The sequence below is a fragment of the Pempheris klunzingeri genome, chromosome 12 (assembly GCF_042242105.1).
Source record: "Pempheris klunzingeri isolate RE-2024b chromosome 12, fPemKlu1.hap1, whole genome shotgun sequence".
NCBI lineage: Eukaryota > Metazoa > Chordata > Actinopteri > Acropomatiformes > Pempheridae > Pempheris > Pempheris klunzingeri.
This window is the reverse complement of record NC_092023.1, coordinates 10,988,764-11,106,130: the sequence shown is the minus strand read 5'-3', so window position 1 is coordinate 11,106,130 and position 117,367 is coordinate 10,988,764. Positions and strand designations below refer to the sequence as shown.

The 117,367-nt window shown below is 40.1% G+C and overlaps 7 protein-coding genes across 8 annotated transcripts; 3 read left to right on the top strand and 4 right to left on the bottom strand.

Moving 5' to 3' along the window:
• Window positions 1-8,007: 8,007 nt before the first annotated feature.
• LOC139210702 (cytochrome P450 3A30-like) lies at window positions 8,008-15,295 on the bottom strand. Its single transcript, XM_070840828.1, has 13 exons — window positions 15,179-15,295; window positions 14,957-15,047; window positions 14,705-14,757; window positions 13,451-13,550; window positions 11,785-11,898; window positions 11,510-11,595; window positions 11,240-11,382; window positions 11,019-11,143; window positions 10,348-10,432; window positions 9,908-10,068; window positions 9,559-9,785; window positions 8,630-8,792; window positions 8,008-8,521 (listed from the first exon to the last, which is right to left on the bottom strand). The coding sequence occupies exons 1-13, from the start codon at window positions 15,247-15,249 to the stop codon at window positions 8,447-8,449; spliced, it is 1,494 nt and encodes a 497-aa protein (XP_070696929.1). The 5' UTR covers window positions 15,250-15,295; the 3' UTR covers window positions 8,008-8,446.
• A 414-nt stretch (window positions 15,296-15,709) lies between these two features.
• Window positions 15,710-17,908, top strand: mrpl57 (mitochondrial ribosomal protein L57). Its single transcript, XM_070841276.1, has 2 exons — window positions 15,710-15,806; window positions 17,079-17,908. Exon 2 carries the CDS (start codon window positions 17,094-17,096, stop codon window positions 17,403-17,405), a length of 312 nt encoding a protein of 103 aa, XP_070697377.1. The 5' UTR covers window positions 15,710-15,806; window positions 17,079-17,093; the 3' UTR covers window positions 17,406-17,908.
• Window positions 17,909-19,853: 1,945 nt separating this feature from the next.
• Window positions 19,854-56,373, top strand: kcnh1a (potassium voltage-gated channel, subfamily H (eag-related), member 1a). The gene is made up of 13 exons (XM_070840789.1): window positions 19,854-19,926; window positions 25,151-25,177; window positions 27,308-27,431; window positions 31,406-31,512; window positions 31,889-32,017; window positions 33,563-33,681; window positions 33,942-34,334; window positions 39,660-39,817; window positions 42,443-42,714; window positions 46,788-46,987; window positions 49,945-50,197; window positions 52,183-52,379; window positions 55,504-56,373. The coding sequence occupies exons 1-13, from the start codon at window positions 19,854-19,856 to the stop codon at window positions 56,371-56,373; spliced, it is 2,922 nt and encodes a 973-aa protein (XP_070696890.1).
• Window positions 56,374-62,008: 5,635 nt separating this feature from the next.
• hhat (hedgehog acyltransferase) lies at window positions 62,009-76,264 on the bottom strand. Its single transcript, XM_070841285.1, has 12 exons — window positions 76,183-76,264; window positions 75,271-75,419; window positions 75,118-75,182; window positions 74,818-74,931; window positions 74,529-74,723; window positions 73,203-73,415; window positions 72,640-72,817; window positions 71,728-71,878; window positions 70,105-70,140; window positions 67,415-67,616; window positions 66,743-66,887; window positions 62,009-62,851 (listed from the first exon to the last, which is right to left on the bottom strand). The coding sequence occupies exons 2-12, from the start codon at window positions 75,389-75,391 to the stop codon at window positions 62,766-62,768; spliced, it is 1,506 nt and encodes a 501-aa protein (XP_070697386.1). The 5' UTR covers window positions 75,392-75,419; window positions 76,183-76,264; the 3' UTR covers window positions 62,009-62,765.
• Window positions 76,265-76,927: 663 nt separating this feature from the next.
• On the bottom strand, window positions 76,928-82,066 carry myoz1a (myozenin 1a). 2 transcript variants are annotated; one of them, XM_070841138.1, is made up of 6 exons: window positions 81,810-82,066; window positions 79,937-80,023; window positions 79,219-79,406; window positions 78,486-78,762; window positions 77,893-78,058; window positions 76,928-77,807 (listed from the first exon to the last, which is right to left on the bottom strand). In XM_070841138.1, the coding sequence occupies exons 2-6, from the start codon at window positions 80,019-80,021 to the stop codon at window positions 77,576-77,578; spliced, it is 948 nt and encodes a 315-aa protein (XP_070697239.1). In that variant the 5' UTR covers window positions 80,022-80,023; window positions 81,810-82,066; the 3' UTR covers window positions 76,928-77,575. The 2 variants fall into 2 exon arrangements, with proteins under 2 accessions (XP_070697239.1, XP_070697240.1); XM_070841139.1 differs by lacking the exon at window positions 81,810-82,066 and adding an exon at window positions 80,488-80,511.
• A 4,900-nt stretch (window positions 82,067-86,966) lies between these two features.
• On the bottom strand, window positions 86,967-97,046 carry synpo2la (synaptopodin 2-like a). The gene is made up of 4 exons (XM_070840706.1): window positions 96,702-97,046; window positions 93,262-93,413; window positions 92,258-92,976; window positions 86,967-90,871 (listed from the first exon to the last, which is right to left on the bottom strand). The coding sequence occupies exons 1-4, from the start codon at window positions 96,801-96,803 to the stop codon at window positions 88,254-88,256; spliced, it is 3,591 nt and encodes a 1,196-aa protein (XP_070696807.1). The 5' UTR covers window positions 96,804-97,046; the 3' UTR covers window positions 86,967-88,253.
• Window positions 97,047-106,307: 9,261 nt separating this feature from the next.
• On the top strand, window positions 106,308-108,659 carry LOC139211026 (arylsulfatase I). Its single transcript, XM_070841266.1, has 3 exons — window positions 106,308-106,612; window positions 107,153-107,485; window positions 107,579-108,659. Exons 1-3 carry the CDS (start codon window positions 106,308-106,310, stop codon window positions 108,654-108,656), a joined length of 1,716 nt encoding a protein of 571 aa, XP_070697367.1. The 3' UTR covers window positions 108,657-108,659.
• Window positions 108,660-117,367: the final 8,708 nt, after the last annotated feature.

Sequence of the window (117,367 nt, the reverse complement as noted above, 5' to 3'; positions counted from 1 at the left end):
CGATCCAGCATCAGTGTCTAAAGGAGTTAAAATCTCTCACACAGCTGGGATGGGTTCAGTTCCAGGTAGTTTTTTTTTTTCCTTCCCAAGTCCCTTTCTTCATTCATTTTTCTATGTCAAATCTGCAACCGCAGTTGTCAGGCATCTGTAGTAGCTCTTAAAATCCTACCGGGATCATTATTTGAGGAAAATTTAACCCAGTGAAGTGGAGTTAAAAGATTTATCAGCCTGTGTTGTCATAATGATGACATGGCAACAGTTATTTCTTCACCAATCATTTAATATTATTGATTTTTTTTTTAAATAAATAATTTAAGAATTAGGTTGCAGACAATGATTTGGAGGTTAGAGAAGACTTTTTGTTATCTGAACGTTCTGGGTTCAAATCCCAAAGTAAAAGAGAGTGAATTCTTTCTCAGTAGCAGCTGCCATGGTGCCTTTGAGCAAGGTACTTACCCCACAGGTGCTCCAGTGGCCAACAGTAGGAGGCTGTGGCTGGACTGGATTGCTCCCAGTTGTCAGAGTGTTCATCTTTTGTGAGAGTAAAGCAAAATGTTTTGTCTTTACCCGAGTAGCTCAAAGTACAAGTTTACACTAACAACATGATGTCAGCCCATAAATGTCTGAAGACGACGGGTGCTCGATACAAAAGAAGGGAATTTGAGGACGAGTGCGTCTTAAATGGGAACCGAAACCCTCTTGACCTGACCTGCCGTCAGCCTGCAGCCCTCACACTCATTTTCCTCACTCCTGTGTCCGGTTAGGGATGACGCACGTTGATGTTACTTTAGAGGGTCGCGAACACATTTTATTTCTTTTTAAATAAGAGTATACTTTCATTTTTTCACTGAAATCACTATACTATGTACTATTATTTACTCAGAGAAGTCCTTTACAATCATCCCAGATATTTGGAAAATATAATTTTACATGAAGATGCTGCTTTACCCAAACGATGAGCGCCTCAGTGAGTCTCTATTTGCTGTCAACAACAACACGTATGCTGCGTAATGTGTATTGTCCCAAACGAGACCCATGGGTGCGCTGAAAACGGTTCTCTCAATCAATCTCTTTTGCCTGTTTTGCTGGAAGTCTGACGCCTGGACTACAAGCAGGAAAACTGTCAAATATGTTGGTTTTTTTTTTATTCTTTAATGTATTTCTATGATATATGGACTCTGGCCTTTTCGTCTGTTTTGTTTATGTTCGATAAACTCAGGACTCCAAAAGGCTTTGTAATATAATCCTTTTAACTTTTTTATCCCACACTTTACGTTTGCGTTGTTGCTTTTTCTAATGCAGTAGTCACTCCATAGAGCTTTTTTTAAGAACGCACTGTGGCAGTGAAGTTTTATACTCCTCTTTGATATGAAAGAGCTTTTGTTTACAACCTGGATGTTTGTATGTGAGCTTGTGCTGCTCTTTGTTTTCCTGTGTGTGTGTGTGTGTGTGTGTGTGTGTGTGTGTGTGTGTGCGTGCATGCACCCACCCTTAATAAACCGTATCAAAAAGCTGCCAACTGGGCCAAATTTCCCTACAACACACACGTACTCTGTTAAAGAGATGCATCTTAACCAATGTAGCAGTATTTCCAAGGTTGTTTGTAGTTTTTTTTTTTTTTTTTTACAAAATATTGCTTCTTCAAGAAATTGGATTTCTTTAACCAGGTTTTGTCCTTGAGCTCAATTTAAGATATTTTCTGTAACTTTATTCTGGTGCAGTGGCAGATCATTTTTGCAGATTACTTTTTTTACAACAAGGTTTTTGTTTTCTAACAAACAATCAAAACAGAAGCAGTGTTGAAGCAAGACACACAACAGTGACATTTCTCATGAGACCAGCATATTTATGTGATTTGGAGTGAAAGGTTTCAGCTCAGTGTGAACAAGAGAAAATCATCTTTGTTTTCAGTGCACAGACACAGACTAATGCACACTCGTACTGCTCATGTCGGCGCCCTCTGCTGGCTGGCATTTCCTCAGACACTGAGGTTTCCCTTCACCTTCATAGCTTCAGCTGTTGACAAATAGTCAAGTCTAGTCAGTAATAGAAACAATATCTCAAACACTAATTATCCACCAGCTAATTTGGATTACTCAACAAATGTAGCCTTCCATTTCAAAACTCAGAGGGAGAAAATTCTTTTTGTGTTCACATCTCAACATTTAACATGGAAAGAACCACAAATCACCATTACTGAGGCCAAAGATAGCTGTAACGTCACCAGTCTTTGCTCTTTTTTTGTTCAAATCCATTGAATTGTCATCATGAGTCCAACGTTTTTAAATGAATGTCTCATTTGGGAATGAAACCCTCGTTCTTCGAGTAAATGTAGTTATTTCATTATAATAGTAAACGTCCTATCAAATGATCATTTATGGGACATTTGCATCACTTGTGTGAACTATGAATGTAAATTGGGAAACCTCAGTCATTCATACCCCATAAAAACTGACTTCAGCTGTTTCACAGTGAACTTTCACAGAGCCTTCAGAGGAGTGGACCCGATTTGTACCCTGTTGTAAAGTTATTAAAGAAAAGCATACAATCTCCTTTTCAGTGTCGTTTTGGTGAATTAGTTTATTGATTACGCTACCCTACATTTGATCCTAGAAAAATGCACTGGAGGATCCCTTTTGTTTTTGTTTTTTTCTTTCCCTGGCATTTTAGTTAGAGCTGCACAGGAAATGTGTTGGTATGGTGGCAGATTCAGCTGCATATATCTCACAACCAAATAACAAAGAAGGCATTCTTATGGCTAGATAGCATTTGGAATGTACTTTTATGTGCTTTTGGTTAGAAGAATAGCTCTAAAACAGTAAAGTTAACAAACGTACTTGCATTTGACATCCCAATTTGAAATTACTTTTGATATAATCAGTGGTAGGCAGTTCTGAAAATTCAGAACTAATGCTAAGTTGACAAAATTGTAATAAAATATAGTGGAAGTGTGAAGATGGTTATGAGGCTGAGTCATCCACTAGGTGGAAACACATACCCACCAATCACGACGGACATCAGTGAAGTCTGTTACTGTCATTGACCTGCAGCTTCTTGTCTGGTTGTAATTTTATTAGATCATTAAGCTCACACAGTTTGATGTGCGAACAGCTACGCTGTTTCATCAAAATCCTCTTCATTAACGCATTGGTAAAAGATGATGGTGTCTATGGAGATACAATACATTTCAAAAAAGAAGAAAGATGATAAAACGCTATGGGTGCTTGGATCAATTTAATGTACATTCTCTAATCTGCCCCTCTGGAATGTTTCAGTTGTAAAAAAGTACAGGAGGAAGTATTGAGCATTGTCCTGCAGTCATTGTCCTTTTTGTTCAGTCGTTAACACCATCATGTAAATTGATTAACAGTATAATAATAAGATAAGAAATGTTATATGCTTTGTGTTTTGCAAACAAAGTACAGTGAAATCAAACATGCAAGATAATTTGTAGAAAAGTCAATGAGACACATTTGATTAATCAACACTGCAAGAAAAATGCAGATGTCGATGGAGAGTATGAGAGTTGAAGTACAGATTTAAATGTCATCCTGTCAGCAGCTGCCACACATTAAAGCAACAGCGACAAAGTAGAGTTGTAAGAGTTTGATAGCAATTCAGAAGCAAGGTGTTCCCTCTTGGACTACTGTTGTCTGGGAACAAACTTGAGTTTTATTGGATTTATCGGCTGTACTTTCCAGTCAAACTCCAGCGGAATCTGAAGGAAGAAATTAATGTGGGATCAGAGACACGACAGCAGAGTAGTCTGAATACACATACATACGTGTGTGTGTGTGTGTGTGTGTTGCTGTGCGTGGAGTGTTACTCTTACAATGGTGTCTTTGCAGGTTTTTGCAGTGTATTTCTGCAGGAGACTGATAAGAACCATCTTCATGACGAGGACAGCGTAGCGCATCCCAACGCAGTTACGAGGACCAAGCCCAAACGGCATGTACGCATATGGGTGCACCTCTTCCCCATTGTCTTTACTGAACCTGCACGTAGAGACAGACAGACAGACAGATGAAGCCAGCACTGAGAGCTGATAGCAGAGCTATGCATGTCTGAACAACTTTGTGTCAGTAAAAGCCATCATAATCCTACACAGAATTATTTAATGTAGTATTATAAGTCAGGCATAAAAGAACTGCACTATACTATAATTTATTATATAAAAATATATATATATTAAATATAAATATAAAAATATCTACAGTCCCTGACAAAAGTCTTGTCGCTTACAGAAGTTGTTGGAACAACAAATAATAATTTGACTTGTAGTTTATCAATTGGAATCTGAAATGGCTTATATGAAAGGCAAAGGCCTCTGGATTATGTGTATTGTATCAAAATAAGGTTTTGTATCATTCATTGAGTTTTATCATTTAATTAGAACAGAAAGGTCAGATTTGGCTTGGTCAAAAGTCTTGTCGTGCCTTTAAATGATTCAACCAATCACAGATTAGAGCTTCACCTGTGACAAATACTGTCATTAACACATTCCCAGGTGTGTAGAAAAAGAACCCCAGCACACCAGACCTTCATCTGAAGTGCAACCTGACTTCTCACAACATGCCAAAGATTCAACCACAGATCAAAGTGCTGATCATCAAGAACCTGAAGACCAAGTCTGCTGCTGAGGTGGCAGACATCTTCAGTGTATCCAAACATCAAGTGGAGAGGATAAGAAAACAATCTGAAGAAACTGCTGAAGTTCATGACAAGCCCTGGTCAGGCAGACCCTGTAAGACAACTGTTCGAGAGGACCGTTTGTTGCTTTGACAGTCCAGGGCCAGCCCTTTTTCAACTGCAGTAGAGCTGCATGAGAAGTGGTCACCAGAAACCCCTGTATCTAGAAGAACAGTTTGTCGAATTCTCTCACGCAGTGGTCTCCATGGCCAAATTAGTGCTCAGAAGCCAGCATTAAACAGAAGGCAACTAAAAAAATCATGTTGCATTTGCAAAGGCCCACAGCTTGGTGAAAGGATGGACAGAGGAAAAGTGGCAGAACTGCATCCCAAACGCTGTGCCAGTTTAAGCATAATTTTGTTCTGTGATGTCAGGCTAAACTAAGCTGGCTTCACGTTACCGTACTTTGGAGGTCAGATGGTTGTTGTGGAAGTATATAGTTTTCTAATAACCTGGGTGAAGAAATAGTGCGTGTTTTGCACAATATTAATGTTTAAACACTTTTAAAGGCTGCTATTGATGAGGTGCTGCAGCTTCAGGACTGATATTGTGGCTCACTAACATGACTGAGCCATCGTTATTGTTGTCATCTACACCGGTGCCTCTCCTGTTACAGCATGTCAAAATGTCACGTTGTGTGAAATCATTTACTTTATTATAACCGTGGGAGAAACGATTGTAGTATCTACAAGAGTCCCCCCACCCCATGATATAGCAGTTGAATTTACAACTATTTAAAAAGTATTTTATTAAACATACAATAACTGGTTATACCAGGAGGCTACAGAAAAACAGCTGTGAGCACACGATCACCCCACTAAAGTTAGTTTCAAACTTGTTTGCTCATAGCTGCTGTTTTTTACTCATCTCGTGGACAACATTATCATGTAGGTCCAGTTCTCACTCCCATGTAAGCTCTGTTTGGGTCTCCACCAAGTCTTGAGGGAAATATCTTCTTTTTTTTTTAGCTGCTAAATGCCCCACTATGTTCACAAACGTTGTCTTTTTTGCCTTTTGGTGCCAAGCAGGACACTGTACAGGTCTTTTTTTTTTCAGTTTATTTGCTTAAAACAGTTGACTGCTGTGACTGAAAATAACACTGACCCAAACTGCAAAGCTGCAGACCATAAAAGAAACAATGAGCAGTGAGTCCCTTTACACACCTGTAATGTTAATAAGAAAACTTGATTATAGCTACTTTGAACAGCTTTAACTGTTACACTTTTGACACTTCACATAATAACCTTCCAAACCCTTGGGAAGATAAAGTTGTTAATGTGATGTCATTGTCACGCACTGCCGTAAAACTTTCACAATTTATGATCAGTGTGACTAAGGTCAACAATTAGTTACCTAATCAGTGTTGGAAATTCAGTTTACAACCTGAAGATCCCCACACAGGTGTTTTCTTTTGCGTTGACTCATAAGATCTCTCCAAGGTGTACACTCACTGCACTTGATCAACATCTCCGCTATTCTCCAGCTATCGCACATAACTTACACCTTTTTTTAATCTAAAGGTGCAGACCAAAAGCCACTCTTCCTTCTTTCTCAGGGAGGAGGGCGAGACGTATTTGCTTGCAAATGTCGCTTGTTGTTCCAAATCTGTCTAGGCTTGATTTCTTTGCACAGTTCAATCTGAATCTCCAAGGGCCTCAGAGGCGAAGAGGCTGACCATGAATCACAATGTCCACCAATTAAAATCCAGCCACTGATCTTTTGTTGTTTCACTCTTTCTCCCTCATGTCAGATGAAACGCAATACGGTGAAACATCTGGAGCGAGAGGCTGAGAACGAATACTGGATCAGCCGGCCGTACATGACTCCGGAGCAGGAGTACTGCCACGCCGCGGAGCGCAGAGCCCAAAACTGGCTCAACATCAAGGAAGCAAAATTCAGAAGCTTCCCTGAACACAAGCACATGACAGACCACCTGAGTCATCTCAAAATCACCAAGACATGGTCAAGTTAATGTGAGCTGAGAAAGGACATGCAAAGACTGTCTTTATGATGTAACAAATATAACATGTTTATGTGTGCAAGAAAGTTCTGTGTCTTTGTGTGTGTGTGAATGTGAAGCTGGACTTTGTATGTCAGCCGAAAAGCTACTATGAAAAGCTGTCAGACGAGTCCACAATAGACCGTTTTAACTTCATCTGCATCCATAGAACAAATCTGTAAACTGTTTGTGGTTCAGACTGAATCCACACTCAGTGCAGCTCCTTCGGATAAAAGCTGCTTAACATTCAACATTCAATCTGTGGGCCCTTATTTTAGCGCTCATTAACAAAATACATTTTCAAGTTGAGAAAGCCAGACTTCCCATGAGCCTGGAGTGAAATCCACGAGGAAAATGTTACATAAACTGTGTGGGGATGTTGGGGCAAAATGATGTAGCTTTACAAGGGGTTCATTTCACTGTTATATAGCTGAAGGCATTTCACTGTTTCATGTATTAAAGGGCAGTAAACCCAACTGCAGCTGAAATTAAGTTAAAAAAAACAGAAACTAATACATTTTTGAGGTTTATGGAAAATATCTCACATCATTAATAGGTTCTCATTGACTGTAACCTTTTGTGAGGTCATGTGACCATGACCAATTTGACCCTCGCAGACGTGTGCTGCTCTTTGTTTTCCTGTGTGTGTGTGCGCACCCTTAATAAACCGTATCAAAAAGCTGCCAACTGCCAAATTTCAGACGTACTCTGTTAAAGAGATGCATCTTAACAAATGTAGCAGTATTTCCAAGGTTGTTTGTAGTTTTTTTCTTTTTCTTTTACAAAATATTGCTTCTTCAAGAAATTGGATTTCTTTAACCAGGTTTTGTCCTTGAGCTCAATTTAAGATATTTTCTGTAACTTTATTCTGGTGCAGTGGCAGATCATTTTTGCAGATTACTTTTTTTACAACAAGGTTTTTGTTTTCTAACTAACAATCAAAACAGAAGCAGTGTTGAAGCAAGACACACAACAGTGACATTTCTCATGAGACCAGCATATTTATGTGATTTGGAGTGAAAGGTTTCAGCTCAGTGTGAACAAGAGAAAATCATCTTTGTTTTCAGTGCACAGACACAGACTAATGCACACTCGTACCCACCAATCACGACGGACATCAGTGAAGTCTGTTACTGTCATTGACCTGCAGCTTCTTGTCTGGTTGTAATTTTATTAGATCATTAAGCTCACACAGTTTGATGTGCGAACAGCTACACTGTTTCATCAAAATCCTCTTCATTAACGCATTGGTAAAAGATGATGGTGTCTATGGAGATACAATACATTTCAAAAAAGAAGAAAGATGATAAAACGCTATGGGTGCTTGGATCAATTTAATGTACATTCTCTAATCTGCCCCTCTGGAATGTTTCAGTTGTAAAAAAGTACAGGAGGAAGTATTGTGCATTGTCCTGCAGTCATTGTCCTTTTTGTTCAGTCGTTAACACCATCATGTAAATTGATTAACAGTATAATAATAAGATAAGAAATATTATATGCTTTGTGTTTTGCAAACAAAGTACAGTGAAATCAAACATGCAAGATAATTTGTAGAAAAGCCAATGAGACACATTTGATTAATCAACACTGCAAGAAAAATACAGATGTTGATGGTGCATTGACTTAACTGAGTATGAGAGTTGAAGTACAGACTTTAAATGTCATCCTGTCAGCAGCTGCCACACATTAAAGCAACAGCGACAAAGTAGAGTTGTAAGAGTTTGATAGCAATTCAGAAGCAAGGTGTTCCCTCTTTGACTACTGTTGTCTGGGAACAAACTTGAGTTTTATTGGATTTATCGGCTGTACTTTCCAGTCAAACTCCAGCGGAATCTAAAGGAAGAAATTAATGTGGGATCAGAGACACGACAGCAGAGTAGTCTGAATACACATACATACGTGTGTGTGTGTGTGTTGCTGTGCGTGGAGTGTTACTCTTACAATGGTGTCTTTGCAGGTTTCCAAAGTGTATTTCTGCAGGAGACTGATAAGAACCATCTTCATGACGAGGACAGCGTAGCGCATCCCAACGCAGTTACGAGGACCAAGCCCAAACGGCATGTACGCGTATGGGTGCACCTCTTCCCCATTGTCTTTACTGAACCTGCACGTAGAGACAGACAGACAGACAGATGAAGCCAGCACTGAGAGCTGATAGCAGAGCTATGCATGTCTGAACAACTTTGTGTCAGTAAAAGCCATCATAATCCTACACAGAATTATTTAATGTAGTCAGGCTTTTGTCAGGGACTGTATTAATATTTTTCATGCAATTGCAATAACCATCTAGTCCCACGGTTTCCCATTATACATTAATTAAAGGAATAGTTCACATAATTTTAAGAAAGGATGTATGAGGTACTTATCCTAGTTTGTATATTACTCACAGTAGATAGTGGTAACTGTATCTCTGTAACACCTTAGTTACCAAATTAAAACATCAAAGTCATACAGTAACACAGGCAAAAATAACTGATGGAGGCAGCAGTAAACAAGCAACTTGGGTGTTCTGTGAGGTGAAACTGTCATTTTTGTCAATGGAGTGTGGTGGCTCTTGTTAGTGAGGAGAAAAAGTGAATTACTTCAGTTCCATCAGAAAAGACTGTCTGATGTCAATGTAAAGCAAATATTCCAAACATAGTGGACAGTTAAACGGATATTGATGTTTTTTAGGCGGACCTTTTTCTAGATGGCTAAAATATATTTATCTGCTGACCCCATCCACAGGTGTACATAGCTTAGCATCTGTGTTGGGCTGCTGCCTGCTCCTCCAAATTTGGGCTGTGCTGATCACTATCTAGTGTAAGTAATACTCTGACTATAGATAAGTGCCTCACTAAGAGTGAAGCCTTAGTGCAGTGCACATTTACCTCTCTGGTCTGAAAAGTTCAGGTGAGCTCCAAAAGCGCGGGTCCTTCTGTAACAGATGCACAGGAATCCCAACAATAGTTCCTTCAGGGATGGTGATACCATGGATCTGGACAGTTTTTTTGCACATCCTCTCAAGCCGAGGCGCAGTGGGAAGCAAACGCATTGACTCACAAATAACCTGGTCCAGGTACTGTAGACCGACCACATCCTCGTATGAAATGGGAGCCTAGAGGCAAAAGGAAAGGACGCGTCAAGCACAAGAATAACCAGATATTGCTAAGAACAATGTATGATGTTAACTGTTGAAATATTAGAAACGTCAAAGAATCACGCGCAGAATCACTGTACATCTCTCGGAAGGCTGGCATCGATTTCTTCCTGCAAGGTCTGCATGGCATCAGGGTTAGTGGCCAGGTTGTAGAACATGAAAGAGAGAGTGACACTTGTGGTCTCATAGCCACCAAAGATGAAAATGAAAGCCTGGGAAAGAATCTCATGTTCAGTCAAACCTGCAGGAAAATAAAGCGAAAGTTTTACAAACATATCAACAGCTAGAAAACCACTTTCCATGCCGAGACATTTTCACATTTATCTACACACCACAACACATGCAGATTAATTTCGCTTAAGCTACAGGATATGAAGGACAGCCGTATATCAGACTGTGGCTGCAAGTTACTAGACATGAGGATATGGACCATGCACCTAAACTGTTTTTTCATTTTTTTTAAATCTTATCTTATTCATTTTTACCTTTACCAGGTATTACTAGTGTGATGCAAACATACCTTTACTTGGCTGATCGTGTTCATTCTTGATATTTGATTCTGGTATTTCATTCTGTATCATCACCTGCAGGAAGTCTGGTCGAGTCTAGATCAGCACAGAAATCATTCAACATCAACACAAAATTACTATGAAACATTGACTTAAAATGTGACAGTTAATATTAATTTGAATGAGGCAGAACAACAGAAAAAATTATTAGTTGGTACATTTGTAAGATGCACCATTTCTACTTTGAGTTTAGGATAATAGTGGAGGTGAAATAGCTAGTCAGGCTCTCTCTAACAGTGAAAATAAATCCACCTACCAGTACCACTACAGCTATTTAACACACTGTCACTGTGCCTGTAACACCCTGTAAAACCACAACTTATCGTTTTTACACTTTTGTGTACGAATCAAACACATTAGATGGAACATGTTAACTAGCAAGCTGCAGAGGTGTTTTGTTAACTTTTGGACAGAGCTATGCTAGCTGTTTCCCCTTGTTTCCAGTTATTTTGCTAAGCTAAGCTAGCAGACAACTGGCCCTAGATTCATATTTAGTGTACACACACGAGAGTGATACTGATCTTCTCATCTAATTCTTGGGAAGAAAGCAGATTTCCCAAAAAGACGAGCTACTCCTTTAATCCTTGGCAACTTTTTCACTTGGTACAGAATAAATGCTTACAGATTCATCTGCACCGTGCTGGTCTTTAAATTTCTTGATGATGTTGTAGAAATAATCCACACTTTTCCTGGGCATCAGGTCAATATGCAGGAACTCCAACAGCCGGCTAGCAGAAGGAAATATGGCTGAAAGGAAACCAAAGGGTTGTTATGTGCATATTAATGATACTAAGATGCTCATATGATCAAATGATCTACAACAGAGGTGAAAAGAGTGCGTACTCAGAAAAATTATAGGCCAAAACTTGAAGTTAAGAATGTTCTTGATATGAACATTTATTGGGTCATCTGGATTGTTTATGGAATTTGCCTCAACACTGAAAGACGCACTGGTCACAGCATCCAAACTGTAAGGTGCCACGAATCTATGGAAGAAAAAAGAAAGAAGTGGTTTTCTTTTAGGAACTAACATGGATTAAGTGCTTCCACTTTCATTTACTTCATGACAAACAATGTAGTGACACACTGCCATGTAACAGATTAAAAACGTACTGTTTGACATCAACAGGTTCATCCAAATTTGATTGTCCAAGTTTTTCAACGACTCGTTCTGCATAGCGAGCAACAATGGGAAAAACCTTCAAAGAAGAAGAGTAGAGTAACGCTGATGATGTACTGTGTGTATTTACGTCTATCACTGATACAGAATACATGCAGACACACTGAAAACATACGCTGCAGATGCTGATAAATGCATTTGTATTGCTGCATTAGGTCATAAGATGCAGACTGCAGGAGTGGTTAGTGAGCTCAGATATGATACCAACCTGTTTCAGTCTCCCGCTGGTGAAGCATGGTGATATAGTGCTCCGCATTCTTCTCCACGTGTCGTCTTTAGAAGAAACAACTGAATCAGTAAATGGTCCTGCCATTATCGCATCCTGCAAACATGAGTGCAGTTAAGAGCACAGAGCAGTTATACAGTTTGCCTCCTCCAGCTTTTCTTCTTCTCAGATCATACAACTGATTTTGTTTGCTCCAATAATGGAACATATTATAACACCATGTCTGTTTCTATCTTAACCACATCATTTATTTATGGATCTATAAAACACACCAATTCAAGGGATCACATGTTCAAGTGAGGACACAGATTTCCAACATGGTGGTATGGTATTTTTAAAGAAAAGGATGATCGTAAAGTTTTGTATAGTCCAAATTAAGGCAAGATAGGCAAAAAGTGGATTTTGTTACCCAGGCTAGATGTTTCCCCGTTTCCAGTCTTTGTGCTAAGCTAAGCTAACAAGCTGCTGGTGGTTCAGTAGCTTCATAACTACTGTACGGACAAGAGGGTGCTGTTAATCTGTTCTTATCTAACTCTTCACCAAGAAGCCAAATATAACTATAACAACTATTCCTTTAACTCTCAGCCGCTCCCGTGGAGCTGCTCAGTGGCCGGCACATCACATTGTGGTTGTACTGGGCATCTTCCTGGTGTGAACTGTGAACTGCAAAAGAGAGCTTGGCTCTCAGTGAAAAAATAAAGCATAAATAAGCCATAAAAAGCACATCTTGGTTTTGTCAACTTGATGGGAGGCTGTTCCACTACGGCAACAGTTTAAAAAAAAGAGAGCTTCTGGCTACTACTACTTTAAAGCACTATGAACACACAGTTGTGCTAGTGTTATCACCATGTTGAGTCTGAATCATAGTTATCTACAATGTTCAGGAGCCCTTTTATGACGGCCTCTGTTGTTGACCTTGAGCTGTACAGGCAGCACTCCCATAACACCAGTCCAGGAAATGCATTTAATAAATACCAAATAATGTTTTTGTTTGCATAACCGGCAATATGTTCCTATGTTTAGCCATCAATCCACTATACAGAGCCAAACAGGCCCAGTCAAATCCACACTGTATCAATCCTGACATAACAGGTTTCCTAACAGCAATGTCAAAATGCCTTGCTTTGACGTCAACACTGAAGAGGGTTTCTTTGTCTTTTTTCTTGTTGCCTCAGTGGATGTGTCATCCTCAGCGTCAACGGTTGAGGATGGCGTCATCTCCAACCGTAAATCTCTGACTCTATGTGTGAACTACAGGATGTTGCTGCAAATCTTAACTTTCTGACTTGAAAGAGGCACGCTTTGCTGACTTTTCTTCTCTTGTGGTTCATAGATTCACTTCAAACTGATGCAGTACTCCTCAGCCTGATCGGCTGGGCATGATATGGTTTTCCTATTATCCTGAGAACAAACAGTCATTTGCAGCAAATTTCTAAACATAACAAAGTATTTTGCTGTTATTCTTAAATCGTTGAGGAAAACAGCTCCTGTGTTTTTTTTAACATGCCCCACCCTCCTCGCACAGAGCTGCATAAGACTTCCCAGAGTTTAATTCGATAAATACCAAACAGAACCACATCATCTCACAGAGTTCAACATGATAAGCTGCATTTTCATAGGATAACATGCAACAAGACGAGTCTCTTACCCTGCGGTTGGTAAACACGGAGTAGCACTCCTTCACCAACACAGTTTTAATTATTTCAGGGTCTGCCACCATTATAACAGGTAATCGGGCATCAAACAGGCTGCACAAATACACAACAACATCAGGACAAAGTATGAGTCATTGATTTAAGTGAAAGTGACACAAACCAAATGGTGTATCAATATATACATTCAGTAAATTCACATAGTCATGATTTCAAAAGGTCATTTGTTAATATCTTATTTTTCAATATAATAAGAATGTATTAAATGAGGCCCCAAAATGACCATTTAGTGAAAATATGGAAAAATGGAAAGTAATTAAGCGCATTTACTCAAGAACTGCACTTAAGAACTTTGAAGTACTTGCTGTTTTAGTATTTCCATTTTCTGCAGCTTCGGCTACTCCATCACATTTTAGAGGATAATAATCTAGTATTACTCTACCACATTTTGTACTTCTGGGCCGAATTGGCTCCCCCCTCTAAATCTCTCATGTTTTTATTAAAATAACCGCTTAAAACCTAAAGAGATGATCCAATATTTCATTAAAAAAGTAGAGAAAATTTGTGGAAATTTGCGTCTGCAGAACTTTGTCTTTCTTCTGTCCTGTCCCATTATCTTACTTTATCTTACAGCCCATTTTATGGGACTTCTGATTTATCTTGTGACCATTAGAAAGGCCCGGTTCCTTCTTTTTAGGGCTGTCACTTTTTGTTCATACTTCCGTCAGTCGTTCAAACGTAGTACGAAGAGTTCACATTTGAGCTGTAATAACATGTTTTACTTTAAAATGTACAATCTATAACTGCAGCAGGCCTTCTGAAGTAGTTTGCCTTGTGATCCAGCTCGTGTGACTTAGCTGGTAATGTTGGCCCAGTCCTGAACTCCTGAAAAGTGTGAGAGGCTGCAAGGGCTGGAAATTGCATAAACAGGAGAGGGACAGCTCTTCACAACATATTATGTTTTTTTAACTAAACTACTTTACAACAAGTTTAGAACACCTTGTGTATGCACTTTGAATCTGTGATTACAAATCGGCTAGAGGGACTAGGTTGGAATAAAAAAGATTCTAAAAAATATATCTCAATAAATATCTTGTAAAGCTTACAGTGGTTGTGATTTAACAGCTCTGAGTTTGTAAGTTTAGATACAGAAGAAATACTGCTTGATGTGAACAGTCTATCTATCTATTTCTTCCACCACTGTTTCCACCAGCTGGGGGTTCGCTTTGAAAGATGAAGCAACAACTCACCTCCAGATATCTCCATACTTTGCATGGCACTCACGGTCAAAAGAAATAATTCCCTACATGGAAATGAATTAAAAAAAACGTGTTGAAAGGTTAAACCACCAAAGAGCTTCCAACAGGAACAATCATGAGCAGTGAGTTACTGAAACTGATTTATTATGCTGTAACAAATATAGACATTATGAACTTATTCTATAAATCATCATCTTATATATCAGACTTTATGATTTGGGTTTGCTCATGTGTGTATCTTACCTTTCTCAAGTGTAGCAATGTTCCAAGAAACGGCACAGGCCTTGGTCCGGGTACTGCCAGCTTGTTGAAAACATATGGCCAGGAGCCATACCTATTTTATATATGTCCATATAAAAAAAGACACTTGTTACAGGAGCAGCCAACAATATGACAACAGAGTCACAAATCGCAAAACTGGCAACCAGGAGGACAACCTCTATGACAGTTACAGAAACTACTCACAGTAACAACAGGGCGGCAAAGAGAGCCAGTAAAGTCCAGGTGGTTGCTGAAAACAATATAAAGTCAAACATTTTGAGTTTGTGCCGAGACAGAGCTGGACACACACAAGGCTGTACTGAAAATACGGAAATGCGCTGTTAAACAAGTGATCCGCACAGTGGGAGGAGCACAGAGACTGGAGCTTTATGGGGAAATAAATAGTGATTATGTAACTCATTAAGGTCACTAGAGGCGGCAGGTTATTATCGACCGGACTGTTAAAATTTCTCAACAATCGGCGCTTGCTCACCAAGCAGAAGTATCCTCTAGAAAACAAAACAAACATTGAACTTGGTGAAAAAAGTTCATCAGAAGTTAAAGTCAATCACAGATATTTGAAAATATTGTCTTGACTTGATATTTGCGTGTCAACACAATACTTAAATAACTACTACTCCCGTGGTCCAATTCCAGTGCGTACTACAACATGTTTGAGCCTTCTAGCTCCCCGTAGATAACACGGAAGTACAATCAAGGACTTTTTTTTTATCGCACGCTTCTCCCTGTGTATTTTCAAACTGCGTGACTAGGTGTTTTTCTCATCTTGTCCTTGTAAAAAGAGCCATATTTGTCACAGATAGGAGGCGAGGTAAGGAACAAACATGTGGCGTACATACTTACGTTCATTTTGAGTATCAGATAGTGCCCGTTTAAGCATAATTTTGGTCTGTGATGTCAGGCTAAGCTAAGCTAGCTTCACTTTACCGTACTTTGGAGGTCAGATGGTTGTTGTGGAAGTATATAGTTTTCTAATAACTCGGGTGAAGAAATAGTGCGTGTTTTGCACAATATTAATGTTTAAACACTTTTAAAGGCTGCAATTGACGAGGTGCTGCAGCTTCAGGACTGATATTGTGCCTGGTGGCTCACTAACATGACTGAGCCATCGTTAGATAGATATTTATTTATTGATCCCTCAGTGGGGAAACTTTGCTGTTACAGCAGCTCAAAGGGACAGATAGAAAAATAAAAGCACACAGTTAAGAATTAGAAAAATTAAATAGCAGAATATAATAGAATTAGAAAAATTAAATAGCAGAATATAATATAATATAATATATACAGTGGTAAAAACCTATGTACACAAAGAAATGTAATTACAGAGACAAACAACAACAGGGTGAAGTGAAGTGGGGTGAGAATTATTGTACAGTTTATGTTATAGTAAAGTGCACAGGTGGTGGTGGTGGTTGGTGCAGCAGACTATAATGCAGCATTGTACAGTCTGACTGTTATTGTTGTCATCTACACCGGTGCCTCTCCTGTTACAGCATGTCAAAATGTCATGTTGTGTGAAATCATTTACTTTATTATAACCATGGGAGAAACGATTGTAGTATCTACAAGGGTCCCCCCACCCCATGATATAGCAGTTGAATTTACAACTATTTAAAAAGTATTTTATTAAACATACAATAACTGGTTATACCAGGAGGCTACAGAAACAAGCTGTGAGCACATGATCACCCCACTAAAGTTAGTTTCAAACTTGTTTGCTCATAGTTGCTTTTTTTTACTCATCTCGTGGACAACATTATCATGTAGGTCCAGTTCTCACTCCCATGTAAGCTCTGTTTGGGTCTCCACCAAGTCTTGAGGGAAATATCTTCTTTTTTTTTTAGCTGCTAAATGCCCCACTATGTTCACAAACGTTGTCTTTTTTGCCTTTTGGTGCCAAGCAGGACACTGTACAGGTCTTTTTTTTTTCAGTTTATTTGCTTAAAACTGTTGACTGCTGTGACCATAAAAGAAATAATGATAATATGACAAGTACACAATACCTGCATTGAACATCTTTTTCTGAAAAGAACAGAACCGCTGTCATTATAGCTATTGATTTTTCACAGTTTTTCCTTTTCAGAAATAACTCGCCACCATGTTCCTCACCCTCACCCTGTTGCGGAAAGGCATCCCTGGGAAGCAGTGGATCGGCAAGTACCGGCGCCCACGTCAAATTACATGGCAGATGAAACGCAATACGGTGAAACATCTGGAGCGAGAGGCTGAGAATGAATACTGGATCAGCCGGCCGTACATGACTCCGGAGCAGGAGTACTGCCACGCTGCGGAGCGCAGAGCCCAAAACTGGCTCAACATCAAGGAAGCAAAATTCAGAAGCTTCCCTGAACACAAGCACATGACAGACCACCTGAGTCATCTCAAAATCACCAAGACATGGTCAAGTTAATGTGAGCTGAGAAAGGACATGCAAAGACTGTCTTTATGATGTAACAAATATAACATGTTTATGTGTGTAAGAAAGTTCTGTGTCTTTGTGTGTATGTGAATGTGAAGCTGGACTTTGTATGTCAGCCGAAAAGCCACTATGAAAAGCTGTCAGACGAGTCCACAATAGACCGTTTTAACTTCATCTGCATCCATAAAATAAATCTGTAAACTGTTTGTGGTTCAGACTGAATCCACACTCAGTGCAGCTCCTTCGGATAAAAGCTGCTTAACATTCAACATTCAATCTGTGGGTCCTTATTTTAGCGCTCATTAACAAAATACATTTTCAAGTTGAGAAAGCCAGACTTCCCATGAGCCTGGAGTGAAATCCACGAGGAAAATGTTACATAAACTGTGTGGGGATGTTGGGGCAAAATGATGTAGCTTTACAAGGGGTTCATTTCACTGTTATATAGCTGAAGGCATTTCACTGTTTCATGTATTAAAGGGCAGTAAACCCAATTGCAGCTGAAATTGAGTTAAAAAAACAGAAACTAATACATTTTTGAGGTTTATGGAAAATATATCTGTGTTAACATCATAGTACCTGTTAGTGGCTGGATTACTGAGAATGGACATCATGCAGGAATTTGACCCTTGCAGACTTGTGTGATAACAGTTATTGTCATAAATATCTTTACAATACCATCTGTTATACAGGCAGGGGATCATTATCTAAGTCTCCTTGACCTGACGTTTCATAACACTTTCAGGATCAACTGATGGAGGTAATTGAAAAGCTAGGAGGCTTCTGCACCATAAAACACGAGGCAAACACTGGCTGAGCAGTGTTTTTTTATTGTCAACACTTCGAAGTGGACAAACAGCAGCACAGCTCAGCTATTTGTCACCTTTTTAATTTGTTAAAACTGGGAAATTCAGTGCTTCTCTGCAGCACACAGACAGCCTGCTGGTTTCCAGACAAACCACAGGTGTGAGAGGCCTTTCATACTGACCTTTGTACCGCCTATTTGTCTAATTTCAATGGAAATGTTGCCACCAGAAGCATTATTTGAAGTCTGTCCTACTATGGGTGCCGCAGGGTCCAAAATAATTGAACAAGATTAATGAGCTGGTGGGGAAAATGCATTCTTTGGAAGGACCCAAATTTATGCCAAGAGTTAAAGAGAAAAAAACCCCACATGGCTCAGTACTGCTGCTCCTTTGGAACACACCATTTCAAGAACCTGACTCAAAGCGATTAATCCATGAAAAGCTAACTAATCAGAACCCTCCTGAGTCGACTGCAGGACGTTTTCCCGACTGTTTTCTCTTCGTTCAGTTACACACTACAAGCTGAATTTAGCCGCTTTAACACAGCTCACTGTTTTAATATGCTAAACGTTACCAGCCTGAATTATTCCACAAGCAGAATAATGAGCCAAAAGAAGAAAACCTGTCCTGCTACATGAATTCATAATGTGCATGTTTAGACTTTCTAAATAAAAAATATTGGTCAATTTGGCTTCTTTGAGGTTCAAAATATTATTTAAATGAAAGAGTGTCATGAAATCTCTTTTTGGTGGAACTCCTAACAATTTATAGACATCTGAAACATGACAGGAGCTCCTACTGCTTTTTTATGAGGGGCCACAAGCCAAAATCAGCTGGAAACCACAAGTTTAATCTTTATTGAGTTTTAGCTTAACATGTTTTTAAATTAACTACAAAACCAAAACCGGAGAAAGAGGTTAGACTTGTGCCAAGGCACACTGCATTGCAAAGATCAAAAAGCCTTTAATTAATGGGCTAAGCGCATTTCATCTTAGTCAGCAGTGTGCCTTGCCATTTTTTGGTTATGACTTATTGATCAAACAGTAAAAACTAACCTTTTTCTCAGTTTTTTTTAAAAATCTTATGATATATCAAAGTCATTTGGTACCTGCATCAGTTTTTTTGGGCATTTGTTCTCTCTAGTAACTATATTTGTTGAATAAATGTGGGCCTAGTGGAATAAACAGTACAATAATACCCTCTAAAATGTAATGGAGAAGTATAAAGTAGCAGAAAATTAATTGATTAAAGTACAGTATTACCAAAGCACAGCACTTGATCAAATGTACTCAGTTCCACCTCTGGAGATGGTCGCCTGCCCACCGTTTTGTCCAGCAGATGGAGCTGCAGGTCCTGTCAGCGGTGCCGGTGGAGCAGCAGAGCCGCGGCCCCTCCTGCGCGCTGCGCCCGGGCGTTGTTGTCGTCTCCAGGCTGATGAGGTGCGTGTGTCTCACTAAAGAGGCGCCAGCGCACCGCACCGGGCTGGGAAAGCAGCTAATGAGCAGACCAGACCAGACAAGCAGCTCCTCTCCAGTAAAATCTACGCAGCGCCTCAGAGCCGGAGCGACCATGAAGACAAGCGGCAGATGGAGGAGTAAAGATTCACCTGCAGACGCCTGAGTGAAGCGGCAGGATGGCGGGGGGTCGGAGGGGACTTGTGGCCCCTCAGAATACTTTTCTGGAGAACATTGTGAGACGGTCCAACGGTAAGGATGATGATTTAATATGCTGCATTGAACCGAGAGATGCAAACATTCAAAACTAAATCCAGCCTGTGTTTGAAACCAGGCGCATTAATTGCCCGATCAAAGCCAATCAACTAATTAACTGAATTAAAAATGAAGGACGCCTAATTGGTGATAAAAACCCTCACCTTCGTTTGCATTAAGAAGTTCGTTTTTTCTTCTTCATCCAGCTGCTCGACAATAAAAGAAAACTACTGCACTGTTTAAATATTTGGTTTTAAAATGTCACGACTAATGCAAATCCCTTTAATTCAATCTGAGTGATATCTTTCGGATGAATTGTGAGCCCCTGCGGTAGACAATAGAGAGCGAAAAAGACAGCAGGTTAAATTTACTACTGATTACATAAGACCACTGGAAGTCTTAATTGGAAAATTATACGGAGCAGACAGGTCTTGTCTGGGTGCAGTCAGGATCGGGATTTCTACAGTCTTAATGCGCAAAGTGTAAATATTCTAACTAATGAGTGATCTCCGGTGTGACAGCAGACTAATGCCTTTGATGTTATTCAGTTCGGCTCCCCTTTAGGCTCCAGATTGGTTTGAAATGAAACTATGAAGCTTTTGTTGCTGGTATCTTAGCCTTCAAAGAGCGTTTAATGCCTGATATTAACCCATAGGGTGTGAAGAAGTGTTGAATATGAGGTGATTTGTGCAACCAAACCTCGAGCTTTGCCCAATTAAGACTTCTGCATACATTTCTTTTTGTGCATTTTTCATTGTGTGGATAATGACAACATTAAGCTCTAAAAATCCCTCTGAACATCCCCTGGTTTCCAGTGTGGGCATTACAGCACAGGCATCAGGCCTACCAATCAAATTAACACCCCAGCAGAGATGATTTTGATGTGTAAAATAAATTCAAATGGTTGAATAATTTTCTTGACTGACATGGTGTTCCCCTAACCTTGTTTAAAAAAAAGTTTGAAAACTCCCAGCACTCATACCGGAGCTCTCAGTTTAAACCAGTAATCTAATACATGGATAACTGCTTTAATTTGTTAAAATAATACTCCATAACTTGTGTTAATGAGAAAAATGTCCAATTAGTGCATGGTTCTATCCAAATGTGGAGACAATTAACCAAATTTGAATGCTGGAAGTTTCCAAACTCTGTTGGAAGTATTGCAGTATTTTTGGACATTGGTGTCAGTAATCATTTGGCCTTTCTATATTATTAGATTCAATAAGAAGTGACAGGACAGACTGGAGACTTATGACACCGGACAGCTAGCTGTGCAACAGAACCAACAGTGTTGTGTTTGAGTCTGTCATGACCCACATTTGGGGACAATATTGGATACACACCAGCTAATCATCGTGAGCTATAATGGCTTCTTTTTTAAATGAGGTTTGGTTAGGTAAGTTAGGGTTGTTTTTTTTCTTCCTTCTATCATTTATGGTCAGTGCCTGCAGATGTATACCAGACAGATGCGTGTTGTGTGTGTATGCACTCCTTGTCAGTCTTCCCCTGTTGCACATATCTACATTAAAATGTGTTATGACAGAAGAGAACAACTTGTTCAGAAAGGGTGAAAGCATCTCTCCAGAACAAGGCTTTCTTTAGGTGAATAGTGTGAGAATCTGGATCCTAAAGGAGTACAATATATTTTTTTAAAAACACATGCATATGTTTTTTCTTATGACCTTGGGTGGTCCATGGATTAGTGAGCAGTAAATCTCTCCAAAGCTAGAGACAAAAGAGCCAAGACTATAATCTGCAGAATGCCACTGAGAAATAGTGGAGTGACTTGTGAGAGACACAGTGGTGGGTGGGCGTTCACAAACAATGAGATATTCCTTTTTTGTAACTTTCAATCATTCATTGTTAAATAACTCTGCGCTACATCTTGATGACAGTGTTCATGATTCGAGTGTTTACGTTGTTGTTTCTATTTTACATTTTCATATTCATATCCAGAAGCCTAGTTCACCACCTACATTTAACTCTAAATATAACATACAGAGGTCTGCTTTTACATAACATATATTCTCTACATTTAAACCACTCGTAGACCTTTTTCCCTGCAGGTATTTTCACTTGTTTCACCAATGTGGACAATTTGAGGGAACAGGAACTATAACACTATCATGAAATGTAGAAACTGTGCAATTTAAAGGCATATTAGACCACTTGAGAGATTCCTAGGACCCCCTCAAATCCTCAAAATCAGCAGAAACATCACTTTTTAAGTTGACATTGGGAACTTGTCAGCAAACCGTTGCTTATTTACACATTGACAACAGTCACAGACTGAACGGAAGTCCAGCATTTACACTCTTTTAGCTCTGTTTTTGGTCTCCACCAACTCCTGAAGGAGATACACTCCCCTCCAAAAGTATTGGAACAGTGAGGCCAGTTTCTTTATTTTTGCTGTAGACTGAAAATATTTGGGTTTGACATCAAAAGATGAATATGAGACAAGAGATCAACATTTCAGCTTTTATTTCCAGGTATTTACATCTGGATCTGATACACAACTTAGAAGATAGCATTATTTGTAACGGAACACCAAATTTTTAGGCGAGCAAAAGTATTGGAACAGATAGACTTAAAATAGATTAACGTGAAAAGACTTAATATTTAGTTGCAAATCCTTTGCTTGCAATAACTGCATCAAGCCTGTGACCCACTGACATCACCAAACTTTTGCATTTTGCTTTTGTGATGCTTTTCCAGGCTTTCACCGCAGCCTCTTTCAGTTGTGGTTTGTTTTGGGGGGTTTCTCCCTTCAGTCTGCTCTTTAGCAGGTAAAATGCATGCTCTATAGGGTTGAAGTCTGGAGATTGACTTGGCCAGTCTAAAACCTCCCACTTCTTGCCCCTGATGAACTCCTTTGTTGTTTTGGCAGTGTGTTTTGAGTCATTATCTTGCTGCACCATGAAGGATCTTCCAATCAATTTGGTTGCATCTTTCTTTAAATTGACAGACAAAATGTCTCTGTAGACTTCTGAGTTCATTTTGCTGCTGCCATCATGTGTTACATCATCAATGAAGATGAATGAGCCCATCCCAGAAGAAGCCATGCAAGCCCAAGCCATGACATGACCTCCACTGTGTTTCACAGATGAGCTTGTATGTTTGGGATCATGAGCAGATCCTCTCTTTCTCCAAACTTTAGCCTTTCCATCACTTTGGTAAAGGTTCATCTTTGTCTCATCAGTCCATAAAACTTTGTCCCAGAATTTTTAGGCTTGTCTCTGGACTTTTTGGCAAATTCTAGCCTGGCCTTCCTATTCTTCTTGCTAATGAGTGGTTTGCATCTTCTGGTGTGGCCTGTTGTGCTGATGTCAACAGTTGTTTTAGGGTCTTTCTTTACAGCTCTCACAATGTTTCTGTCATCAACTGCTGCTGTTTTCCTTGGTCTACCCGTTCGACGTCTGTTACTTAGTACACCAGTGGTTTCTTTCTTCTTCAGGACATTCCAAATGGTTGTACTGGCTATGGCCAATGTTTGTGCAATGACTCTGATTGATTTTCCATCTTCTCTCAGCTTCACAATTGCTTGTTTTTCACCCATGGACAGCTCTCTGGTTTTCTTGTTGGTTACGCCTCTAACTATAAATGCAGTCTGCACAGGCAAAACCCAAATCTGAAACTGAACGTAGACATTCAGCGCTATTTATTGTTTGAATAATCAATGTAACAGGACACAGCAGGGCAACAAAACACACCTGTCAGTCACATGTTCCAATACTTTTGCTCACATGAAAAATGGGTGGGTTCAAACAAAAGGTGTGATCTTCTAAGTTGTGTATCAGATCCAGATGTAAATACCTGGAAATAAAAGCTGAAATGTTGATCTCTTGTCTCATATTCATCTTTTGATGTCAAACCCAAATGTTTTCAGTCTACAGCAAAAATAAAGGAATTGGCCTCACTGTTCCAATACTTTTGGAGGGGAGTGTATCTGGCTCTTTAGCTGCTAAATGCTCTACCATGCTCACCAGCTGGCCACAACTATGTTTGTCTGCTGTTTGGTGCTGAGCAGGTAATGCTTAGAGGGTTTTTAAAGCCCAGATTAAACAGCATTTTGACGGTATCTAACTTCTGTATTGTGATATCTTTCTGAGTGAAGCAGGATAGACAGGTGGGACATAACGTTGGGAGGAATTTGATTTGAACATTGAAAAGCGGACGTGCTGCTGTACACAGACAGGTTTGTAGTACCCGTCAGGTAGAGAATAACAAAGCGCATCATATGCTTGCTGAAGTAGTCCATTGTAAAATGACTTGCCCATAATTTTGAGAATTTCCCTCAAAGTGAATAAAAGTGTGCCTGAAACGGTATTTCAAGGAAGCGGAACAAGGCTTGAGGTGGCTAACACCCAAAGACACATCCACGTACCACTTTGTTGCTAGCTAGCTAATCAATTAATCTTAGCTCTGTCGTTAAAAGTTGAAGATTGGTTGGATTTTGATATAAGAACACAACGAAATGGGTTTTTTTTGGTATTTTTTAAACATATATTGTTAAATAAGTACACAATATGATCTAAAAGAGTTAATCTCGACTTTAAAGTAATTTCTCTGAAAACAGAGATACTTCATCAAATCTAATTACATTTGCTTGTAGGGTGTCACTATGTGACTGTTATTTTGGGTTTACTTTTGTTTTGGTTTTTTTATTTTTGGCTTTGCAGAAACAGGCTTTTGCATCACCTGCTATGACACTTGCGGTTTCGTATGCTAAAGGTTAGTTGTCATGTTGGAGAGAAAATCAATTTTTTCTCAAGAGCTCCAGGAGACTTGCACCTTCTTTCGTAATGAAAATGCTGCATTCTCAATGTCCATGGCGTTGAAAGATGCACTCTGTAGGTGTGCTGAAATAATTGTCCCTTGTCAAAATGCCTGATGAATGCAGCTTGAATTAGCACAAATTTGCAGTGAGAGTGACACCCATATCTGTAATACTTTTCTGTAACACGGCTCCTTTACAACCTTAAACCTACAGTCTTAAACCTATGAACAACGTTAATCTTCAGTCTGAGGTCGTGATAACCAGACAATAGTTTGCATACAAATTTCTCCAAACAAATTGTTTAGCGAGGATTGCCGAGTTCACAGCGGTGTTGTAACCTCCTGTGTCTCTCTATTGCTTGACACGTTCCATCTTTTTTGTCTGACATCAAGAGCTGTTTCTCACTGTAATCTGTTAACCTTCTTTTCTTTTTAAAAATTTCAGTTTGGACACTGTCACATAGACAGACAGGTACTATAAAGTTTAGTTTGGTGTGCTGTTTTTGTTTTCTTTACAGTATCTATCCCTTTGTAATGTACCACTAAATGTTCTATACCAAATGCTGTTAATTTACAAGGCACTTAACCAATTAGATGGTGAGATTTTTAAGATGTTGGTGAAAAGTTGCTCCAACACAGCAGTAATGTAACAGATCCAGGGCTAAAATCAATCGTAGAGCTTTGGACTTTATGCTTCTTTACTCACAAGATTAACATTTGTCTGATCATTGTAAAATAACACGTTGGCATGGAACGTCTCGTGCATCATAGTCTGTCAGTTTTTTCATGCTTTAAGTCGTCATTTTAATGTGTTTCATTTTGACGTGATCAAAGAAATATTTTGTATGTGTGTGTTATGTAGTACAAAAATAGCATTTCTGTATTTGTTTTGTGCCAGTTTTCAATTCCTTTTACCCCTGTGTCGTCACTTTGCTGTAGTGTGTGCATAGCAGCGTGGTTGCTTTGAGATGTGCCATACAGATTTAGTTTTTTTTTTAGGTTTTATCCCCAATTATCATCACTTTTTCTGTCCCATTTAAAACCATCACATCTCCTTCTTTTTGCCTTTTTCCAAAACTGTGTGGATAGATTTGAGATGTTTTAGGTAGTATTTTTAACATTTTGTCAAAAAACCCTAAAAAAAAAACTACCCATAGTTTGTAAAAACTAGCTATTGAACACATCTTGCCAAAACAATTTTTTTTGTACACTGTTTTGATGATTGTCACAAAAGTACGATTATAGGTGTTTTTAAATATCAAACAAATCAAAGGCGCAAATTGATGGCCTGTTTGTATGTTCAAATCATATTCAAAATCAGCTTAATAATAACATGTACTCTTGATCACATATTTGAAACAAACAGTCTTTATGCACAGGCAACATTCAATATTTTTCCTTTGTACTGCAGGGAAAATACACACAGTGCGATCATTTGCATGTTTTGTCAATCAACCTTAGTACAAAAAGCCAGCTGTTTAAATGAAAAACACTGCTGTTCTCCTTTCATTTAATGTATTATGACATGAGGACCATGAGGAGTTTAAGTAAGGAAACAGTAACAGTATGAGAATGTTAATTATAAAATCGCTGAGGTTTAAAAATAGGATGAAAGCAAAGTAGGCCATTAGAAATATACGTGCAACTCAATGATTATTTAGGTTTATTACCATTTTAAACATGAAGAAGTTTTGCTTGGAGGCCTTGCTAGCATTTGAATATGCAAAATATGCCATGTGAGAATTAATGTTCTCCATTTTCCATGACATTTAAAAATCATTGACAGCAGATATTAACATTTGTAGATTGTACTTGCCAGTGAGGAATACTTTATCATAATAATCACTATCTATTAATTGGACCATTTGTTGTTTTCCCAACAACAACCACAGAAACAGCCAACTAATCCTGTTAGATACTCATTCAGTTCTTGTAAAAATGTCTGCTAAGGCGCAACAACTAATGAAAAAGTCAAGGGAGCAGATATTTGGATGTTTCCACATGAGCAAAGATTTTATGTTGCATATAATTGAGTATTGGCACCCATGTGGAGTGTGTAATGGGCTGTAGACCATCATGGGCACTAATAAAATCTTTAAACTGTGTTAGCCCTTAAAGGATTGAGGGTTTTGCAGCCTTGGTGAGCGGATAATCTCCATCATATCGTCACTGATTGATATTTAAGATGACAAACCCAATACTGGCCCATGATATCTGTTGAAGCTGCTGTCTCAATGTTTTCTCTCTTTCCTGTAAATCTGTGTTGAGAAGCATTAGTGTGTGCACATTTCTTATCCACAAGCATTGACACTGCATTGCTCAGCTTCTCTGAACACTAATACTTGCTTTGCAATAAAAATGCTCAAGGTTAGACACATAAAAATGTAATTTTAAAAAACACTTAATTTATCCTAACATTTGCTTTGTAGTTGTGTCCTGTAATTCCCCAAATAACTTGTACTTCTTTTTTCAGTTCCATCAAATCCTTGACTTTGATTTAGTCCAAAAGCAATAGGCCTCAAACTTCATGTTGTTGTTTTTAGGAAATCCTGCAACCCCTCAAGCTATTTGCCCCTTTATTTTCCCGTTTACTTTCAAACAGATACGAACTTTGTCCTGGGAAACGCCCAGATAGTGGACTGGCCCATCGTTTACAGCAATGATGGTTTCTGCAAGTTGTCGGGGTACCACAGAGCAGAGGTGATGCAGAAAAGCAGCACCTGCAGGTAGGCGAGTCAATCCTTGTGTCTGAGTATAAAGGTGTGTGTGATGTGTGTGCAGTCTCCAAATACAACACAGGTAAGATGTTTGTTTTGTAAATAAATTCACACATTTGTTGAAGGTTGCATTAGATAAACTAGATTAGTCAGGGACATTGCAAGAACTTGTTACGGCTACAGCTATCTTATAAATCTGGATCAGCTTCATCTTGGCTGACAAAGCTAAAATAATCATGCTGTTGCTGCACTAATACTAGAGAGAGGATGACTTCCTTCCCACAATGTTTGTTTTAATGTGCCTGCAGTAAAAAGTTGTGTGGAGGTCTCTTTCACATCTTCATCATCTTACAGACATGGGTTGTTGCATTGTTTATAGATTCTATGATAAAAAGGTTTGACATTGTTTCATCTGAAAATATAAACATTGTTTATTCTGTATCCGTGCTACTGTTGAAGCCATTTTCAAGGCTGTGTATCTATTTGTGTTTACTTGTATTTGCACCTCCTACCACCAGGCAGAGCACCGTTATTTTGAGGTAATTGGTAGAGAGACTTATTTGTGGAGGATGATGTGCTGGTGTAAACAATTTTAGACTGCGCTGCGTGTCGTCCCCCGTTTGTGGTTTTGGACTATGCTGTATATACTCACCATGTGCCATCATTTATCAGTGTTTTCAAATGTGATTCTTTTGAATGGTTCTTTATCAATTTGCAATCATGAATTATTAATCTTTATTAATGCATTAGCATTACAGCAAAAACATTTCAACTACTATGTTTGAATCAAATGCTGACAACTGGCTTTGGTCAGGGGCAACGACTGCTGTTAATGTTATCACTGAATCAGTCTGTTGTGGTTATGAAAAAGCACCACGGCCATGCTAGTGGCTCAGCAGTGCCTTTAGCTGAATATTGACACCAGCATGGTCACAATATTAGATCTAATATGCTAATGATTAGAAAGTGTAATGTTTACAGTGTTCATCATCTTAGTGTAGTGTGTTGGCAACATTTGTTCATTAGTACTAACCATAAAGCACAACTGAGGCCGATGGGAATGTCATTAGGTTTTGAAGGTGTTTAGTTATAAACCAAAGTATTGGCAAACTGACAAGGGCTCACCAAATGATTACAGTTGATCCTGAGGGAGAACGTTTGTGTGAAATTTCATGGAAATCCAATAGTTGGTGAGACGTTTGACTCAGAAACACAAATGTTAATCTCATTGTAGGGCTAGAGGAAACATCAAAGTCACCAAGATTCATCCTCTGGGGATCATGAATGTGTGTATTAAATTTCATGGCAATTCAAATGGTTGGACAAGACCAACTGATTGACAATACCATCCGTAGAGCTGTGCTCTAGTATGGCTACAAGGCTGAGGGAAGCTTTTGATTTATAGATCTTAATTTCAAACCTAAAATACAATTATTAGCTCTGGGCATTGACCTAAATGATGAAAGTGTGGATACAAGAGAGGACCCACCACAGGGTCAGTGATGACTCTCGGGGGCCATTCTTTATATGAGACCTAAGTGAGGGCAGCACTCCCAGCCTGTTTTTAACCCTTTCTCCTGCTGTGCTCCCCATTGATAATTTCTCCTATAAATCTAACGATTTCACACTGATACAAATCAAATTAGTTGTGGGTAAGCCATTGGCTGATACCCTAGAAAAAAAAGGTATGAACTACTGCTCCTTATTCCCTTCATCAGAGGACATTAAAATCACTTCATGTTCTGCTTGTTAAGTTGAATGAGAATACCACAAACAATTAAACTTAATGTGATGTTCCCATATTTCAAGACAATTCAGTAGAGACCAGATAACCAAGACAAAAATCTGTAATGTAATCGGGTTGTAACAACTGAAAGTGAATGTCCACATCACTGACTAAGCGGTGAAACTGCGGATGGTGTCCCCAGGGTGCTCTCTCTCCGAAACTGTTAAAACTTATAGGAATAAGATGAATTGTATTCCCGTTCGGGTGAACAGTTTCTGGACTCTATTGTGTCAGCAATAAGCATGTCAGAAACCACTATATTAATAGGATCACATGGAAACAGTTGGTGCTGCCAGATTTGAAAACCGTGGGAGACTTCGTCTGTTGTGGGAGATTTTGTTTGTCACAGCCAGCACAGCGGCTATTACTGATTTAGACCCTTGGGTCCCCAAGCGTTAGCTTCAGAACACTTGCCAATAAAAATATTGAACAGAGTGTGTGACGATTAGATTTAGGTTTATTTTTAGGTTGTTAGATGGAGTGAAATCTTGTATTTGTTAGAGGAAGGGAAACTGACCTAAAATCTTCTGACTGTATTTAAGATCCATCGCTATTTAATTATGTTCAGACAGTGATGGACCCCAGAGTGTGAAACGTACTGACTTTGGTGAGTTTTCCACTTGTACCACCATGAGGGTGACATATTTGATTCAGAGTAAAATGTCTCAACAACTATTGGATGGATGGTCATGAACTTTGATGCAGATATTTATATTCACCAATGGATGAATTGTAAAAAAAAAAAATGTATCTGTTGAACTAATTGTGACAGTGATGCATAGCTGTGACGTTGCTGAATTAAAACATTTACAGAGGGAAATGAAACCATCCATCGCTGACATTGAGCCTGCTGTCCAGGGGCCTCGTGAACATCCAGTAAAGATTTAGAATATGACTGTAGACTCTTTTAAAATAAGTTCATTTTTCTGACGTTGTACATGTCTTGTACGGTTTTAAAAGCTACCAAGCCTCTAGATCGAGTCTATAATTTGATGACCAGTGGGTTAGTTGGTTCTTGGTGAGTACTTTTAAGAAGTATCACTACAGCCCTTTCATTATTCTTCAAATAATCTTCTGTACCTTTCATCATTTGCTCTTTCAACATTTTTCCAGTCAAAAAGCATCTTCATGAGCCTGATTATAAGGCCATTAAACATTCACCGAGTGTCGACGTCTGATATTTTTGAGGATGACTCAGACGTAAAATGTATACTCATTTCCTCCACTGTTGTGAGTGTCAAAGTCTAACATCCGAGCCACTTTCGCTGTTAATGTGTGCAGATCAAAGATGTTATTTCCATCCCAGCTGCCCTCGCTGTGCTCTTTGTCTCTTCAATTATATATGTTTTTATTCTCCATACCGGATCCTGTAAACACAGTGACAAACCTGTGGGAATTTTTTTCACGCGTGACGAGAAATTCATTTGAGGAATCGTTTCCAAGTGTGTGTCTTTGAAGAAAGTCACATTCCTCCCGGCTCAGAGAGAGAAGAGGAGAAAAAGGACAGTCATCAATGATTTTACATCAAGCACTGGTCTGAAAAGTCTCTGCAGCGTCAGAATGTAGTCTCATTAAATTTAGCCTTCCTTTTGTATTTAATAACAAACTCCGAGTTATTTTTAGATCATGCTGGAGCACGCTGCCACTGAGGGTGGCAGTAACAAGCAAAGTGAGATGAATGTCTCTGTAGCGTGGTTGACCCATCTTCAGGTTTAATTTGTTTTTGAGAGGTACTTTACATTTGGCCAATTAGACACAAGGCACCATTTATCATTTTTATGCTTTCAGGATACATTTTCATGAGCCTTAATCTACTTCTGTTCTATATTTAACTCAGCCTAATTCTGCTGTGTACCTCTCAAGAGGTCTGTAAGTAGCAGTCAGTGACTGGTCTGCACAGTCAAGGTGTAACTCTGGATAAGTGGCATATTATTATTATTGTTATTTTTAGAAAATACACGAAACGTGGAGATGACATGATGTTGTACATGAAGTACTGTGACATAAAAAGGTGCTGCCGAAGCAATCGGAGAAGAGAACAAACTACAACAAATGTAACGAGAGAACACTCTGCAACTAACACATTCGGATATTCACACATCCTCAGCACTCTTCAGCTCAGGAGCGAGCATGCTTGTACAACATACCGCTGTCTATTAAATATTCAAATTGTTATTTCCCTTTTCGTGTTTTCCAGCTTCATGTACGGGGAGCTCACGGACAAGGACACGACGGAAAAAGTGCGACTAACGTTCGAGAACTATGAGATGAACTCGTTTGAAATACTGATGTACAAGAAGAACAGTGAGTAGCGACACCACAAGCAAGGGAAGAGAAAAATGTGAAGTTCCGCTCTCTTGTCATGCAAATGTATTCAGAGCCTCCGTAACATACAGTTAGTTCAAAGGCAGCCCAGAACATTTCTACCTCTGTAGAAATGAGCTAATTGGTTGAGAGCCAGGCCAGAGACACTGGTGCTGTGTTTGTTTCTCACTCACAGGTGTAAGCTCCCTCTGCTTGCAGGTGTTAAAGGAAAACATGGAAAGTTTTTGAAAGTTCAGAATATTTAATTATACACCGTGCAATCAAGATTTCTGCTATATGTGCACTCTGCATCCTTTCCCCTAAAAATATCTGCAGATGATGCAGCTAAATATATGTGTTCTTTTTATACTTTCAGGGACGCCAGTGTGGTTTTTTGTGAAGATTGCTCCCATTCGAAACGAACAAGAGAAAGTGGTCCTGTTCCTCTGCACATTCAGTGACATCACGGCCTTTAAACAGCCCATTGAAGACGATTCTTCAAAAGGTTAGAGTCAACTAATTCAGTTTGTTTAGCCTCGTGCCTTCTATCAAAAAGGATGCTTTTGTGAAGCTGCCAGTGAAAGTTAATTGTCGGTGATTTAAACAAGACAAACACATTTACATCTATACTTGAAAAGGCCCTCGCGTGGTAGATGTGTGGTCTAAAACTTCTAATACAGAGATGATAAAATAGGAGAGACAGAGGTAACATCAGTCACGATCTCCACTCAGCCCTGCGCATTGTGCATCTGCTCTAACAAGTACCCACTCAGTCAGATATGCAGCCCATCGTGATGGTTATCAGCGCACAACACAAAACCTAATTCATCGCACTGTATAAATACTGAAGACAGCCAAAATGGAACAAGAAAAATATACAACAAAATATTTGTGTAAATGTGGCTAAATGGGCTATTATGTTCACCAGCTCACTTTGTCTGTCTGCTGTGTGGTGATACGGTACACTATATTTATATTATCATTATTATTATTATTTTTTGCTGACAATGACACTAGCTGGATTTTAGTGGAACCTAATATTCCACCAATTATCAGAATAATAGTTAAGTCAGCATAAAAATGCTTCATGTAACAACATCGACTGGAAGAGCCCGGCATGATCTGGCCTGATTGGAAGTAATTTTCAGGTTTCTGTGAACTTAGTGTAAACCTTTGATGATCTATTGAATAGGAAAATATTAGCACCTAATGCCCACATAGACGCTTATTCCGATCATTTCTCTCTACTTGGTATAAATGTTCTCTTTCTGCGAATGTTTGTCCCACGACGAAGACAAAGATGTCTTCTGTTATATTACTGGCAGATCAGACATGCAAAAGGCTTCTTAGCCAATTTGATACGTTTCCATTCTGCAAAGTACAGCCAATGCTGTGCAAGTGCCTTAAACCTGCATTCTTTCAAATGGCCAGCAGGGGGCGACTACACCGGTTGCAAAAAGACTTCAGGTTGTATAGAAGTCTATGGGAAAATGAGCCTACTTCTCACTTGATTTATTGCCTCAGTAAACATTTTCCTAATGAGTTTATGGTCTCAGTCGCTAATTTCAAGTCTTCCTCCTCAATACAGCATGATGTTCATTTAGTAGATTATGGTCCCATTTAGAGGAAAATAGACCATAAAGCAGGGTAAGCAACCAAGATGGCGACGCCTGTTAACACAAGATGGTTACGCCTGTGAAGCCAAATTCGAGGCTTCAGAACGGCGGTCCACAAACCAACAGGTGACTGTTGAGCTGTTTCATCATTTAGATATAAGAACTTCTTGGTCAGATTGTCGTGGAAGCTCAGATATCGTCAGTTTATCCAAACACAAATGCTCTGCATGCCCAGGAGATGATCTTAGTTCGATAAGCTTGGCTATCAAGTGCTTAGCAAGTGTTCAATACTGGGGAAAAAAGAGCCTGATTCTGTGAGTCTTTTCACCTCAGAAAACATGGTGTTTGCCCAGGAAATATCCAGTACCAGAAAAGATCTTGAATATGTCTTAATGTTACAGACTGACCATGCTGCATGTGCTTGTTATCCTCAGGCTGGGGAAAGTTTGCCCGACTGACTCGAGCTCTAACAAGCAGCAGAGGAGTCTTACAACAGCTGCAGCCTACAGTTCACAAAGGAGAGAATGTCCACAAGCACTCCCGCTTGGCTGAGGTATGGAGGATACATGTGGTTTTATTCCTGTGCTGTATACTAGAGAACAAACTGGACACTTGAGAAATTGTGAGCAGAAGAGTGTTTTAGATCAGGTCAACTTCTAAGACTTACACAGCACTTCTTATGAACAGCTGAGCTATAGTCAACGTCAGGGCAACATAATTTAAGCCCCAAGCGGCTGTATTTTTGGCGTCCTGCTGTGCGTGTTTATTTATCTGTTTGCTTCTGAGTTTTCCTGACTCATTGTTTTTTGGCAGGTTCTGCAGCTGGGCTCAGACATTCTCCCCCAGTACAAGCAGGAGACCCCCAAAACCCCTCCTCACATCATCCTGCACTACTGCCTCTTCAAGACCACGTGGGACTGGGTCATCCTCATCCTCACCTTCTACACGGCCATCATGGTGCCCTACAACGTCTCCTTCAAGACGAAGCAGAACAACGTGACGTGGCTGGTGGTGGACAGCATCGTGGACGTCATCTTCTTGGTGGACATCGTGCTAAACTTCCACACCACGTTCGTTGGGCCCGCCGGCGAGGTCATCTCAGACCCCAAGCTGATTCGAATGAACTACCTGAAGACCTGGTTTGTTATCGACCTGCTGTCCTGCCTGCCGTACGACGTCATCAACGCCTTCGAGAACGTCGATGAGGTGAGCGCTGGCATTGTACATAGAGCTGAAACGATTAGTCGATTCATGGATACGTCGATTTAAATCTATCGGAGGCTATTTTGATCATCTATTCCAAGTGATTTTTGAAGCCTTCATGCCAAACATCTGTTAGTATTTGCTCCTCAATTGAATAGCGTCCTAGAGGTGATCATTTCTAAGGTGATTGACAGGTTATCAGGTTTCCATGCAGGCACTCAATTGCATTCAATAACCACTGTACATAAGATCCTTCTCACTGCCTGTTTTGTATACTGACAGTGAAAAAAATAAGTTGGAATGAGCAGCATAATAATATGCTTGTTTGTGAATGTTTGCTGGAGAGCTGTTGCAGGATCTTGAGGTAACTGACACATTTTAATTGGGGAAAGAGTGTTACATTATTAAAATGAGGCACTCTGGTCCTCTGCTGTGTCACTGACGCCCTAAAACCTTTAACGCGTTACGACAGCTGACAAAAGGACTGAATCATGGGAAAAAATGCTGCGATTAAACAAAGGCATGATATGTTTCCGAATGAACATTTTGAGTCCGTAACCTCGGTAACCAGATGAATGACAGTTTTACCTTCTACTTATATACAGTATGTGGATAAATTAAACTGTATGGTGGCGTTGAAGGTTTAGTGAAAGTCTAAAAGGGAATTTGTTGCTCAGGTTAGACATTACACTGAACACTTGTTTCTCACATGCTCTCATGTTGAAAAATGGCATGTGTTTGGTGATGAAGCCGCAAAGTATCTGGCCGATACTCCAGCTGTATATGACTGAAAATATCTCTATGGCACAATCACAGCTTGTGAATCAGGTCCGACTCTTTTTTTCTTCCAACACACTCACACAAACACGCACACATTGATTAAGTGGAGCCTCAGGGTCCTGCACTTGCCAGTTTTCATTATAATAATGCATCATTGTGTGCGCCTGTGTGTGCTTAAAGGTGTCGCTCCTCATGATGTATGTGTGTGTGTGTGTGTGTGTGTGTGTGTGTTGTTGCGCCAACGCGGTTGTGTAAAATGCTGTGATAGCATTTAACAGCGCTGTGTGTCACACGGCGAGCAGCACAGCGTAAGTCGGCTCTCAGGGGCTGTCGGACAGCACTTACAGCGCAGGGTAATATGAAATGCTGTGGTAATGCTTTAAAAAAGAGGCTTGTTGGTGGGCTGCAAACACCAAGTCGTATTTGCAGGTCCAGCATTTTGGCCCTTTCTAGTCTTTCAAGGCTTCAGCATCTGAAACGCTGACAAATTCAAGTGGCCAGAGAGGAAGCAGTCAGCAGGGAATAACAACAACTGTGTGTGATTTAAAGGATAACGCTGGTGCTATTTGATCTTTTTAGTATCAAGACAAAAACTAAACGAAACAAGTATTGTCTGTACAACTTGTGTTTGTTGTTGCACAAGCACAATTTAGACAATTAATTTACTGTCACAAATTCTCTGATTTGATTTGTTGATCTGATCTGTTGAAGTTAGCCGGCATCAGGCGGATAGACAGATGGTTCATCCAATCACCTGCCAAGTATGCTTCAACGTGCCCGCCCCTTTACAAACAGTTTCTACACGCGGCTTCCCAGATGGTTCGGTGTAACAAACCATCTGGTGTGTCAGGTTAGACGTTAATGATAGTCAGCAAATTGAAAAAAGAATTGACACCTGTGAAAATAATTGTTAGTTGCAGCCCTACACTTTTACGGCTTCACACTGTCGCTTCATGATCACTATGAGGTCCAATTGTGCATTTTGCCTGTGATAAGGATACGGACACATTTGCCTCCACCATCCTCTAGCAAGGATCATCTTACAGTCTGTCTCTGAAAGCACTCACTGACTTGCTCCAGATAGCTTTTAGGCAATCCGTGGGACGGGTAAATGAGAGTGAGTAAACAATCGGCCGTGTTATTAAAGCGGCGCCGAAACATCTTGCCGCTGCTACAGACCTTTAACGACTGACATGAATAACTTTGATGGCTGTTTCTCCCAACAGGTTTCCAAATAGGGAGGGGGGGGTTCATTAACAAGGAGAGGCTGTCAAAGTTATTTTTGGTAAACTTGAAACGCCGCACGTCACATCAAGACTGACTGCACCTCATAGACATTGTGTCATTTCAGCTTCTAATGACTGATAACCCAAAACAACAGCAAACAGACCACTTCATGTTGTTGCTGTGCTCTGATGGAGCTTTCAGTACATGCTTTGGCCACACTTCATACGCCCTACAAACACAGATAAGGTTGTTTTCTTTCTTTTCATTTAAAACCTTTTATTGAATATTGATTTTCTCATGTGTTTATTCATCGTTTACTACTGATCAAGTGTCTTCTCTCTTACTTGTGCTTCGTTTTTGTTTTTTCTTCTTTTTCATCCCTCTGTTCTGTTTGCATGCCCTCCCCCCTCCCCTGTCCTCTCCTGCCTGTATTCATGCATGGGACGTGATGGGAAGAATTGGAACCACCGAGCTGTCACTCAAGTAGGCTTCAGTTTGATTAGAATACGTTAATCGACAGTTTTGTGTTTGGTTTTACTTGTAGACACACATGCACACCTGACAAACACATCCACTCTCCATCAAGCCTGGACAACAGCAGCCGCACACTCACAGTTTCTGTGACGTTTGTTCTTGCACCAACATTTCAGCTGTGGTGCTCGCTGACTGTAAACGACAGCAGAAGTAAATGCGTGAAATAACTGTCACAGAATGCAACTCAAGACAAACATGGCAAAGATTGTGTTCTACAATTTGGAAATGAACAACAGCGTCATAAAAGCTGCATGGGAGCCGATTTGGTCCTCAGCAGTGACAAACTGAGATCAGCAAAGTGACGCGATGAAAATTTAAAATCAAAACCACCCTAGCATTGAAAATATGCTTTAATAGAGGGAGGGAATCTTGAATTTCCTATTGGCTAACTAGTAAGGTCCATCTTTTAATATGACTAAATGAATTTCACCTGGTCTGAGGACTGATACATAAATAAAGTGACTGTCAGTGTGCAAAATGTTTTGGTTCTTTTAAAAACTCAAGGTTTTTGCTCATAATATCTAATAAACTAATAGTGCTTAATGCAGTCTAAAAGACTGGCACGGTCTATATAATAAGTAATAAACTCCTGATGACCCTATTCCTAAAAGCAATACTTGTACATTTTGGGAAATATGTTTGTACACTTTCTTGCCGAGCGTGAGGTGACGAGATCGAAAGCCGGCCTGTCTGTGTGAGCCAGGAGTCGATCAGTGTTCAGCAATAAAGTCTGTAAGCAAGAGGAAGCTAGCATGTGCCCAGTTCGCTGTAAAACCACAACTTGTTGTTTTTACATTTGTTTTCATTAGTGAGATTGGCGAGATAGATGATGCTGATCCTCTTATCTGCCTTTTAATGAACTCTCCTTTATCTTCGTCTCAGCGGGAAGGCGAGTAACGCCCCCATTTCGATTCAGGTCTAGTAACCCTAATTTAGCCTAAACACTCTTACAAGACTGAGAGGCTACAAAACAGCTAGCATGTAAAACCACAAAGCGATGTTTTTTTCATTTCTTTGTGTGTATGGATTAAAGTCATTCATGCTAAGCTAAACTAAACTAAGCTAAGATAATCACCTGCTGGCTGGATTTAATGCACAGACACAAAGCGAATAAGCATATTTCTCAAAATGTCAACTCATTCCTTCACTGAAATCTGCTTTATATCTGTTCAGTGATGAACGTTTCTACAAACTCGTGCTTGTGGAGTTTGCAGCAGAACTCAAAAGCACGATTGCACAGATAATTGAATTGTGTTGGAGCTCAGGTCTGTAAAGTGATTTTAGAGAAGCTGAGGTGTCTGGCAGGCAGCTACATCAGATCAAGTGACAGCGAGCGCTGCAGTTGTACTCGGATTGCAGACCACAGCACATTAGCAAAATCAATACTCCTCCCAGCACACACACACACACACACACACACACACACACACACAATGCCACCAGCAATCTGATGGGATTGTCTGTGTGAATCACTGAGTGGGTGTTTCAATATACAGTTAAGCTGAGTAGACATTTAGCTGCTGGTTATGTAACTGCTTGAAATTGTAAAATTTCCTCACGTTGCACAGGAATGTTTTTAAATTCAACTGTGAACGCTGTGACTATTGTGTTTTTCCTCATTTTGTCTGTGTTTTCTGTTATGGCTACATCACATTTATTGTCATTTGAAATGCTTTAGAGCTCTGATATAATGTGGCGTATTTTTTTTTTGTGTTAAATATTTGATGGGAAACCAGACTCAGGAGTAACAAACACAAGAATACATCACTTCTTCAGACTTTGTTGACATCGAGTTTCATCACTACTTTCATACGATACAGATCATTTAGAGTGAAGGCAGATTATTATTGACTGACAGTTGTCACCGTTGACTCAGGTTCATAACTTAAGTAAAGGGCATAAAGCAAAAACAAACAAAAGAAACAAAAGCTACATGTATAAGGTGTATTTTGTGCTGTATATTAGATCTTGCACAATATTTCTTTACATGAAGAGCTATCAGCAAGAAATGTATTCATCCCAATGGGAAACTGCAGCGTTGCAGCAGTCAAGTCACCCATGAATCATAAAACAAAAACAACAACAAGGACACACAGAGAGGTGGATAGGAATTTTAAAAGCATAACCACATTTTCCAACCAACTGAACTAAAACAAAAAACTAGGACCATACTCTGTTTTTAAACAGTATAACATAAATGTATTAGTCTTAACTTCAACCCATCCTCTATTTAGTATTTAGAAACAGTATATAAACATTCTGTAAACAGTTAACACACTATAATGTAGTTTAAGCAAATATGTTTCTATTTAAGCATATGTCAACAGCTATAACTCATGACGGATAATGAATGACAATATAGTGAAGCACAGCTGTAATTATATAAAATATGTCTTCATAGGAGGGGTTACAGTTACTGACAGGTATTATGCATTAATAAACATTTATGAATGTCCTCACAGGTGTAGATAACTATTATATATATATTGAAGAGTGTTACATTGTTATATAGTGTTTTAAACAGTGCATTAAATGATAATGTAGTGCTTATAAATGCACTTAAAGTTAAGTGTTTTGACGTATTAGAGTGGCATCATCTTGGTGTTATTAATAGACCTTCAGCGGTTGGTTAACATTCACTTCAAATCAAAACCTGAAAGCAAAACTTCATATATTTTAACTTTTGAAAGTTAAAATATATTAAAGAATTCTTCTTTTCGTCCTCTCTAAATATTGTTTCTGATTTCTGCCTCTTTCTGTCTCTCCCCTCTGTCATTCCTGCTTTAGGGGATCAGCAGTCTGTTCAGCTCACTGAAGGTGGTCCGGCTTCTCCGTTTGGGTCGGGTTGCCCGCAAACTGGATCACTACATCGAGTACGGGGCGGCTGTACTGGTCCTGCTGGTGTGCGTTTTTGGACTGGCTGCACACTGGCTGGCCTGCATTTGGTATGTTCAAGACAGGATTTCTACGTTTCTTTCATACAATTATCTAAAACTCAAAGAAAAGCGTGCCATTTAAGCTGCAGTTACTCTACTCGTGCTTATGAATTACATAACACATTCTGCCGTCACTGGGATACATTGAGGTTTTCCTCACCATTGTTGCCTGATGCTTTCTCATGTGGGGGTTCTTGAATCCTTACTTTTGAATTTGTGAATCGTTGGGTCTGGACCTGCTCTTCTCTGAAGTGTCTTGAGAGCGTTTGTTGTGAATTGGCACTATATAAATGAAGATTGATACATTAAAGGCAGGGTCTGCAGCTTATTTTAGAAGCACTAAATGTCAATCAATAAATGAAAGAGTTTGACAAAAATAGAAAAAAATTCTATGTCTGTGGCTGTCATAGACTGTATTTAACTCCCACCTGCCTGTCTACCTACTCACCTGCCTACACACCCACTGAGCCAGAGAGCGACAGAGAGCCGCTGCTGACCTCCACAGACTGTCGTTTAGTGCGCTATTAGCACAAAGCACAGCCTCTGAGCCCAGTGAGCAGTAGCTATGAGCTAACGTTACATCTGTGATGGCTGACAGAGTTGTTAATTTGTTAGACTGAAAAACTAAGAGAGGCTGTCAGAGGTTGTGTACAGAACGAATGAGCGACCCGGCGGTGGCGGCCGGTCTTGTCATCACTGTCGTGGACTCGGCCGCCAGCAGTAACGTTAGTCAGGCAGCTGGCTGATGTGTTGTGGGGGAGTGGCTTTGGAGGAAAGCCTGAAGGGGGGGGCGTGATATTTTTGGTTGGATGTTTTCAAAATCGAACTACTCCTGCTAGTTCATCCAACGCTGACGACTCTGCCTTTAGTAGCAGAGCCAGTTACTGTATTAAGGCCATTGACTAAGCTAATTAGCACATTAATTAGTAGTTATTTTTTGTCAACACGCCTGTTTTTATGCATTAAAACTGTATGTTTTTCGTGCCTTAAAGCCGGAAAGAGTTATAGAGGTTTCAAGAGAATTAGTTTTCCCTCATTAATATGCAAATGTATGTAGCGCGGGCCTCCAAAGTCTAATCAGATCATTGACTCTGCAGGGAGCCAGTGTGGTGGAAGCATTAAGTTTTGCATCGTGTGTTGTGCTTAATTTACTATGTTTATGAGAATGTCTAAACACACACAAACATACACAAACTGACCCAGATGCCTTTATGAAAATACATGAAAAGAGGGAAAATATGGAATGAGAGTATGTCGTCAATGACACCAATTCTTCCTTTGCAGATGTCCTATTATGTTTATATTATAATGTATTTCTAACCATACAAAATAGCCACTTTTACACATTTTCATGTGTTTTGTTTTTTCACGTCATGACCCATCCCTCATAGGATTACAAGACGTCCTCTAGTAATATATTCATAATCGAGAGAAAACATCAACCAGAACATCATGTTATTATCTGTCTACATGATTTCAAACAATGTTAACATGCAAGATTTTACATATGTTGGACTCATGGTTCACAAACTTGGAGTCGGGACCCCACAAGAACATAAACATAAACACTGTTTATTAGGCCAGACGTTATAATTAAACAGTACTCTACTGTTACCAATAAACATGTATTGTTTCCCTCAGTCCCTCAGGTTTCTGTGGTTGCCACGGCCACACGCCGAGCTGCGGCGTCGAGTTGAGAAATTAATCCATCATCAACCATGATCACTAGGGTAGTAAACAAGAAAATTTAAATCCTGTTACTCAAAATTCTGTTTATTCTTTGAATTTTCTATAATTTTTTGCATTTTTCTGTGAAATACTGTCATGTTTTACCTCCCCATGCATCAAAAAATGATTCAAATGAAACATGTATGAAACGACACAGCCTGAGGGGAAAAAATGCCTCCAGCTGTGAGGGGTCATAGGCTTGACTGATGCGCTACACAACAGATATGTGTATACTACTGTTACTGTGGATTAGCACCAGATTTTGTACCGACAGTCATGGTTCCAAGAGGATGAATCCCACTGACTGGTGATTCTCTGACTTTTCTTTTAGCTCCACAATGAGGTTCACATAAGTGGTTTTGAGTGAAATGTCTCCATAAAAATTTTGGTTCACACATTCCTGTTCCTCTCAGAATGAATCCTTGACTCGTCCTCTAGTGCCCAACATCAGGTCAAATTTTTTTTCGTCCAATATTTTGGTTTATGACTAAATACCTGCAAAACAATTCTCATCAGCCTCAACTGTGCTTATTGCTAATCAGCAAATGTTAGCATGCTAACATGCTAAATCGAGATGGTGACTATGGTAAATATTATTCCTGCTAAACGTCATCATGTTAGCAGTGATGCTGTGAGCATGATAGCTGATTGATATTAGCGATTTACTTGAAGCACAGTTGTGTCTTGGTAGAACTTCACATAGCTGCTAGCATGGCTGAGTCTTGATCTGAAGGTGCGCCACACATTTTCAGCTGCTCAGTACAAACTGTTCGATGAATTCCCCCCTCTAACAGAAATACAATCTCATAGTTTGTAAGTGTGAAATGCAACATCTAACACATAACTAATACATAACTGCACATTTCCTGTGTCAACCACGACCATTTCTGCCTGTCCACACTCCAGGTACAGCATCGGTGACTACGAGGTCATCGATGAAGAAACCAACATCGTGCGCATGGACAGCTGGCTCTACATCCTTGCTGAGACGGTTGGCACACCATACCGCTTCAATGCCAGCGGCTCAGGGAAGTGGGAAGGTGGGCCGAACAAGCACTCTGTCTACATTACCTCGCTGTACTTCACCATGACGAGCCTGACGAGCATTGGCTTCGGTAACATCGCCCCAACGACAGACGGAGAGAAAATCTTTGCCGTGGCCATGATGATGATTGGATGTGAGTGGAGGCGTTTTATCTTCTATGCAGTGTAACATATACATGATACATGAGAAGTTTAACTATGCTCTTTAAAGCCATAATTCACTGTGGTAGGTGAATAAATGAATTATGGAGCCATTGACGTTCAGAAAACAGAACTTTACAGATCATTAGCTGAGAAACTATTTCTAACTCTGCTGTAACCTACAATATGCTGCTCAGGTTGAATATAGCGCAGAACTATTGGCTGCAATTTGTATTTTATTTATACTATCGTGGGCCTGTGTTCTCAATGGTGCTTTCACTGCTTATTGCACACAAGGATTAAAGTTCTCAGGCACCGTGCCTGGTTTCAGGCATAGAGCAGTTTTAAATTCATATAATACTTAATTCAATGCATTATACATATTTCCTCCTGGACAGCTTTTCAGGCTCACAAATATTTCTTGCTTTAATCCCTGTGCACATTGCATTCCTCCAAGTAAAAGTCAACCCCTTTTCAGGCTCAAAGTGTATATACTTTTTGGACACAGTTTTAGTATACCTCAAGTGAAATGAAAAGTAAAAAAATTTGGTTTGGAAATTTATCACAGGAGATTTTATGCACATTTATTCAAATCTTTACCTGCAATGATTGACAAGGAAGAATTTCATACGTTTACATACTGAAACCGTGTTCACTGATGTTGTGCGCATTAAATACACTTGTGAATTTTTACATTTTGTTTGTAATGATTATTTCAGGAGGGGAAGGTGAATGTGGCTGCAGTTTGTCACAGTTTTTGAGGTGGTTTTTCTGGGTCTGGCACAGGAACACGGCCTCCCCATTCTCAGTCCCACGAAAGTTTTGATTAGCTCAGTTGTCAGTGTGCACAACACCAGATGTCTTTACATCACTGAAAATCTGGGATGTGGGCAAGCTTGTAGCAGGCTACTGCATTACTATATTGAAAGAGAGTGCCATAGTTAGCAAAACTGAGGTTATATAGAACAAAATAGATAATACAGTACATCGTTGTTGTCCTTTTTCTGGCTGCTCCCTTCCGGGGTCGCCACAGCGGATGATCCGCTTGTAGATTTTGGGGTTAGTTTTTTACACCGGATGCCCTTCCTGACGCAACCCTCGCCCATTTTTGGTAGCTGGGACTGGGAGGGAGTCGAACCCGGGTTCCCCAGGCCGATGGCATACAGTACATCAATGTATGTAAATTGTAAAATTAAGACAGCTTCATAAAGCTTTTGTCTGTTTCATTTTCAATCTCATCAACACTGCTGATAACTCCAGTCAGTCCACTTTAACACAGTGACATATACAGTACAGTAGGAGCTCTGCTATTCTTGCCTACGTTAGACTCATTACCTCAGTCTGCTGTGTAATACCGTGCTGAATTATTGAGATTTTCTGGAGCATGATGCATCACTCACACAAGCTCCTAGCTTTCCTTAAATGCCCCACGAAAAAACTAAAACACAGTTGCAACAGTGAATAAGAAAGCGTCTCCTCAGAGGCTCGAGTTTAGAAGAGCATTTTTAATGAAATTTGTGGCTTAGTGTCAATTTTTAAGCCTGTATAGTAAATGTATATGTTGTAATAAACTGAAACATAAATCAGAATTAAACAGTCATCAAATATATTAATATTTGGAAAAATATGGGTAAAAATGACCAAAAAACAGTATGAACTTATCTATTTATGTCAGCTATTATGGTTTCACCAACATATAGAATTAGCAGTTTTGCTGTAGACATAAATAACAGTGACTGGATTATAATTTAGTGAAGAGAAACCTGCCCTCACTAACTAACAAAACATCTAATCTCCTAAGAAGGAGGCAGATTTTCACAGCATTCCCCTCTTCCCACATCTCAGTATTAAAGATTTATAAGGTATTTCCTGCTTGTGTGGCTCATAATACAGTGTACATCACGGTGCCATTATGTGACTGCACGCAGAGAGCAACACCCCGAAGCAATAACTGACACCGTCGGATCAATTTAGCACAGTGCTTCCTCCGATCCTTCTGCAATCACTCCTCACCTCTGTCATACTTTTTTTCAGCCACAATCTCAACCCTGAGGCAAGTGGATGATTGTCGGCCCCCTCTCTACCTTTTGGCTGTTCAGGTTTATGAATACAGTCTCTGGGGAACTCATAAAAACTCATCTGCACACTTGTCTCTGCCTAAATTTTTCGTCGTGAGATACAAATTATCTTAAAGCGTAAATATCTAAAAAGCAGACGGCCTCGGGAGGATTGTTGTAGATGCAATCTACTGTAGTCCATGGCTGTTCTCTATGAAAAATGGATGCCCAGATACTGTTCTATTTTTACCATCTGCACTGGATCGGTGCTGGCAGCAGAAGATCACAGTGTGACGAGGGATTGGGGGGGGGTGGCATGGGGAAGGGGCGAACTATACATATGTGTCCTGTTTCTATAGCAACTGTTGGCCTGGGGCTTTAGTTTCTGACTACTGTCTTTTAACTACCTTCAAACAAGCCAGCTGTTGGATGCCGAGCAACGCTGCGATGAAGTTGTTTACGTCAGCAAGTTGAGAGCAATGTAGGGGACTAGATGCTGCTCGTTTCCACAGGGACCGATTGAGTTTCCTTTGTTACAGCATTTTTCTGCCTATCAGAGAAGTGAGTGTTGCCATCTGTGCTCGAGCTCGAGGTAGCAGTTATCCTAAAACTTTGGCAACTTCAAAAGGAGACGATTGTCAAATCTTCCCACATTTAATAGACTCAGACCTTTTTGAAACCTTTCTTGATCTGTTAACTTGCTGATTTTGATGTTTGCTAATGTGCAGCATTGAGAGTGTGTTACAAACAAGAGAATTTTCTTTGTGTTTTAAGCGATTAAGAATATCACACTGCAACGCTTGATAAGATGGCTGCACAAATGAGTGATGGTGATGAAAGGATGTTAGTTGTGGTTGTCCTCGCCCTTGAAGAGTTTGGAGCACTTCTTAATGAGTATTATTCCCTGTGCAGTTTTTCTACGCTTTGATTGTGCGCGCCGAAATAAACAAACAAATACAGACGCATGCACAGGTTACTGTCATCGTCTGAGGATAATTGAAATGTGTGGCTGGCATGTTTCCTCTCCGTCCCTTCTAGCAGGGCTAATTAGGGCTCTATTGCCAAGAGAACACTACGCACAGAGCAGATCCGATGGCTTTGATCCACACGCACCCGCCAGCTGTTGCACCAGTTCAACCATCGAACCACCTCAGAGACGCGCAGCTACACTTTTTCTTTTCCTTTCCTTTAATTCTTTCCTCACAAGACAAGTTAAGAAGAAATTTCCGTATTTAGCAGGATGTAACTGCATTGGGTTGGATGGTTATACAAACTCAATATAAAGCTCTAATTATAGTTTTTTCCTTTTGGCGAGAGTTTTATTGATTATATCTGAAGCCAATGATAAGTAATAATTGTTAATTTCTCACATAATGGATTAAAGTGCTCACCACATTAAACTAATAAAAAAGCTAAAAAAATAAGGCACATTTGGTCTGATGCAAATCCACCAGTGGCAGAAAGAAGGAAGAGTAGCAGATTTCTATGTCCTTGTAAAATCACATTTGGAGATTTTCATATCCTTGTAAAACAAGTTTGGGAGATTTCTATGTTCTCAGAAACTAATTTTTTTTTTTGAGCTGCTTACATCCTCATTAAACGGGCCCTTGTAAACTGTAAAGAGATTTTTGTGCTTGATCTTAAAATTGACTGTAGTATTAGATGACCCTGGGTTCATAAGCCTCTTATTAAATCTTTAAAAACCCACAGGATGATCTGAGAAATTAATACTTATAAAGCTAAAGTATTTACGGTACCTTAGATGTGGTGAAGAGCCAAACACCGAACACATGTAATGACCACACCAGTGCATATCAGATCTATAAATTGACAATTTTGTGCATTTCCCGACATATTTTGATTTCACACAATTTACCTTTCCCATCTCAAACAGTGTTCACCCTCAAGGCCGACCCGCAACCTTTGATGATGCTTCAGATTTTTTTGTTAGCAAAAACCACTAGTGTTACTAAAACTTCTCCCTCTTCATGTTCTCCATATCTTCACAGCCCTTCTGTACGCCACCATCTTTGGTAACGTGACAACCATCTTCCAGCAGATGTACGCCAACACCAATCGTTACCATGAGATGCTTAACAGCGTCCGGGACTTCCTGAAGCTCTACCAGGTGCCCAAGGGTTTGAGCGAAAGAGTTATGGACTACATTGCCTCCACCTGGTCCATGTCACGGGGTATAGACACTGAAAAGGTACGTCAGACAGTGTCACCTTTAAAGGCTCTGTGCACATAATTACTGGTAGTTTAATTGTTATGCTAATATGTTTTGTTTAAAGCCAAGACTAGAAAATCCAAAAAGTGGCCTCACCAGATAAAATAAAACTTCACATTACAACAATACAGCAAATTTCATCATATTGAAACAATTGTATGACAACTAATACAACATACACAGCATACATTCAACGTAGAGTACACATTAGTGCAATTTGTTCATGGAATTTATTGCACAAGGAACAAAAGATCCCTTGTAGGTGTTTTTGTTTGCGGGGGGCACACTGTAGCGTCCCCTAAAACTCAGCATGGAGGGGGTGTTCAGCTTCACCAATGATGCACAAAGCTCTCCTGTATGTACGGCTTTACTGTAAATGTTATGCAATGACTTTTGTTGGCAGCTTTCCATCTTTCCTGCCGTTTGGATGATCCTAGCCAGCTTGTTTTTATTTGTTAATGTCAGGTATCCGTAGCAGACAGAGGTAGAAAAGAAAAGAACACCCTCTATACACTTTTTCAGAGATGTTATGACTGATTCCACCCCCTTCGAAACCGTCTCTAAGTAGTTTTCTTACACTTAGAATCATACAGTATATGTGTGTTCCAAGAGACTTAAAGCAGGTGACAATTTCCACAGTTTGGTGAAGTGCGTCTGTGTGGTTTAAAATAAGCTCCTTCATTTTTTCAGCATTGATTAGCTAGATGTTGGATTTACAGCAGTGTTCCAGCCCCAAAAACGTAGGCAAAGACATCATTCTTTTTAAAAAAGACCACGTAAAGCCATGCTATCAGCGTATTTCAGTAGCTTAAAATTGCTGTCCTGTAGTGTCATCCAGTTGGTGTACACAGATATAATAACTGTGATAAAACGCAACCCTGAGGTGCCCCTGTGTTTCATACAACTTCGTCAGAAAGTGCTTGTTTTACACAGACTCTCTGGGAGTTTTAGAGGCGCTGGTGGATGGATATTTGTTATTTTGGGCAGAGCCAGACATGAAAGTGGTATTAATCTTTTCATCTTCTCAAGAAAGCATATGAGCATATTTCCCAAAACATTGAAGTATTCCTCTAATTCAAAGCAAGATAACCAATTTTAACATGTTACAATGTGTTGTAACAATGAAGCATAATTTATGCAATATAAATGATCTAGCAATAGAACTTGAATGTATAGTTTGGGGTTTTTTTTGTATATAATAGCACTCACATTTTTTTTTGAAACTAAACCTATGCTGTTGATGCTCCCTGAACATAACTATATGTAAAAGTTTTTACAAATCAAAATAACAACAAAAAACATCAGACTATTCTGCAGCAAAATCGTGCAGCATATTATCTGGAGCAGACAGTAATCAACAGCTCCCACCAGCCATCCCACTGAATTCAGATGATGCTAAAATGATTTGAGTGTGTGGAAATTAAGCATTTATAGCTTGAAGCAGATAGATTGAACTGGTGCAACTCTGATTGATTTGAAGCCAGAGAGCATTCATATCCCCGCACCCATTTAAATCCACCTGTCCAAAATCCAATCATGGAAAAAGTTTTACTATTTCACCTCATATTAGATACATAACTTCCAATAAAGCAGGAACACTAGTAACACTTGTGACCCCCAATGGTTAATCTGCACTTATCTACTTATTGTGTCCTCTTTATGTATTAAGCTTACACTGCATCTATGTATTATTTATTTGTCTGGGCTGCAGGCCAGACTAAAGGGTCTAAAAACGGCACATAATCCCTCTCTGCCTGGCATTCATCTTCAAAGAGATTTGTTTTAAAGGCAGAGCCCTGCGACGGCCTGGCATCCTGTTGATTAGGTGTAACGACATGCTGACGCTCAGCAGGGAGGCGACTGGACTCTCAGCTTCCATGTGACCATAACGTGAAACGCCACCATAAAACTTATTTCATACAGGACTGGATTATATAGCCTCCTCCAATAGATAAATCAACTCTGAGCAAAGTATTTCTCTAAGCTACCGAAAAGGAACTCTGTAGTCTAAAAACACATCGCAGCTCTTCGTGCAAATAGTGTGAAGTTATAAAAAACTTGGAGGCATATACTGCAGAAATTAATTGTTGATTTGAGAGTACATTGGTTTAATGAGCTTTCACAATACATTAAGTCCCCTCTGAATACTTGTGCTGGATTTCACATTAAGCAGCCATTGATAACATAAGATAATAGAACCCTGCTTATTAAACTGCATGTTGCTTTGAAGCAGCTTCTCTCTGAGTTCCCTCTGAACATTCATGTATTTCTTTCTCTTTATGACTGTAAAAAGGCTCAATGAAGATCTCTCTCTCTCTCTCTCTCAGTAAGTTGGAAGCATTATACCAAATGAATCACACCTCTGGGTGTCACGTGCGCGGCAAGAGCTCAGTATCACAGTGCAGAGTTTGCACTGGTAGCCGGAGGGGTGTCAGTTTGCCTTGAGCAAGGCACCAAACCCCTAACTGCCTCCGGGGTGCTGCTACATGGCAGCCCATCTCTCACTCTACCATCTCTCCACACATTGGAGAAAAAAGAATTTTCCCCAATAAGAGATTAATAAAGTAATTCTTCATCTGCACACTATGTCATGTTAAGCGCATCGCTTATGGCCTGCGAAGTTAAAAATGGTTCCATGTGCATAAAACCATGTTGTTTTTGTGTGCTGTAAAGTGAAACAGTGAGTCTGTCCCTTGTGCCTCAACATTCACCCATGTGTATGTCACATGTTATGGCTGTCTTCATCCAAATGGTAGTCATGGCAACACTTTATGACTCTACGATCCCCTAATGTGGAAGAGTGACAGATCTCAAAACATCTCAAACTAGCGTAAGACTGTCAACCAGCTCTATATTTCAGTATTACCAGATGAAAAACAAATCACTCAGGGTTCCTTTGATCTACAGCTCCTCTCGCTTCTCTTGTATCTCTCCAGGTGTTGCAGATTTGTCCAAAGGACATGAGAGCAGATATTTGCGTTCATCTCAACCGGAAGGTTTTTAAAGAGCACCCGGCTTTCCGGCTGGCCAGCGATGGGTGTCTCAGGGCGCTGGCCATGGAGTTTCAGACCATCCACTGCGCCCCGGGCGACCTGATCTACCACGCTGGCGAAAGTGTGGACAGCCTCTGTTTCGTGGTGTCGGGATCGCTGGAGGTCATCCAGGATGACGAGGTGGTGGCCATTTTAGGTGAGTTGAGCACTTATGCAATACACTTTTCATCAATTCCTGATATGTATCTTTTCACCAAATTACACTGAGCATATTGGCATAATTAATAATGAAATTCGCTACTTATGTGTATTTCATGAAAGAGGCAGCCAAGGCCTCCCATTCCCCCGTCAAAGGAACTGCCCCAGATCTACTCCCATTTTTTTTAGAATATAAAGTTACAGATTTCTTAAGTTTTAAAAATATGATAGACAACCAAAGATCTAAAATGCAGTAATTTGCCCCTATTGGAATTTATCTTAGACAGATTTCAACAGAACAAAAACGGCAGTGACGACAGCTGAAACACATTTTAGTCAGACTGGCCTCCAGCACTGTTCTAACAAAAGAGTTTTACATCATAATAACAAAGTGTTTTTGTTAAAAGACTTTTCTCCTTTTTTCTTTCTGTATAGCAGCAGCAACTGTTCTGACTGCAGTGAAAATCGCTTTTTGCGGATCGCTGTCTGCTGATTCATGTACTCAGGATTTGTCTCAGATGCACCGTACTCTCAAATATGGTCGAATATAGTCTGACTTTTTTGACTTTCACTTAGCTACAATATAATTTAAAGCCACAGTTCTCATTAAGTTTGAAAGATCGCATAGTTTTAACAATGGCTATATTTTTCTTACAGTGTTCTTTATTTTAAGGTATCTTACTTCAATATGAAGTACGTCGCCTTCATTACACAAAAGCCTGATGATTCTGAATAGTCTGACCATTATTTTCTTAATAAAGTGTTTGGTCTGTAAAATATCCACAATTTTCCGGAGTCCAAAGTGACGTCTTCAGATCGCTTGTTCTGACCCACCAACAGTTCAAAACCCCCAAATATTTCATTTATATCATATAAGAAAGCAGCACATTCTCACATTTGAGAAGCATGTCAAATGTAAAATTGTTTACATCTTTAATACGTGGCCAAAAAAATCAGTTATTGCACTGATTGATATCTGTGAATCAAACTCTTTTCCTTTTCATTTGATAGTATACATTTTTTACACGCATTGCAGATTTCCTAAATTATTTTCTCCCACACTGATTATGATGCACTGCATAGTCAGAGCCGATTCTGAGTGCCCTCCTGGGTATAATTTGGATCCTCTCCGGCTCTATGAAGTGCTCTAAACTGTAGTAACCCACAGCTAACGCATATCGATAAGGAATGAACCAGACCATGTGATATTTGTGAGCCCAGTTCCTCTTCAATTGCACTCAAGGAAGGAAGCTATACCTTCATTTACTGTGATGCAGACAAAAAAAATCGGTTTTTTTTTGCTAACGCTGGCCTAGTTAAATCCCAGCAGAGTATTCTCTTTTTAGAACTTCCTCCTTTTAATTTGCCAAATGATTGATTTAGTGAATAATGGATGGCATGCTCTGGCAAGGCCCAGTAACACCATCTTGGTTGTTTTTTTTGTCAATAATGTGCTATCGGTTCGTCTTTGCAGAAATCAATATACTGTCAGGCTAATACCAATGGCCCGGATGGAGACTGTAATGGAGCCTGAAGTGATAAACAAGTTACTACTATGAATCAGATTGTCATTAGCCAAATGGCTTTGTGGAAAGGAAAAACATGTAATCATCAGACTGGCACTGTGTGACTGCTCTTCCCATAGGCTACTCTACAAAGATGCACATTAGGTCTAAATTAGCGTAACTCGTCAGTGACGGTATGGTTTGTGTTTGCAACTTGCAGCTGCATTTTATACAACCTTTTATCCTGCCATGGTTTTATTTCTGTATGGTCATTCTGTGTGAGAAGCTGCTCATTTAGATGTTGATCAAATTGAGTCATAGTACTTCATGGTCCATAGTTGTTTTTTGGTCACATTGAGCCTTTTAAAAACCTAAAAAAAAAAGAGCTCTAGATACTCTGACTGTGCTGCACAAATGACAGCATGTTGAGCACTTTCTTGAAGTGTCATCTGGTTTGATCGGTTTTGTCTGTCTGCAGGTAAGGGAGATGTGTTTGGGGACGTTTTCTGGAAAGAGGTGACTCTCGCTCAAGCCTGTGCCAACGTCCGAGCTCTGACCTACTGTGACCTCCACGTCATTAAACGCGACGCTCTGCAGAAGGTGCTGGAGTTCTACACGGCGTTTTCCAACCACTTCTCAAGAAATCTGCTGCTCACTTACAATCTGCGAAAGAGGGTGAGTGATTCTGCAAATAAAACCAAGAAAGAACGAGTTACAATTCCCTGCGTCTGGAGTTAAATAGTACTTTTCATTCAGCTCTCTCTTTTATTTTTTAACAGCAACTGTAGATTTAGCACTTCTGGACAACTGGACACTGCCAATTGACAATTTTATAAGTTGTCCACACTCATCTGAATATTGCCCAATATAATCAACAGCACTACAAACTGCAGCCTCCAGAATGACCATACAGTTTAAACTACACCACTATATACACTATCAACACTATAAACTTTATAAATATAGGAGTCATTGCAGGACCGTTTTATTAGACTGCATCAGTTTTAGTCAGGAGTGCCTAATAAACTTGCATCTGAGTGTAAATGCAGCATAGTATGAGCTTAATTTGCCATCACTGGTGGTTACCGGGGTAACAGCAGGTTTGGATTAACAGCAAACACTCGTTGAGCAGCCACAAAGGCAGCACGAGAGCAACCTGAGCATCTGTTTACATATCAGCAAACCATGCTCACGTTGTTTCAGTCAGGCCTTTTTCCATCGTGCTCTGAGCAACTGAGATCTGATTTCATACTGCACACAGTGCAGGTTGTTTTCAGCACAACTACAGAGCACTGTAAGTTGTCGTCTCCTGCAGCTCTTCATCTTACAGTGGCTGCTCCCTATTGTTCCATCACTCCCTGCAATATTTAAAACTGTCAAAAATGACCATGTCTTGTTTTGTAGACACAGTTTTGACGACCATCTGCAGTCAGAACTCCAATCAGTAATTAATATATTTGGTTTCCTGTAGCTTTGTGACAGTAAAACTGTGGCTGCTATTTAGAGACATTAAACACACAGTTCCTTTGGAAAATATCCATTTCCTTCATTTCTAACACTAATTAGAAGTATCTAACTGGGGATATTTTTCCTCATTAGCCTAACAGCATTGTACTGCCAGAGCTTATACATGCCACACAACTAAACAACACAAACTACACTGCATAGAAAAATGCAGTTCCATTAAACCGGCACCATATATTGAAGCCACTCTTAGATTCTTCATTCAGAAATGAACAGCTGTGATCAACAACTCAAGTGGGGCTACCAATCATTTCCTCATGCACAGTAAGGTTAACCTAGCCAAGTGAGAGCAAGTGAGATTGAATTGCCTGCATATTAAGAGGCAATCTCATCTGCTGCATTAAACTCAGTATTCACCAGGGTCCCATACGCTCTGAATGTATACTGCAGGGACATTCAGAGATGGATTGAATAAAGAGCCAAATCCTGCTTTCAAATGGCACTTGTGAAGTTGTGTTTTTGACTTGGGGAAATCCAGCACACGTTATGTTCTACATTCGAGTGCTTTACGTTGTGGGAACAGTTTTTCTGTGAGACAGAGAAGAAAAATGGACGTTGTCTTCCGTTTTCAAAAATGATAAATGATTTTGTGCTTATCGCATTTGAACATCACACCCAGGAATGAAAATACAATAGATGACCAAAAATGAACAAAACAAAACACACACACACACAGTGCCCGAAATTGGAGCTAAAAGAAAACTTCCATCTTCTATGTCCTGAACACCACATCAGTTGGTTGTTCAAATACTAAACTGTTCTCATGAACCCCGTAAGCTCTTTGCTTAACCAAATCTCCGTTCCTCTAGCCAGAAAATGGATTTACTCATAGAGGGGTTCTTTAGAAAAGCTGAAGTTTTTTTTCTGTCCTTGCTCTTTTACTTAGAGAAATAATTTCACATTTGGGGAAATACGCTTATTCACTTTCTTGCTGTGAATTTGAGAAGTTGAGCAAGAACAGTAAATTAGATTGGTCAATGTATCGGCAAGATGGAGCTTTTGTATGCAGAAATGCCAAATGAGATTTGAAATTGACAGTATTTAGTATATACCCTGGTCACGGTTCTTCAAGTTCAACAACAAACAAATCTAAATGATCCATATTAAGATTGTATATGTTGTGTGTTCATGTAAAATAACTATTGGCCCTTTATAATGAAAAGATTGATACCACTTACATGTCTGTGCACTAAATATGAAGCTACGACCAGCATCCTGTTAGCTTAGCTTAGCACAGAGACCGCAAACAGAAGGAAACAGTGACTTCCTGGTCTCTTGTCGTCTCCCTGAGGTTGCCAATTTGTGGTTGTGGTTCTTTGGTTTTTGTATGGATGAAATAGACGACATGGGCTGTAACGTGGTGATTAGTTAACTTTAGAGGTCCTGGTCGGTACTTTAGGAAAGAGCTAGGCCGACTCCAGCCTCAAATTTTTCATACAGACATGAGAATGTTATAAATCTTCTCACCCAACTCTCGGTAAAAAAAAAAAAGCAAATTAAGCGCATTTCCCCAAAAATTTAAAAGGAAATCAAAAATTGTACTGACAAGTACACTCTTAGCACTGGCTACAACATGAAGTAACAATAATGTACAATCCCAATTCAAGGTTCACCTACTAGCTGCTTTAATTTCATCCACAGCACTTTTAGGATTTCTCAGTTTGATTTATAAGCCCGTTTTGAAGGCAGTGAGATATGGTGAAAAAGTTCAGGAAAAATCAGGTTAGTGAACCTGGAGTTGGGATTATCGATAATTTCATTAGCATTTAACCACTACAGTTTCCATAGGGCTCATGGGAGATGAATGCTAACAAAATATAACAAAAACTATCCAAGAACATAAAAATATGGGAATTTAGTTTTTTTTTGTTTTGTTTTTTTCCACCGTTATTTTACAACATAGGCTAATTTGGATTTGGTTTTTAAGAGACAAGAAAACTGGAAACACAAACACTTAAAACACAGCTGTCCATAACATAAAAGCATTCCCTCTGAGTCGTAGTAATAGCATCTTTTACAGTGACATTTACAAAGCTGACACACTTTGAAACATTGAAAACCTTCCTCACACAAACTGTTAATATAACTGAAGATGATTTTGATTTGCTTTTATATTATGATTGTTTACCTAAAGAGACTAAATTGACTTTGAGAAGAGACATTACGACATCATTTGCTCGTGTGCTGTCAAATACTGATATTTTTGACCATTCAAGACGAAGTGATGGTTATTATGGTGGTGTTTTAGTCATAAGAACTTTAAATTCTCTTGTAGATCGTCTTTCGAAAGATCAGCGATGTCAAACGAGAGGAAGAAGAGCGCCAGAGACGCAAAAATGAGGCCCCTCTGAACTTGCCGCCGGATCACCCGGTACGAAAACTCTTCCAGCGCTTTCGACAGCAGAAGGAAGCCCGCTTGGTGCCCGACAAACCAGACCTAAATGAGCGTGATATTGAGAAAGGCCCAGTGTACGTGGACGTCCCGTTAGCTAATACAGCCATTACAACTACCAGCATCGTCACCGTAACAGAAAGCCCAGCAACACCGTCATCTTCCACGCCTTCATCTTCAACACCCACCAATTGTACTCCTTCAGACAAGTTGAAGCTGCAGGTGCCATCTTCCATTTCTTTGGTGGGAGGCCGGCCTGCTGAGCCGCTCAAAGTCAAAGGCTGGGGTCGCTTCAAGGAGTCCATGGCCAAAGCCGACAACTGGAACAAAGTGTCTAAAGCTGAATCCATGGAGACTCTACCTGAACGGACCAAGGTGCACGAATCACAGATGTCTCTAAAGAAGACAGACTCATGCGACAGCGGTATCACCAAAAGTGACCTGCGGCTGGACAAAGTGGGTGACTTCCGCACGACGCCCCAGGACCGAAGTCCTGTCCAGCCACCGGACAGCCGGCACGTCTTCTACCCCATCCCAGAGCAAACGCTTCAGGCCTCACTGCAGGAGCTCAAACTGGAGCTGAAGGACGACCTCAAGAACCTGAATGTTCGAATTTCCGGCCTCGAGGCGCAACTCATAGAAGCACTTCAGCTCCTCAAAGCAAGGAATTCGAGTACTGGCTCTCCGCAGCCTCTTTTTGACATTTCTAGACCTGCTTCACCAGAAGTGGACAAAGAGGACATCTTCTCATGAAGGATGATAGATTCAACAGGCAACAGTTAACGATGAACTCAGCTGGAATCCAGTAAAATCCAGATTACTCGGATAGCTGAGGCTGCACTGGGCGCACCATTTAGATTAGGCAACAGTGTGGTCTTTAAGTCACACCGGCCTTTATCATACGAGTGCACCTCTTGGTTAAGAGGGGAAGGCGAGGTCGTAGCCCAGATTTTGGTGTCATAACACTGAACACTCAGAGGTTACATAAAAACTGACAGCTCTACGTTTGTACATAAGTTTGATTTATTTTCCATTCCACTGTAATGGAAAAATAGTAAGAGCGGTATGATTTTAGTCCAAAGTCTGTATACTGCTTCAGATTTTGAGAAGAACACAGTTGTATCTCTGTCGGGACGCTCCAGCAGAAACAGCATGACCCACTGGTTTGTTATTAAATCATTTGTATGAGATTCTTTGCATGTCACATAAAATAGACGTGCCTCACATTGCAGATGGTGCATATTTGATTAATTGAGGCCACACAGCAAGTCGTTTGCATTATTTCACCACGACAATCTTTGCAGACGTTGAAACACTCTCAGAGTAATTTCCTCAAGCAATTGATGAAGTCTTTTAATATATCAACTGCCGGGATCATTATGAATTATACAACAGATAACTCTGGCCAAGCAATCTGATTTTCAAAGACATCTTTCAGCAGAACTTTTAATTTCAATAAACCATATATAGATGGGCTTGATGACAAATGGAATGCAATTCTAACTAATGTGGCTGCAGTGAGCAAGTTATCCATCTATCCTGATAGCCAGTATTTGTGAATCTCATATATGAACACCACAACCACATAGTTACATACATATTGTATGAGAGCCAGGCACTTGCATAATTAGGTAGTGCAGGTGGAGCTGAGAGTGGCTGTGCCCCTTATTTTAAGAAATGTCAATAACATAGTAAGGAATGTCATGTTGCACAATATTTCTAAAATAATATTTATTCATGTAAAATAAGAACTTCAAAGTGCAGGACTGCTCATGTAAACAAACCTAGATAAAGTCACTGGAACCTGTTTTAGCAATGTTTGCCCTCAATAGCCACATTTTTGCATTTGTTACACGAGCTAGCATGCATGATTTAATGTGTCTGTCTTCACATTCACTTGAGAAAAAATAATATCCCATAACGATGCAACACACAAGTTTTTTATTAATTCATAATGGGCAAAGATCCAAGTGTTTGCTTTGCAGCCAACCTCTTTCAGGACTCTGATGGCTTTGTTCGGCTCTGGCCATTATATATAGAGGCGATGTCAGCTTGTTTTCTCTTCACTTCACTTCTCTAAATGCACCTTTACTGAGAGATGGCCATTGGATGGTAATAGAAAAATGGAAAAACAAGCATTCCTAAGATTTAAACAATTTCATGCAGCTGTGTAACATCAATCGCACAAATGTATGACACACAAAAACATTTTAGAATTTCTTGTATTTTTATTTTAGTTAATTAAGTTTATAAATGTTAAATAAAATCTTCCTTCTAATGAACTGACACACACCAGACCTGGACAGAGTAATCCAAATTAGATCAAATAAATGTCCAGCAGGAAGTAGACAGTAAGTGACTTTCTCTTTATATTGTAACTTTGTTTTACTTTTTAACACTTCAATTGTAGAGCTACAAACTAACTCAATGACAAAATTAATGTTTTAAAAAACCAATCTAAAAATAGATTTAGATTAGGCTTGTTTCAGACCATAAATTAACTCCACAGAAATTAAATATGTCCTCCTTTCCCCATGGCTAAGCCGTTCCCAAATTATAAAAACTCTCTTGGAAACAAAACAGATCAGACATCAGAAGAAATGTGTTTTAGAGCATTTTTGTGGAAATCATTAATTCATTCATATTATAACATACTCATCATTATGTCCACAGAAAAAAAATGCATCAAACATCAAGAAAAGCGAAGTTATGAGTTCTGGTATCAAGCAATAATTATTCATATTTAGCTGTTACAGTAGAATTTTGTGCTACAATATCGTCGGTAGGGTTGCAGAAAATCTAATAATATTCAGTAAACAACTCATTTTTGAAACAATCAAACTGTTTTTGCAGTTTTCTAGATTTCTAAGTTTGTTCAAATTGCTTATAATGATAATAATAAATTGATTGCAGTCAGTAGTAATACTGTATTATATCGCTGATATTAATAGTCACACTTATATTTCTAAAACAAATATTTGTTTTTAACTGTAGACCAGAACTCAACAGTGTTTTGGGTTTTCACAGTGCTTTGAGCTTGACTGGTCTGCTTGAATGTATCTTTAATACACAGTAAAAGTATTCTCCTACATGGCAAGAAATAACCATTATTCTATATTATTTATTATTCATATGGATAATTTATGTTCCCTGCATGCTTTCTCTCTTATCAAGACAAGCTGAGATGGACACAGCTGAGAGGGAAAAAAAAAGACACTGAGGTTTTTCTCTAACACATTCTGTTGCTCCATTTCCATCAAAAATTCAGCTTACTAAAAATAAACAGGCATGCCATCACAGAAGTGGGATCTCATTTGGTTGCAAGGCAGTGTTTGTGGGTCTTTATGGGTCTGTTTTCAAAAGCACTTAAATCATCTTGCTATGATTTCTCTATCGCACTGAATTCATATAGCTGCAGCTCACACACGAGTAAGAAGTTCAGAAATTGAAAGGAGGCAGAGAGAGGCAGTGTCGCTGAGAAATGTAGCCACTCTGGTGAAACTTAGGATCGAAGAATTATATAATGGCAGACGGCGTCTTTCTCTAAGCAACAGAATCGACCTTCAGATTCTTTGACATGTTTAAATCTACAGAGCTATTTGGTAAAAGGTTGTTACATGATTAATACACCGTCACTTCACTTCTCCGTAGCTTAGACTGAGTTCAGTGCACACAGTGACTTAAAACTGATGTCTGACATATTTCATTTCATTAACCTACAACTGCGCTGAAACTTCTTTCCTATTCAGATTAATAATCAGTGACAGCGTCACGGTGATAAATGTCAAAATCTGTTCTTGTAAGTGATACATTTTTGCGTTTCATACGAGGTTCCTCAAAGGACTTGGTTGAGATTACTTTTAATTACTGTCACCATGGTTTGGATTTACTAAGAGCAACATAATTGGGTGCTGACTGTTATTACGCATGTGATTCAACCATACTGAACCCACATGGAAAATATTTATTTAATAGGTTTTACATTGTGAAAAGTGTAAATTGTTCTCTTTGAAGTTTCCTATCATGGATTATTTTCATTTTAGCCACAATAAACGGCACTTCACGCCACCAATGACACAGATGAATGACAGAATTGGTAACATTTGTAAAGTATATTTATAATTTTATTTTTAAAGGCCATAACCTATAAATCTTGTAAGCTTGGTCTTTTTTGTTGGAGGTATTCTTACTATGTATACTTATTATGTGACTGGTCATATTTACACTCTAAGTTCAGCTGAAAATCAGATTTTATTTGTTGAACGCAGCTCAACAACAAAGATATGGCAAATGGAGGACACCTTCACCCATTCCTATCTAAAGAGGTGGAGTGTTTTTACCAAAATGGGACGTAGCTGCACTCTAAAATTTAGAGACAACATCCCTGAAAGCAATATGTAGTTCTGTGCTGCAACATTCTTCAAAAGCTATGAAAGACTTAAGCTATCAAGTTACAAGGACATTAACAGTACAGCACTACCGCTTCATTACATTTACCCTAATATTATTAAAGTCATTACCTTTGATCGCTACTGAGAAGCATGCAACACTGTGCCTTCATAATATTGCCCCATACTCCTTTTCCAGGCCTGTAGTGAGAAAAGAAGTGTTAAATATCCAAATTACTGTCGCTCCTTTGAAACAATTTGAACACAGAACTATTTTTGTGGTCAGCTCCAGAAAGCTGCCTAGTTATAAATCCTACACACATATATGCACAAATATATATTGCAATGTTTAGATTCTTAAGAAAGAGAAAAGTTTGAAATTTGGTGTATGGTTTATGTAATATGCACATGCCTTTATGTTCACGTCATGTGATGAGAAATGTAATTATTTCAAGCACAATGGGAGCTCTTTGTTATGAACTGTGACATACTGTACTATTCATAATAAATATTTTATACAAACTGTACCCTGTCTTTTCTCTTTTAGGAATACTTGGCACTGAGTAGCATCCATTCTGTGTTTTTTAGCTCCCCTGCCAGCGTTAAGAGCACTTCACCAAGAAAGTGTAACTCAGCAGGTGTATTCTCCTGCTGATCTTCTTATGTCAGATAAACCTCACAGTTTTGTGCTCATTTAAGAGGATTCCTCACAGACTCCCGCTCACATTGATCCTACTTAAAGATGATGATAATCCCGTGAACAGAAATCAACTAATGGAAACACACGAGGCTCACAGGACAGACTCCAGATTACACAGGACTTTTATTATTTACTGACAAAGTAGCTTTAACTGTAAGGAGATGTAGATACAAGTGAAGGTAAGATAGTATGCTGACAGAAAAAACTAGTGGCAACGTGACAGGTTACTGTTAATGAGTCTAAGTGATGGCACCTCTGACTTAAAATTCAGAAATTCTTCGTTTGCTTTTCTTACTGTGTTCTGTGAATAGTAAGAGGGTCAGATGGTTTCTGCCACATCACACTTTCTAAGCTCTAAAGACAAAAAGGCACAGATAAGCTAAAAAACTGGTGACGAACACCGTCAAGATGAGTAACTTATCACCAAGAACTGTTTATACTTTCAGTGCGAAACAGAGCTACGGCTCAGTGGTCAAACTGATTATTTCTGTTATTGATTAATCTGTCGATTATTTTCTTGATTAATTGATTGTTTGGTATAGAAAATGTCTGTGCAAATTTCGTTCTAATTTTTCCAAGGTGAGTGGATCCTATAGATATTCAGTCTACAATAATATTATAACCAGAACCAGAAAAAGTTCAGCACTTCTGCTTAAAGAAATGTATAGATTAGCTCCTGGTTAGTTCCTGATTAATTTTCTGTCAATTGACAGATGGTTAATTGACTGTCTATTGCAGCTCTAACCCAGATAATTGTCCAACAAATCCACCATTTACTCCTGTTTGAGTAATTTGCTAAAAACTACAGTGCCCAGCTGTTTTAGGAAATTACTTAATTTTACTATATGTTTTTGACCCACTTTTAAAGATGTAAAGATGCCACAGACAGGGTAAGAAAGTTGGAAGGTATTGAGAAATGTGACAAACGCATTGTTGGTTTTGGTCTTTTCGCAGGATTTGCTTTTACACCAGCTTCATTCTTTCAACACACTGGTTCAAAACTGTCTGTATAAAGATATGCCGTCAACTTTGAAAAGTTGACGAGTTGTGGAAGAGTTTCATGAGTTGATTTATGATAGCCTGACGGGTTAACTCTTTCAACAATCCCAAAAACAGTCATGCATCTACATTGTCCTAACTTGTACGTATCAGAACCCTACACAGTGTTTAATCAGGACGTAAATACAAATGACTGACTGCATCACGTACAGTATGGTTATCCATTATAACATGGATGGATATTCATAATCATGAAACTTGAAATAAAAGGCTTTAATCCAAGCGTGGCCTGAGTCATTGTAACGTTGACATTTTGACACAAGGTGATATATAACAAAGTACAGCTGGCTTTTTTTTTCATTCTTGCTAAAAAAATAGCTTTCCTCAGCATTCCAGTGGATAAATGTCACCTACCATTGTTACTGTGCTGAATTAAAAGCTGCAGTCTAGTCCCCCCAAAGCTTTTGAGCATTACATCTAGTTATATTAGTGTCATTCTACTTCACCCAAATTACACCTGTGGAGGAAATAATGACATTGATCAGGGTCCTGCTGCTCTATTCAGAGCTCTGAGCCTATTGTCTACCTCTGAATGCACAACTGCTTTTGTGGCGAGCTAAAGGAGGCCTGTAAATATGAAATTAGCATTTCTCCAGCTTTCTGCACCACTGAGCAATACCTTATCAGAGACATATAACCAAGACACATTTAGGGTGATTCGGTGAAGCTTATAGGGTACGCTATCAGAGACTGTCCTGAATTTACAGCTTTAGGCTCATTCTATTAGAGCCTGTGCGCACTTTAATTTCGTACAAGTACAGGAAACTCTCCTTAGAAAGAATCACTGATCTGAGAAACACTGATCCTTTAAGTCTGAGCTCACAGACAGTGAAAACTGGCTGCTCAGCAGCACTTCAGCCAGGCTTGGACAGGTTCTGTGGCTACGAGCCAGGATCGCCACAGAGACTCTGGGTGGTGAGGACGCGACACTGGACTCAGCAGGCTGTTCTGGTTGTCCGGTAGCAGGAATTCTCACTCTGATACAAAGTCAAGGTGACTCATGGTGGGTGAGAAGTCCATTCAAGCCCGATCTGAGCAAAGCAGTAGAGGAAAGCCAGCATAGGTGGGGCCATGGTAGACCAGCCTGAAATTAAAAGAACAATGTCAGAGATAAGAATAATAGTTTAACCAACTCTCTCTGCTGCACTGTATTTTGTTACGCTTATTCTCCTTTTCTATTTATAGCTGCTTCTTAGAGGGTTGCGCAGGCAGGTAAAGACAGCTGTCTGCACCTCCTCCCCAACTGGCTTGCCTCCAGATTATCTCAGTAACCTGCACCTGCACCCACAATGCTTTTCAATGGTCTATTCTTTTCTATTCATGTCAAAATCTAATTCACATACACATGGACTGCTTTATGCACAGCTGTACTGTCAGTTTACCATCTGTGGAAAAGAGCGGTTACATGGGCTAAGTTTGCACAACACAGCACTTATGCAGGAAATTAGCATAATGGCACTGTTTGCATTTGTCTTTAAAAAGAGCCTGTATGATGTTGATGATGTGAATGCCAGCTAATAATTACTGTTAGTTTAATCACATTAGACAGAATTTAAATCATTTTCATGTGCACTTTTTGGAATATTATGCATTTCTGACATCTAAATGAATCATTCAAAGCCTTTTAGCTCGGAGCCCTGCGTGCACCATGAGCAAGCCTAGCCATGGTGCCAAGTGGTCCCAGCGTTTTGTCTTTGCAGGTATGTAAATTTCATTAACACCCTCAGTGTGAACTATATCCTACAACCAGTCATCCAGCTTTTGCTTTTACTGACTTCAAACTAACCAAGAGTGAAAAGCAGAACATAAAGGAAGCATAGCCAAATGCGAGGAACTTTTGGCCGCAACTGAGAAATGTGTCAGACCTACTTCCAATTTTGAAACGTACCAGAGCTGTTGCCATTTGAAAGAAAACTAATTTCGAAGCCCTGGCAAAGAGATGGAGTGGATGAATAACCTATTTGCTCCAGTTGCATGTTTCTATGGCTCTAATCAAACAGTGCCGTAATTACACCACTGTTTCTTTTGCCACTTGATTAACAGAGCGTTTCGAGTTCAGATGAGGTGAAGAGGTCACCCGCAGGGAGGCAACTCAAAAGTAAATATAAAGCTGATTAGTGATCAGACGGACTTTGCTTCTAAGGAAAGTTGAAGCTGACAACTTGTAGGTTTGACTCTTCCTTTTCTCCGAATACATTATCATTGGAGTGATAGAAACAAGGGACCGCTCGTGTGTGGGTCAGCAAATGCAGGCTTTTTATAGCCATGCTAGTGGCATTGCCCTAGAGATGCCAATGTCTGTCTGCTGCTGTCTTAACTTTAAAACATAGCCACTGAAATGAGATAGGAAGGTAAAGGTGTTTTCATTCGAGCTATTATCAGCGCTGTGTCTACTGGTATTTCACAATTGTAACACCTCCCTTTGTCATCTTACATGGGGGGCTATCAGGTGGCATGTGAAGATAACAGACAAACACATGTGCAACTCAAGGAGGCACTTCATACACCCTCAGTTAACATATACGACTACAGGCACAGTGCGATTAGGAATTTGGTTTTTATACCAGAGAGGTCAGAGTGCAATTACGCCACTGCCTGCGCCAGTAAAAATGCCACACAGGCTGATTTAAAAGTATTGATCTTCTGTTAATGGAGCAAACCACAACTCTCCCTCTGTGGTTTATTGTGCAGACACAAAGAATGGCTTCAAATATTTCTGGTGGATCCATAATAATTCGGTTTAAAGTTAAAAAAACACAAGCACTCAGTGAAAGCAACAAAATAATCAAAATTGTTCAGTTTAAAATTTTGAGGTAAACTTCAGGCACTTCCATGTCATGGATTCATTTTTCAATAGTCCGAATGAATCTACATAAAAGCAAACTGAGATTCTGAGTTTAGTTTCTTGTCCTTACTCTGAATAATTCACAGCAGAAATGGTATTTTCAAACACACTGTTCTTATTTTTAGGTTTCTCTTCATTTATTTAGAGGAATTCTACAGACTTGTGGGTGTGAAAGGGGTCAGGAGTGCTGGAAGATGTATGTTACACACAATTTGCTACGAGTCTGCCAGGCTTCCAACGTTTCTTTGCTGTCACAATAAAGCTTCGCTGGTGACAGGAATATGAATTTTGGCAGGCTGCTAAGGCTCGACTTTAAGAGGCCAAAGACTGTGACATAATTGGAAGAGAAACGTCTTAATCTGAAGACCCGATAAAGACAAGGGTGAAACAGAGAGTATGAGGTGAGCAACAGGTTGAAAGGTTTCTTTTTAATACAACACAGATTTACTGAGCAATTTAATCTGAAACAACTGGATTTGTACAAAAAGAGAGATACTGGGTGTAAGACTATAAAAATGATCCCTGGCAGAATCCCGTTTCACCTACTTGAGCAATTGTACTCATTTGCAGAGAATCTGAAACTCATAACAGCGGTACCTTTCATGTTGATCGTTCAGATTTTACACCTGGCTGCTTGAACTTTAACCCTGACGACACCAAATCAAACATTCAAATTGGTACCAATTTATCTTAACACAAAGAAAGCATATATGAGTTTCCAGAAATGTAATGCTAGTCTAATTTAAGGCTGCACACATCTTACACCCTGTGTAATGTAAAAGGGGTTGCTCGTAGTAACTAACCCACAGAGAATTATCACCCAGTCTTTCTCAGCTCTACAGAGCGATTTAGCATCTTTCGGCTCGCAACTTTATGGTTCTGATTCAGTCTCATGGTCTCATCATCATTTTTTTGCAGCTGCAGCTGTTTTCAGCATAAAAAGCTATGATATACAGACTGTACTCCACCAGCCGGATACCAAACGGCAGTCAGACCAAGGTAGCACCTGGCTAGGGAAACACATTGGAGTAATTAGATTTAAACTAAAGATCCAGATATTTCCCTTGGGAGTTGATGCATGGAAAGAGCTACAAGGTACACACACACAAGTTAAAGCCATGGACCATAATGACCTCCTGATCTAAAAGGACAATTGTGGACACAAACGATCCACAGACCTTCATACTGTAACCCAGTTTCTTTTTATATTCTGTTAACTCGATGTAAAGCATTTCACCGTATCGTGATCTGTCAGTTCTGCTTTTGTCAAAAAAAAACAATAAAAACAAAGTTTAAAGAAAAAGAAAGAGCTACAAGGAGAGTGACTACTGGAACTACATTCATTGGGAGGCCAGAAACACAACTTCAAATAAATGCTAATGTTGATCTGTGAACAGGAAAATGTATGCCACAGTAACACACAACACTACCAGCTTTATAAGTTAATGTCACTTTTGCGTTTTATAGAATGTTTCACTGTCCCTGCTCACCAAAAAAAGGCAATTAATGCTGCTTTAAAAATTAGTGAACAATGCACTATACTTCAGCATTAATTATAAGTTCTTGTTAATAAATCATATATCTTATATGATGACGTATCAGAACTGAGCTGAGCTTCCGGCACTGACTCTGTGCCCACCCCACGAGACTGCTTTTCATGCATAGGAAGGCTTTCGGAGGGCCTGCCATCTTGCTTGAGGTACCAAATGAGCCAAATAAAGACACAGAGCAAAACAGGGACTAGCGCAACCACAAAGCAGATGCCTCTCCATTAGGGAGAGTTTGCCCATGCAGATGTAGAAAATGCCCCAGTATAAGGAGAGCATCAAATCCACTGAAAATACTGCTGAATATACAGACTTACTGAACAGCGGCATTTTTAATCATTTTATTATATTTTATTTATGGTTTTATTTTCTGCCTATGTGAGCTGGCCTCTCTCTGACTGTTGCTTTAGATTTTAGTTGCTGTCACCACTGAAGGACAATGCAAAATTTTCCAATAATGCAACTCAACAATCAAATAACAGGCTGCATGAGTGATATTCCAAAATGGAAATGAATTTCAAACAGTAAAACAATCTTGCAAAAGTAAAGGCACGCACACATCCTGCTGTGGAGGGCAATTTACCTTGAATGAAGACGCGCTTCCAGAAGATTCTGCCGACATGTATCCCCCCAAGGAACACAAGATTAGAGAGGATGAGCATGGCAGTGGAGAAGGCAGAGAGAAGGGCAATGCAACGCCTCTCCATTGCCTCAGAGAAATTCCGCTCCTGGGAAATCAGTAAATGAATAAGTAAATTGCAAGAGAACCACAAATCTGAGAAACAAAGAACAGCCAAGCACCTTCCACTAATGAACTGTGAGACCATAAACTAGGAGGATTACACAGTATGCCATCAGATTTTATTGCTATTTAGAGAGCATGAACCTCTCTCCCAAAGCTACAGGCCCAAAGAAGCAAGAATAGCCTGAACATCTCTATTGTTAATGTGTTGCAAACAGACTTTTACTCACACTGATGTTGGCTGTTAACTGTACATATTAATTAGATGTGACACAATCCAACTAGTTTGTCTCCTGTCTGTACTTACTGTAGTAGCTCCAGGCATTATCGCTTATTAAGTCAGATTACATGACCCCTTTATTTCTGGCTACAGGAAGAGATTTCATGATGTCCACACATCTTTACTGAACATCCATTATATTGGAATTGGAATTATATCTATATACAATATTAATTTCTTATAACATAATGCCTTTGCACTGTCTGAGGTAAATGCTTGGATATCAAACTTACAATAATGGAGTGAATGAAGGATGATGCAAAAACAGACTTCAGTCCATTTTCCACCAGAACTCCGGCCCAATTCATCAGGGCCCAGTATTGTAAGTAGTCATGGCCACCGTGCCAGAGGCAAACGAATCCAAACGCAAGGCCAGTGGATAACATTTTGTAAAGATGACCATGTCGTGCACCTCCTAATGGCACATAGATGTATCTGGAACATGAGTACAAGACAAGAAAAATGCATCTTCTAAGAAACGCCAAGAAAACAGTAGATAAATGGTGATAACAACAGACAGATAGTAAAGGGATGTAAAACAAAGGGGGTTAAAAACTGTACCACAAAGCACCAATGACCTGCTCCGCCTGTCAAATGATCCCATGATGTTCATTGATTTTTAATCAAATAAACAACTCTCACTGCAAAAATAGATGCACTCCAGGGAATATCAATCCCTCCAAGTTGTTAATAATGCTGCAACTGGGTTAATGATACCAAAGTGTTTTTTTATGATACCAAACAAACTCTTGACACACATTTAACCTACTTTCTCCATCAAATTGATTGTTCTTCACCACTTGAGCTGGCTCCGTCTTCATGTTTTGGTTGGGTATGGACTGATCTCCTCAACAACTTGGTTAATAAATTGAGGACACGCAGACTGCAATGTTTTTCATGATGTTATTTCTCAAACAGAACAGAAAATATCTGGCACAAAACTCATGCCTGTAATTTCACTACGTTTAAATGAGATTTAACCACACCTGGTAAGAAGTAGCAGTCACATCATGTGATCGCTCACATGATGTAAATAATATCCCACCAATCAGTAACGAATGTGGTTCATGTGGTGAAGAAAAATGGTCACAGATATTGTGAGAAAGCTGGTCTGTCCCAGAGGTACTGAGGGTCTCAACATGCTACATCACTCCAACACACTTACAGTAGAAACAAACATCACGTTCTGTCTAGTGTAGCTGGGAACTAATTATCTCAGCCACCCTGTGGCAAATCAATGTTCCTGAAAGATGAGCCAGCATTTTCTAAGCCTTAAATAGAGTGGCCAGCTTGCCCATATTGGAGGATGAAAGTAGGTGCAGAAACAGATGGAGAGGAACCAGAGTGCTGGAGCAAGAGCAAGCTGAATACCTGAACATACTGAGTACCTATCCATGTCTTTAAATTATTTAGATGAAGACGGATTCTCAGCAGATGTTAATCAAAATATGATAATTTTGATATATACATCACAACCTGAATAATCAGCGTGTTAAGTAACACCTGACTACAGCAAGCAGATGGCGCAAGATACATACATACAGGCTTTAAAGTTTCACAGTAGGAATTAGAGACTTTGGCACCTATTACTGCTGGCTATAGAGACATAGTGTGCTTGACCTTTCTTACTTAAAGTGCAATCAGAAGTTAAATACTGACAACCCACACCCCCACTTATTTATTTACAACTATTATTCCATAGGATTTGAGATCAAACACTCCTTCTCATATGTAGCTGTAATAACTCATTCAAACAGCCAGTAAGAGCTCTTTCATTGACCAATAACTGTGTGGGAAACAGAACCTGAGATGTGGTGGCATACAGGCAGGGAAAGCGCAATTTAATGGCAAAGAATGAGCCACTTAGCTGCCCAGGGAGACGAGGTGTCAGTGAATCATGTAGAGCTCATCATTTAACACCTACACACTCATCTAGCGCTCTTCAGACAATTTCAGCAGAATTTCAAAACTGCATTAAAACCTCTTTAAAAGCACTTTCACACGAAGGAACGTCTGGGCATTGTGTCATGGGTATCATTTTGCATCTGCAGCAGGATAATTGCAAGTAATGCCATTAGCAGATTCTTTTTCCAATGGGCATGGATTAAAATGGAAACTTGGATTTGCAATTTAAATTGTGGGATCTTTAGTAAATCAGTTGCTGCCACTTTACCAGCCTGATATGGCATATTTAATTCAAAATCATCTTTAACATCTGAAATGCAGATGTACATGTATACTATCATACACAAAAAGAAAAAAAGACAGTCAACCCAAAAACGAATTAGCTAATTTCACAGAATATCACAGTGTGTTACCTGACAACCGTGTAACCGTAGTGTTGCCTTAATGTAGCAACCCACGTCTACCAAGCAGACCATAAACCCCCAATAGGCTGCACTCAGCCGAGTGTGCATCATTAAAACCCGACAAACTAATATTGTGCGTTGCCCAAAGTACAAGTGAGCAAACACATAATGCTCCCATCACATATGCACATATTAAACAAGGAGGCATTTCTCCAGGGTGCGAGAACAGCAGCACAACAGAAGAACTATTCACCAACAACATGCAAGCTCATAATCATGAGAAAGCCGGCATGCAAATGCGGCATCCTTTTCCATTATGACGAAAGATGCAGGCAGCTGGAGAATGGCACCTTTTTTAAGGCTGAACTGACAAGTTCAATGAACTCTTTGCAGCAAGTGTGCAATTATTTACAGATACAGTATTAAACACATATTAATCCAAATATAAGGCAATAAAACGATAGATAGATAGATAGATAGATAGATAGATAGATAGATAGATAGATAGATAGATAGATAGATAGATAGATAGATAGATATTTGATTTAGACATTTCACATTTTTTGTAAGCATTAACATCTGAATGTCTGTCCATCTCATGAAGTGTCTCTTACCTGATGAGCCATCGATACAGGCCCTCATCAAAGTGCCTGAGGGTGAACAAAAAAAAGGATATTTGAGTCACAAATTTACATAATAATATAGCACTGAGTGAGAAACACCTGAGCACTGGGCTTCATGTAAAGTGAGGTATGTGCAGTATGTATGATGCACGTGTGTTTGTGTGCTCTTTCTTTGTCATTGAGAGGCTTAGAAGTAGCTTTTCTTTGTTCTCTCCTTTTTTTTTTTTCATTTGCAGCCTATAAACTGAAGCTGTTTTGTCAATGATGTTGGTGGACAGCTTTATGCATTCCATCAATGTTGTCAACATCGGCCAGCTCAGCACAGCCAGGCCGGATTGGAGTGCATCGGCGTCAGCATATTGGTCGATCTAGAGGCAGAGCTTTTTTTTTTACTGCAAAACCAAACACACAGCCTTCCATCTCAACTTTATGTGCTCTACATTAAGAGGACGTTTTCTCTATAGTAATTACTTTCAGACAACAAAGTGATTTTGAAAATGCTGTGATACTCTGTAATACCTGGCAATTTTATAGTGTAACCACGAATCAGTAATCATTTACAGTGCTTTTTCTGCCAGATTTCAACATGGTTTTTATTACAGTATATTTTCATATATATTATTATGATGCTGTAGAACTATAATGTGTTTGTATATTATTCAGCCTACCCCCATTGATAAAAATAGGATAGACAAAATAATAGAAACACCTGTCAATTTAACACAATTTAACACAATACAGTTCAACAGCACTAATGCCTCTCTAATGCAAACAAAAATGTAACATTATAACATTCATGAAGGCAGGATTTATTGCAATACTATTGCATTAGACTATATTTAGTTTTAGCATATAAACTGGCAAATTTGTGTATATCAGAGCATGTAGCAGCCAGAGGTCTTTTTCTCATTGTCCAGAGGTGGTGTGCATCCTGGAGACAAAATGGCAAACACAAATGGAACTATAACACAGCATGATAACCGCTGCATTCACCTGAATGTCCTGAAATATTTTTCCAAGCAGTGGAAACTTTGTTGCATTTAGCCTATTTATGTTTGAAGCCTTGCTGATTGAAGTGCTTTATTCCTGTGTAACAAGCACTGCAGTGTGTGTCTTCATTAACTTGAGCAATTGTGACCCCTTCAGCATAAACCGGGCATCGTCTTTTCCTTTGCTTTGGAAAGTCTGTGAATTACGCTAAATAAATGGACCAGTCATCATGACATTTACTTTTGTAATGTCCACTCAGTGTGGAGGTAGGTGTAACAGCAATAACTCAACATGAGGTAAGTCAGTGTGTGTGTGTGTGTGTGTGTGTGTGTGTAAACAAACCATTTTAGCTTGAGTCTGGAAGAATGATATAATGCTCCCAGTGCAGAGGTGACCTATTGTTCTGATTGCCAGTAATGACAGATGATGATAAAATTCGCCATGCTCAGTCTGAATCTTATTGCCGAAGCACAGTGAGCACTTAAAGCACTTGACATTAAATGTACCTTATCCTCATGGGTACCAGGGGTGCTGGCTTTTCCAGTCACTGAAGTGTTAAAGACTGCTGCGAGATCAAAACAATACTGTATTTATGTCTGTGGTGTTAACCGGTGTTGCTCTTACCTCCACATCCCTGTGAAACTGTACATGATGCTGACGCAGCGAGGAAGCTTTGGGGGAACTAGTTTATCTAAAGTAGCCAGCATGGATGGAAGACCAAACAGTACCAGATATTTCACATAGAAGAACTGGACGAGGGCCAACGCCAGACCGCCTGTGACAAAGGGGACAAGGAGGTGTTCAAACTAGTATTTCTTATTTTAATGATTAAGACAAGTTCTACACTTTACAAAGAGAATTTTGTGTTCTTTAGGATAAAGGGTGTCGTATGCCGCTCTTTTCCAACAAGGAAAAAAAAAAAGGGAAGAAACGCCAGGAGGAGCGCCAGGGGAGTGATCAATAGATGTTGTTAGAACTTGGCAGACATCATTTGCTGTTAATATTAAAGAGATGCAAGTTAGTATTCAGCAAGTATTCAGTTTGTGTCAATAGACATTTCCATACCTAATTATAGCAACTAGCACATAGGACAACGGTTAGGAAGTAAATGGCTGACTGAATGCATGGATTAGCGATACAACTTCAAAATCCCAGAAATGCTTCGGTGTACAAAACTTATCAACATGAGTCTGAGCATGCAGAGTATCTATAGACAGTAATTAGGCATCCTGCAAAAACACAAAGGGGCTATTACAGGGAAGATAGCCTGTCTAATTATGCCTTGAATTTGTGGGGAAAAAAATGTAGAAGGAAATAAAATAATACTTAACAGACACCGATTCTGTCACTTTTGAAAATAAAAACAAACTCAAGCCATGGAATATAACAACTGGAGGCCAAAAAGTGAGTCGGTAATCAGCATATCTAATGGTGTTTTAGAGCCAACTAAATCCTGTGGGGGTGACATGTTTTTAAATCCTGCATCTCGGAAACATTAAAGCTGAAACTCAAACTTGTAACAGCATAAAGACTTACCCAAGGCCCAAGGAGGAAGAATTTCTAAATAGGTCTCATTAGACTGGATGGAGTGCATGTACATGACATGGATCATGTACTCTGCAATGCACCACCACAGTATGATGCGCCCCGATCTGAGCACCAAGTGACTAAAGGCAGATTTGTCCCTGTCACCCTCCTCAGCAGGCCTCCGCATCTGCAAGAGTAGAAAGTGAGCATGTTAGGAATGGCTGCTGGTTGAATCTTCACTCCCAAAAGAACAAATACCAGGTTATATTGAAATACTCCAAAGATGGCAAATGAACACAAGCATAAACAAAAAGGAGCAGAAGTGAGAGCCAGACAGCATCAGACCAAATTAACGGCAGCTATTTCTCCACGTATCTGGAAAATTCAAGTTACTTGCCTCTTGTAAGTAGCCCACCACTGATGTGTCTACTATGCTTTTTTTTAAAAATGACTTGAGATCACCTGTACTTAGGAGCAACAATCAGCCTCGGGCTCCTCCAGACAGAAAACAAGAGGCAATTTAAGATGAAATCGCAGTTTAATTCAGGAGTCGCATTTGCTGGCTCTCTTACCTGCTGAACGTAGTCTTTGTATGTGATAATGGGTCCATTGTAGAAAAAAGGATGGTAGAAGGTGTATGAAAACAACCAACAGAGCTGCACAACTCCACCGCGGTCTAGAGGGCACCAGCAATGCTCCAGGCTGAAGCTGATGAAGCGTAGCCCACAGACAGCAACACTGAAGAGTAGCAGATAGTACTCCTCCTCGGTCTCATACCACCCTCTCTGGGTAATGCAGAGGCAAGGCCAATTATTTTTAACACAATCCTGGGGAATCCTTAAATTAGTAGTGAAAATTTGACACTAAATTTAAACAATGCTTTTCAAAATCACGGCACGGCATCAAAATAAGAACAGCAGATTTGCAGATTTAGACTACTGCTTATAAAAATAAACCTGTCAGCACATAATAAGGAATATATGCTTTTTAATGAGGTCTGCTTAACTGCATTTGGGAACATCACTGCTTTCGAAGTCACGCATAAGCACAAGATTCATCTGTATGCAACTGCATGTGTGTCCTGGTGTGTCCATGGGTAGATTTTTAGAAGCACGCACAGGTCTGTCAGGTCTATTTCACTCACTCAATTCCAATTTAGAAGGGCGATAAAGAGGACGTCAGATGACCCTGAACTGAGAGAAAAACTAAGAGCCAGTGCCTATAATAACCAATCAATGTAGAAGTGAAAAGAATTAAGTTCCTAAAGTCATATTTACCCTGAATTTGAATTTTTTTTTAAATCTATAATTCATTGTGTTGATCATGGTGTGTTAAATAAAATAAAAGGCCGTTTAGTAAAATCTCACTTATTCTTTCATTTTCATTGCAGTAAATGCTTGACTGAGAATATGAGGACTGTCAGTTAACATGCCCCTCACTGGTAGCCGTTTTTTTTTTATGCTTGCAGGAAGACACTGAGCTTTTCCTATTTTCTAATCCTCAGGAAATACTGTGAAATAACCTGCCTAATACCAGTGCTTTTAATAAATTCACTCAGCTCTCATCTTGCGTTATGGGCATAGACTGATGGAGCTGAGGGGCCAAATAGCTGTGCGTCCCCTTAGTATCATGTGCCCTCTAGTGGTCTTTGCAAATATGACATTTAATGATAATCAAATGGGTGAAACAATTAATAAAATCTGATATCATCCACATGCTGGCCCTAGTTTACCCTAAATAATCATAGTTTTGTGGCTCTGTCCTTCCCTAGCAAACAATATTTAAACATATATTTAAAAGATTTAAATGTACATAGAAAAAACTATTCTTAAATCTTACTTACACATATCTTTTACTGTCTTAATGCAACATGGTATAATTCAGATGATTCAACCCACCTGGATGTCTTGAAGTGGTTGGATGTGAAGTGTGGAGAGCAGCAGCAGGTTACAGGCCCATGACAGAACGGGCTTTCGCAGTTGGGCCACTGAAAAGGACAGGCCCAGATGTACCAGCAGGACGCTCACACCATTTATCCCCAACACACTGCAGGCTGCTAACAGGCCATATACCGCGAGTGCTGGCACCCTGAGCTGTTGGAGAGACATTGAGAAAAAGTATTGATTGAAAGATCTCCCACCTCATAGGAATATTCCACTTTGCAGCACTGTAGCAGCTGCTTCCTACCTCGGAGTAAAAGGTGCTGGCCAATCTAGATAACACGCCATGACCAATCAGAGTCCACAGTAAAGACTTCTTAGCCCATTCAGTCCAGAAAGTCCACTCAAAGTCTGATGGGTCCTGACAAAAACAACCAATAACATTATAGATCTTTAACACACACCTAAAGCCTGACGAAAAAAGACCCTTTGAATGTTCAAAATGTTTTAAGTGCCCTAATTAAAACAAATTGTGTTTTCAGCGAGATGCACCATTAGATTAGCTCATCTCTGGCTTTTTAATCAGCTATTTCAACAATGAACTTACCCTTTTAAAACCATTAAGAAGGCCTTTCTCCAGCTGGAATTCCCTCTGTAATCCGCCTTCATGCTCTGAGGTGCAAATCAAGAAACAACATCTTTTTTTTTCTTTACCTTTTCTTCTGAATGCATTTAACCAACATAGTGATATCTGTCTTACCTTTGGAGAACCTGTGCAGCTGGTAGAAAGAGTACAGATGAGAGCCAAAGGACAGCACCCAGTAGGCAAGGATCTCTGTCCATGGCAGGGGTGCCAACCGGGCCTTTGGTTTGGATGTCATGGGGCAAAATCTCTGTGCTAAAGTGCACCTGAAACAGAGTGAGTCAATGGAGTTAAGCTACCTAAAGTAATGCTGTAATAATGTATTACATAAATATGAAACTGAATGTGTCTGTTTGCAATAAAAAGCAGGCTGTTAGAGAATGCAAAATATGTTTGTATGACCATGTTTTATAGCACCATCATCTTTGGATATTATGAAAATACAGATGAACACCAATTGTGGTAGTGTTACACTGATTTTTATGGGATTCTGTAACAATTTGACTCTTCTTTCGCAAATATTATGGATTTAAAACGTACTTTCACATGTAACAAACAGTTAAATGGTGCGCTGCAGGTTTCCAGAAGCAGCAAATAGGAAAGGAAACCTTTCTAAGTTCAATATTTTGTAGTATTTTCATCGTACCGACTCTAGGAAGCTTCGTGAGTTTATATCAAATCGTTAGCAACCAGCTATCGCCGTCGTTGCTAGGTAACACTGCGCCCAGAGGTTGCTATGTATGACGTAGATCAAACGGGCAAAAGTAAAGTGGGTTAGCTACAGTCTGCAGCGAGCAAACTAGCTAACGTTATGTAACCTCGTCTTGACATTCAAGTTTGAGATTTTGGCGAGGCCAGTGACGCCAAATCGGCGACGGGGTACAAGTTTTCGCGCTGATTTGGCCATTTCTTTAATTCCCACATTGTTTGGTTACCTGAAAACTTCCGTAAGATATCCTGTTCGAGTCGCAGTTAGCTAACGTTAGCGAAGCTAGCTAATCATTTGAACAAATCGCAGCGGTAAATTACCCAATAATACAGGACTGGTGTCCAATGCGTTGCTGTAAAGTGCACACTGCACTGTCTGATAACGCTTGGACAGCAGGGACATAACGCTACTTCATCCAACATTCAAAGGTAATGAAAGTTTCTTCTTTTTCCTTGTTTATTCTCACGATGACTGGCATTTCAAAACATGATCGCCCCCAAATGTGCGGGAGTGGCACATCAACCTCCTTCATTTAGTGTACGTTTTAGCCACAGTGGGACAGTAATTAAGTCCAAGTGCTGTATACTTTCATTTGATGTTACTTCGTTATACTTTCTACATTTATTTTAAAGCTATAGTTACATTGAATATCTTAATTCAAACACACGTGATCAGCTTCTAAAATATGCATTGATTGACTGAACTACCCAGTAGTGTATAAACTAGTTAAAAAGAGCTCCACCTCAACCAGCTAAAACATTACAATATTGCTAACACAGTCATGCACCCATAATGATAACCCCATAATATAACACACAAGACTTAAGAGTACTACAGCTAACTAATAATTGGATCAGAATGATTAGTAATCATTGTGTAACTTGATTGACACCCTATGCAGTGTATAAAATGCAGTTTATATCAGCAGCTAATCCTTTGATTTGATTCTGCTGCTTATAAGATCTCCTTTGTCCTGAAAAGACTTCTGAGATCTGCATTGTACACAATAATATATTTGAATACAAGACATTTAATTGCAAAGGATTTTCACACACACACACAAAATGATTTCCCTTGAAACTTTAATCACTCTACAAGAGGATTGACACCATTTGAAAGGGTTTATTGTGGAGAAACTGTGTTGGTACAGTAAGAAAACGGTTTAACAGCTGCATCTAAGCATGCATTCTGAATTAGACAGCTCTGTAGGGTTTCCATAGCTTAACAAAAGTTCAGAGAATCTTAACAACAAAAAAGGCACTGGGAAATAACAAATACAGTTACAGGTTGACTTCAAGACAGCGTGCACAACAGTACGTAAGTAAGTAACATGGCATAATTCTTTCTGTCATACATAATTCATTCTTTCCACATTGGCAAAATCTGCAACTTCTCACCAACCTCTCTGGCATTTAAAGTAATGTTTAGACTCAACTTATGAACTTAACAAATTAGCATTTCATATTTCATCTCCCCGTAACATCTATAGCTTGTTTCTTTGCCTTACAGCCAAATACAGAGCAAAATAAGTAACGTAGCCACATTTCATGTATGCTTTCAGTTATCCACACGGAGAGATTCAGATTCATCAATATAACAGTTGATTGTAAGCTTGTCTATCGTCTGTGTGCAAGCTAACGTGTATACATGCATTCATGCTTGCGTGTGTCTGTGTCTGTGCACAGTGAGTATAATCACAGTATGAATATTTTTTCACAGCTCATCGGTCTCTCCATCAAAGGGCACAACATCTGTCTCCATATGAATGCTGCTGGGCTCACTGCTGCCCACCCAGCCAATAGGAGTGCGGTTGAAGGAGGGCCGGCATCCGATGTCCTGCTGGTACACCACTGAGGGTTCAGGCTCCTGTTTGGCCTCAGCTACTGGCAGCTGGAATTTGAGGAACTGGTTGGCTTTCTCAAAGCCGCCAAAGGGCATGGCAGACCTAACAAAACAAGGTGAGAGGACTGTTTAAGCCCGTGTTTGTCACAAAGCATCTACATTACAAAGTCAGGCCTTGAGGGAAGTACCTGTTGAAGCATCTGTACTTGGGCACATCCATGTGCTCAATGGGACCAGGCATTGCACCTTTCAGAGTGGCTATCAGATTTTCATCACCCTTCATGGCTTTCTCCCATGGTGAAATGTACGTCTTCACATGAATCAGCTTCTTACTTGCGGCATCCTTTCCACCTCCTGTGAAGAAAAATCCATGCCTGTACTTTATGACTCACTCGACAGGAGTTAGTGCTATAGCGCTTATTTAAAGATGGAAAACAACATTCAAAAGTCTGTAGACTGACTGAATCTAGATAATTTATGTAGAAACATTCCTGTATTGTGTCTTAGTTAAATGAGAAGATCAATACCACTCATGTCTGGACACTAAGTTTGTAGCTAGAGTCAGCAGCTGGTTAGCTTAGCTTAGCACAAAGACTGGAAACATGGGACACACCTAGCTTAACTCTGTCCAAAACTTAAAAAAATCTGCCTATCAAGACCTCTAAAATTCACAAATTGTGTTATGTTATTTCTTTGTTTAATTTACACAAACACAGACAGCACATTACAGCAACTGGACTATAAAACACAATCCTCCAAAAAATTGAAAAACTATACCAACCTTTTAGTGGAGACAGCAGCAAGTCACCAGCTCCTTCTCCTTTTCCGCCTTTCCCATGGTCGCCTCCTGCACCTCCTGCACCTCCTGCTCCTCCTGCTCCTGCTCCTTTGCTGCCAGGCTTTGGAGGGGGCACAGGGGCCCCTCCTCCATGTATCCCTACAAAATGCAGCTGCCCAGCCTGTTTGCTAAGAAAATGCCCACCAACATTTATCATCTGATCTCCCATCTGACCCCCCATCTGACCTCCCAGAGAGGGAACAAACTTCTGGAGGTTGTCCTAAAAGAAATATGATCAATATAAGCAAACAGATGATACAGAGAACATTCATTTGTATTTGCTGATTAACTATGTTTCATCTTTTTGAAATTACCCCTGATAAGCATGGCTGAGCACACAGAGTCCCTATTGTGTATTTGAGGTCTTTGTCTTCTTTCAGACAATTGAAAAACTCAAATCTATCTATCTAGTTTAATGGATTTGTAATAACTTTAAAAGTGAAAAAAATCCATTTACAGCTGTTTCTTTCAAATGGTTAAATATGAATTATAATGGACAGATTATGGATTGTAAAGTGACGAGAATAAATACGATTCTTCAAACAGTGCCATATTTTTCCATGTTATTCAGAGATGTTTCAAGGTTATAGAATTTGTGGTTGTATTTTGAGAAAATGTGCCTTTGAAATTACGGAAAAGTGATTGGACTTTTTTTCTCCATTAACTATGCTCTCACCATCGACTCACTGCTGAAGATGTCAGGGTTGTTCTCGTAGACGAACTTCTCCACTCTCTGCTGCCTCATCCTAAACATTTTGGAGCCTCGGTTCTTCTGCAGGGAAAGCTCCTCCAGCATGATGTCTTTGGGAGTCCTGATTTTTTTTCCCAGGTCAAACTCAGATGCCTCTGGCTCCGACTCATACTCTAGGTAAGGGACATTCAAACAAATGAGTGCTACATTGAGAAATGTCTTAATGTGGAAACGAAATGTTACTAAGAGGTTATTACGGTTTAAATCTTTCACATTTAATTAAAGTTAACTTAAAGATTTGTCATCACGAACAATGATGTTGTGTTTGTCAGACACTGGGATTCACTGGAGCAACATGCCAAATAGAGAAACTAGAAAAGAATCGCAAATTACGTCAATCAATCTATAAACAATCTGATCTGAATTGTTATCTTGTTACGTAATTATAATCACAACCTTTAGTAATACGCATGTTTAAATGTTTGCTTGTTTCATGACACCTACAGTATTTCCTTATCCACTCTTTCTGTACATTTATTTATTCAGATATAACCTCACATATCCTGTAATGTTAGTACCCCACCTACAGTATCTTTCACCTATCATTATCTTTTTACTGCTCATGTTCTGTGTTTATGTGAAAGAGCTGTACTGAGCATATGAAAATCTAGTTTCATAATTATATAATTTCATGCCACCTTACCATCCTGAGTGATATGTGATAGGTCGGTTATGATCTTGGAGAGCTTTTTCCGCTTGTTTACGGGGGCAGATGTTCCCAGAGGCATGACTGGAGGTTCAGGACAGAACATGGTGTTAGCAGTATAACAGTATTAGGGTCAGAGAACACTCAACATATTCCTTATGCAATGTCAGCAGTGCTAGAAGTAATGAAAGTGAATAAGACAAAAACAAAGTGATGTCAAAACTATATCAGCAAATATTTTGTTTGTTTAATGCAAAGAAATGCCAGAAAATGAACAAAACAAAAGAAAATCTTTTTTCGATGCAGCAACTGAGGACGTTTTGTTTAATGTCATGAGTCTTTATATGATTGTGTTAGAATTCAAGTAGCATTGCTCCTATTTAAAAAAAAAAATGCCAGTAATATGTCTCTAAATTTGCATTGCTGCATGTTCAGACAAAGGTTAAAATGCAAAGGCAATTGTGTTTTTGCTTCAGTTTTAAGATACATTTCAAACATTTGAAAGAAACATAAACAGACTGCTTTGTGTTAATTCCTGACCACCTCACCACCTTCTCAAGATCACTCTTCACCGTCAACACCTACAGCCATCAACAACCCCTGAAAGTGAATCCACAGGACCTGAATGCATCAGACAGACAGACAGCACGGGCCCTGCTCATTTTTCAAGTTCAAGGGAGATGTCAGTGCCCTCAGATTCCCCACATTCCCCAGTGAAACAGATATCTACTCCAAAGGACGCATGTAGCTTCATGCATGTTTCAGTTTTGTTTGGGGACACAGACAAGAGTCAACATAAACAGAAGCCTGTTGTTGTTCAAGCAGAATTTGGTGATCAGTGCATTCTGGTGCTATTCTGTTGCAGTAAAAGTGAAGGCCTCAGGATCATAAAATAGGATCTGATCATATCCCCCAATCTGCAGCCTGCATGGGAACATGTAGGCGGGGAGTTATACTTTCCTATGTCTCATCTGTTGAGATATCAATAACTGCTGAAGCATGTTAACATCAACAACCAAATTTCTTACAACCTGCGATGCTTTCCTAGTCTACTGTATGTATCTGATTCTTACATGATCTTATGCATTTATTTTGCACTCTTTTTCTGTATTCCTGTGTGCCGGTCAGCACTTTCAGCTCTCATCAGTTTCTTTAAGGCCCAGTCAAGTGGCAAAACATCACATCACATCTACTGGCTGTAACTCAACCCACCGCAGCTATTTTTAAAGGCCATTTCCAGCCAAGACATTTTAGCGACGTGTAATGACGTCATTCGACTATCAAATGGGCTTGACACAACTCTTAAGGACACAATACACAAGTCCAGAAAACAATTATAAGTGTGTGTTTGAACCTCTCTCAAAACATGAGTGCAATCTGGAGTAATTGTGGACGCTGAGGATTTTGAACACCCTTTTTAATTTCCATAAATAATTACAAGCTTTTGGACCCCTTGCAGTGAGATTTACCACCCCCTCCCCCTGTCAGGGGTTGGTAACACCATATAAAATCTCTGTAACGCCCACAGAGAGGGATGGTCAGCACATTCACCCATTCCTTTGGTCATATGAAGACGTACCAAGAAAATCTAAAAGCAGGAAAGTGACTCCCAGAGTCTGTTTATTTGAATTTGAATTGTTGATAGAATAAAAACTATTTTCTTCCAAAGCAAAGGAATAAACTGGATTGCTGAGTTATTGAGGCATCCCATTATTTTTCCCTTGAGCTGCACAACCTGCAGAACTCATGATCAAGAACATGTTGCACATCTCTATTCCCTCTCCCTATAATTGCAATAATCAGAATTTAAATCCAAGCCGTTGGTTGATTAGTAGGACAAAGCACACCGATGGGATGCAGATCCACTCACCGGGTTTTAGTTGTAATCCTGGGAGGAGAGACAGACCTATAAATACCAAACACAGAACTGACGACCCAAGGCTCAATGCTGGTGATCTCGATCACAAGTTTACAAATCCCTCAGTGCCTCAGACCCCACGTATGGCTGGACCCAGGTCCCGGGAAGTGCAAAACCCACCCTACACTTAGATGGCAGATCTTCAGAGGGTTGGGGTTGTGGGTGGCAGCAGTGTTGGTGTCAAGACGGCAGAAGGAGGAGGAGGAGGTTGAGGTTTGGAGTATGAATAGGGATGGGGGAGGCGTTAAGGCGAGGGGAGAAGTCTCTGTTGGCCAGCTGAAAGTGCTGATGGGGATATTAAGGGAACAAAATCATTCTCACAGATGGTTCAGAAGCCTATATTTAGCAGCAAAGAACGAGGGAACAGAACCCAGCTATAAGATAACCTCAAAGGACTCCAGGGTGTGTTTGGGGTACACAGAGAGATTGAGAGGGAGACTAGAGTATGCACAAGTGCAAGTTTAAGGTTAAGCAAATGTGTGTGTATATTAAGGCCATGTCAGTTTGTGTTTCAAAGTGAGGGTTAGCTCCTTTACTCCCTACATTACTCTAACCTGAAACTAGATTGTCACATTTTCAGTTTCTCTGACTCATCATGTGACTGGACATGATGGACGTGTGAAGACAGGGCCTCTAACAATGTTCTGCAAATGCACGAAAAATTCCTAGAGAGCACCCAAAGTATTCAATAGGTTGTTAATTTTAAGAGGATTCCAAGAACTGCAGCACAAAAACATGAAAAAAAGTTTTTTTTTTCTTTTCTTAGATACAAAGTAGTAGCTAGGATTTTAGAAATACTGAAGTTCTGAGTCTGAAGTCGTCAGCACAACCTGTCCAGTCCCTCCCTCCCAGATATAAATTTTGACTACCCACCACAGACATCAGCCTCATTTTTTTTAGACATGATGATCTAAATGTTATTTCAAAAGCCTCTCCACAATACCAGGATAGAAAATTCTGGTAGAAAATTCTGGCACTACATCCCTTCCTTGTTTTATTCATTTAAGTCATCATGTGTAATTTATATGAAATTGTAGAATGTAAACTCCCCAGCAGTTGTTAAAAACCTGTGATTCCTAGAAAGAATACCGAGGACATGTGTGTGTGGTTTACTACCACACTATAGCAATTGCAAAATTCTGCATATTTATATGAAGGTTAAGAAACAAATGTAAAATAATGATTAAAAAAGTATGCATACCCTGGCATTCATTAGAGCTTGATTGTGACATTATTTCATATCTTTTCTGTATACCATTGAAATGTCATATTGCAGCATCAGGTTTTAGTCATTATATTTATCATATTCATTATATTTTATTTAAAATTCACGATCATAATTATTCTGCTTTTTGTAACCAACATTAACATGTTGTAGATCTTAAGATATAAGATATATGAATTCAGTTTCACAAAATATACAGAGTATAACATGTAGTGTACTGAAGTGTAGACTGTATACTTGTTTGCTTGATCAAAAAAGTTTAGCGAGTTTCACTGCAGTTTTTTGAACTGTATGTTGTGCATGGGTAATATTGCATTGTCATCTTTATGAGAACGTGATTGTCAGTTCAACACGCATGCCGCATAATCCTGTCCTCAGTGATCTGAAAGCTCCATCGAATTTGACAAGATCTTTCTCTGAGAGTTCGTCTGGTTCATTCTGGTGTTGTGCTCTGGACAATGACAATAGAAAATATATGTGACTACAAGCTGAGAATTTCTCTTAATGTGACTGTGTAGCTTCTGTTGTTGTGACTGAGGGCTTTTAATTGTGTTTACCTGACCAAGTTTAAGTGTAGTTCTTCTATTTAAATGCTGGTGTACAGTATATCTGTATACCTCAGTATTTAGCTTGGTAAATAGGACAGTGGTAAATTTTGTAGCCTGGCATCTGACCATTTGCCCAATATCAGTGGCTTTGTTTATCGTGAATGGATCACTTATTTGGCTCAGTTCTGCCTTATTTTAAGCATGCTCTCATTCAGCCTCTTAGAATAACAGTTGACCCCTCAGTACTCCTCTGTAATTTCATACCCATCTCCAAAGTCCTATTTAATCCAAAGTCCAGAGAAAGGTTTCTATCATCTGCTGCATGATCATTTCATTATGGTCAGCTTATAGTCAGTGGAGGATTTTCAGTCTTTCTTCAGACCACATGAGGTCTTATAGACAGTGCAGATCCATTCCTTGTTGCCTGCCTGCCTGCCTTTCGGCTCTGGAGCAACAAGCTCAATATTGCCCTTCCTGAGTCCTCCCGCAAGTCTTTTGCTCTCTTACTACTGTGCGGCACTCGCAATATCCTGTGCAATACACACATGTATATACGTGTGTGTGTATATATATATAGTGTATTTTATGTATATCTATATTTTTTCTCATATTTTTATATTTTCAGTTATTTTTTATATTTTGTTATATCCCTTGCTTTTGCACTAATTCTTTTACTGACACTATTTCTGCACCTTTTCTGTTGCTGTAACAAGTAACTTTCCCCAGTGTGGGATAAATAAAGTCTCCCTCTGAGAAGGTCTTCTAAGGCTGATTTTTCTCTATTCATTATTGTTTTATTTTGTGTGTTTTTCTGTTTTGTTTTTTTCTTGCATTTTTGTTTTAATTAAATGTTCATTATCATTTATAATTCCAAACTTCCTGTTTTTATATTGCTTTAATGCCATGTTTTTGTAAAGCAATTTGGAATTATAAATGATAATGATGACTATTATCATCGCAACTTGACATTTTTTTTAAATATGTGTAAATTTTGTAAGTAACCAAAAATTAAGACAAAAAGGAAGAGGGAGACATTAAGCTTCAACATGACATCAAGAGAGGTGAAGAATTTTATCATCGGATAATAAACCGATAATATCTTACTGTATCAGCTGTATTAAAAATTATCATATGATTTCATACATAAGTATCATGGAGACTTCTGTACATGGTGTTTTCAATACATCTTGAAATAGACACTGGACAGAAGCTGAGAAGCTGGTTCCTATATTATCTTTTTTAAGCAGTTAAATGAGGAACAAATATAAAATTACAGTAGACTCCTGGCAAATTGTCATTTTATCTATAAATATTCTTCTGTTTGGATATTAACAGCCCCGCATACTGTATATAGACACTGTGAGGGCGGAGATTGGCAACAAAAACCCGTTGTAATTGTGCACGCAAGTGGAGTCCAAGACGAACTCCACGGCACCACTTAGTGGCAAGTGTTCATGTAGGCAAGAAAAATATCTGGAAATTGTTCTTCACTTCCTGGGCAGCAAATGAAGAGGGTTTTTTTCACTCATTATGTCGACATTTAAGGCAAAGTTACTCTGCTTCACAAGAATTTAATGATCAGGAATGTACCATAAAATGCATCTATGTTAAAATGAGCCTGAAGTAGCAGCAGCAGTGTTTGTGTATGTGCACACACTTCTGCTTAATTGGATGACTCTTGTGTGTGAAACTCTGGAAAAGAGTGTGTGCTTGCCAGACACCATGTTACAGTGGTTACATATAGGATACAAATTTGTTTTACTTTTTAAGTGCTCTGTTGTAGCTGTTATGTAGAGAAACTTGTAAAAAGTGAAATGGTAAACATTTGTTGTTTTGACTATGGTCAGCCATTGATTGATACTGTGATTTGTCATTTAAGGGGTGAGAATCTCTCACTACCATGCCATCCCTGTGATTCACTGAGTAACACTCCTAAATTAGGTGCTGAAACTACATTTTCTCTGTTTTCTCTGTAGTCACCTCACTGAATGTAGAGCAGTAGTATATGTGCTTGGATTAAAGTCTCCTGGGGTCAAAACAGGATGGATTTCGAAACCCCCATTTATATACAGAGGTGAGTAAAAAATCTGACCTCTGACCTTCATTCCATGTTATTCTCTCACTCTCTTTCTCTCTCTCTCCTTTAAAAAAATCTCTTCTAACCTGAAACCCTCCAGTGATAAAGCCGAGAATTGCTTGCACATGAATTGTATTTTCGTACACTTCTCTCTGTTTTTGTCTCTTATTTGAACAGTGGAAGTTAGCTGAGCTTGTTATAATGCTTTCCCACTGGTCCTATGATCTTGTCGATTACATTATGAATAATGTGAATAATGTGTGTGTGTGCGTGCGTGCACATGGGTGTCTTCTCCTGTAAAGCATTCTTAAACACTGAGTGTATAGACATTAAACATATTTTATTTTTTATTAAAACTAATATACAGTTATTGCACTGCTTGTTTATTAATATTTTCATTTAATTCATGCATGCATGTACAGCACAGTAGAAAGAAAAGTGCAGGATCACACAATCAGCAACAGGGGGCAGTGTTAAATCAGATGTGTGAGACAACTGGAGAGCTTTCAAATCTAATTTTATTTCTCTAAAGATGGTACGTCTCCTAGTGACTATAAACATCTGCACAACATTAATAACAAACATTTTCACACTTATTATTTAATCCAACTGTATTCAGATACATGTAGTTATCATACCTTATACCTGAATTTAACTATATTCACACTCTGGGTTTTTCGTAGCGATATTACTAACAAGAAAAAGCTATAAGAGAAATTGTATCTTAAAAATAGTAAAAAAACAAACAAAACAAAAGTATCTCCCCAATATTTCCACAACTGAAAACAACATAGTGATTTCTTTTTTTCTTACTTTTTTCCATCAACATACCTAGTCTCTCAGGGTATAGGCACTAAATATGTGAACCCTTTACTTTTTTAATAACAATCATTGTTAATGGATTGACACCAGCTAAACTTCTGTGCTTCCTTCCATCAGCTTCTTTAACTTTACCAACAAGGTATCAAACTTTCCTGATCATCTTCCTTTAACTTCTACAGGCTCTGAGATTTCATATCTACCATTTAACCATACTCTATGGCTATACAACCACATCTGACCATAACCCCTAATGTGAAAGTCGTGGTCTATGACCCCATTCAGTAAGCTGGCCTACCTATATACTGCCTGTATCCCCCCTCCACAGCCACTGTCATTTCTTGAATCCTTTTTTTAGGCGCTGGTGTCTGTCAGTCAACTTTCCCTTGCACCACCTAAGATTAAATCACAATTGAACAAAAAAAATACACATTCCTTCATCTGTGTTATTTATTTAATAAAAGTTAAGAATTTACATATATCTGCAAAGTTCACACTCATACTAAGGAGGCGCTAGTGTGCCTTAGTGGCAATTGAAAGCTGTGATATCCAGTGACAAGTGTACATTCAGTGACAGCCTGGGCACTCGTTGAATGTGACCCATGCTAAAAGGATAGCATTTCTCTCAGGCTATAGTGAGCAGAGGTATTTGGCACAACCTCACAAACACTTGCCAGAGCAGACCCTGTCTTCACATATAGTTCCAAGGTGAGCTGAAGCGTTTAAGAACATTTTACTATTTTCATGCATCATGAAAACCCTTGGACAAGAAGACCAGGTAATCAGAGGTTTCTCCTTAATAATGCTACAGACAGTGGGTAAAAAACATTGTATGCACATCAGTTAGTAGGACAAGTACTGAATAACAGAATTACATGTTCAAAGATGAAAGCCTGCTATTTTTGCTTCGTGATCCTCCACCTGTCCATACAACAACAAACATCTTCAGTGGTTTATTCCTATGATCAGAACCACAACTATTCATTTTTAACATCTTTCAGACATTTCAAGTTTCAAAGAATATTCAGTACAGGCTCTGTTTAGGGGGTATTTCTGCTAAATTAGTAGAAAGAGATCCCCGAAAGCCTTACACAAACCTCCTCCAGGACAGGCGTATGGTGGACTATACAGCAGACAGGTGTGCTATTATACTCTTTTATTATTATCACTCAGATACGTGTGTGAGTAAATATATTGCCAGCAAAATAAATGAAAAAAAAAGCATTTTGAACAGCAAATACATTTTTATGATCTATTACCATTATTGCTTGTGCTCATTATTACCATTGTTTCCTAAACTTTTCATAAACTCTTTGGACTTTCTGGTTTCTGGATTTCAAATTTATTTGTTAAATTTAAGGCTTAAATGAATTACGGTATGACTGCTTATTTTTATGAACCCCTTTTTAATCATTTGATGAATTGAATACAGAATTGCCCATCACAGTTTCCTAAAGCCTAAGCCATAGCATTCTTGTTCAACATACCACCCAAAGCACAAAGATATATATTATACAATGATTTTTAAGAATATTAAAGTAGAACAGCATCACATTTAAGAGACTGAGACGGATGAATATTTGACATTTTTGCTTTACTTAAACAATGAACCAATTAAACAAATTGCTGCTGGTTTAACTTTCTGTCAATAATCGACTAGTCATGTTAGCACTAAATGAATAGTACATGAAGATTTACAGGTATGCTAGTGACTGATTTACTGCTGTTCATATTGCCCCTGGCCTCCAGACACGGGGCTGGACACCTCCCTTAGTGGCAACAAAACGTGGTTTGGGTGCCTGAATTGGGTTGGACTTGAGTGGGGGCAAAGAAGCAAGAATGCTGAGCTCAGGAGCACTCTGGAACTGCTTGGCTGTCTGGAGCCCAGTGGTGTATGATACTGGAGTGTAAGGTGTAGGTACTGTAGGGGGAACAGGGTTTGGAATAGGGTTGGAGGAGAATTTTGGGAGGCTGGGCAGTCCAGCTTGTTGGGACAGAGGTGAATCTGGTGTGGAGGCACTGACTGGTGCTGGTGTAAAGAGAGGGGCTGGGGTTGGAGTGAAAGGAACAGGAGGTGGGGAGATCATGCCAGAGTGAGACAAACGTTCTCCAAGGGTAGTGGCTGAGCGAGGTGCAATGACTTTGGGAGCCAGAGTAGGAGCTGACATGGGTGTTGGTGTGGAGAAACGCTTGACCTCGAAGACGCGGGCTGTTTTGATGGGGATCTGCTTAGGTGGGGTTAATGAGCTGCCCACCATTGTTGTCATGTAGTCACCTTGCTGCTGCCTCTGGGTCTGGTAAGAAGGCATGGCTGATAGATTAGTAACACTGCCCCCATAGTTGAACATGGCAGAGTTGAGCTGGTAGGGCTGCCTTCTCATGAAATCTAGAGCCTTGATGCCCTCTCTTTGGGAGCCTCTACCTTTGCTGTCTGGCTTGCTTGTATCCCTCTGAGGTCCTGTAGGAATAGAAGGGGCCAGGAGTGGGTTGTATCCAATAGGTGGTGGAGCACGGACATTCGGGGAGTATTTCCACTCAGAGGGAAAAGGATTGGAGTCATGGGGTTGGGCTGCACTGTGTACGGACACTTCCTGCTGATAAGGGGTCTCGGGGGGGGTATCGACTACATACATACCCATGCGGCTCTGCCTGCGGGCAAACAGCTGGGCCCCCTTACCCCCTGCTTGAAGAAACTGTGGGGTCTCGTGGATGACCCGAGGCTTTGGTGCCACTGGAGGAGGCGCCCTCCCCATGCCGGCCTCACCACTCCTCTCCTCTTCTGCAACATCATAGATAGTGTCAGACAGTGGTTGGCCATGTTTTTGTCGGGAAGACCTATCATCCAGGTTCTGGACCATACACAACAGGTCAGGATTGGGGCTGTTCTTTGTCACATCTTGCACATTGAACATAGGTTTTTGTTTGCCACCACGGCGTCGAGCCTCAAGTAAGATTCCTGTGCGACCTGTTGGACCAGGAACAGGGGTTGGAGCCACAGCTTCTGGCTGGGAGACCACTGACACAGTAGTTACAGGTGCCATAGAAAATTGTGGTGGCGGTGGCTGAGCAACTGGCACTTGAAGTGGAGGCACAACTGGGGCAACTGACTCGGCTGAACTAGGAATTTGAGATACAGGAGGAACTGAGGCTACAGGCCTTGGTGGATGTGGAGCCATAGGCACTGAAGGCATAGACACTGGGGCCACAGTTGCAAATAGAGCCTGATTCACAGTAGTTATTGGTGGTGAAGACTGTACTTTATCTACAGAGGTAGTGATGGCTGGAGGGTAGAAGGTAACAGAAGCTTCTGGTGTCTGGGCCATGGGACACTGAGGTACAGAAGATGGTGGGAAGAATACTGATGGAGGTCCAGGGGGCAGCTGTGATGTTACTGGTGCATTCATTTCAGAGACAGTGGAGAATGGTGGTGGCCCAACAGCTGCTGAGGCAGGACGCTGGGTCGTCTTTGTAACAGGTGGTCGAAATGTTACAGGGGCAGTTGCAGCTCGAATACTTATAAAACCAGGAGTGAAAGGACGTGCAGTTCTGTTGAGAACATTACTAGCAGGTAGTTCCGGTAAAGGCGTTTCAGCTGGTGGTGATGGTCTGGCCAGTATAGTCACTGAGGCAGTGGCTGGTTTTGGTGCCACAGGTGGAGGTGAAATCACCATGCTAGCTGTACTAACTGCAGAGCAGGATAGGTCCCCGTTAGAAATTCCATGGGTTGCAACTGGATCTGGAGCCTGAGACAGCTCTTGTTGCATGGCTGTAGGGCCAGTTGGTATCATCTGCTGAGCCTGGAAGTTTGGCTGCATCTGTGGTTGTATCTCTGGATGCAAGTGATACATCTTAGCCTGTTCCTGGACATGTGGAGGAGCCTGAGGTTGTGCCGCCTCTACTTTCTTGGCATGCTCAGCAGCCCTCTTTCTCTGCTGCTCAAACAACTGGGCACCCTTGCCTGTAGTGTCACTCAACCCTGGACTCGGAGCGTCTTCTGCCCCATCCCCACGGCCTTCAGTGCCTGCAGTTGCCCTCTTCTCCAGCATATCCAAGTAGTCACTATCCCAAGTCGGGTCAGGAGCTGCTGAGAAGCCATCATCATCAAATTCCGATTCACTGCCAGGGAATACCCCATCTTCCTCTTGTGAGTCCAGACACCTATCCTCATCCACACTACCAAAACTGGTCAGGGTGTATTTCTTGGATCGCTGCCGCCTCTTCTTGAACATCAGTACCCCCTTTGAGTGAGGGTTGGGAGCATCAGTCAGTAGGGACGCAATTGTTCGACACTTGCTTTTAGCTTCCTTTACATGCTTGTCTTGCGGTGTATCCCCTCGGTTTAGTTCTGCAAGGTATGAAAGCCAGAGCCATTAGGAATAATTTCACAATAACATAGCATAAGTAACTGCAACAAGGTCAGAAGAAGTCTGAATTAAGAGATTTAACCTTTAAACCGAGCTACCTCTGACATGAGCATCTAAACCTGTCCTGACTGCCATGCCTTCAACAGGCAACCATCTCTTTACTTGCCACAGGAGCACTTCCGGGAAAATTCCAGGCATGCTTTCAGCTTCCCACATTAGCTGGGGTGAAGGATAAATTTGCACATTATTAGTCTTATGGACTCTGACATCTGACTTAACTAAAAGTATTTGCAAGCTAGTGGAAAATTGCACGTAGTAGGTGACTGGAAGGAGAACTTCAAAGGGTAGCCACAACATGTCCTTTAACTTGTTATGGTATTAAGCAGATTAACATAGGCAACCTAATTCTGTTACCCTAATATGCATTGCCACGTGAAGGAAGTTCTTAATTTGTCCCAGACAGGGATCCTAAGTAGGACATTAGAATATTAAACCTGCACTCAGTGATGGCAAGGGGGGATTTACAAGAGTAAATTTATTTAAGTTCTTAAAACAGCCTGTTGACTTTAAATAGCTCAGCTCTGTCCTTTTTACTGGGCTTATTATGGATGATGGACAAGATGACAAGTTGTTGGAAAGAATGCTTGGTCAGTGTCAGTGGTCTGTGCCTGTTTTTGCGTCAGTGTATTGTCACAATTTTTGACATCTTCAAAGTCCAAAAACAGTATGACAGGAGAGTGAGAGGAAAAATGAGAATGTCCCTGCTACTTGATACCAAAAAGCAGCTGTAGATGCTTTTCAGTGCTTCCAGAATGATCACTGGGGTTTTTACACACATAACTGGGTGTAAATATAGTTAAGCGGACCAGACTTAGCTTAGGTTGACTCCCACTCATGCTGAACTTTAAAGACTGTTAATGGATTTTTGGTTAGTTATGGTGGTTGACTGTCAAATTAGATGTAATTGCTGCTTGGAAAAATAAAGCCATATTTTTTACAATGCAAATTGTTTTTTTTCCTATGTATGGGAATGAAGGAGACTGGCTGATCTTCACCTCAGTGATATATTTCTGTACTGTAAAGTGGGTGGCACATAGAAATGATAAATAATACATAGAAGACAATATGAATATTAGCAAATATTAATGAAACAAGCATACAAATGGAAAACAACAGTATCAAAACAAGCATTCTTGAAAGAAAAGAGATTTAAATATGAGGAAGAGTAAGAGACTAACATAATGACATATTTCTCTGTTTATAGATTTTTAGTTTTGTGACTCTTAATCCAACCAGTAGCTTTTAACAGGAATAGATACATAAGTGTGCAGCAGCCATGTGAAGAGCCATTGTTTTTCTGTACTCACTGGCTTGCTTGGCCTTTTCCATGTAGGTTGTTGTAAGCTCCTCGTCGATGGGTTTATTCACAGGACCTACCATGGGCACAAGCTGGCTGCGGGAGCTCAGCATCAGGGCCTCCTTTGCCTTCTCAGGGGATACCAGTGGCACGTTGGCTGGCTCTAGAAACCCACTGTCCTCCTCTTGCCCTCCATCCCGCGGCCCCTGGTCATCTGCTGAGGAGATGATGGAGGAGGTCTCAGTGGATGTCTGGGAAGACCACATTCCTGGATCAGGAGGCTGGTAAATCACCTCCCTCCGCGCCACCCCCGGTAGCCCCCCTCCTCCATCTGCATCTCCCCCACGTCCATCCAATAACCTTGGGAAAACATGTGCATCTGGAGCGCTGTCATAGCCACTCATCTCTGATGTCTCCCCGCCCTCAGGGGAGGCTCGCCCTGTTGGTTTCCCTGGGGTGGAGTTGCTGGGGCTGCGGCGTTTCTGCCGGCGCTGCCTCTCATAGCCCGCCACGTCTGCATCACTGTCAGTCTCGCCATAGTAAGCCTCACTACCTGGCGGAGATGTTAAGCCACTGGTTAGGGAGGAGCGGCTACGGTGGACTTCACGGACAGGTGCATGGTGGGGCTGGTTGGGTGACATGGCACGCAGAGTCGCGCGATACTCTTTGTCTATACGAGGAGATGGGGCACGGGTCACAAGCACCACGGACTGAAAACCAGCAGGCACCCTGCAAACAAGTGAAGTATAGTAAATACTGATGGAGCCAAACAAGGCCTCTTGGATCTGATATTGGAATTGACTTCCCTGAAACTGGTTTCCATCTGCTTTTACAGTAAATGGGATCTTCTATTGTTTTTTTCAATTCATTTTGGTAATGCAACATACAGTCACATGCACATTGTAAATAGTGTATGTCTTTAACCTGTGCACAGTATAATCTTTTCTTAATCCATTACTATGGGCTGATGATGGTTTATCACTAATAAGATTATAATTGTTTCGTTCCTCTGACCTCTTGACTCGGATGTGTAACACTCCAGGAGAGCTGTCGATGAGGTCCATGGCCTGGGCGTGAGATAGCATTCCACATGGCTGTTCATTGATGGACACCAGCTCATCAGCCTCCCGCAGCCCAGCCCTGCATGCCTTGCTGCGTTTACGTACCTGCACCACCAAAGGAAGGTAAAATTACCACTAACATAGCAGACAAAAAGTTACACAAATGTTGAGTTTTGATGGGTCGTAACGAAAAATATTTTCGCTGTAAACACAAAATGTTTTGATGTCTTTTGTTGCAATCCCAAGCCAACTCTCAAGTTCTTCAGGAGACATCCACGTCTCTAATGTGTCTCAAGAGAACATCTCAAGTCTAATCTCAAGGCCTTGAGGGCAAGCCTTAATCCAACACGTTCAAGTTTTTCATGTCTGAATACTTAATACTTCTTGTCCATCATCCATAAATGTACACATGATTAAAAATCAGGTAACTTAAAGCCAAGTCTCAGGTCAACAGCTTTGGTTTGAAGGGCTGTCATGTGCAGTAGATACATAAAAAGCAGACTATTAAGACAGCTGATACAAACATCATTACTCTTTTTCTTTCTTCCCTTTTCCATTAGAAATGTTTGCTCTGACCTTTTATCAAAAAAGTCAGAGGTATGCTGCTGTGTTGTCTTGGATTGTGATAGTGACTGACAGAGGGCAGATTTTGTCCTGACAGCTCAATCTTGCTGCAGACATATGCCACATATTGTAGCTCGAGTGGGGCACTCGCACACACTTTAACATGGAAATGCCAGCCAGCAGCCATCTTCATTTGGTGCTTTGCTATTTGTGCCCAAGGTCTGTCAGGACCATGGCAATATGCCCACCTTAAATTGCTCTAGGTCTATGCAAACCATGTCAACATGTCCCATAATAAGCTCAAAGCAGATTTTTCAAAGACAATGACTGCAGTGTTGACTGCACTCTGTGTGGGAGCTGGTATGTATTAAATGAATATTGTATGTTGGATTTCACAGATAAGGAAGCGTTGCTTTGGTTGACCTAATTAGTTTTCTTTCCAGCTATTCTGGTTTGCCTGTAATGAAATCCCACATCCCCATTTAGCTAAGCCTTTCAAAGTGGCCTGTGCCTGCTTGTGGCACAGGATGTCAGTTTTTCATTTAGTCAGTCACCTTGCGGCTGCAAGTCATAACAATTATAATACCCTTACATGCTCTCACTCAAACACTACATGGGCTGATACAAAAATACACATAAACTCATAGAAATAAACACAAACATGCACATGCAGGCCCACTGGCACAAACCCAGCACTGACACACCGGCTCTTTCAGTGAAGACCCAAATTGCTCCACCTGTTATGGACAGTATAGTATGAGACCTGACAAGATAACACCTTTCCGCTCACAGGGGTGAAGGAGCATGCTGTTTTGGATAGTCGGACAGAGACAGCTGTCGTCCGCTGCCATGAAGGTGATTTGGTGTCCTGTAACTCTGCGTACCTTAACTAGATGCCGGATTAACATTTTAAAGACAAATATTAAGATGCTGAATACTTTTTTAAGAAGTTGTCCATAGCCTGTTTTTTTCTATTTAAAAAAACAAAATTAATCTCCTAGCCAGTAAAAATCTTTGTAAGTCATGTGTCGCCATAAAGATTTTGCCAAGAATGTGTAAGAAGCATTTTCTCTTTTACCCACGTAATAATTACTGTACCAATGTAATTACTTTTATCTGAACATGATAGAGGGCCACATCACGAAAAATGAGAGAGGTTTAACATTCAGTATATACACAAAGGTGAATGATTTATTGCTGCTATGATCTATTCTTTGTGTTGAAAGAACTGGAGGGATAATCATTGCAATCTACGTGTTATGTGGACAAACTCGCAAAATGTTTTTTAGTTTTTTTTATACTAGAGGAAGTATATACTAGAGGACATTAAAATTGTCATGCTGAATTGTGGGGAAATGTGAACAAAATGTTGTACAGGACATTGTAAAACTTCACTGAACTGCTGGAACGAGCAGATAATAGAGAATATACTATGCAATATTCTCATACAGTATGGAAAAAGTAAATCAGAAACTTTTTAAAGCTACTTAAGGGAAGATTTATTTGACAATCAGGGCTGAATAGACCAAAGCAAGTTGGTTTCTCTCTCTCCTGGTCATTTGTTTAATGCTCATGTGGTGCCCGCACAATCAGGATTTCCTTTTCACGTGAACCCACCAAAAAGTTCTAAACAGCAGCGCATGTACAAAAATAGTGCATGAGGTTAATTTTTGAGTACTTAGCTGAAACACACACCTTGGCTGACCCTGTGACCTGCTGCTTCACAACCAAAAATAGCTGCCGAAGAAAGCAGTTCTGCTCAGTCAACAATTAATGAACATGCGTTTGGATATGTGTGTTTGCGTAATGCATGCACATATATGCATGCATTAAGCATGTGCAAATGTACTAAAACCTGAATTATCATATCCAGAAATAAGATCTCTCAATATGAGGATTTCAAAGAAGAGAAGGTCGTAGTGTATTTTTTTCAACCATTTTCAGCTTCATCTCTCAGAGGTACCATTTTTAATGCTTGAAAGCCTAATTAATCCTTTTATCCAGTATACACATCCAGTATTTATTCCCCTTTGGCTTAAATGCCAGTCTTTGCTTTCTCAAATGGAGATCAAGCTTCAAATCTGGGCTGCTACACAGCCACCAAATGTGGGCACCAAAATCTTGTGATGAATTTGCTTTAGGGGAGTAAAATGAGCTGAGAGGCTCTGTATGAGAGTTGTAAGGTTAAATATCTTCTATCTGACACATACAAGAGGATGAAAATATAAAAGTAGTCTCTAATGCCCAAAGGTAATATAATTTCTGATTTTAGTATTTTATAAGACAGCTGAACCACAGTGACTTCAAGAACTAAACTAAAGCCAGACTCTCATGACATTCCTTGCTCACCTATGTGGTCCAAATAAATCTCAGGTAACCTTCCAGCTTAAACATGACCAGTCATGGCTGGAGTGATTTGAGTTTCACACTGAAATGATGATGTAGTGGAAACCGTGGAAGCTCAATAGCACAAATCAGGTGCTATGTGCACATTTCCCTACTCAAAGCGCTACTGAAGAACAGTGTCAGAAAGTAGCTCAAGTAGCTCAGTTTTTTTGTCAAAAACAAACCAAGAAACCAGTTAAGTTCAAGTTTATATATTCCCAGCTGAACTTGAAGTTTTCATTGGCGTGCCCCTGAATGAAGACCCTTCTCAAACAAGATGATGACTCGTATTCAGGCCACAAACTAACTTGCATGGCAGCCAATATTCCATTTCAACTTTGTTCACAGCTTCTCTACTCTATTGAATCTAACAATTTTCTACTTTCCACTCAGCAAAGCATGAAATGGCTGCTCTTGTCCGACCTGCTGAGTTCCCCGCCTTACCTTAGCCACCTGGAGTGGTTTCTGATGTTCCACACCTCCCTGGAGACGAAAGCCCCATGGTGCTCCACCGGACAATGTAATTATCACTTCTTCTGCAACCATTGTTCTGCTCTGTCTGTCTGTTTTTTGTTTGTTTTTTAACTTTTCTCCTTTTTTTGGTTATTTTCCGCTCCTCTTTGGTTTTTATACTTCGTCTGGGGGGCCCTCAGTGCATTGGCCCCATGGTCAGCAGTCAGGGCCCCCTCAGAGAGCTCTGACCTGCTGTTTGCCTGCCACACTGTCCAGGCGCAGACTTCTCTCTGAGTCCAGCTCTGAGGCCGACCGTCACACCTGAACACACGCACATGCACATACACACTTCTGTGTGCCAACCCACGCCCAGAGTGGGCCAACCATCACAGCCAAGGGGAAGAGGGAGGGAAATATGATGGGGGGGTATGTGTCTGCTTACACTGAGGAATGCCTGCCCCAAACGAACGAGGGGAGGGTCCAATGCAACACTTGTCCTGTCACTCAGACCTATGTCACTGGGTTGCTGATAGTCCCTCCAAAAATAGTACATCACCACCTCCGCTGCTTTGCCAGCTCCTCTGCACGCCAAAGGAAAGTTAACATTCAGAACGTCCAAATGGCACTGTTTCATATCTGGCTTTGCAGCATTGAGATCATTTGTAACCTTTAGTAGGGTCATAGCCAGAGTCTCATATCTCAAGGCTGAGACTTGCCAGCATTGGACATTCCACTCTTGATTAGTTTATTCATATATCCTTAAATTTACACTAAAGGTAAATAAATCTGATAAAAATATATGATGTAGAATGTGAGTGGATTGACTTTGATGCTCGTTAGTCTTTGACTGTCGGGCTGATGTGCATCTTGCCAGCTCCTCTGGAGTTGGAGACATTCTAGGCTGTCATCGTAGAGCCTTTAGGATAATATCTATGCAAACTCTGGATGAACAGCCTGCATAGCTACACTGAAATATGTCCTAAGTTGGAATTCCAATGTTGACTGACAAATACTCTATAATATGTGAGGGACCCGTGCTTGTCAGTAGACAGCAACTTAAGTTGCACATGAAGACACAAGAAAAAGAAACAAAATTTCATTACAAAATTCTTTGTGAAATGGTTTCTTGTGGTGTACACTTTTGATAGAAAATCACAGAGACATGATAAGATCTCTCTTTGTAGGCAGAATTGATTAATCCCATCACACATTTACTTTTATGCCCGGGAATCTGTCACTATTGGACCCCACATTCTTACACGCAGCCAAACTCTTGGATGTGGTTGCAGACATTTAACACACAGAAAAAAACACTAAGGGTCTATGCTAGGGGCTCTGTGTAGACACAGTGGTGCTCTGTGCTAAATGCATCACCATCAGCATGCTAACGTACTCTCAATCACAATTCTAAGTTGCTGATGTTATGCAGGTGCAATGTCCACCATATTCACCATCATAGTTTAGCTTGTTGTGCATTTGCCAATTAGTGCAGCAGATGCTGATGAGGATGTCCTTAGTTGCAGGTATTTGGTCTTAAAGTGTTGTAGAAACCTGATGACGGCTCCACATGAAAAGTTAAGGAATCACTGAAGTCATTAAGATTCATCCTCTTGGAATCACGAATGTCTGTACCAACTTTAATGGAGATCCATTCACTGGATGCTGAGATACTTGCATCTGGACCAAAGAGGTGGAAATGCTGTAACTTGCACCACTTTTTATCACTTATTGCACACGTCAAACAAGGTTAAAGTACTTATCTGCATCCTGGATTAAACTTAATTATATCTTGTTAACTCAGTCATCAATACTAGAGTTACTACTGACTGAACGTTTATAACCATATAATACATAGTATTGGATCAGATGCAGTTATTGGGCAAAGGAAACTTTAAAAATGCTAGTCGTGTTAGTTAAAACTATATCAAACGAGGTCCATGCTCATGAAAGTCACCGACAAGTATGATCTTAGCTTAAAAGTCATCAGAGAGACAGGCCATACATTTTTGAAACATTAAAATGGACCTCATGATCCAGTGTGATTTTGTGTTCCTTCCTGATCCTTATCGTTCTTATTTTATGTATATTATTATTATTTTATTATATTATTTAAGATTTTTTTTAAAGTATTTTTTAAGTTAACTTAAACTTAAAACTCATCCTGGTCTTCATCTATTTAAAGTACCATAAAAAAGTAGACGGAAAAACTATCTGACAAGAGCAAACAAACAACACAGTCTCCACTGCACAGTCTCAGTGGATGTGAACTTGCTTTAACTATGCGGTATTGTCCTTTGGGGCATTGACAGGCTTTTAAACCTGTTGATAGAGTCTGGATGATCCCGTTGCTAGAAAGGCAACGCTGCCATTATCAATGCTGCGGGAGGTTACCAATGATAGCTGCTCCCTTTGGCAGCATTGCTCTGCAGCTGTCTCCAGACCTCAGGATAGTAAGCAAGATCAGTCATGGGTCAGACACTCAGAAAAAAATGTCAGCCTCTCTTCATGGAGAAGGTATCAGATCTAACAGAACACCACAGTTAAAGCAAGTGCTTAACCACACAGATACTACAGATGCAGTTGATATCAGATCTGTATTTACCAAGGGAAAGCAAAGTATTAGACAGATATCTGAACAAACATGCAGGCTAACTGTAGGTCAGTTATGCCAACCTCTCCCCCTAGTGGTTAAAAGTAGTCTAGTCGTTGGCCTCCTGGACCCTTTGCTTCTCTATTTACTTCTGAATTAAACTATTTAAGTATCAACTTCTCTTTATTTTTTCTTTCCTGTGTTTTGTGTTGGATGTGTCACTTTACACCAACTTTTATTTTTCATGACAAGCAGTTTTCTGGGTGCACCTGCATGTCACTACATGCACAATATTTTAGGATATGAAGGTACTGTAATAAAGTACAGTTTTGAGGTACTTGTGCTTTACTGTTTTTACTTTATGCTACTTTATACTTGTACTTTGCTACATTTCGGAGGTGAGTACTGTACTTCTTACTCAAATATGTGATATTCTATAACAGACATGTTCAGCTAAATGTGTTGTTTGATGTCAGTGACTGTTTTCCTGTCAAACTGAACAAGGACACTGCACTGCGGCTTCAGGAGGCAGGTCAGCGACAAGTCAGGAAGAGGTCTGCTTAGTCACTCTGCACTGGATGGAAGTTGGCTGTCTTTCAAGAAAAGTACATAGGTCAAAATCTATATGCAGCAGCATCACTGAAACATTTTACTCTCCCCTGTGGCTCCATATGTTTTTCTATTCAATATGCTTTCCACTGTGCTGTGGCATCAAAATAAATTAAAGTGGTGCACAAGATTGCAGTAAAGACTTGCTGATTGTTGGTTTAACTCAGGAAGTGGAAGTAAAGATGGAAGCTCAGTGTTTTTCCTGTGGACATGGGAGAATTGTTAAGTGAGGCGACAGCTTCATCCCTTTCATGCCTCCCTTGTTAATTACTTTGTGTCTCTGCTTTCAAGGTTTACTCTTTCACTGTACTTTAATGTGTCTAATTTTCTCCTCTTTTTCAGCCATTTTTACTGTGAGTATTTTCTCTCTTCTCCCTCTCTCCCCCTCTCTCTTACCTTCTTTGTCATTTTCCTATTTAATGACTTCTCTGCTGGCCAACTTGCCTTCCCAAGAAGACTTTGACAGACAGATTTGTTGAGTAGCAGCAGGCACAGACCCAGTGCCCTTTAACTAAGGCATCAGTATGGCAGACATTGCCAACCAGCCACTGCCGGCCCTGACCCCAGCTCAGATGAGGTCAAAATGAGACTTTTATACAAATAAACATGATGTAAGGTGAGCTTTTAGAGAGGGCAGTGCACTAAGTGAACAGTATACAGTACAAACTGAATTTAATAAATGTAGATTCAAAGGTAAGTAAATGTAATATTTATTTGAGACTAGTTTCTTTTAAGAAGAAATATTTAGATTCTATGCACATCAGAGAGGCAATAATGACAGGGGATGGTGTGTGTTTTATTAAGAGTGAATGCAAAAATTAAAAGGTTATAATATTTTGAACCTTCTTGTTCTTTCTATGCAGGCTCAAGCCTAAAATAAAAAAGTTGTCTCTCCAGAGAACATACTCGACTGTATTGTACCCTTTTGGGGAAGCACATTGGAGAGTCTCACATTTTTAAAATGTCAAGTTGAAAAGGTTGGGTTTCCCTTTTAAGGAGGTATGATTCTGACATTTTGAAATATATTTTTAAACTGTAAACTGTATATTCATTAGTTACTTCATGTGATGAAACTGTGATTCAGTTTCACTGATTTCTGGCCTCTGTCACACCTGTGATCTGTTCTCTGCATCGCTCAGACTTCCACTTGCAGAAAAAGTTAGAATAAGCCAGTCTGGCTTCAAGTTGGTCCAAATGTGTGCCAAGTCTGACCTTCTGTTTTGATTCTCCCTGACACTGTCAAGTCACTGTCACTGTCATCACCAGGATGTCTTTTTCTTTACTGTGAGTTAACAAAACATTACCGCTCTAGTTGTAATCACTTGAGTTTCCCTTGACACTAACTGACTCTCTCGTTCTGTGCCTCCAGCCTGTTTCCCCCTCACATGATGAACTCCTGACCCCAGTTTGTGACAGACTGTGCTGCATTTCTCACAGGACACCCACTGTCCTGTGTCATCTGCTTCATGACACAGAGGCGGCATTGCGCCAGGTGGCCCCTCATAACCTCTGTGTGCTGTCATCAGTGAGTCACACACACAAACACATACACCTGCGAACTCCCACAAAACATTAGAGCAAAAAATATGTTTTACAACAGCTACTAACTTGACCAAAGCTATGACTTGTGAGGATAAAAACCAGAGTGTTAGTTCCCTCCACTGGTTGCTATGCCATGCTGAACGTTCTCTGTGACCTTAACACTTCCTATCCAGTCCACTAAACTCATATTTCGCTGAAGAAGGAGAATGTGGTGTTTTCTCAGACTCTTCTCTTGAATAGATTGCATTATTTTGGACACCTAGTTTCCTGCTTTACTGGAACTGCCCAGTGGCCATTAGATCAGACTGGCTGTACTGGGTAGCTTCAGGGTGTTAATGCTGTTCACAACTGTGTTAGTGTGAACAGCTCATTCCTTAAAAACACTGTTAGGGACACGTGGTTAAATAACGGTGAAACAAAGCTGAGAGAAGCTACCAGTGGCTCTGTGAGACTTTACTTAAGTGTAGTGTTCTCTGGCTTACTAATTAGTAGAATCAGCCTTGAGTGTTTGGGTGGACAAAACATCTACATGTTTTAGGGGCCTCTGTGGCATGTTTTTGTCAAGCAGTAGCCTCTGTTATTCTTCCTCTATCATCTTTGTTATCAAACTACATGCATTATTCATTTAATCCTCACGGTGGCACTCTCCACTGACTGTATCACCACGGCACACACACATACACACACATATACTGTACACACACTGAGCTTGTGTAATCCCTTTAATTTTTGATGAGTCAAAGCGGGCACTCACTCTCCACTGGGGAAATGTCTGATAGAATAGAACAGCCTGGCCAAAGAGGTAATATATAGAGGAGGAGGACACGGAGGAAAAGTTTACCCAAAGTTTTTGAATTTGACAAAAGGCCACCAGCATCCTCCGTGCGGATGGTTTGTTTGATGTGGTGAGACTGAATAGTCCCCCACCCCCTCAGCCTCATGTTGTCAATCCATCACTGAGTAAGGTGAGGAGAATAGGGAGTGGATCGAGTTTCTGCTGGCTGGAAGATGATCTACGAGTATTTCAGGAGCAGCAAAGCAAGCATCTCTGTCAGTGTCACCTTCAGGGCAGATGGGAGTGACAATGTTTGTGTTATGTCTCAGAGCCCACGTCTGCCAATTCTACTGGTGTACTGCGAAACAGACGTTACTTTGGACCACTTAAATTGCAGTTTTTGTGTGCCTGTTCATTCATGTGTCCACAGCATATAGTTTCAGTGTATCACACAGTGATGACAAACATACACGCACAATACAGCATGCTGTTATTCCAGCCAGTCTGTTGGATGGTTGAAGGAAGACTGAGGTGAACTTTTGTACAAACATTCATGGTTCACAGACAGATGCCCTGATTTTTGTTGTAGTGCCACCATGATGTTAACATTTTTGGCTTTTACTGAAATATCTCAATAACCGTTGTATGGATTTCCATCAAATGTAACAGAGCTATCCATGGTGACCACACATTGGACTCTTGTGACTTTATAGACCCCCTTCCCGACCTTTCCACTGGCATACAGTTTGGCCCCAGCTAATTGCTAGCGAAAAGGTGCTATGTAGCAGACATTTATGTAATTGTGGGCATAATTTCAGCTGTTGTGGAAGAGCAGTGTTCACAGTAGAGCCTGATTTTGATTAGTGACATGAGCTAATCACTAAACTTTTATCCATGTCTGCCTTTGGAGAAACATTGGATTGTTTATTTTTTATCTGTTTTCCAGCAGTGTTGCATCTTTAAATGTGATTTTTTTTTTCACGTTTTTCTGCAGTCTACTGTTAGCAAAATGTTCAGCTGTTGCAAAAATAACATTAGATTTAACATACTGACTACACCCATGTTGGATTGACTTTTCTTATTTGTAGTTCATACAACATAGTACAGCTGTACAACAGTAAGTTGCTGTGAGATGGTACTTTGGCACTGTAGTGATGATCCAAAGTGCAGTGACATGATAACTTGGTCATTTCCATCATGTTGCACCACCATAGTGCTGGTAACTTGATTTCTGAGTTGCATTTTTTATAAAGATGCTACCCATTGTTCTCATTTAGAACTGTAAGCTGGAAAGTTGTTTGATGTAGCTTTAAATGCATCTCTTAAGAGGATTTTTGAAAGCCAGACCTGCGTTTTGAGTTTGGCAGGAATCCATTACGAATCAACAAGACCATTTTCCATTATCCAGTACAGACCCCTGTCTACTGTACCATGATTAAATCTGATTATATGATAGACTATTTGAAATACTAGAGAAAAATCTCAGACAGAGACTTTTTGTATGATAACAGGGCTTTGTGTTTTTAAGGTGGAGGATAAGCTTGAAAATGAAAGTCATTTTCAGACACAGTTTGACACGCACAACAAACAGACACACACACTCACCCACTTTAGCTCTAGCTCAACAAAGTGGCCCCAGATCCAGTGAGTCACTTATTCGTTGTCATGAATAAATCACACCCACTGCTACTCTCTTTTACCCTGCACCACTGCCTTTTCTAAAACACACCAACATACCTGCACACACACACACACACACACACACACACACATACACACAGATGTTCACACATAAACTCACTGTACACGTACACACTGGGTTATAAGTTGCATCCCTTGCCCTACCCAGACACTTTGACCAGTTTCTCCTTTGTTGCACTCCAGAAAGTGTATTTTCCAGGGTTTGGTATTTGTTGATAACACAGTGTACAGTGCAGCATGCCCTGAAACTGTTGCAAAAGAGAAGTGTACTTAAAAATAGAGACATTTTACATTATGTTTATCTTATTTTTCGTATCACATACATTTTTTTTCCAGCTTTCATCATTGTAGGACTTTAAAGTGCATTTCTTCAGACAACACAGTATGTACAAAAGGCGAGTTTTTTGCTAATATTATTTCTTTGTGACCATTCTGTAATATACAGACAGTTGAGGAAAGAACACTTGCACTCCCTACTCCTCAAGAAGACATTTGTCACTTTCCATTTTTACAGCCCCCCTCCCTCTCTTCCCCCCTCTTAGCGGTAAAACAGAGTTCATGTCGCCCTGTATTTCCCTGAGGCAAAATGATGACTACACCCAGGGACCCTAGCGTACATACACAGCCAGCAAGACAAAGTGACTGCTCCTTTTATGCCACTTTGTTTATGCTGTACTCTCTCATCATAGACAGTGGGTGCACATTATTGCTTTCTATTGCCCTCTTTCTTGATGTTCTATGTACTTATTGCTCAATTTCTCTTTTTCATGTTATACATTCTTTCACATATGTTCCCATTTACTACAAATTCTTTCATCATCCACTTCAATGTATCGCCCCCGCCCTCTTTCTAAGCCTTATTCTTACTTCATCATCATCCTTCCCTCTCCTGCCATAGATCTCAGACTCCCCTGCACACATTTCACTCTCACTGTTGGCAAAAGCCTGTGAAATTTCCCACAGGATGAAGCAACATGAGTTTGCTTCTACAACATAGGAAATGGACTTGTATCTGAGGCATTGATTTCCTCTTAGTATTATGGGAAAGAGATGGCAGTGAGGTGGAGGCTAAGAGCCCTACGATCAATACACATTCTCATCACAACACCGGATGTTCCTCCGTAGCTGGATTGGTTTCACCGCCCCGGCACGGGCAGTAATTGTCATCTGGTGGCTTTATTAACTGAGCAGTGTCAAGCAACATAAGAAAGATGACAGGGGCTATTTGATTTTCATTGGGGATTTACAATATAGTTTGAAATATGCAGTACGGGAAATCACAGTGGAAATATTGGATGTTTCAGTCATAATAGCTCTTTAATAGGAGTGGCAGTCAGAAAAGAATAGCAGTAATGACAGCATTATGGACACCCACAATGGTAGTAGCAGTTGTGGTATACATAGCAATAGAAGGGGGGTTTATTATGAATCTGCTTTAATTTCTTCTGGCTACAAAACAAACCCCACATTTTCTCACTACCTCTAGTGGTTTCTAGCAGTTTTATTTGTTCATGTTGTGACATGAAAACAGTTCTAGTGAGGTCTTTGGATTATCCAGAGCAGTGCTTCCCAAAAGCTTTCTGTTGAAAATAATACAATAATAATACAATGAAAATATTTCTCACATGACAAATTACTGCAAATGAAAAATTGAAGTGTAAACTTTGCCCAAAATGTTTATACACAAAATACACAAAGCTCTTATGTAATACTTCTTTTCCTTCTCTGTCAAAAGTCTGTCCATTTTGTACATCATTTAATAAATCTTGTTAACCTGACTTACCAGAATCAAAACACACGTGTTTCTTTATCATTACCAAATGTATTTGCTTCATGTACCTCATTCACACCTTCAATTTTGATTCGTAATAGCAGAACAAACAATGTAATGGTTCTGGTTAAGGTTAGTGTTAGGGTTTTGGTTGGGCTTCCACAATGAATGGAAGTCAAGGCAATGTCCTAAGAAGGATAGCTGCACAGTGTGTGAGCCTCTGTTTATGTATGTGTGTAAGTGTATTTCATTTGCCCAGGTCTTCCCAGCCCTGTGTGAGGCGCCTGACAGTACAGAGGAATGTAGCAAGGTCCTGCCAAGGTCCTACCAACTTCTTGCCCATCTTAGAGACAGCGGTTTTTCTCCACCCACCACGGCATCTGGCTCAAGCTCAGCCCCATCTCACAAAACCAAGAATAAGCCCCGGAAAAATATGACAACTCATTCTTAATGGACAGATACGATTCTGGATGAGCTCCTCTGACAAGCAGATCTGTCTATTTTTCTGCAGAAGCGATCCGGCTTTAAATTTACCGACTGCCGACTAAGCAGAACAGCAAATACAGACAAAATCTGACTACAGTAAATAGCTACAGAGCGTCGCTGGAGATGAGGGGAGGAATCTGCTTTGTTTTTTTCCTGGTGATTGGCATGACCTTGCTCAGTGGCATTGGCTGCCTGGGTGAACATGTGTCTATGGATGACAGTGTTGGCCCAGAGGAGGTACAAAGGCCCAGGCCCCCACACCTTATCTTTATCATGGTTGATGACCAGGGTTACGGAGACATTGGCTACCATGGCTCAGACATCCACACTCCCGTGTTGGACCAGCTGGCAGCAGAGGGGGTCAAACTTGAAAATTATTACGTCCAGCCTATCTGTTCACCCTCCCGCAGTCAACTCATGACAGGCCGGTGAGTAATTCCCTTATCATTATATTATGATTACGATGGGAAAATGATTCAGTTACTGCATCTGTTCTCATATAATTATGCATGAGCTTTATAGGATTTTTGTCTTTTTCTATCATCTTTAATGATGTATTCAGTGATGGGGCAACTTCTACTACAAGTAAGGCCATAAAATAGAGGTTCCAGCTGGAGCTGTGGTGAGAGGATCATGCACTAGATCTAATGATTAGAACAAAATGTGCTGTCGCATATCATTACAATATCAAAACTGATAAGCTACAATTCATGTAAAAAAAAGTTCAGTGTAGTTCTGTTTGCAAAATACCATGTATTTCTCATTCTGTTGCTTGTTGCTTTTTTTTTTATTATCCCTGAATTGGTACAATGAAAAAGTACAATTATAGCTCCTTATCACAAAGGAATTCTGTAAAGCACTGATCACTGTAAAAAATAAGTATCCATGGTGCAGTATTTCTTCAACCATCTGTGAAATTTCCCATTATTGTGTTATTCTGTACATCTTATCCAACACTATCTTGCCAGCTACCAAATTCACACTGGACTCCAGCATTCAATTATCCGATCACGTCAACCCCTCTGCCTGCCCGCGGATATTCCCACCCTACCAGAGCAACTGGTTGAAGCTGGATATGCCACACACATGGTGGGGAAATGGCACCTGGGCTTCTGCAGGCCGAGCTGCCTGCCCACAGGACGTGGCTTTCAGAGTTTCCTGGGCACGCTGACTGGTAGTGGAGATCACTTCTCCTATCAGAGCTGTGACGGGGCTGAAGCTTGTGGATTTGACCTGCATGACGGAGACAGGCCTGCCTGGGAGATGGCTGGCAACTACTCCACCCTGCTCTACATAGACAGGTGAGTATGACGGTCTAAATAAAATAAAACAGATTAACATGTAGAGGGACACAGACTTAAAAAAGCTTCCCTCTGTTCCCTCTGTTCACCCAGAGTGAAGCAGATCCTGAGGAGCCACGACCCCCAAAAGCCACTCTTCCTCTATCTGTCCCTTCAGGCCGCCCATACACCCTTGCAGGTACCGGACCATTTTCTGCACTACTATGATTCCCAGGGTAATCGTCTCAGGCGCCACTATGCAGCCATGCTGAGCTGCCTGGATGACGGGGTTGGACAAGTGGTCCAGGAACTAAAGAACAGTGGACTCTATCAAAACTCAGTACTCATCTACTCATCTGATAACGGTGGGCAGCCGCTCTCTGGGGGGAGCAACTGGCCATTGAGAGGTGGCAAAGGGACCTATTGGGAAGGGGGCATCCGGGCTGTGGGCTTTGTCCACAGTCCCCTCCTGAAGAGAAAAGGTGTTGTCAGCAAAGCACTGATCCACGTCTCTGACTGGTATCCCACATTACTGGGGCTGGCTGGGGCTCTGCAGTCCCAACGTGGCCTAGACGGCCATGATGTGTGGGGAGCCATCAGTGAAGGCCTTCCTTGTCCTCGCACTGAAATCCTTTTCAACATTGACCCAGTCTCTAGGAAGCCTGGGGAGCCCTATGACAAGGCGCTGGTACTCAACGGATTTGGGATCTGGGACACAGCAGTGAGGGCAGCAATAAGGGCAGGGGACTGGAAACTGCTGACAGGAAATGTGGGTGATGGGGACTGGATACCACCACAGGCTCTTCCTGGTGGTCCAGAACGGTGGCAGAAACTGGAGAAGCGGCGCAATGAGCTGGGGAAGTCAGTTTGGCTGTTTAATGTCACCTCTGACCCCTATGAGAGGTCAGACCTGGCAAAAACTCGTCCAGAGGTAGTGAAACATCTGCTGATCAGGCTGGCAGAATACAACCAGACAGCTGTGACAGCGAGGAATCCACCAGATGATCCTATGGCTGACCCTGAGCTGCATGGAGGGGTGTGGAGTCCCTGGCTGGGCTTGGATGGGGATAATGGAGAGAATAATGGCGAGAAAGAAAGGATGGTGAAAATGAAGCACTGCAGAGTCTGCAAATTAAAAGCCCTCTTCAAGAAGGTGGGGTCACGCCTGCAGAGGAACAACCTGTTCTTCTAAATGTCTCATCTAGAAACATCAGTTGGACAAAAGGCTTCAGTATGCTTCAAATGAGATATGTTCCAACACATCTGAGGGCAAAAGTGTTATTACCTGTGCCAAATGTTTGTTTTGTCAGTTTTGGAAAGTTGCAGAAATCTGTGCACGCAGTCCGGTCCGACATGATACATCTGTGGGGGCAAAGAGTTTTAGATGTGTTTTATGATTTTACAAGGACCTCCTTTGAAGCATACTGACACCTTAACCAGGAGGAAGCGAAAGAGAGATGGAAACGAACAAAGTAAAGACCAGCAGACAAGTGAACCCACAGGTAGATAGACCCACAGTTGACTGCTGAAGGTTGGCAGATAAACAGGCAGTCTGATAGACATAGCAGACAGGGCTGTGCAGCTGGCCAAGCAAGCTGACTCACTCACTGTCCTACGGCCAAACTGCAGCCGGGTGACTTTGGGCTGTCGTTAGACTGCATAGAGAGCAATGTGTGTGTCACAGTGCGTGTATGCCTGCATTCATGAATAGTTTGATTAATAAACATAGAGTTCATGCATGTGGAAGTGAAGCCTGAAGAGATTGGAGGAGGGACGGAGGGTGACCTCTTGATGTCTCATCTCCTAATCATCCGAGAGGACCCTTTAAGGATGACACAAAGACACCCACAGGGGCTGTTTTTGTCAAATGTCAACATGTCTTCTTGTTCTTAGGAGTTATACAGATTCACTTTTGCTCATATACTGTAGCACACCAAAGCTGTAGCCTCTGAAACACCTCTGACCACCACACAATGCCCAGTTTCTGCAGCAGTGACTAACCAGCAAAAACTCAGAGCCTGATCCTATTTGTATTTTGTGGACTTTTATATGTTGCCTAACTCATGTGCTCTATCAAAAATGCTGGAAACTATTTTAACTAAATAAAACTAAATAAAATCATGAATGCAATAAATCAATGTTAGCATCTCATTAGCACACAATCTCTGCAGAAAGTCATGGACCAAACCTGATGGGCAGCTTAGTGATTTTGCAATCATTACTTATCTATCCATTAAGAATGAGTTGTCAAGATGTTGCTGGCATGAACTATACAATGTAATACTAATTATAAGGAATTAGAGTGTTTAATTGGTACATTCTACAATTTAACATATATAGAGAATAATGTCTCAAATAATAAATGAATAATAAATTAACATTTATTTGGCTTTCGACTGAATCTTCTTTTAGGGGAATTCCAACTTTTTTTTATAATCAATACCAAACTACGTAGTTCTTTCCAGGAAACTATGTGTAACTTTATTAGAAAATTAGTGACCTGCAACCCCCCCCCCCCTTCCTTAAGGATGGATCTTTTTCTTAAGCAAATTTTTCATAGGTTTTCCATATCATGGGTGTTTTTTGTGGTGCACCTGTGAAAAAAATGCTTTTCATTACAAAAACATACCCTGAGTATCTGCATGCATGTGTTGTTAGATGTCACATACGCTACCCTATCGCCATGACAGGAATGTTAAATGCTGAGAGAGTACTGAAAAATCCTGGATTACAAGCAATTATGTTTTTAAAATCCTTGCTTTCTGCAATATCTGCACGTTAAGATTAGGGAAAAATCATGGTTACGGCAAATAAAATATGGGTATGGAATAGTTCGTCAGGCAACACTTGGTTAAAAGGCAACTGCGCTAATTTTACACGTCTGTTTTCAGGTGTAGGGGAATACTACTGCATATGCGGGGAAAAAAAGTTGTATACAGCCTTTTGTGGCTCCAGAGGGATCCATATGAAATCAATTAAAAATGACTCAAGTGATGTTTCTTAGTTTTGACAAGGAAGAAAAGCATGTGGGGTAAAAATGACAGTATGTGCTGATGTAGTTTGATAGGAATGGATCAGAGGTAGTACTGCATGGTGTCATACACATGTAGCACTGTAAACAGCAGCGAAGTACTGTGTGCAGCAGCTCATTCCTTGACCTCAGCCTTTAAGCGTGTGTCTTATCTGAGTGTTTGTGTGGATGTAGTTTCTAGGTGTGAGTGTCAGCAGCCATCCTACCCACTGTAGCAATGGGGCTGTACATTTCTCCCCAGTGGCCTGATGATGAATATTCAACTGTCCCTCTTCGCTATTTCTCCTCCCTCTGGTCAACCCTCACTTTTGCCTCCCTCCCTTGTCACCCTCCCTCCCTCCATTTATCCCTCAGCTCTTTGCTCATTCCCTCTGCAACCCCCCCTCCCCTCCCCCCTCTCCCCCCTCATGTCTTTATTTCTCATTTTGCTCCACATCCTCCTCAGTTGTTTGTGCTCATTTGGAAGATCGAGTTAGAAGTATTAGCCATGTTTTGCTCAGAACTCTGTGGCATACAGTTAAATAAAAAGAGTGAAGGAGGGAGGAGAGAGTTCCCCAGGGTCTGCAGGGGGCTGTCGTATCTGAAGTGCTTGTAGGTCAGATGAAAATGTCTTGTTTAGTGAAAAAGTCTGGCTGCATACACAAGAAACACTAAGTAGTTATGGCGAGGATAAAGAGAAAGTTGAAAAATCTACAAGTTTAAAGATTGGGGCATTTGTTATTGTTCTCTTCTGTTGCTCTCAGGGACTATTTTCATGCTAAGAATTTGGTGAACTAATGAGAATTTACAGCATTAGGACTGTGTGGGGGATCGGCTCAAAAAAAAATGACAATGACCATGTTCATCGTAATGAAGGTAAATTTCACTCTGTGGCCAAAGGGGTTATGCTAGAAAAGACCTAGAGTGGTTTGTGCAACAATTTTTGATGTGTTGTCAGACCACATCAGAAATAAAAACCCAAATGATGACAGGTGAAGGTGACGTGAAAAGCTGCTTTTTGTAGAGAGAGGCGAGATTGCATATTGTTTAGTAGCAATTATCCTGGAAGGTATTTATAGCGTTGCACACGCTTGTTCACATGAAAAAGGGACAGAAATATTTGTGTAATAAGTGAAAAAGAGAGCTTGAGAGAGAAGTTGAAACCCTGACTGCTTTCTCATCCCCACACATCTGGCCAGTCACGGTGTGAAGTGGATGTGAACGGCGGACTGTCAGGTTCGGAAAGTTACAGGAATTGTCGGGCACAGCACCCCCCAAATCTGACATTGGAAAGGCGTCTGCAATTCACACATCCAACAGGCCTAAAGTCCAGCCTCACAGGGCTGCTAGCATGGTTGTAGACCCTTAATAAAAAGGCACTACAAAAAGATCGTACAGGGCTGCCAGTCAGAGGCTCCTTCTTCTCTTTATATAACAATATTGCTGGTGCAATTCAAGAGCAGTCTCACAAACACTTTGTTCACTTCCTCTATACATGCATGCAACAAACACACAGAGAAAACCCCACACCATGAAAACTAGACTCCAGTGATGAGACATGATGAGACTGCTCTGGGTTAACAGTAGGAACGTTGCTCAGAGACCGTCGGAGTCCCATACATGTGAGAAACTGGTGAAGACAATTGCTACATGCCCACACATCTGATTCCCAGTATACTGTAATGGCCCGCAGAAATAAGGAACCGTCAGATGATATAAGCCATGGAGGAGGTGTCGCACAAGTACACACACACACACACACACAAAACACACACGCATAAACACACAGTGCTATTCAGTATGTGGGAGGAAGCTGTCATACCCACTGTTAGATAATCAGTTGAAGGTAAGGCGAAGATCTTGAGACTCTTTGGTATAGTCATGAAGTTAGACACAATAGGCTCATGATGCTGTTTTAAATAAAACTTTTCTTTTCTTGTGTTCCACACTGTGTTCCAGATATCGCTAATTCCTCCACACTCAGAGAGAACCAGTGGCATCAACGACTCCATTGGGATTCAATAAGGTATCTTGCAGCGTGAATTGCAGCCCATTAAGCACAGACATAGCCCCGATATACTATCAAATGCTTATTTGGGACAATGTGGCGATTTAGTAATTGGCAAAGAAAGGTAATAGAGCCACTGACTGTACCCAAAGGAATTAGCAAGGAAAAAGATTCACTGAATGACATCTAATGAAGTTGTTTTAGTGTAGCTTCGCAGTACATGGGAAGGTTTGACCGCTATGGTAATCTATGATATTCTATGTTAATCTATGGTACGGTAATATGTGGTATTGTATAGTATTTATGGTAATGTATGGTCTCTGTTATAATCTATGGTGTTGTACAGTATGCTATAGTATTGTATGGTATTTATGATAATGAATGGTATCTTCTGTTATCTGTGGTATTGTACGGTGTTTATGGTAATCTATGGTAAAAACATCATTTTTGCACTCCCACTTTTTGATCAGACAACTTTGCTTGTTTTTTTTTTTTAACATTTTAGCAAATAAAAATGTTTTCAAAATTAGTTAGTTAGCGTTAATTAAATGAAGATTTTCCTGCTATACCTCCCCTTGCCCATCACTAATCATGCACCTCCATTTTTAACTATAACCAGGCACCCATGGCTGGATGTTGTGCCAGGGAATGACAGTGGTCACTCCCTGACACACACACACACACACACACACACACACACACACACACAACCTAAAAACCATAAAAGTCTTGTGATGTCACCGGGCAGCATGAGGGAGGAGAGGCTCAACAAAGATACGTAGAGCTGCCATGAGCCAAACATTCTTGCAGAATGAATCACTCCCCTTCTGCATCTGTGGCTCCATAACACTGCTGTTACAGTATCAGCACATTTAGCTGTAAGAGCATAAGAGAGCGAAAGATGATTAGACGGAAAATATTTTTTCTGGACTTCAGGCCAAGTCCTGTTAGTTTTGCTGAGAGCAATAACCTTTAATAACACCTTTCATTTACAATAATGCATCATATTTAATAAGTTGATCATATGTTTTGTATGTAAAATCAAAGTAGGAGTTGTACTGAAGTAAAAAGTGTACTATTTTCTTCTGATATGTATTGGGATGGAGGTGTGAAGTGACATCAGTTGGATATACTCAGGTTAAACACACATGCCTCGGCATTACACTTAAGTAAATGCATTTAATTATTTCCCTCCACTATAATTTTATGTACATGATTTAGCATAACTGTTAATCTGTGCTAATGTGTTTGTGGTCTTCGGAGCCTACAGCCTTTATGCACCCACAGCTGGAGAGTCTATTTTTTGAATGTTAAATAATGCAGGGCAATGAGGCAGGAGCTATCCAAACAGGAAGACAAGACAGTGAATTAATACGATTGAGAGGCAATTATCTGACCAAAATGAAGCCTGTTGAGCCCGCGTATGTGTGGGTTGGACAGAACGAAAATACAGACTTTTTGTTGTATCCCTATTGTATTTGAATGAATACCCCCCCCCCCAATTTTCCTTCTGTTGGATCCCTCATGTATCACTATGTTTCACTCCCTTACTTGCTTCCTCTTGTTGTTTTATTTCACAGTATGAAGGTGTAATTGTTACATTCTGGTGGAGAAACACTGAATCCACCAGTTTTATTTGGTCTAAAAGAAGTGAAATTTTAAAAAATGAGTCTAAAAACACTGGAAAAAAGCTTTAAGCTGCTTTGGTAGAACGTAAAAATCCCCCAAGATTGCCAGAGTTCCCAAATATAATGCAGAGGGGGTGACCTCAGGCCCCCTTTTCTCTCTACTGACCTCCTCACTTTACATCTCATGTATCAGCCCCTAACCTGCTTCGTCCTCTACCACGCCACATCAGCAGTTGCTTGGGGTTACAAAATAAGTCTGAGAGGTTGATATGATTTGCAGTAGGGCAAAAGGAACAAACATTTTTCTAATCTTTGTTTTCTTTCTAATGTAATACTGGATTTATTTTACTAGTGAAATTGTTCACCACTCAAGGGATATGCAACTTGTGACAAGGGTTTGCAAGCAGACACTGCTTCATTTTAAGGGGTCACAAGCCTGAAAGGTTGAAAAGCGCTGCACTATACTGCTGTTCCCACTGTTACCACCCACCCTTCAACCTGCCACTGCACAGCCGCTTGTCTAAGACTCGTCTGACAGGCACATCACAGGGAAACACAGCAATTCAGCGATTAATACGACGGTACCTCTGCACCCTCGCTAATTAGGCTTTCATATCAGAGCGGGTCCCTGTAATTATGGCAGAAACTGGTCACACTGCTCCTGTGCTCACTGCAAACACTCATTAATCAGCAGCAGTGCTCTCTAAACACTGTTCCAGATATATATTCACAGTTCAGAGGCAAGGCAGGAGGAAGACATGAAAGGAGACATATATGTTGGTATTTACTGAACATGTTGCATTGTACTGTCTTATTTAGCAAAGAGTCTGGGATTAAATGATATTTTGAACATTTTCTGAGCTTGTCTCCCACTATTTGTCTGTTTTATTGAGAAAATGCATACTGACCTTTTATTGCTATTATCCATGCCATCTTTCAGCAGCGCTGGCAACAGGAAACAGGACCAAGATGCAGACGCACAGGCAGAGAAGAAATGTTTTAAAGGTAACGTATTGAGAAAGTGTGGCATGATTACAGACCTGAACAGACAAGCAGGCAGAAATGGCAGAGACATGATGACTACATTGGAAATTGATAACCTGGCAAACAGGAGAAGGTGGACAGCCTTCAATTTATCATAGGGAGTGAAGAACTTAACCGATAACAGCTGTGGAGGAAAGTGGCGCATAATCACTGGGTGATTGACAATGGAGGGAAAACGTAGTGGGATGACTCTTGGACAGGTGAGGAGTCACATGTCACACAGACAGTCCAGTGGTCCTGTGGATATTAGCAGCAGTTGCTTTTCAGGCTTTTTTGCCCTGGGTTTTGCATCTCAGGTTACTGTACATACATTACAGAATGCTTTACCTTATTGGTGAGGGTTGTCGGAGCTGTATGCAGCCTGATAGGAATACCTGCAGACACTACTCAGTGATTGTTGTCTGTAGGCTTGTCACTTGTGACATTTTTCACATTACAGGTAGCCATATTTCTAACATAAAAATACTGATAAGAGCAACTTTAAAGCGCTCCGAGGACAGGGAAATTTGACCTTCTATAATTGCATAAAAACTGAGAGAATCTCTCTTTGCTGATGAAGATCGTGTGATATGTTAGAAATAGAAGTGGATCTGGTAAGGTGAAGAATGTACTTTTTCTCCATAGTATTTAAGGCACATATCTAAGATATGTAGATTACCCAGTCAACCAAAAAAATGTTTTTTTTACAATTCTGAGCGACAAAACATTTTGCTAACATAAGCTTGTAACGTTATCTTCGTGGAGCTAATAGTGCAGCTATAATCACCCACAAACACACATACATACTTAAATATGGTGCCAAAATGATATATTAATACCCTTCATGAGATATTCATGAAAGCTCAGATAAACCTTTACTGTGCAGCAGGCCATTACATAACACATATAATTCCCTGTCTCTTATACAATTATGCTCCCATTTATAGTTAAAATCCCTGAAACTGCATCTGAGTCAGATAGAAGCTTCGCCTTCCTGAACAGATCCCTGCTTTTTGTTTCTGATTTATATTTACTCTCTATTTATTGTTGGTGAAATTACATTTTGATAAATTGCAGTGGGGGTGTTGCAATGGTTATGATTGAATTAGGATGACAGTTATGATTGCGAAAAGGTAAAAATGGTGGGAACACTGTGAACATTGTGATAATGATGATGATGGCATTCATGAAGAAGCTTTGTCGGCACTTTGACGGCAGATGGGTACACACACACACACACACACACACACACACACAGTGTTAAAAGACACAGAGGAAGGCATGTGCATTTAGCTGTGAAGGTGATGACCTATATGCAGATGCTCTGTCAGAGGGAAACAAACTAATACAGTGTGACGTCCCTGTGACTGGACATTACAACTGAATAGAAAAAAATAAATAAAAAAGAATTTGCCAGGATGTTAATGTGTTATTTTTTTTACATCTTTCAAGCTCTAAATGTGCCCTAAAACCAGAGATGTTAAAGTGCTTCTCATACATGGAAAGTAAGGGACACATGTACAATCTTGTCAACAATTTTGTGAAGAAGTGTTGAAAATCTTTGAATCATCTCAGACAAATGTCACATTTAAATGTATAAATCTCCAATATCCAATACAGAACATCTGTAGCAACAAAACAATTCAGACGCACATGGTCAGGGTTTACACTAATACTGGAAAATCTGCTGTGATAAAAACAGTAAATCTAAAGGATCAAAGTGAAAAAGAAATATATGGAATTGTTGTGATAGCAGGAGTTTGTAAAATGATTTGTATCAACTGCAGGTGCTGGTTACATAAGAGGGTTTTTTTGTTTGATATGATTTATAAAATGGTTTGTAGTAGGAAGGAATCAGTAGAAATAGTGAATCCTTGTCATCTCCTGGTTCCATAATATGAGCAGTGGCTGATTTGTTTTTTGGGATGGGCAGATTAGCAGATGAAAGTCATAACATAGTGGGCATGCAGCTCATTGCTCTGTGCCAATATTAAAATATTGCGGCATTACATCTCACTACATGATTTGGTCTTCGAAGGATGCTGCCCTCATCAGCTGATCTGGTGTCAGCTTTACGTTTGTGCATGTTCACAGAAGATGCAAAGCAGAGATTGTGAAACTGAATCTGGGTCTGTGGCTCCTGGTACACCAAAAAAGATCTCGCGTGGCTTACATCCCACCTCTACCACTACTGCCAGAGAGGAGAAAAAGTAAAAGAGGTCTCACTCTGCCAT

What these genes read in the sequence shown, in the direction of transcription:
- synpo2la (XM_070840706.1), bottom strand. Translation starts at nt 96,803, where the DNA reads ATGGTTGCAGAAGAAGTGATAATTACATTGTCCGGTGGAGCACCATGG. An exon ending in AACCACTCCAGGTGGCTAAG is followed by an intron (nt 93,414 to 96,701) that starts GTAAGGCGGGGA and finishes TTGGTGGTGCAG; the next exon opens with GTACGTAAACGCAGCAAGGC. An exon ending in GGAAAAGGCCAAGCAAGCCA is followed by an intron (nt 90,872 to 92,257) that starts GTGAGTACAGAA and finishes CATACCTTGCAG; the next exon opens with AACTAAACCGAGGGGATACA.
- hhat (XM_070841285.1), bottom strand. Translation starts at nt 75,391, where the DNA reads ATGACATCCAAACCAAAGGCCCGGTTGGCACCCCTGCCATGGACAGAG. An exon ending in CTGTATCGATGGCTCATCAG is followed by an intron (nt 67,617 to 70,104) that starts GTAAGAGACACT and finishes CTCATGTTCCAG; the next exon opens with ATACATCTATGTGCCATTAG. An exon ending in CCTTCATTCACTCCATTATT is followed by an intron (nt 66,888 to 67,414) that starts GTAAGTTTGATA and finishes CTGATTTCCCAG; the next exon opens with GAGCGGAATTTCTCTGAGGC.
- LOC139210702 (XM_070840828.1), bottom strand. Translation starts at nt 15,249, where the DNA reads ATGTTTGACTTTATATTGTTTTCAGCAACCACCTGGACTTTACTGGCT. An exon ending in GAACCTGTTGATGTCAAACA is followed by an intron (nt 11,383 to 11,509) that starts GTACGTTTTTAA and finishes TTTCTTCCATAG; the next exon opens with ATTCGTGGCACCTTACAGTT. An exon ending in GAACTTTTCAGACCAGAGAG is followed by an intron (nt 8,793 to 9,558) that starts GTAAATGTGCAC and finishes CTCTACGTGCAG; the next exon opens with GTTCAGTAAAGACAATGGGG.
- LOC139211026 (XM_070841266.1), top strand. Translation starts at nt 106,308, where the DNA reads ATGAGGGGAGGAATCTGCTTTGTTTTTTTCCTGGTGATTGGCATGACC. An exon ending in AGTCAACTCATGACAGGCCG is followed by an intron (nt 106,613 to 107,152) that starts GTGAGTAATTCC and finishes CTATCTTGCCAG; the next exon opens with CTACCAAATTCACACTGGAC. An exon ending in ACCCTGCTCTACATAGACAG is followed by an intron (nt 107,486 to 107,578) that starts GTGAGTATGACG and finishes CTGTTCACCCAG; the next exon opens with AGTGAAGCAGATCCTGAGGA.
- kcnh1a (XM_070840789.1), top strand. Translation starts at nt 19,854, where the DNA reads ATGGCGGGGGGTCGGAGGGGACTTGTGGCCCCTCAGAATACTTTTCTG. An exon ending in ACTGATGTACAAGAAGAACA is followed by an intron (nt 31,513 to 31,888) that starts GTGAGTAGCGAC and finishes TTATACTTTCAG; the next exon opens with GGACGCCAGTGTGGTTTTTT. An exon ending in CTTACAATCTGCGAAAGAGG is followed by an intron (nt 52,380 to 55,503) that starts GTGAGTGATTCT and finishes ATTCTCTTGTAG; the next exon opens with ATCGTCTTTCGAAAGATCAG.
- myoz1a (XM_070841138.1), bottom strand. Translation starts at nt 80,021, where the DNA reads ATGCCTCTGGGAACATCTGCCCCCGTAAACAAGCGGAAAAAGCTCTCC. An exon ending in TCTTCAGCAGTGAGTCGATG is followed by an intron (nt 78,763 to 79,218) that starts GTGAGAGCATAG and finishes TATTTCTTTTAG; the next exon opens with GACAACCTCCAGAAGTTTGT. An exon ending in GCTGCTGTCTCCACTAAAAG is followed by an intron (nt 78,059 to 78,485) that starts GTTGGTATAGTT and finishes TTTTCTTCACAG; the next exon opens with GAGGTGGAAAGGATGCCGCA.
- mrpl57 (XM_070841276.1), top strand. Translation starts at nt 17,094, where the DNA reads ATGTTCCTCACCCTCACCCTGTTGCGGAAAGGCATCCCTGGGAAGCAG.